The sequence below is a fragment of the Clupea harengus genome, chromosome 16 (genome assembly GCF_900700415.2).
Source record: "Clupea harengus chromosome 16, Ch_v2.0.2, whole genome shotgun sequence".
In the NCBI taxonomy this organism is placed as follows: Eukaryota; Metazoa; Chordata; class Actinopteri; order Clupeiformes; family Clupeidae; genus Clupea; species Clupea harengus.
In genome coordinates, this window is record NC_045167.1 from 11,999,406 (window position 1) to 12,121,301 (window position 121,896).

The 121,896-nt window shown below is 41.1% G+C and overlaps 3 protein-coding genes across 6 annotated transcripts; 2 read left to right on the plus strand and 1 right to left on the minus strand.

Moving 5' to 3' along the window:
* The first annotated feature begins 49,577 nt into the window (after positions 1 to 49,577).
* syt10 (synaptotagmin X) lies at positions 49,578 to 69,694 on the plus strand. Of its 4 annotated transcripts, none has more exons than XM_031582776.1 (7): positions 49,578 to 50,139; positions 51,816 to 52,177; positions 56,408 to 56,969; positions 60,023 to 60,143; positions 60,628 to 60,799; positions 62,895 to 63,051; positions 64,111 to 69,694. In XM_031582776.1, exons 1-7 carry the CDS (start codon positions 50,071 to 50,073, stop codon positions 64,180 to 64,182), a joined length of 1,515 nt encoding a protein of 504 aa, XP_031438636.1. In that variant the 5' UTR covers positions 49,578 to 50,070; the 3' UTR covers positions 64,183 to 69,694. The 4 variants fall into 4 exon arrangements, with proteins under 4 accessions (XP_031438636.1, XP_031438634.1, XP_031438635.1 ...); XM_031582774.2 differs by having other exon boundaries at positions 49,579 to 50,139; positions 51,733 to 52,177; XM_031582775.1 differs by having other exon boundaries at positions 49,579 to 50,124; positions 51,733 to 52,177.
* A 22,337-nt stretch (positions 69,695 to 92,031) lies between these two features.
* On the minus strand, positions 92,032 to 104,801 carry ints13 (integrator complex subunit 13). The gene is made up of 17 exons (XM_012824506.3): positions 104,320 to 104,801; positions 103,425 to 103,673; positions 103,130 to 103,204; positions 102,285 to 102,487; positions 102,100 to 102,180; positions 101,484 to 101,574; positions 101,070 to 101,198; positions 98,894 to 98,978; positions 98,656 to 98,748; positions 98,462 to 98,551; positions 98,166 to 98,344; positions 95,343 to 95,510; positions 94,915 to 95,069; positions 94,381 to 94,605; positions 93,300 to 93,430; positions 92,922 to 93,057; positions 92,032 to 92,598 (listed from the first exon to the last, which is right to left on the minus strand). The coding sequence occupies exons 1-17, from the start codon at positions 104,350 to 104,352 to the stop codon at positions 92,562 to 92,564; spliced, it is 2,160 nt and encodes a 719-aa protein (XP_012679960.1). The 5' UTR covers positions 104,353 to 104,801; the 3' UTR covers positions 92,032 to 92,561.
* A 2,995-nt stretch (positions 104,802 to 107,796) lies between these two features.
* Positions 107,797 to 118,970, plus strand: LOC105897547 (anoctamin-6-like). The gene is made up of 20 exons (XM_031582474.2): positions 107,797 to 108,084; positions 109,024 to 109,088; positions 109,500 to 109,628; positions 110,378 to 110,443; positions 110,821 to 111,099; positions 111,367 to 111,480; positions 112,163 to 112,278; positions 112,364 to 112,498; positions 112,831 to 112,936; positions 113,141 to 113,201; positions 113,365 to 113,510; positions 114,081 to 114,158; positions 114,462 to 114,687; positions 115,190 to 115,359; positions 115,547 to 115,644; positions 116,145 to 116,275; positions 116,529 to 116,734; positions 116,999 to 117,210; positions 117,516 to 117,621; positions 117,764 to 118,970. The coding sequence occupies exons 1-20, from the start codon at positions 107,997 to 107,999 to the stop codon at positions 117,968 to 117,970; spliced, it is 2,739 nt and encodes a 912-aa protein (XP_031438334.1). The 5' UTR covers positions 107,797 to 107,996; the 3' UTR covers positions 117,971 to 118,970.
* Positions 118,971 to 121,896: the final 2,926 nt, after the last annotated feature.

The window sequence follows — 121,896 nt, forward strand, 5'->3', positions numbered from 1 at the left end:
TAGGACTATGTACCTTGTACTTAACTTAGACATAGCTGAAAGATTATATATATTTCCTATTTATCTAATACTTAATTTAATAATTATGCAATATGACACAAGTGAGAGTGGGGTTGGTAAAAGATATTCCCACGGGTATGATTTGGTCGTATTAAACTAATGCATTGTGTAGCACAGAATGCATTCTGTCTATGAAGAAAGGTCTGTTACACTAAGCACCCCATAAAAAGGGCTCCTGCAAGTGAAGTTGGAAAGGCCGGTGACTGATCACCTCATCTTCCCTCCTCACTTGAAGAGAAAGTTCCTGACAACAGCTCCACTTTGAACTTTGAACATACAACAAGTACTTATACAGTACTTGTCCTTCCACAAAAGTCCTCTGCAAATAGCAGAAAGTGCTTAAATCATTCTTGAACATTAGACAAACTGAGTGGATGGACAAAAGCCTTTTACAAGTAGCCCCCCATCATAAAGCAGAGGGATAAGAAGTGGGCAGGACATTATTTTCTGACTCACTCTGTTAAATTCAACATGGATCCTTACAAGGACATCAACTTGAACTTCAATGTCAGTCTCTCTCAAAGTAAGCCTTTCTCAAAGGTCGGAAGGAAGACTCCGAAATGTCCTCAAATCCCCCAACCCTTTGTGAATAAAGAGAGTCTATGTAAAATGCACACCACCCAGGTATACTGCTGGATTAAAGTTTATCGACCTGATGATAAGCAGATTTGGCGTTCGGCTCTCTCAAGCAAGAACTCCTTGTTTTAATAGCAGTAGGGTCACTTCATCTCATTAAAAAAGGAGAGACATGCCTTCTCCCTAATCCAGCATCTGAATCCATGTCGGGCTGGTGTGGCTTGAATCCAAATGCTGGACACTACGTAGTAAACACTGAGAGCTAACACCTTAACTGGCTAGTGCTGTTTATTATGGACATTTTGGAAAGCCAATGAGACATCAAGCAACACACAGATTATGTCGTCTGTTGTCTGTCTGCATCTGTCTAGACTTGGACTGTCTCCGATCAGTCCTGTTTTCCACTTTTCATTCTTTGTTTAAGAACTGCTGTAAGTAATGCTATTATCTACACATCGCTTTCATTTACTGTAGCAGTGTGTGGGCAAAAGAGAGCATGCAGATGGAGAAACCTACAGAGTGTGATTATAGGACAAGACAGACTGCTCCAGGAATTTGGAAGTCACTATTGGATATCACATGATGGGTCTCAGGCAAAGCAGGAGCAGTGGGGGTGTGCATTAGCAGTGAGAGCAGATCCCAGTGGAAGCCAGAGAGAGGGAGTTTCATGAGTAATTCAGCCCTCCAGTGTCACAATAGCACTGTGGCAACACATCATGAAGCCACCAACTGTGCTGCCATTCCTCGTCATCATAGATTAATTTAGCAACCATTAACTTCATATCATTGACTGTCGGTTATTATGAAACGCCAGCACAGAATGCCATTGCATCAGCCAGAGGAGGCGTTGTTAATTTCACAAGTTTGGCAAGTTTGTCCATTTAAATGTAAAAGCCAGAGGATTGCTTTACCCAGTTTAGCTCACTTTTCTTTCAGTGCCACTTTTTAACAGATTGTATTAATTTTAACAGCGTGATGCAATGTGTGTCCACATACACTTTGATATTTATCATTATATACACTTATATAGCATGGGAAACATTCCATTGATGTCTTACTGTCAGTAAAACTTCTTTCAAACTTAATTACTTTTAAAGGAGATATGCAAATCGCATAAGCTGCCTACCTTTTTATGTCTGACAGGACGGAAATGGTTGTTTTCTAATGAAAAGAAAATTGAGTTGTAAGACAGCCCAATCCTCTTAAGATAATAAAAAAAAAACTCCCATTTAAATGTTGATTGCTCTTATGACATATGAGGTGAAATCTTACATTGGAAACCCAATGTATCTGAGAACCCCTCTGCACAACAAAGGAAATGGCAAACCTTACCAATATTAACATGGCAGAAGACATCCAACAAACAATCCTGTAAGCATAGATACATCTGTCCCCTCTCTATTCTCAGAGTGGTAGCTCTGGCTGTATATTGCTCTGAGAGTAGGCAGAACTGGGGCCTCTGTTATTCGTATATATCTCCACAGGTGAGAGCAAGGAGATAATTATGGCCAGCTACCAGGCAATTACCTCGTAATGCTACCACTACATCAAATGGGATACGGGGGGTCATAATACTTTAATAGCTAAGTGTATTGCTGGCAACAAATGGCTAGTTGCAATAATGCTGAAGATGTCTTGTGATTTGTCAGTTGAAGCCAGGGCTGGATTAAAAACAGGGCTAGGCGGGGCTTAAGCCCCAGGGCCCGCAGGCTGGCAGGGTTTGACTTTAGGAATTTAGTCTTTGTTGGTTCAGGGTAAATTAGTTTTTATCGGTTCAGATTCGCCCACGTGTCTGAACTCATAGCCTACTTGGTGTCGGGAAAAGTGACATTGACGACAGGTCTCAGACTAGAAATCAACTGGCTAAAAAAATTAACTATCCTACCTGTCCAGCTATCCATCGAGTTCTAGCTGACAAATAGTCGGCAAAGTCTTCCGTCAATCTCTCAGATTGACAGATGTCAGTAGTCTGCGGGTATTTCTTTATTAACAAAAGGGAAATCAGGGTGGCATAATAGGTGAAATGGACAGTTCAAGTTCATTCAGAGGAGACACAAAGCCAGATAGTTCGTTTTAATACAATCAACTTAAACATCTTAAAAGCAACATTGTAATGCAGACTTATGCAGACTTTTACGAAAGTATGCAGACTTTTACGAAAGCTACCGACAACAATGTATATCACCCAACCCTGCAAGCAGTCCTGGACAGAAAGGAGATGATGCCTAACAAGGCACAGAGGCTCTAGCTGAAAGCACTGCTTCAGACGTCCAGCCCCGGTTTAATTAAAAGTACTCCTGTGTAGCTGTCAATTAGACGTCGGTTGGACTGATTGCACTGTTTCTCTTATGGTCATTAACCACATGTGTAGCTGACTTGTCATGGAATAGCCTGGGCTACTGTAAATGTGTGTGTGTGTGTGTGTGTGTGTGCGTGCGTGCGTGTGTGTGTGTGTGTGCGTGTCTGTGTGTGTGTGTGCGTGTGTGTGTGTGTGTCTGTGTGTGTGCGTGTGTGTGTGTGTGCGTGTGTGTGTGTGTGTGTGTGTGTGTGTGTGTGTGATGTGCTTTCTGTGGAGATCAAGCGTATGTGTGTTCATATTTCCCTTGAGTAATGTGTTTGTCTAGACAGTTTTGAGGTTAGATTTCCATAGCATTGGGAAAACATGCCTCCTTGACTGAGTTCAGTTGATTGTTTATCGTTAGGATGTTGTCAATTACAAGAATTAGGGTTTGCACCAAGACAGGCCCTTTGACCGTAATGTTTGCCCTCTTCAACTATAACAACAACTTATATTTAATGTGCATATCTATGTCAAATGCTTTTGAAAAAAAGGAATTTCCTCAATGGGCGTCATTAGTGGTTGGCAGCTCTTGCACTGTGATGAAAACCTGGCATGGCATGCAGATAATGTAAATAATGTTTTTGATTGGTATGAATCTAGAGCTAAATCTTGCACTGATTGCCACTCTGGGTTAAATGTCACTAACAGGCCCTCATAATATGACTAATATTCTGATTTGCACTTAATGATAATTAAAAGTATTTGTAACCTATTCATTATGTCATTGCAATCATGAATGATCAGAACAAAACGCAAAAATATGCAAGTAGTAAACTATAAATGTAAATAAATCAAGATAATTGAGACTTAATTTCTATTCATATGTACAGTTTTCCTAACCTTACATGCTCCTATATTGAGAAAGAGAGAAAAAGTTTATTGAACCCATTTGAATAAAGTTATACTTGAAACATTAATTGGCCATGTGCCCTGACTGAGAGTCATCTCGGCAAATGGTTTTTTGAAACAAAACTAATTTAACATATGATATGATTGTTATTAATTTGCAGTGGAGAAAAATGAATGCAGATTTGTAAAGTAAATTATTTTGGGACACTGGGAGAAACAAAATCCCCAATTAATTGTTGTACTTTACAGAGACTGCGACTGTAGAGAGAAACTGATACTCTGTTGAGTCCTCTCATCTATTATTAAATAAAAATGATCTCAATTAACTGGTATAATTCATCTCTATCTGTATCTTAATCAAATTAAATCACAGCAATTCATTGTCGCCGGCAATGGAAAGAGAAGGAGAGCCCACTTCTGATCCCTCAACCCCATGCTAAATAAAGAGGAGGGTAAAGGCGTGAGAGAATGTGATCATGTCTGACTGTCTTGAATATGGTGATCAAACAGTCGTTTCAATTCCCATTCCGTGCAATGTTAACATATGGAGGGACTGTGACCACCCACCAAAAGCTGGCACTTAAAGCACCAGAGCTTATTCATAATCCGATAATTGCCTTCCAGTGAATCATGCACTCACATACAACAAGATTCACTCTCTTGTTGCTAAATATATTGTATTTATATAGAACATACAGTGTAAACATTTCAGAGGTCTTTAGAAGTCTTACAAAGAAATTGGTATTCCTTCAAGCACAACACTGATGGTTGGTCTCATGAATGAGAGTGTCATGAATGATAAGGGTCAAGAAAGCTTGTAGCTGAAGGAAAAGTAAATAATCTTCCCAAATGCTTTCTGTCTTGGGTATTTAAAATGCTTGGTTGGTAAACTGAATGGACACTTGGAAAACGGGAAAGGTTTCATGAAATGCTATGTTAGAAAAGCTGTGCCTCTACTCAGCCAGTTCTCGTCAGCCATATTTAATTAACTGAACTCTTAATTACATTAATGAGGGATTCGATATTCCCCTTTTGCTCTGAAGAAAGACACCAAAGTGAATCAGCTCACATTCTGTCTTTGCAGCAGTTATGGGACATGACGTGTTTTTTGTCAAATGAGATTATCTCTATATTAGACCACCTGCCCAGGATCATATCACCCGTTCATTATAGCAATGTTCTCTAGGACAGAACAGATTGTTTTATAAATACTTTTACTATTCTATTTATTTGAATGCTTGGAAACTCTAAAAAAAAAATCAACCAGTATGTCTGGAACACAATTAACCAGTATGTCTGGAACACTGGAACACAATTAACCAGTACGTCTGGAACACAATTAACCCGTATGTCTGGAACACTGGAACACAATTAACCAGTATGTCTGGAACACTGGAACACAATTAACCAGTATGTCTGGAACACAATTAACCAGTATGTCTGGAACACTGGAACTCAATCAACCAGTATGTCTGGAACACTGTTCGACCAGTATGACTGGATCACTGGAACACAATCAACCAGTATGACCGTATCAGCATTTATAACAAAATTACAACACATTTATTAGCAAATGTGTGTGGTTTTGCACATCTGACCAAAAGGACAAGACATGAGGTTTTGACATGAGCGGGAAATAGAGGCTGAAAAAAGGTTTGTAGTTATCATAATCATCGACTGTAATCAGATCGAAAAGTGGGCGACAGTGATGAAATGCTTTTTCTTCACACCAGCCAGGCTTTGCCTAACATCTTCTGGTGATCTTGCCTTCAATGTGCTGCACATACGCAAAATACATGGCAGGCATGAATATCTGTCTGATTGGTCAATACATATGCATAATACATAATTACAGGGTCAAATAGATGTTTATCCAAACATCCATATTCGTAAGAAGTATATGAGCATCTAAAGACAGCTGGCTGAAGTGCTTTAAAAGACCAGTGAGCCACTGTATTTGAGTATTCATCGTGAAGATACTCATTCTGTGTGTAATGTCTTTAGTCCTTTGGTTGTAACCCTTCATGGTAAGGGATCTCTGCGGAGTGTGCTGCATCAACAAAACAACAGAGATAGATTCTTGGGGCGTTCAAATGATTCAAGTGATGCCAGGGCTGCCCTGAAATGAGCGGTTGCCCGTGGATTCCTGCTGTCAAAAAAACATTTTGTTTTTGTGTTTCCAGTGTTCCATGTCTGACAGTGCTGAAATGCCACACAGAACCATGTCTGACAATTCTGAAACTTCAGTGTTAGTTTACACAGAACCATGTCTGACAATGCTGAAACTTCAGTGTTAGTTTACACAGAACCATGTCTGACAATACTGAAACTCCAGTGTTAGTCTACACAGAACCATGTCTGACGATGCTCAAAAGAACTATCAGAAAAAGGTGACTGAGTAGTGATGGTCAGGCTCAGTGACCATACATAGTGACAGCCTGTGATTAAAGGAGACAGGATTAGTAATTCAGTGTGTGCCCTCTGACAGTCATCGAGTTTCAGCATTGTCAGACATGGTTCTGTGTAGACTAACACTGGAGTTTCAGCATTGTCAGACATGGTTCTGTGTAGACTAACACTGGAGTTTCAGCATTGTCAGACATGGTTCTGTGTAGACTAACACTGGAGTTTCAGCATTGTCAGACATGGTTCTGTGTAGACTAACACTGGAGTTTCAGCATTGTCAGACATGGTTCTGTGTAGACTAACACTGGAGTTTCAGCATTGTCAGACATGGTTCTTTGTAGACTAACACTGGAGTTTCAGCATTGTCAGACATGGTTCTGTGTAGACTAACACTGGAGTTTCAGCATTGTCAGATATGGTTCTGTGTAGACTAACACTGGAGTTTCAGCATTGTCAGACATGGTTCTGTGTAGACTAACACTGGAGTTTCAGCATTGTCAGACATGGTTCTGTGTAGACTAACACTGGAGTTTCAGCATTGTCAGACATGGTTCTGTGTAGACTAACACTGGAGTTTCAGCATTGTCAGACATGGTTCTGTGTAGACTAACACTGGAGTTTCAGCATTGTCAGACATGGTTCTGTGTAGACTAACACTGGAGTTTCAGCATTGTCAGACATGGTTCTTTGTAGACTAACACTGGAGTTTCAGCATTGTCAGACATGGTTCTGTGTAGACTAACACTGGAGTTTCAGCGGATCCAAAATGGGGTTGTAGCAAACCCTGTGTGAGCCTCACTACCAATAACTTAAATGACTAGTACCAAAAACATCAGGAACCACCATTAAGCACTCTCTCTCTCTCTCTCTCTCTCTCTCTCTCTCTCTCTCTCTCTCTCTCTCTCTCTCTCTCTCTTTCTCTCTATCTCTCTCTATCTCTCTCTCTCTCTTTCTCTCTATATCTCTCTCTATCTCTCTTTTTCTATCCTGATATTTTTTATTTTTAATATTTTTTACATAGTTTCCATACAAGCTTGACAGTATTTGGCATGCTATCCGTATTTTCATTAGAACAGACCAAAATTTGCCAGAGGACTGTCTCTCTTTCCAGACATGTCAGCAGGCAACACACAGAATGGCCCTCTGTTGCCAGAGAAACCCACCAAGGGTAGAGTGCCTTTATGTACTGCATACAGAGGGGATTTGGTGTAGTGTTTGCCAATGATCTCTTAAAACAAAACCAAACAGCAAACAGCAATGCCTTATTGATTTGGCCATGGTTGAGGGGATTTGTTAGGACTTAAATTATTTCCCTCCCTCAGGTTGAAGATTCCAAAGCTCTGCAGTAAAAAGTTTTCTGCGTATATATAACAGCTGGGGAATGACTATGAAAAAATCCAAAGAATGTTGGCTGATAGGTCTGGCTTTAGCACCATTTTGCAAAAATATACTTTATGCAAATGTATTTACGAATAACGAGTACGAATGGTGAGAAGTTTGCTCTTGCAGTCATGGATCCAAAAGAGGCTAAGCATTTCTGAATACCATAAGATATATAAAATGTATGAGCAGATGCAATGAATGTAGGATGATAATGCATTTTTACACTCAGTCATTCATGTTTGGAACTAAGTGTGGCAAATAGAAGGAAAACTAGGTCATTTTACTATGACAAAGTAGCCTGGGTGCCAGCCGGCCCAAAACATTTAGGTCGGGAAGTTCGGTCTGGCATTGCTCCGTTGGGGAGGAATTATGCCCGCACCAGAGCTGTTCGTACCAATCAAATTGTCAGGGCGGGCTTTATACGATGATGGACAGATGATCAACAATAACGTAATCAACCACGTCACCAAAGAGCGCTTGGGTTGAATTCGTTTTCAACAAACATGGCTGCCGCTGGAGAGCTGAGATGTGTAGATTCTGCCCTCGAGTCTGTTTTAGAAGACATCGACAGCGCATTCATTTTGAAAGAGGAACAGAGAAACGTGATCAAGGCATTTGTCGATCGAAAACATGTTTTTGCCGTCCTTCCTACATACTACGTTGCTCTGATTGGTTGTAGGTCGATCCAATTGAGCGAGGAGGCATTTTTTTTTCCTGGTTCAGTTGAAACACGCCCCATAATCACAGCCCAATGGAGCAGTATCAGCCTCATATTCTGACTAGAATTATGAGTATGACAACGTCAGGCTAATGACAAAGGTTATTTTAACTAAAATGAACATTTTATATTCACAACAGTGGTTGGGTGTTTGTAAAGGTGACAATACTGACTTCAATACTGTGAGAAGGCCCTTTACCCTTCAGAGAGTGCACAGGCCATCCATATTAGTAATATATTCTGATGTACTGACCCTTTAATTCATAAACAGTCACAACACAGATGACAACATTGTTTGGTTTGCCTAGAAAAGGGCAATTCAAGCTAGAGTTCCTCTTAGATTATGATAATTCACATCTAAAGCCTCTTAAGCCTGCATGAACGGAGTCTTCAAAGGTCAGACGGTGTCTACCTCTCTCTTACTTATTCTTGGTTCAAACCTGATGCTCTATTATTATGCAAGGAACATTCTTTAATTTTGAGTTATGACTTTTAAATCATGAAGACTTTTCAAAGTATAATCTCAAAGCAGGAAATTATTACAGGCAGTCAAGAGCTTTTAAAAACATTGCTTTCATAAATATACACTGTCATCCAGGCAGAACGCAGCACCATAAAATTATATATTTCCCTGAAGGTGGATGTGGCTTTTGGTGAAGTCATAAAAACATGTACATCAATGTAAAAAAAAAATGTGAATGCCATTCTATCTAGTTCTCAGTGTAATGTTATTGAACATAACAGCTATGAAAAAAATCTTTCATCTTTTCTTTGAAGCCCATAATCCTGTCTATACAGACACCCAAACTATTTATTTGAGACGCACTTAAAGGGAATTAATTTAAAAAGTAAATATTTTCCGTCCCTTTTTTGTACAGTGCTGAGCCGCATGATAATACTGAGTGTTACATCTGAAATGTCTATAAGCTTTTAAAGCAACAACCTACAGAGGAAAAAAACAGAACATAAAGTGTTGGTATTGTTCTGAAATGTTATGTGCCCATAAACCATAGGTAAATTGGCAACACAGTTATGTAAAAGATGTGCTGGGAAATACTATTCACAACTCAGGGCCTCTACATGCTTTACACTGGACACACGCTGGGCAAAAGATGCTAGCTCCACAGGTGGGAGAGTGTATGTGGTTGGGGGTGGTCACTATTCTTTATTCTCTCTCTCTCTCACACTCTCTCTCTCACACACACACACATACACTTTCTCTCTCTCTCTCTCTCTCTCTCTTTGTCAAATTCAAATTCAAAAGAAGCTTTATTGGCATGACCATAACGTTCTACAGTATTGTCAAAGCATTTGGGTTGGGTGTATAATATGTGATTATATACACAATACAATACACTTTCTCTCTCTCTCTCTCTCTCTCTCTCTCTCTCTCTCTCTCTCTTTCTCTCTCTCCCTGTAAGTATGATTGTTGACAACACAAACACGTACACAGATGATGTTTTTCATGTCATGTTAGACTACATGTACTTTTGCTAAATGTGAGTTTGCTAGGCAGGACAGCCTACAAGGACATATACATTTTCAATGTAGTGTACACAACTAATATTTCAAATTACAATTATTTTTTTCAAAAGAGACAGAGCTGACTTTCTTAAATTAAGCTTGACCTAATTAAAGCAGTGCATGAGAAGCCTTAGGTTTCTCATTTCACACAATAAATGTCATCCTTTCATCAAAATCATCTTTTAGGAATCTATGTTTCCTACAGCCTTTCTTTTTTTACGGGCCTCATTACGGAACTGTTGTGTAAGAGAAAACCAGAGTAATGGCTGACTTGCTGTCGAAGAAGTCTTGGTTTCATCAAATGCACTTCATTATTCCTGCCTTTCTTCTTGTTAATGGGCGATGGAAAACAGTTGCAGCACTTGACCTCGCTGGGGCCATCTCTCTATATCAGTACAGAGGTGAACAGAGTGGTCAGTTTTCATGAAGTGAGAGGAACACTGCCTGGTCCATCTGACTGTAAAGCCAAGGATTTCACAATTTATGCAGTTGGGACAGGCTATTTTGGACTTCTTGCTGGGCAGATTTTATGAGTAGGTGCTCCATATGTAATTGGCAATCTTTTCTATGCCTGTGTGAAATTATGTTTACAAGGTCATTATTTTTATGTATCCACTTCGAAAAGTTTTTGGAACAGTTTGATTGCACACAGGTTTGTTTCAATCAGACAAAAAGATATGTTTGGCAGAAAAATGATTTTACTATCTTTTCCACAACAAAATAAATTGACAGAACTGCATCATTTAAATTCCAATTTCATATTTTAATTTGAAGCCATTGAAGCTGAAGTAGGGAAGGGGAGGGACCTGGAAGTTGTCCTGATTTTTTCACACATTGTCTGTCTCATAAAATACTGTTAGACGTACTGAAAGTTTGATCAAATATTACAAAAAGTAATTTTTTATAACTACTTCTACTGCAGCTTTAAGCCATTCAAGTGAATCCCACAAGTATATTATATAGCGAAGATTTAAAAAATGCATTTTACATTATCTGCAGTACTTGACACCCACTATTCTAGGTCCACAACTGAATCTTACTGCACTACACATTTCCACAAGGTCCTATTTGGTTTATTTTTAGGGACCATCTTACCTGATATTAGAAGGTGGATGACATTTCAGGCCACTATTTGTAAGATGCGCTCACTATGTTTACTGTGAGTGAAAGGGAGGTGTGACTTAGAAACAAATCTAATCTAATAGGGCAACCCATCTTAGCAAGATCCTAAGTAGTCGCCCAAGTTGTTATTTCAAATAATTTCAAACTTTAAAACCTATACTTCACAGATCAAAACTGTTCAGGTTTATTTTGTGAAGTGTAGATTTCAAAGGTCAAAACGGGTCAAATAGTGAACAGCTTCATGGTTTTTGTGACTCAGTGAGATGCCTCCCTGAACAATAGCGAGCGTATCCTTTAATATTTCATGAGGTAGCTGGACTTGAGCAGAAAGTTTTATTTTCACCTTTGATAGGTGGAAATTCACCCTAGTTACCTCAGGACTCCGGAGCTGCATATAAGTACATTTATTAGACAGACAGCAATTGCAATCGGGCTCACTCCCAACACAAGGCTGAAAGTGAAGCAATATTAAACACATCGCACAAGGTTTATATAGACAGAAGTTGAGCGTTCAGCAGGGAAAACCACGTGGTGGATTTCTGATGTCCGAGGCAAGGATGGAAGTTTTGCAAGGTCGGAAGAAGCACAGTTCGACCCTTCTTATCACTTCTGGTCTAAACATGCTCTTGTACATATGCAGACTAAGTGGCACCTAATAATCTAAGTTACACACACACACACACACACACACAGAAAAGCCATGTTCCTGCTTACATAAGTACATGATTCATATAAGGTAATTAATAATACAAGGCACTTGATTCATATATTCTTAAGTCATTAACAGTGTTTGGTAATTATCTCCATCAACCTTATTTATTCAATTTGGATTATGCAAATCTACATAATTCACTGACTAAAGGGGTCAGTGGAGAAAGAGGACACTACCTATGCATGCAAAAACATCAGCAGAATGTTTTATCATATATTTGCGATGGCGTAATCCATAGGGCAATTGTTGGTATAAAAACATACAGAACTGATTAAAATCCTAAATTTACAAGAAAAAAAACGAGATTATGAAGTCCTGAATTTGCGAGAAAACAACTTGGAAATTCTCTGAGATTAAAGTTGTACATTTACAAATGTTAGAAAATTAGTTTTTTGGTCAATGAACTAATTTGCTTCACTTTACAAGTTTGAATCAACATCCTTACAGCATAAGACCCTGGCTTTTAAATGAAGATGATAGCAAGTTATCATGAACATCAAAGTTCAAAGTACATTATTGTCATTGTCATAAAAACAACGAGACAGACGAGGCAGCATCAGACAGCTAACATCCAAGGTAAGACAGCGTCAATAGATTGACTGGGCAGGATGTAGGCTGATTCTACCTTTCACAGAATAGCATGCCTCTGCCTCTGCCTCAGCCATCGGCAAATCGTTTCAAGGTGAATGATGACTATGGATGCTGCCATCAAGGTTCAGTTGACTTTGAGGGGGGTGTTCAATCAATGTCTGACGCTCAATGGCAACGCTGGACGCCCAATGGCTGCTGATAGAAACTAAATACCTTACTATTTTATTGTATTATTATATGACTCATGTTTCTGTATTGTAAGATTATGCTCCGGTGTGTGTGTGTGAGAGAGAGAGAGAGAGAGAGAGAGAGAGAAAGAGAGAAAGTATCACCAACCAGTAGTTATTGTTTAAATGTTTGAGTTTTTTCTTGTACATTTTCGACTTTAATCTTAGAGAATATCCAGGCTTTTTTGTCTCAATTAACCCCCCCCCCATTTTTTATCTACAATGGCCCCAACATGCTGTCGTGCATAAATTATTATAAATAGTTGACAATGTGGTGGGAGTGGACGATGGAGAAGGCAACATGGTGCGCTTGTGAAGGCCCCGTTGGTTAAAGAGGTGTCATTATACCTCTGGTGCTGCACAAATTGGCATTGTTGTTGAAACTGAACTGAACTGAACTGAACTGAACTCAAAAAAGCATGACTGGGAGTTGGCACCATGACACCTGTTATGAGTCCTAGTAAGCTATTAGAGGACACTCCGTAAAGGCAGTGCACTCGGGAGGCAGACGGCGGCCCTCATCTATGGACACAGTGCAAACAGAGCTGGATCAATAGCCGCCTGAGAGTCTGTGTCCCACACCCACAGTCTGCAGGAGGACGTCTTGATATCAAATGGGCTTTTTGATGGAAGTGGACTCCCTGTTCCCCCTTTCATATATTGTTATGTTTACACACACACACACACACACACACACACACACAAACACACACACACACACACACACACACACACACACACACACACACACACACACACACACACACACACACACACATACATACAAACACACCTGGACACATACACATACACATACACATACACATACACATACACATACACACACCAGACAACCACCACAAACCACACATAGTTTTGACTTTTTTATTAGTTTTGTATTTTTATTTAGTCTTTTTAGTTCAGTTTCGGTTAAACTACGGGTGCGGTTTTAGTTTTATTTTCATTTTGAGGAATGGGCTAGTTTTAGTTTACATTTTATTTAGTTTTACTGTTAGTTTTAGTTATTCAGGTTTTATGAGGAAGTCTTTGATTTATAGAAGCTGAAAAAGGTAGCATGAAACAATGCAGGATATCCCCCCCAAAAAATTGCATTCATTCTTGGTCCTTTTTATTAGACCAGCATCTCTCAAGAAGAACAGGACAAAGTGGTATATCAACCACAGTGCAAATCGATTGGTTAATTATAATAACCCTGACACACACATATATACTTTATACCAGGGGTACTCAATACGCGGACTCCGGTCCGGATCCGGACCCAGACGCAATCAAATTGGGGCCGAAGCCAAAATCAACATTCTAATTTAATCAAGATCCAAGCGAGTTTTTATTGGTGTCTGATTTCGTGCTATATATTTTTTTCCTACTCAATGTGGTTTCTATCTTCCGTGTCCAATCCAGAGGTCCAATCAGGAGCTGTAATAACAACATCACTATGACAACTCACTCATTCAATGTTGGTTGCGAGCTCTTTGGATCACGCAGGTTGTGTGTGTCAATGGCAACAACGCGGGCAGATCGATTTGTGAACGGTATGTTTTTCTCAGCAAACGAAAATCATGGCGTGCTCTAAACCCGACAAAAAACGAAAAATTCCGCTAATTAGTCTGACAAGTATGGATTTGTGCTGCCTGTGGGGATGACCAAATGACCATCTGCAATCATCATACCAAGCAACATGCAGTGTAATAGTTAGATCAGCCACACAACAAGAGCGTGCATACCTCAACATACTGTTGTGAGTCTGCCTTTTCAACCATGAATATGGTGAAAAACAAATACAGGAGCACACTCACTAATGAACACTTAAATCAGTGCCTACGCCTGGCCTTCACACCTTTTATGCCCAAGTTTAAACCACAAAAATGGTGTCAGCTTTCACACAAATAAGGCCAGACCACATCACCTTTTGTGTATACTTCGAACGTTTTTGTTTGAGTTTTTGGATTTTGACCGTCACTGTTCCGGCCCCTGGACTGAATGGAAATTTGGCGAGTGGACCTTTTGGGTTTCTAATTGAGTACCCCTGCTTTATACTATCTGCTCTCATTTCACCGTCTGATAGCAAGAATCCCATCGGCTGGTATGACGTTAAAAAGGTTCCATACCCTTGAAGCCTCTCTCCCGGTCCCTTGGTCACACATTCCCCGCCACACTAATCCTATCTGGCCAGCTACAATGCTGTTTTGCAGTCAGATGAGTGTGAAGACTGATTTTCTGAATCCTGATGTTTGAACTCAGGGGATATAAAAGTATTAACACAGAAGCACCAAGCACAATACCCATACATAGACACCCACACACTGCTCTTTCATGGCCAATAAGTCAATGCTGTCTGGTTGCTTGCTTATTGAACAGCCAGGCATGTATTCCAAAATGATATCAAAGATCAAAAAAGGTGCTGCTTATTTTTTGCTTATTATCACTCAGGTGCATATTTCTCTCAGCTGGATCATACTGACAGCGCTTGAAAAGAATGTTTCTCTTTCATCTTCCTGCCAACCTATTAAACGTCCAAACAGTGTCAGACTATGAGGCTGCAAATATTATGAATTGTAGCTTAATTAGCCATTTTATTTTTTGTCCCTGCTTTTGCAGGGTACAACAGTACAAAAAAATGTTTTTACATGTTTGCAAATAATAAATGAAGCCCCACATTCAAGCTTTTATGTTGGCCCAATTTACTTTCCCATTCATGCTAAACGCTCTTTTATATCAAGCGCCTTGAGACAGTTATATTGTTTTGGCGCTATATAAATCAAATTTAATTACATTTAATATCAGGTATTGGGCTGATACCGTGGCCATATATTCGTAATCATCTTTGATGCCCATCTTACCTTCCACATAACTTCAATCATTGCCGCTGTAGTTTTATTTCCAAAAGGAGAACACCCTATGTTTTTGCAACTGGCTACATCAGGGCAAAGTGCATTCCCCTGAGGTAGTAATAATATATGAGAGGAAGCCTGCTGGAGGCCAGCCCACACAATGTCATACCATCTCCAAATTACTGCCACGGACGTGTCATTTCTGCTACATATTCAATTTATATTTTAATGTGCCGTCAAATTAACTGTGCCAACTCTGTTTGCGATGATATAACATATTCCTGAGGAATGAGAAGCTAAATTTGGTATATTTTTGCCCAGACATTAACACTTGGGGCTTTGGATTTGGGTGAGACATGGTAAGAACTACAGGGTTAGTCTTTCTTGTCATCAAAAAGCCATGTGTCACTGATGTTGAGGGACAGATGAAACGGGACTGAAGGACACCTTTGATGTACTTCTCTGCAGCTTCGGGGGAGGATAAGAAGCAAAGATGACCTTTGGGAGGGAGAGCAGCAGGCAACAGGTCCACTGCACAGAAACAGGAAGGACGTGGAGGGAGGATGGAAACTGTCTTTGAACTGAATGCAGCCGATGGACCAGTGTAGTGTGGAGGCAGGGGCTGCCAGAGGCTGGGAAGTTAAGGACAGCGGCTTGAAAATTAAAGTGGGTTTTTACAGAGACACTATGGGGGGGGAGACAAACCACTAACATTAAAATGAACGGGGAGTCCATAAGAGAGACTGTAACAATAAACATGGCGGATCGATGATGGTAAGCCGTACACTGTAATCTAAACAACCAATCACGTTGTTGGAAAGGGCATGACTGATGTTTCGCTTCACCTGAATGCTCTGTTTATTTCAGAGTTGCCATAGAAACAGCCAGGCTGTGAACTGTGGTGCATGCACAGTGATATAGTGTTTCTTAGTCTGATGAAAAGATGGCATTACCAAGATGGCTGCTAAGTGGTGAGAACATGACAGTCCCCACTGTAGGACAGTAAGAAGAATAGGATTTGTATGTCATATGCAGTCACAGGAGGAGAGGTCTTGAGGACTTAGTATGACACAGGTTACATACCAAGCTACCCTAGCAGCTTATTAAACATAAGATATACTCAAATGAAGGAGAGTAGCGCCGTAACTATGATGGCATCTGAGTCACATCTCCCAGTGTCCCTACAGGTGATTAGCTGACTTAAAAAAAGAGAAAACTAACATTGCCGTGGAACCAAACTAACCCACCTCCCTCTAAGCTTATCAGGCCTGAGAAGAAAAAAAAAATCCTTTCCGGAGTACCCCAACATCGTACCTGTGCGTCCATATAAAGGAACAACTCCTGCTGCAGCAACTCTATCGATACCTCACTAAACACTATACCATCGCCGTTTTCATTCACAGGTTCCCCATCACTGCAATTAAAGGGATAGACCAAGACCATCATCTGCACACGTAAGGAGGCAGCAGGTGCCAGTAATTCATTGTTGTAGTTGTAGTTATAGAAGTATCCTATACCACATGCCAAGGATGGTATAACATACTGAATAATTCACTTTAGCAGATGACAACAGCACACTAGTCTAAAGTTCTATGAAGCATGTACACGTCTGTTTCCTTACAGAACTTCCACAAGCACTCATTGTTTTGTTAAGTATTGAAGGAGTTGTCCTTGGGATTAAGGATCAGAATGAATAAGAACTGAGAATAATGAATAATACAATGTATCTTATATTAATTTGTATTTTTGCCTTTTAATTCGACTTAGGTTAGAATGTAAGGGTCTCTGGTTAAGTGCCCTGCCATCTGGAATACTGTCCTAGAGTGGTGTGATGCCATGTCTTTTCACCACCTCTTATCTCAGGTCATTGTGTCATTGTATTTCTCATACTCCACCCCTATGATACAGGCCCCTGAAACATTTGCTCACGGCTGGATCCTCTAATTAACAACTTCCCTGGTGGACCAACATTGTGGCAGTTCCCGTATCAGAGTAGCTGCCTGATACATATTCATGTAGGGTCCGGGCCTGCTTAGGATAGTTAAATTTGGACTGTTTCAATGTCTAATCAGAGACTCGGGTGGATCTGCTGAGTGAAACATTCCTTTCTCCATTGCTGCGCTTCATTGCAAGAATAAAGCCTGTTTCCTGATTGATCTGAGTCTCCACCTATCTGTGGTAATACCAACAGTATGTCGAGAGTCCTTCCTTGATTATTTTCAGGTTCCCTCAACCATTCATTGCTGGAGGGGGGTTGTCTTGCAGACCTCTGACCTCTTGAGTCCATTTACAGTGACGATAGAGAATGGACGTTTCACAGTTTGACTACAATGCTCTGCTCAATCTATTTTTACAGCACAACAAGAACAATCACAAGGATCCCAGCTGTTTTTCATACAGGCCCACATACAATAGGTTTCACACATAATTACTTTAGGGAACAAAGACATTTATAATATGAGCATGCCCTTGTCTGAAATACTTTTAAAATATTTTCTGGGCTTGATGTGAAAAGGAAATGTATCCGATTACCTCTGCATAATCCAATAAAGAATGCCTGAGTCTGGAATGGATCCATTTTAAAAGCATATGGTTGTTTGTTCACATCACCTCCCCTGAGGGCAGTGTTTGAAACAAGATGAGGCAATAGAGTAGGCTTTAAGGCCTATTTATATTTTTTCCTGTCTATGCCCACATTCCTGAACAAAATTACTGTTCCTCTTGTGCAGCCCATAGAACAAGCCGCTTCTCCTCCATTTCTTCAGTGGTGCCTCATTAAACCGTAGTCTTCCCACTGCCATGTTTCATACACACTGACATGTTCATGTAAATCTAGATGGTCATAATGGGATTTCCTGACAGTCACGCATGTGGACTGATTGTGTGATTAACCTCTGAACCCAATCAAAATGGGATTTTTGCACGGGGCCGCGCACTGACAATAGTGTGGCTAAATCAACAATTAAGAGATTACTGAATTAGCATGGGGAAAAATGGTTAAAGATAACCGGCGGGTGGATAACCAACTTGGCAAATCCTCTGTTATAATTGGCTCTCTGTATTAACTTGATTCAGCTTTTCTGTAGAATGACATGATTGATTTTTAGCATTCATTCTGGCAGAATATAGATGCATGGAAAGATATTCATTGACAAGTTTGTTCAGCAAAAATAATGGCAAATCCATCCATATCTCCACGTAGACTGTAGACTACTTTTCCAACATTTCTATCGAAGATTTATAGCAAGAGGGGCCTTTCTTTTTCATGAGCTGGTGACGTTGACTAATCTCTGCTAAAAAGTTCAGTCCACAGCTAAGCGGGACACAACATTAGCCGCGAGCCATTATGGGATGTTTTCCATTATGACCCTAGATGACTGAGCAGTGCATGCGGCACAGTCGCCCTCATTAGCCTGACATTTGGAGAAGTGTCTGTCACACCATCACAAGCCGACATGAGAGAGGCAGCCAATCACAGAGGGTGTGCTGGGAAATGGCAGTTGCTGCCTTGACTGTATACCCTGGCGTGTCAGAGGATTTGGGGTGAACTAAAGGTTAATGAAAAAGAAAGAGAGAGTGTTTGTACGCAGGCTGGGTTCTGTCTCTGTGTAATTACACTGGCAGGTCTCTCAGTCCACTTGGCAGTGAATGGTGGGCATTCTGGGCTTTTTTTATAGTTGCATTTCTTGTTGCCCATTTTCCAAATACCCAATGCAGAAGATACAAATGAAAAGACACAATTGAACTTAATTTAGCATCAGACAACACAATTGAATATAATGAATTTAATGTTTTTGTTTTGTCAAAAAACAGGCCTGGATTTGTTCCAGAGACAGCTGATATCAGTGCACATTGTGAAAAGGTGGCTCTTACCCATTAGAGTTGTCTAACTGAACATGTGATAAGTAGGTGTATCTTGGCCTTAGAAGGAAGGCCTTAAAACTCTTGAAACACCCCAACTCACAAAAGCGTGTTAAAATACCACACTGTGTCACACTATGAGAAAAAGGTGTACAGTGTGACTACTTTGATGCCAAGCTGTAATTATGCTGAAATGTATGTCATGAATGTATGAAATGTTTTGTATCATTAATATTTACATTACATTGTATAAACATTTGGTGTCCCCGATCAACATATGCTGTTTTGACCTTCATATGAGGAAAAGGTAGGTGATGCAAAATTTGAAAAGATGAGAGATGAAATTCATGAAGGACTTCTGAAGATATACCGGTATATTTTGTCCATCAAGCTGAATGACAGCCTCTAAATGGAGCTCTCCGGTAGGCACTGACATTGGGAGCCCCCACAGCTTCCAAAACACAAACTCCACCTTGGATAATTATTAGCTGTCAGTGGCCTGGAGGGGCCTTTCTGCCTGATTGTATTTAAGTGGTCAGAGTGCCTGGGGCAAATTTTAACACTCAAGTCCCTAACTCTTCTCAGACTCAAGATTTTCCATTGGAATGTTTCTCAGTGAAATAAAAGACATTTTGGACACTCTGTTTTGTTGAGCTTTGCGGCTTGTGCAGACTGTCTATGGTAAATTTCATTCAGCTAGCTATTAATACAACTGAAGATACATTTATTATTATCAGAGCTAGCTTTTTGAATGTATCTGGAGTACAATAGGTGATTCACAACTGCTGTTTTTCATCAATAGTAGGGAGTTTAAAATGGTGACCTTGAAAACATTGAAGATGTATCTCTGGCAGAAAAAAAATAGATGTGGGTACAAACTAGTCAAAGGGTAGGATTTATCTGTGCTTGGAGAACAACTGTAAGATGCATTCCTTGAAGGCTGAGAGGGCTTTGGAGTTGCACATACTGTTAAGGAGGGAGGTTATCTAATGTGAGGATCATCCTTCAAAAGGTCCAAAATACTGTGAAACAGATGTTTACACAGACATGTCCATTCTTGTTTAGTCACATTCAACCAGATTCTCTAACCTTCATGATGTAAGGTTTCCTTTCTTCCTAACTTTCTTCCTCCCTAACACTGGTTTAGAAGTACATCACTTTTCCGAATAACACAGTATTCCACAGTGGCAGTGGGTCATTAGGGACTTTAAGCAGCGACGGTTGAAGGGACGGCTACGGCGTTCGAGTGACAGTTTGCGCATGCGAGATTCTATCTCGACATTTCCTGCCATTGTAGCCCAACTGTCTAATACGGGAGAGCCACTGGTTTGACGTACTCAATAATACGTAAGGATTTCAAGCAGGTCATTATACGTTTTTATCGTATTTGACACTGTCATTTCGTTTATATTCGATTCCACCGTTAGTAGCTTTATGGATTATTAGTATATTTGTTAAAGATACCCGCTAATTTGACCGATTTTCCAGTTTGTTCATAGACATGTCATAGTTGCCAGCACCCAAGATGATGCTCAGAGCGAACGTCAGTTTGCCCAAGAAGTAGCCGTTGAGAGTTACAATTAGTTGCTTAGTGATAGTCGATTACCACTACTACGGCAACCCGTTGGAACGTTTCGTGGACGCCGTAGCCGTCCCTCTAACGTCACTGCTTAAAGTCCCTATTGTTTCTTGGGGACCATTTTACATGGGTGTTGTCATGGCAAAAAGTGACCGGGTGACGTAATATTGGCTTTCGAACGACTCTTGAGTGACAGTTGCTATACCAACGTTAGCATTACGTCACTCGGGCTCTTTTTGGAAGTCAGACTTGTGCTGCATTAAATACCTCAATAACGCGATTTACCCCAGAGCATCTCTCATAATACTTCGCTACCTGAGACCAGCTTGCCTGTATTTTACCTGCAATAAACCAAGCAAAATAACTATGTGCTTGATGGTTGACTGTGTTAGGAAAGTTGTTGATTCACTAGTTTGTTATAGTGTCAATGTAAGCACATTTCAACCGGTTTCACCGCTAGCATCTCGCGATTAGCAATCTCTCCGTTGGCTGCTATAAGAAGGTCCTTAATGTGGTGTGATAAATAAATAGACATATCTGACGGCACACACAAATACATTTTCACAAAACAGGGAATTGTATGCACCACCTTTAATAATTATAGAGCACAACGGGATGAATTGCTAATCGCTAAAGGGTAGAATATAGCTAAGTCACAAGGGCACATTACGAGATATTTATTTTGCTTAGTGTATAGCTAGCAAGCTAGTATGAACTCTTCTAAATAGGCCTATAGCCTATCAACAAATAATGGTAGATCTTAAATTATTTAAGATGTTAGCTAATTAACTGGCTGGCTTGCTAAAAAGGTAGATGAACAAGCACCGTATATTATTTAAGATGTTCTTAAATTAACTGGCTGGCTTGCTAAAAAGGTAGATGAACAAGCACCGTTTATTATTTAAGATGTTAGCAAATTAACTTGCTGGCTTGCTTAAAAGGTAGACGAACAAGCACCGTATATTATTTAAGATGTTCTTAAATTAACTGGCTGGCTTGCTTAAAAGGTATATGAACACGCACTGTACCGTATATTATTTAAGATGTTAACAAATTAACTGGCTGGCCTGCTAAAAAGGTAGATGAACAAGCACCATATATTATTTAAGATGTTAGCAAATTAACTGACTGGCTTGCTAAAAAGTTAGATAAACAAGCACCGTATATCACTATTTTCTCCTTCTCCATTTTCTCCTTTTTATAAAAACGAATTTCTACTCTAAACAATTTCAATTGAAATGCAAATGATGATGTTAACGGCTAAAATGGAACACTTTATTTACCGGGGGAAATTAGTTTAGCGACAATATATAGCGATTAAAAAAGTAGTATTGACTGCAAATGATGACGTACAGGATACCGGCAGGTGTAGCTAAAACAAAATACTTCATAGTTTTAGGCACAATATTGAGCGACTAACAACTCTTGAGACTGACCAAAAAGTGCCCGGGTTACATAGTGTCCGGGTTATGTAATACTAGCGTTGGTATAGCAACTGTCACTCGAAGAGTCGTTCAAAAGCCAATATTACATCACCCGGGGTCTTTTTGGCGCCCGGTCACTTTTTGCCATGACAGTGTCACTGAGGAAGGCATTTCATGACACGGTGTCCAGTCACACTAAGAGAAAACGCTTCCTCATCTAAAGCATAGAGCGAGAGTCGTTTAAATGATTAGCAGAAAAGACTTCTACGTTTTAACACCTGATTGAACAATGGGCCGAACTAACATGGAGTGGTTTCCACCTCAAGATGCTGCTATAATATATGAAGTGTATCCAAGCTGTCCTGAAGACATGTGGGGACTCTAAACCCTATAAACCTTGCAGATTTTTGTTGTCCTGAGGACATGCAGGGACTCTAAACCCAATAAACCCTGCAGATTTGAGTTGTTTTGAGGACATGTGGGGACTCTTAGCCCTATAAACCCTGTTCAGATCTGAGTTGTCCTGAGGACATGCGGGGACTCTAAACCCTATAAACCCTGTTCAGATCTGAGTTTTTTTTTTTTTTCTTCTTTGGTTGTTTTTTGCTCCTGGTCATTTACACAGACATCAGGTGGGGGCTATCAGGCCATAAGAAGATTTTCGCTGTGACATTTTGTCCGCTCTTCCATGTCACCCGACAACACGACCCTGTCACTGTCAATACCAGCGTCAGTGTTGCTGTGGCATGTTTATTCCTGCTGTGCTGGATGCTCGTGACAGGTCGGTTACATAAAGCATGTTGCACGATCCTGCTGTTGCAGACCGAGAAATCAATTTGCCCGGTGTTTCTCTTCCCTGTCAACTCTCTTTTCCTTTTTTTTGTTCTCCTCTCCCACGATGGAGATTCACTCCTTTTCTGTGCCAGTCTTACATGTCTATCCAGTCTTTGATACTGTTTACCCTTTGTCCCTATATCAATGGCCTCCCACCCAATGGGGCTTTATCTCACGACTCTTTGCTCCACCTTTCAGTGCTCCTGCGCTATTTATATTCGACTTGTCTGGCTAAAATGGTGGCTGGGCTGGCAGAGCAGATCTGATCTATTGCAAATCTTCAAAGTTAACCATTAAGGGAGAGTCTCTGTGTCCAGCATTCAGATGTGGCACTCTTGACCTTTGCCACCCCTGCTGGACAGTTATTCAGACTGAAAGCAGTTTCCTTGAGGCGTAAGACTTGTAGATCGATTGAAACAGACCCCATGCAGGCTGCTAGCATGGATCTTACCACCTGCTTTGTGACCAGGTGAAACGTAAGTGAATGCATTTCTCAGTGAGGAGACAGACGTACCATAGAAATAAAGGACAGAGCTGAGTACAAAGCTGAGTACAGAACTGAGCGGCAACGAGGCGTACGGTCAGACTTTACACCACAGGAGGCCAAACCCATGCAGTCAATATTATATGAGCTTTCGGGGTGGATGTACGCCCATTCCTGTTACGAAGCACTTATTCTGCCAGAGTCTGAGAAGCATCCTGCAGAGACTGAGAATGGATTTCAACAACTTTTTCTCTGAATGAGAATTATGACAATGTCTTCAAAGCAAGAATAAATCACATTTGGAGTCCCATCACACCTGTGGGTATGTTGCCGGCTGAAGACGCATGAGCTGAGTGCTGCTTTTCAATTTCAATTTCAGATCTCTGTGGTTTCAGCATGAGAGTAGAAACACAGATAAACGTTGAAAGGGGAAAAGTGTTAAGCAGTCTTGCACTTTCATTCCAGAAGAGACAAACTGATTTTAGCCTTGTAAACAATATGATGTCCCTATCACCTCAGAGATAAATGGACACAGGCAGAGTAGATGAATATTTCAGCATGGCTTCTACCTTCCTTTATTTAATCACACCTGCTACACACGCCAATACAACCTATCAGAGCTGGTGAGAAATTAATTAACCTTTAGCGGTTCAGTGGCAGCATCAACAGCAGAGGAGATGCTGCAGAAAGTTTGCAAACACTGACATACACACGTACCTACACACTCTAGCACTAATTAATTTCTCCACTAAAGACTGGTACATGTCGTACCAGGAGCTGTCTGTATCAATCATCTAGTCAAATTTGAGCTTTTTGTGCTTTTACGTTTTCACATAAAAGACATCATATAATGAAAACTGAACCATAGCCTTTGGTGATGCAGCTGCGGATGTTAACGACTTCTCATTTTCAGTGACTCAAAAATCGGCAAATGAGGAGATAGCTTTGTCATGTAATTTCACTAAAACATGCACACAATGTGTGAGGCAGTTATGCAGTTAGCATAATAAGCCAATTCTCAGAATACTTGCTAAGAATACTTAAAAAATTGTTCCAATGTAAATCTAATTACGTTTGATTAGGCAAAACCCAGCTAAAAGACCAAGTCCATGTTTTGGTTGATTTCAAACATTTCAGTACACTAAACTGGTTTGAAAAAATACAGTAATTATTCTAATAATTCATTATTTGCCAAATACTCTGAAAACGATGTGATAAACTAAAGAAATATATGAAATATTTGTTTCCTCTTCTCAAAATTGTCGGGCACTGTGTTGACCGTATAATATACACATTGTCTTAGACTTGTAGATATTTGGGTAAGTTTGTTTGTTGTGGTTGAGGCTAGGATTGGGGTTGGTGTGATGTTGACATTAATGTTAGGTGAAAATTCACTCAAGTTACCTCAGGACTCCGGAGTTGCATATAATTTATTCAACGACAACAACAAGCTCGTCGGGCTCACCCACGTCCTGGCAGGCCAGAGAGGGGCACGGGTCCACTCTCAGAGAAAGAGAGAGAGAGAGCCCAGGCTAACTCTCGGACTGCAGCAGACGAGAGAGAAGCAAAACAAAACACATCATATAAGGTTTATATAGAAAGAATTTTGCGTTCTCTGACGCCAAAAGACTTTGTCAACAGGGATAACCACGTGGTGGGTCTCTGATGTGCGAGGTCATCTTATTATGCTTTTTGCAACTTAATGCCTCAGCAAGGCAGAAAATGACTACTAGTTCTTCTTCTCAGCCCTCGCTTACACACACAGAGAAGGTACACCTTTAAGCACATACACAGAGTTAGAAACATCAGCATTTAAGAACAGAGACAGAAATGTCATATTTCAGCTCACAAAGGCATATGATTAACACACATACATACTTGATTAAAGTCAGAGTTTCACATTTCCTTCACAACGAATGTTTCCATTCCGTAGGTTATGATTATGTGATTATGATTATTAAGTCACCAAATAATATTCTAGATATCCAATCATGCAGCTCTTACCAGCTCGCAGTGAACTAGGACTCAGCTCTCTTTCCTTCTCCTCTCTGCTAACATCTGGTAGGCAAGGGCAAAGTCTAGCTGGGAAAATAGAGGGTAGCCAAGTTTCATCAGGGTACCACAGACATGGGCTTCAGAAGGTCAAATCAAACTACACACTTGCTAACTTGCTATCCTCCCTTTACACTTCAAACTATTTATTTTTAGCCTTTTTTTCACCAAGACCAAGTCAGAAAAAGTATTTTGTGCTTTTTTAAGTCTTTGAAAAAAATATCTGAAGGCATCAAGAAATTAGATCTTTTACTCCAAAATGCCATTGAAATCCTTTTGCTTTAGCACCAAATTATGTACAAAACTATCCAAAATCCATTGTCTTAAAAGCATGCTATTATGTCCTCTAATTGAGATCCATTTTGAGCTCATTGACATGAGGTTTTGCCAGTGGCTGCAAAGGGTCTTTGGCAAGCCTCTCCTGGTGCCTCATTTGGGTCTCTTGGCTAATGAGGACAGGAAATACCCCATCTCTCTGCAGTTCCAACTGCAGGCATATTTACAGAACTAATGGAGAACGCAATTGTTGTCTGGAGAGCACATAGACAAAAGATGGCAAGAGACATTATTCACTGAAATCTTCATCCTGAGGCCAGATTGTGGAAATAGGGTAGCTACAGGCCTGAAGGCACGATTTGACAGATATTTTTGTAGGTTTATGCCATGAAATGCTTAATGCTATTACACTATGCTATTACACTATGAAATGCTGATCATAATGTCAAAGCATATTATTCTTAAACCAAGTTGCACTCTGTTGAATCAGATTGTTTTCCTAATATCTGAATGCACTTTGTTGCCATCAAATTGTTTTTATATATGACACCTCTATTAAAAGTCACTGTCTATACTAAAGCCTTTCATTACATATAGATCTTATCTTTGAGACTTACATATCCAGCAGAGAGCCGACTCACCCACCTCATTTCCAAAATGATTAAAAAAAAACACGAGAAAATAAGCTTTTGTCTGTTCGTATGTCTCCTCAAACATTGAAGGCTCATTCATGAAATTCACAGGAAACAGGTCACGCAACATTGGGCTGCATTTTGGACCATCTCCTCTGAACCAGTGAGTGGTTGTTATTTCCCTTGTGTGTGAATAATGTGTCAGAAATAATTGATGCAATCCAGGATGCTTTTCTGAATCCTGTCATCCTGAGGAAAACATATTTACCTGTTCCTTCACTGAATCAGCCACTGATGATAAACAGGAACGTAGTATATCTATTTAACATATAAATGTTAATAGATATATCTCTAGATAATAGATATATCTTGATTGAACACTTGTATAAATGTTATAGAAACAGATGTAAATGTACATTTTATCAACTCACTTGTCTTTCAGTCCAAATGATTAGAAATTCTTCCCTGTTAACAGACTAATTCATTACTCTCCTTTGTGGTTTCATGCATTTCTAATGTATTTGTGGGAAGTCCATGCTTGAACTCCTCTTATTACTTTGTCAAGTGTCCAATTATGAAAGTATTGACGGTTCCAACCAAGATAGGCTCCCTAATGGAGGACCTCTTTATTTATTATAAGAGGATTTTGTTAGCATTTTAAATATTATCATATTAGTGATCATATTAATGTCCAAAGGCACTCTGGGGACATAATTCAGTCAACTTCGTTTTCTCAGTCATATAGTTTTTTAAGAGAGGCTACCATATTAGCATATAGAATGGCTATGTAAGACCTGTTTGCAGCCTCTCAAGTTGTTGATACACCCTTTTTTTAATTCTATTGACTCTGATGCACTTCAGCTTTTCCACCAGGATTTGCTACACGGACAAATGATTGCTGATCTGCATGCTGAGGTAGTGTTTGCTGTGAAACTAGTCACATGTAGATGCTGCTCTTAACCTTGGCATACATACACATCCAGTGATTTAAATAAGTGCACTTAAATGCTTCTCCCATCTTATGGCATTGTCATGTCCTTCAGTTTTATTAGAATGTGCTTCAGAATGTGCTTCAGCCCCTTTCTTCCAATTTTCAGGGGAGTCCAACACAGCACCTTCACACATTATGAGAATACTGCATTAAAATGAGGTAGGCGGAGAACAACATGTGCAACTCAATGACAGAGTTTTGAATTGTATATTGAAACACTGAAATATAAACAATAGTGCAGATATAAAATAAGTGATATGTGAATTGAATGAAACCCAAAAAGGACTGTATGCTGGTGAATGAAATAGGTGACAATCGCCACAGGTCTGTCTGGTTAGAACTAGAATGAATGTCAAGTCCCAATGATGATGTAAGAACTGATGTTTATTGAAAACACACACTCAAGCCTTGAATGGCAGGATGGACATGAATGATTGAAGATGAACGGTGAATACGATTATCCGCGTAAAGGACTCGTATTCACACATGAATCCGTGAACCGTGAATGATAAACATGATTCCGTGTTTGAACGGTGATTGAGTTATCCGTGTTTGAACGGCGTAATGATTTATCCGTGGTTTCTATGGAATGACACAATGACAAATATACAAATATTAACAATTAACTACAATAAAGATGAACAATTATATACAACCCGAATGAATACGATATATACAAGATGAATGTTATGAATCAGATGAAGATATGTTTCTCGCCGCCGTGCCGTAACGGTGAACATTCTATTTATCCATTAACCGTAACTTGTTGATTAACGGTAACAGATTGAAACATGACATGACAGTGAATAATTACCACACTACATAAACTTGATATCCACTGATATGAAACAGACTAGATAACTAACACACATATACACAAACACTCACATTCTCAGTGACGCACGGCAATGATGAAGTGTAATGGCTATGCATGCAACCCGAATTGTCCCGAACGCACTCCTCGACCACGACCTCTCCAACTCCAGTTTCTTGTGCCCGACAACTTGGCCATCGGAGGGTCGGACTTATATAGTGGAGATGAAGGGGAGCCTTGAAACCGGCTTGGGGTGACCAACAGGTCCGTAAATTTCCACTGTGCACGAGCCCCACGGAACTCTGGGATCAACTGATAGGATGACCTCTCTATGGACCCCAGGTCCCGTGAGTGGCCTGCACAGTGGGGTGCCCAGCTGGATGCAACTGGTGGCCTTTTTAACAGCCGCCCTCAACTTTGCGTAGCAAAGGTGTTTTCCTGAAATGAGCCAGTTGCATCCTGCGGGAATGATGGGAGTCGGATGGCAACGGGCCGCGTGTAGGTCCGGTCCTGGACCTGGATCTGCGCTGTCCGTGTGCTGATGAGTAATGGTTCGAGGCAACCACACCTGTTGACATAGAATGGAAAGCGGGCTTGGAAAGCCACAAGCTGGAAGGTCAGCCATTCTGGGGATGACTGGGTTGCTGCGCCATCTTCGGCACTCAGCACAGCCGTGCTGGTGCTTCCTGACGGCCTGTCTCCCCCTCAAGATCCAGAACCGTCGCCGTAGCACAGCAAACACCCTGTCCGGGCCTAAATGCATGAGCCGGCCGTCACCATCCTGGATGATGAGCTTGGTGATGGGGTGATGAGGATCCAGCACTATGGGGTGCAATGCGTCCTCCTCGCCCCCCCCCCCACGGATCAGCTGGACCCCTAAATCGAACACTGGAGCCAACGTGTGCAGTCTGCTGGCTGCAGGGACAGGTTTCCCTGTGGAAAGAAGAATGAATTCCTCCGGGAAGCAGTCTCTCTGAACTTGCCTGACGTCCTCTGCTGCGGGGTCTGTGGGCGTGGCCGCCCCATGACATGCCCTGATAGAGGCCTCCAGCAGCTCTTGGTAGCATTTGGTAAAGAGGGTCTGTGGTAGAAAACACATCAACAAACATCATACAAGCCCATGAAGCCAAAGGGCAGGCATGACAACTACAACAATACTATATTACTATGTTATTACTATATTACAAAGTTATATTACTGAAAACAGGCTAAAATATTCTTTAGGATCTGTAGCTCATCACAGATGCCCCACTTATCACACTACCACACAGACAACTGAATGAATACATTTATCATATGAGAAGGCTTTCATGATTAAAAATAATGAAAATGATGTGTTGTGTTTGAAGGCATTAATGAATGTTGGCACTGTTAACAAAGATATATACAAGGTATACATATGTAATATACAAGATGTCAAATGTGGGTGTGTGAAAATGTGTCCATATGTTGGGTGTCAAATGTATATGTGTACACAAGGCCCCTGACAAGAATATGTGTAGGTGTAGCTGTTAAACAAGGAATGGTTTTGGTTGCTTTTTATGATCTGCTATCTCTAATTATCTGACAGAACATTTAATTGTTCTGCATGTTGAGGAGGGATAAAAGGAGAGACAGATTTCACTGCAGCCCCCACCTCACCAGTGTCCACCTCACCAGTGTTCCCCTCAGCCTCTCACCTCACCAGTGTCCACCTCACCAGTGTTCCCCTCAGCCTCTCACCTCACCAGTGTCCCCCTCACCAGTGTCCACCTCAGCCTCTCACCTCACCAGCCTCTCACCTCACCAGTGTCCCCCTCACCAGTGTCCCCCTCACCGGTGTCCACCTCACCAGTGTCCCCCTCACCAGTGTCCACCTCACCAGTGTCCCCCTCACCAGTGTCCACCTCAGCCTCTCACCTCAACAGCCTCTCACCTCACCAGTGTCCCCCTCACCAGTGTCCACCTCACCAGTGTCCCCCTCACCAGTGTCCACCTCAGCCTCTCACCTCACCAGCCTCTCACCTCACTAGTGTTTACCTCACCAGTGTCCCCCTCAGCCTCTCACCTCACCAGTGTCCCCCTCACCAGTGTCCACCTCACCAGTGTTTACCTCACCAGTGTCCCCCTCACCAGTGTTTACCTCACCAGTGTCCACCTCACCAGTGTCCCCCTCCCTAGTGTCCACCTCACCAGTGTCCCTCTCAGCCTTTCACCTCACCAGTGTCCACCTCACCGGTGTCCCCCTCAGATTCTCACCTCACCAGTGTCCACCTCACCAGTGTTGCCTTAAACCAAGCAAATTGATTGAATTTGATGGGAACATATTGAATACATACAGATCCATTCTGAGCGTTTGCGCTATTAGAACTTAAAACTCTAGCTGGATGTTTTTTTTGTGTGTGTAACATTTAATTGCTCAGAAATTGTACGTATGACTACAAGTATTTTATTGTTGTTGTTTATTGTCATCTATTTATGTGATGAATCTTCTCTATTGTCAAGCTATATGGAAATAGGTTTATAGGGAGATGGGGTTCAATGGGGAGGCTTGTGTCAAGTGTCTTTGGAACAGCTGAGGCACAAACTGTGCTTGACCAGGATCTCAGTTTTAAAATGAGAACAAACCCTTGTTTTGTTAGTTTTTTGCTGACATAGAATGGCTCCAAATTGCATACACAATTCTTTTGTGGCTTTTGTACATTTTCACCCGCAGATCATTCCAGCCAACAAAAACGTCACTCGCTCGAGGTGTCAGATGAGATAAAGTAGAAACCATTTTCTTTCCCTGCTGTGATAACAGCAGGTGAGGAGCCAGGGCTTATACTGCTGTAGACTTTCCTCTCTTGTGATGTATGTGGACAAGGGCCTGGCAGAAGACAGCTGATAACATCAGTAGGTTTGACCAGCAGGACAGGATTGACAGACCTGGGTGTACAGTAGCAATTGCTTGTTTCATTCAAAGAAGCAAGACACTGTGTTAATGGAGGCTCGGCTGGGCTAAGATTTATCTTCATAGGAACAAAAAGGCATCTGATGCTGTTAAACATATGGCCACTTGTAGGACGTTTAACACAAAAATGAAACTTGCCTTGTCAGAATAGCTCTGCTGATGTCAGATCTTATCCGTTACCGATTGTGCACATTAGCACATTTGTTTTTCAATCTCCAGTGAATTAAGTGGATGGACATTTAATATGATATAATCATTGTGGAAGAAAGCAAATATCAAGGAATCGAGAAGTTTTCATACTTAGGCTACCAGAACTCTTCTTCTAGAACTAATGAAGTCATTACCAGAGACCAGCTTTTAAACTAAATCCAGCTTTGCAGTGGATCTTCTCATCACACTATTGTCTTGGTCTTCTAAAGGAGCAAGCAAAATTCAGCCATTGTGTCATTATGTAACAGCGGAGTGATGTGCAAGCTTGGCTCCGGAATGAATGGATAATAGGATTGCAGCTCCAGCGATTGGTTCCTGGCACGTGTCGTTTGGAACAGATGAGCCAGTCCTCCAAAGAAGATTCCTTGTTTTCATAAGTCTTGTGTCTGACCATCTTATATAAGACAGTGTTTATTACATAAGCTAGTGCACCTGCTTATATAACCAGCAGGGAGGTAGGGGTGCTACCTTTTAAATAGCCACACAGTTCCTTCATACCTAACCTCGACCTCGCACAGCTGGCTGTTCAGCCTCCTTACTGCACAACCACACACACACAGAAAGAGAGAGAGAGAGACTGAGAGGCTCTTTGTTTTGAGGCACAACACATAAATAGATCCTGGATGCGTTGGCGGAGCTGCTTGAATGAGTGGGTAGGCATACGTCAATGGGGGGAGGCGGACGGAGAATAAAAATACATCCATATATTTTTCTACCATGAAGACAAGAGTGAGGATGCCTCCTTCCCCTCCCTGAGGTTTTCATTAAATACCTTTATCAATACCATTTATGAGACCTTCTTGCCTGTGAAGGAATCAGAATTTAAGGTTCGGAGTTAATAATGATGTACAATATTCAATAATTCAATGCATCTTATATCTAGTTGTAATTGTTGCTTTTATTTGGACTTAGGGAAAAATTGTAAAACTTCTGGTGTGTATTCTGTTAAGAGGACCTGACCTGAGGGAGGTGTGAAAGAGTGCTCACCTCTTCCCTGACCATGTCAGAGTGCCTTTGATGGACCTAGGCCTCATGAATACAGGCCTTTTGAGATCTTTGGTCACGGCTGGAGCTCTTAACCCATTTGCCCTGTGTAAGCAGATGGTTCGTAGCCTTCCCGGCTCCAAGGTAATAATTTGATACATATTCATGAAGGGATGGAGCTATGGGGTGACACCCCTTGTTCTAGGAAAGGATAAAAACCTGTAACGTTACAATGGCTGACAGAAAGATTCTTAGGTGATGCACCATTGTACAAGATTAAACCTGGACTGATCATATCTCAGACTGAGTCTCCAACAAATATATGGTCTAAAAATGACTATCACCTGGTAAATTGAAAATGTGGTGCTTGCAGTTTGGGCTTTTGCTATGTATAAGATGGCCTTTGACTGTGTATGAAGTTGTTATTTCAGATGAGGAGAAATTTGAGAGAATCATGAATGAGGCAGCTAGGCGAGAGGTGTCACGTTGTCTTAGTGAAGCATTGTATGGAAAATTTATTTTGAAGTTACCAATAACCAGCTTGGTGGAGGAGTTCAAATGTGCTGCCTGGAGATGACTTTATCTCAGTCTAAGGATCAAGCAGTCACAAAGTGGAATCCACAAGAAGTGGTTCAACATGCGCACGGCGCATTTCAGTATAGAGATATTGTTTTGGCTCTGCCAGCGATTAGTTTAATTGTTTTAGTCATGTAAGGACTGTCATGTCCAGCTCACAAGACCATGGCAATTTTATTTTTAATTGAGAAACAGACTGGCAAGTATGAACACTTGCAGGTGATGGTAAGAAGTTTGGCCGCTGTGGGAAGTCCCCTATTAATAGCGCAAAGGATTTTACCATCTCTTCCTGTGTATAATCAAAATGATCAAGAAGTCTCTGCAGGTGGAGAGATTATGTGTGCTGGGCTCCACAAACATCTCCATCGCTCCGACCTGCGGGGCTTGTTTGTCTTGCACCTGGATCACAAAGCCGCCTCCTTTTTATGAGAACTTATAAATGCATCCGGCCATTGCTATTTTCAGAGGAAGCTTTAGAGAGCCTTTGTGACTCCCATTGCCTCCAAATTCATTAAATAATTTATATGTTAGGCGCTTGTCAGCTGGGGATGTTATAATTCACATTGATCTTTTCAGTGGCTTTCGGGGAGTTTCTTCTTAATGCTTCCTGGAAGTAGGCGTCTGCTGACAGTGGGATGTCTAACTGTCCATTTCTTGTGGTGGTGTTGGAGGCACATTTACCCCATTAGAACCACTGCAGCTTGACTGGTAGTGGGAGGTGATGGTGAGGATGTCAACAGTAATAATTTATTCTTGCATCTTATTTCCCTAGTTGCAGTGTATCTGAAGGCCTTATTTATCCAATAATAACAGACATAGTGAATATAAATTTAGTATGTTATAGGTTAATCTGTTCTATGCTGTATATATACCCACTTACCTAAATGTCACCACTGCATTGTGGTTAAGCACAGGAATCAATATGATGCCTAACAATAATTCATCAAAATCCATTTCACAGGAGAACAAAGAGGATGTGTACCTTAAAAATTCAGTGTCAGCACCGACAGATGGAAGGTTACATAATTTTAACCAAGACTAGACAATCTCTCCATCTCTTCCCATGCATGCACACGTGCAGCACTGGGGCTATTACATCTGATTGAAGACTACCCTGCATTGGCATGTATTCACCCACACAAAATCATTGTTAGGATTAATAGCCCTAAGTCTCTGTAATTTGAGTTTAATTATAGCCTAGTGTACCGGCAGGCAAGTCTTCCACAGGACCATCCCCATATTGACCGGCAGCGCGTTGCCGTGGCAACCACCTCAATCAAAGACCAAGGCTGATGAATTGTGAGTGTCTGGCCCCTAAGTCAAGATGAGGCTGAGTGCGCATTGTCATACACGCATACGCACATGCACACACACACACACATGCACACATACACACGCACAGATGCACATACAAACACGCCCACATGCACATACAAACACACATGCACACACGCACACTCACACATACAAACACCCACACATGCACATACAAACACGCACATGCACATGCACACATGCACACACACACACACACATGCACACATACACACACACGCACACACACACACACACACATACACATACAAACACACACATGCACACACACACGCACACTCACACATGCACATACAAACAAGCACACATGCACATACAAACACGCACACACACACACACGCACTCACATGCACACATACAAACACGCACACATGCACATACATGCTTAGGAAACTTTATATTATACTAAAGCAAAGGATATCTTCAATATGAATTAACTGGGGTGTGGGCTAATTAATGCAATGACGTGCTGAAACACAAACAGTAAATGCATTAAAATGGCATTAAAACGTATGAATGTATGAAGAATTACCATGTAGTGGCTTTCAAGAAAGGATTTTCGTTTGTTTCATCCTCAGAGTATTCACATCAATGACAGTCTCTTTTCACTTGTCCCAAAACTGTAATGGGGGGTTGTGATCCTCACAAATAAGCAATTATTGATTGTAACTATCTTCATACAGAATGCATTACTGAGAAGCTAACACTTGGACTGAGCAGCACGTAGCAGCACATCATGGCATCGGCCGTGGCTATTACTCAGCTTCCGATGACCTCATCACAAGCATTTGGACACAAGCTGGTGCCCTTAGTTTCAACCTTAAAGTTCTGTCATTCTTGTTGTTACGCTGGACCAACACAGCTGGAAAAAAGAAATGATTGATAGAAATGACAAAAAAAAGGGGCAGGGGCTGATTACTGAACAAATAGACAAATATTTGTTCTGTTACGTCATACAGCAAATTACATATAATTTCAATCAAGGATTCTGTGACAGGAACAGTACATTGTTTTCTTACAAATGCTGTATAGCGGTTGCTATTGAATGGCATGTCGCAAAAGAAATACAAAGAACTTGTGGTGGATTGAATGGACTTAAGGTGAAGGGTGCCACTCTATAAACAAGAGAGATGACATCCTGATTGCAGCCTTAAAATACATCTTTAAATCCGTGTCTTTGTTAGTTGGTTCTGGATGTTTCTCCCTCTATCCATATATATTAAAATTATTATTAAAGGAAGTTAGCAATGGAACAATACATCTAACAAATACTGTATGCATATGCTTTAAACTCATTATTTATAAAGAATGAGTAGTCTAATTTTGGAACTTTGTCTGAGAGCAAAACTCGAATTATTACTTTTAAGAAAATGTTTTGATAATCAACCATTAACTGAATACATTTTAACGTTTTAATGTATTTGACACCTAAGCAAGACTCTTTGGTGGTATACTTCTTTTCTCTGGTATACGGCACCAGGTTAATCATCTGCTGTGGTTGGGTGATATGTTTGCTCAGTGTCAAGATCAATACATCCATATCTGTTTTTTTTTTGTCTTGTAATAATGTACATATTTCTCAAGACCAATCGATAAAAACACTCAAATAATGCAGTGTCTTTATTATATCTGATATTATAGTGAAGAGAACAAAATCAATCAACCACAATGGTAATCCCTGTGACATGTCCACACAGCTGTGCTTAGTCCCTGACACAGTGATGAAACATCAACGTGTGTAGTGTGAATTTCATTCAGCATCAGCGATTAGTGATTTCCTCTCTTGTCAATTTTATCGAAAACCATGAGTTAAAGAATAAAGGCCTCTGACCTGCTGCAGTGTTGGTGTATAATGGATAATGGTTTTATTTCCTATAACGATATAAAGCAGCGTCTTTTTCTGAGCCGCAGGACCTTTGCTTTGAATAATGACTTAACCCGGGGTGCCACAAGATGAAGTCAAGTGGAGTTAATTGTCCAGAACATCCCAGTGTGGGGCTTTCAGAAACTATGTGATGTGTGTCTTTGAGTGTGTGTCAGTGTGTGCATATGTGTGTGTGTGTGTGTGTTTGGGGGAGGTGGGCATAGGCAAAGGTCTTATACCACTAACGCTCAATTAGGCTCAAACTAGCTCTCCCTAGGAAATTGTATGGTTACCTGCAAGCATTTCAATAAGAGATTAGCAAGGCATGCCCTATAATGCCATGGTTCACACATACCTTTTATATGCCTTTCAGGGCAACTTTAATCCATTACCATCCTTTCATGCATTGTAAGAGCAGCGCTGTTGATTCACTGAATGCACAAAAAATTACTTCTAGGACATATTGCGACACTTTGCACGTAACGATTTTGCACGTAAAGATTTTCCCTGTCAAGGAATTGGGTTTGAAGTTGCGTGTCCCAGTCCCTTGGTGATCAAGCTTTTCTCCATGTTTGTTTGCTTGCTTGTTTTTGCTCGTCTGTTTCAATGGACTGTATGGGTGTCGTAGTGGAATAATGTGCAAAAATTCTTAACATAGAACAGCAATTATTGTTGCCAAATAAAATAGAACTGGAACGAATGAATCGTTTTAAAGGAGTTATGAGTAAGTGATACCATTTGGTGGCTATATAGTTGCAAAGCTGTATTGATTGAATCAGCTTTGTTGAGCAGTGTGAAAAACACTTAGCAGCCTTAATGACAATACACACAAATGTAGACCAGCAAAAAAAAATAGCATTGGTACCAGAATCAGAAAACACTGTGTGGTGATTAAAGTCAGTTTCTAACACTGATCACAACTCCTCTGCAAAAGAAATTATATCGAATAAAGATTTGAGATTTGTACTACCTATATAATGTGGACAGATTTAGGGCATATCTGTAGAAATGCATTTTACTCATATTGATTTATCATGCATATCTATTTTAGTTATACTGAATACATGCAGACCACCATGACAGACCATTCATCCTTGCACTATAACCCAAGCTATGAAAAGAGTCTGAAAGATAAAGAATGACCTTCTCTTGCATCACGTTACAGAATAAAAATACGAATGACTTGGTAAGAGAGTGTGCACGCGTGCATATATACATGCAAATCAATTATGTCTACATTACTCAGATGATGAGTCCTCAATTTTGAGTTATTAAGCGAGCCTCTTTTCATTTAGCCACCCATGGGCCTATGATTCAGGTGGCATGCTGAGTTGGAAATGAAGGGAACGAAAGCCAACCTCATACAAGCAGGTCATGCTGGCTGGTCTGTGTGACTCAAGGTAAACACTAAACTTGTTGAGGTTTGAGTCATGGCAGGAAGTGTAAGGCAGAAAACTCCTAGACTTCCAAATTCTGGACAGAGGGCCAAATGGCAACTTACCAGAGGACCCCTCTCTGATCATTACATTTTACATTTACAGTACATTACATTTAGTCATTTAGCAGACGCTTTTGTCCAAAGCGGCGTACAAGGGAGAGAACAGTCAAGCTACGAGCAATAGAGACCTAGTGTAACAATACATACTACTTTACATGAGAAATAGAAAAAAGAAATAGAAAAAAGAAGTGCAGGAATGTAACTGCTGTAAGTGCAAGTTAAGTACTAGTCAAAGTGCAAGTTAGGATCATCTCACACCAAGAAGACCTCTATTGTGTGTATTTACAGAAACCCCATGCATTGAGTGCTATCAGAGATATTAGTGTGGCCTGGCCTCAGTTTAAATAATTACCATATCCTGCATTCCTAACACCTGGTTGTTTGCTACAACCTCTCCCATGGTCACAGAGAGAACCTACGGATGTTTGTGACTTCCAAGTTCCAACTTCCAGGCAGCAGTCTGATTGTGGTTTCATATCAAGAGTTTTCACTTTAGTTCTGCATATTAATCAGCTTCCAGGACACCTCTACACTAATCAGCTGCAAACAGCCAACCAAAGGGTTACTTAAGCCAAAGGGCATGATCTTAATACACAGGACAATTTTATTGGTTGTGTGAGAATGGCCCGAGCCGGCCATCTCACAGTGGCTTTCTTATACAAATAGCTATATATTTATTTACAAAACAACAGGGACTCGAACCCCAAAAACATATATACAAAACAAGGGACTTGAACCCCAAAAACATAACAACAAAAACCAGGGTAATCACAACCCCAAAAACATAGAAACATACACTGAACAAACTAAAGCTTTAAAACAGGCAAGGTACAACTCTGTACTCTCAACAGGGTTTGTCTATCTACCTGCCTCAGCTTCTTGCAGCCTGTCCAGTCTGTCTCTCCCTCAACAATGAGGTGAGCCTTTTAATAAGGCAGCCCATGGGGCTAATTTGACCCAATCAGTCCCAATTGGCCAGCATCCACAGGTGCAGGGGAACCCGGACCCAACCATTACGGTGGGGGAGTCCAGATTTTCTCCCCTCGTAGACCACAGTGAGAAGGGGGAGGGACTTCACCTTTTCACAGGTTGGTAAAAATGTATGGAAATAGGGATTATGGCATTTAATTGACCATTTCAAGATATTTGGTCTCTAACTCTCTTGCTTTCTCTCTGAATCTCTAACTCTCTTGCTCCTCCTCTTACTATCTTACTCTCTCCCTCTCTTCATTTCCCCTTTATCTCTCCCCATCCCAACACTTTATCTTATTCACTCATTCTGGTTGGGTTTAATTTCTCTACATTTGATACATTCATGGTATATCAAGTTTATTTGGTCATTCAAGTGTATTTGGTTTAATTGGCATCTAACCTGTTTATTCAGTTGTTATTATTTACAGTTGTACTTATCCATTTCCTTTATACTTTACATTCACATACTGTGCTACTAACTTATATACTGCATGGTAATATTGGATATATTGGATATTTAATAATATCATGGTGTCAGATTAATCATATTTTCCACAATATTTACCACTTTAATGCATTGTTCTGTCACATAAAAGTCGGAAAAACGCTTATGCCTTCCAACCTGGTGTTTTTTTTGTCAATTTGGTAACACTCTTGACTCTCTTGCAGATGTCCCATGCCTATTACTTGTAAAGGCTTTAGTAAACGATGAGCCATCAAATTCTAAACATTATATTCCTTCTCTGTTTTTGATAATTTGAGAATCACAGTAAACTCAGATTAATCTTGTTTACATTTAGTCATTTAACTGACTGTCAGCGTGATAGAAGTAAATGTTTAATTCACTGGATAAACGACAACAGTGTCAGAGAGAATTCCATTACTCTGTCAAATGCGCAGTGCTGGTAGAGGCAGACAAGAGACAAAGAAATGTATACAGTGAAGCCCCATTTGAAAAGAGAAAGAAAAGCACACTTACCAGTGTTAATTTTGGCAGCTATTTTAGATTTAGTCTTAGTCTTTAGACGAAAATGCATATTAGTTTTAGTCACTTTTAGTCATTTTTATCCTGCTTAGTTTTAGTCTAGTTTTCGTCGACGAAAACTCAGAACATTTTAGTCTAGTTTTAGTCGACGAAGTCTCATTACATTTTAGTCTAGTTTTAGTCACATTAAACTAAAAATTAAGTCCATCTTATAGTCACATTAAACTCCTTTCCATCCCTTGTCAGGCCCGGGGACCCCTTGTGTTGTGTCTACAACTGCATAATAGTCAAGCTTGCAGTACGTAAACTGTGGATGCAATTAGTCTCTAAGATACAGGTCTCCTATGCCTACAGCTGAATTCCAATGAATTCAATGTAAATAATAATTTTAAGGCAATACTTAATTAACAGTATTATCATTAAAATATAAGAGAATATCAAGTCTAGATTTTGAAGATTCAAATGATCTGATAACACAATACAACTACTATGCCTACCTGGCCTTAGTTAAATCAACCACATATCCTCCATATGAATTGCTGTGCAATCTGATAACCAACATACAGTATTTAGCTAGACGGATAGTTTGAGAGTTGAAAGTAGTGCTAATAACAATTGCATAAATAGACAAGGATATGTAAACCAATCACATATTCATTTATTTTTTCTTGATTAATGTCATGCGTGGCCTGTCCTATAGTCCATTCTGCAATGTGTTTACTAGCTAGTTATCGATAGCTAGTATAACTTAGCTATGCTACCTCATAGTTAGCCAACGTTAGCTAGCTAAAAGTTTTGGAACTCATTTGCCAAGCCAAACGGGAGGTTTCAATCGAAAATGACTAGCTAGTTATCCAAGCTGACACAACCTATACACTCGACTGCCCCTTTGAAGTTAACTTAACGTTGGCTAATATATTCGAATAACTAGTTAACATTAGCTAATTATCATTGACAGTTACTAGCTAATTTACCTTGGCATAAATGGCAGGGTTGTCTTGTGCGCTTTCAGGTGCCTCTTGTTGTGTTCTTCCCATCTATTTTGAAGCCACACGGTTTCTCTCCGGTTATTGCGGTGTATTGTGTTTTATTTTCTGTCAAGTTATAATTTAAGACTGTCCAGATATCTATTCTTATTTGTCTCCCAGTACCGAGTGCTTGAACTTCAGCCATCATAACGTTAAGCCATAAGGCGTCACTTGCATGTCTGGCCATCTCAGGGAGTGGAGGAGGGATAGATACAGGACCGGGCAACATTCAACCAATGATGTGCATACAAGTTTAGAAAAAAAAAAAAAAAATTGTGACTTAGTCAACCACCAACATTTTCGTCTCGTCTCGTCAACGAAAGTTAAAATAGATTTAGTCATAGTTTTTATTTATAAAGATCCGTTTTCGTCACGTCTTAGTCACGGGAAAAAGGTCGTTAACGAATATTTTTCGTCATAGTTTTCGTCAACGAAATTAACACTGTGTCACACTGTGAATGGTTCTGTGACATAGACGGAGAGCAAGTCTTCATCTGAGAAATACACACATTAAAAGCCCCAGTGTGAGGCTCTCTGTGTGTATTTACCACTAATGTTTGGTTAATCCATGCTCCCTTGCAAGAGGAAACTTTTAAAAGCCACTCACCGAGACATCAAGAAATCCAACAGTTAATGGCTTCTTATTCCTTTTACGAATGATACATTCACTCCTGGAGTTCAGAATAATTTGAGACGAGAGCTATTTGGGCTTCTCTGCAGAGTGATCCTTCGACATGGCGGGATAATGGGTTTGTGCCATGGCGAGCTGAAGAGCAATTACACTGTTTTGCAAACAAACTGACGTGACCTTGTTCCCGAATGTAACAGTGCCACACAAGGCACACCGTGGTTTCAATATTGGGGGTGGGGGAGGGTGATTGCAATAGTATGTACAGAAATAATTACGTTTACAACATAGTTACCATGGCATCTGGGCAGGGGATTATATTTTAAGTCGACCTGTTAAGACCATATCATTACAAATATGAATATCATAGCCTACTACTGTCTAGTAGGCAATGGTGTTTCCCCTGGCATGATCCCTTAGACAATCACAGATCCATCACTCCAGAGGTGAGAACTTTGAGAGGGTTCTGTGTTATCAATGCAGACATTATGCTCTATTTACGAAAATGAGACAAGGTTTAGACAGAAAAGGATAGGATGGAGGACTACGGCGATCTTCTAATAAGTAAATCTCTTATGTGGTGTGAAGGTGCTCTTTGGTTAAAAAATATAGCTTTCAAGAATAAGCTCGGACCAAGGCACTCTTCTTTTTAATAAAAAGCTTTAATCAAAATGCTAGTTCATATTAGAACTGTTAAAAACACTTGTTGCCAACATGTTTCGGCCTAGGATCAGGCCTTCATCAGCTCTCTATAGTACAGGCTGTCGAGTATATTCCCCCATGTAAGTTCCTCATGAATTAAATCATGAAATTTGAATTAGCCAGGAACTTATAGGCTCCTCCATGCGCCGAGTAGCCCAGTCTGCATCAGCCACCTTTATGCTGGTGCTGACCTGCTCTGCTTTGTCCTAGTGCTGGATCCTGGGCTAAACTCACTAGTGCTGGATCCTGGGCTGCTCTGTTGCTACTCTTGAAACATTTAGCCAGCAGCTCTCTATAGTATATTGAGTAAATGATAGTCTGACGATAACTCCTTGTTCCACCTGAATTTAAAAAAGTGGCAAGTGGGAATCAAGTGGGTGGGTCCAAACAGGATTGCAGCAGTCGCAACCAGTGGTGGAATTTTAAGTGGTTCAGCAGCTTCAGCAGGAGAAATAAGAGGTGGAATTGTAGGAAATGTTTAAAAATGTAATCAAATAGACCACACAATTTGAACATTGCAGAGTAAACAGTTCTTGACATACAGCAATGTAGCTGTTAGAGTGATCCCTATTTACAAGATTTTGCAACATCACCTTAAAGGCAAGGTAGGCGATTTATTTCTTTTTTGTTACATTTCTTGAAATCTAGCTTACTCTTGCTGGTTTCTCCAGAATCGCCTACCCTACCTTTAAGCACCATTATGGTAAGCTGTAGCACATAGCTTCCATGTGCCATTATGAATTAATTTTAATTCAAATTGAAATGTAATGAAGATCAGCCATTCACTCCAGCAAATATGGACTGCTAAAATTCTGGGTCATTAATAAATGTTGCCATAACAACAGAGACGTTTATGCGTATGCAACTGAATTTATTCCATCGTCAGCTAAAAGTATTTATCCCCCTAGCTGAGAGCCAAATTCTTCTGACAAATGTATTCATATTTTTGAAAAAAAAATCCTGACAAAAATATTGAGTGGGATAAGTGGCAGCGTTTCAAGTATTGGATGCAATGTATCCAACGCCACCACATAGTGTCACCACTGAACACTCTGAACAATGGGCTGGCAGGAAGCACAACAGACTGACAGGAGCCCGAAAAATCAAGCAAATTCGTCAAGAGCTCACCTTTCGCCAAAAAAGAGCAACTTGTCTACCAGCACATTAGATGACAACACTGGAGACACTTTTTTCGACACTTCACAATGAAAACAAATGTACTTTGGGGGACTTTGTGTGTCAATTGAGGGATTGTCAAAAGAGGGGTTATGGTCTACTTGGTATTTATGGGTGCGCAGTGTCACTACAACTCCTCCACTGATAAATATACCCTGAGGAGCTTTAGAATTCCAATTGTCCTATTACCCAAGAAATAATTGTACTCCTCTACAACCAGTATTTTGCCATCGCTCCCTTGTTGGTGGAGAGCTTTGCTTTCGAACAGTGATTGACAAGGGGAATCATCCCTCATTTTGGACTGCAGTTAGTGTTAAAGCCTGCTATTCAGCAGCGTTACTCATAGGCTGCTTCGAAAGATTAATGTGCTTAATGCTACTCTTTTCATGGCTAGATATTTAACCCTGTGCATACAGACTAAAGATACCCTCCAAGTAACAATTCTTAAAGTCCTCAAATGTAATGTTAAAAGTCATTATGAGCTGATTATAATTGTATACGTTAAGGGTATCGTAAGCTTTTGTAGAGTACTTCATTTATCATATGTTCTAATACATCAAGTCACTTATGCAGTTTCACAAGAGCAAATGTGTCAAACCTGGCATTAATTGCAATGCTGAGCGGTTGCTTAGAGACATTATTGACCGACCTCAGAGGACTTGAAGAGTGACTTCTGTTTACTATTTTGGGTAAAATAAATCAATTTTGTGTTTTCAGATAAGGCAATAAATGTATCTGTGGACTCACAAGAGTACATTGAGGAGGCTGTTTTATTTACACCCCAACTACATTTCATCATACCTGCCTACGTTTACTTTTCAAAATATTTGAGTTTTTGCCGCGGGGGGGTGGGGGGTTGCTAGCGAATTTATTCAGCAATCAAGTGGCCCACCTGCCTGTGCAGAGAGCAGCTGTGCACACGTCCCTTGTGGGTTGTGGGTTTCTAGGTTGCTCTGAGTTGAGTTGAAATTGTATGTAGTGTGTGGATTGTGCGTGTAGATTGTGTTTCATAGACGATCCGGCAACTTGGATAATGTCAGACAAATGTACAAAACGTATGGATCAGTGTACAACGACTATTCATGGTAAAGTTTGAGCGGCGTGCAAATGACGGGAGTTAGCAGGTTCCAGAATGTGTTCTGTCCACATCAGCAAAGGCAGAATAGAATGCGTTTGGTAACCTGCTGACCTGGTGGACCAAAGTCCTTTCATTCACGTCTTATTTTCAGTAAGCTCTCTTCAGTATTTTGTGGACACAAGGCTAACACGTTTGTGTTTTTTGTGGATAAAAGGAATTACAGGTTTTTTTTATATGGTTTTGTAATGAATGAATGCCTTGTTGTAGCTCAGAATGTTTTCTGCATACAAAATAAGGTCTATTACACTTGGGGCCCCATAGTTCTGTGATCTCTCTTTGAGGACAAATGCAAAAGAAAACAGACTTCAACTTACCTGTAGTGTGACTATACCTATTTAAAAAGGAACTGGAAGCAATAGTAAATGACCTTATCTCCACCTCACTGATTCAAAATGACTGAGATACAGTATCACAACATATTAAGGTCACCGCTGTTGTGATATGATCATCATGTGATGTAATGATTGATAATGATCACATTTGTTCACCTATGAATGGCATTTACTACAAATATTATGGTTTAGGTGTTGGGTGGTCAGTGTTGGTGTTGAGGCATTAGGGCATAGGGCCTTTGTTTTAACTGTGGGGCAACAGTAGCCTTCTAAAAGCAGTGTGTATGACATAAATCTGGCAATTCTGGAGCAGAATTCAGTGTGTTTAGTGCCAAACCTAAAGGGTAGCATACGTAACTAACACAACGCAACCAGAATTATAATATTAAGTAGCATCCTTACGACAATAACAAGGGAAAGGTGGGCTTAATACTCAGGTGATATGGAGTCTAGACTGGCAGGAAAGATATGCACAGGGTACTGACTGTAGGCAAACATTACAATTAGCCTGATAATACCAGACACATAAACACATTTAGAAGCCTTAAACCTTGATAAAATGATTCAATTACATTTTAAAGTCCTTGTCTCACCCCTTGGTATACCCCTCCTCTGCCCCCCAGACATAAAAACCCTGAAATGACTGTGCCTCCTTTATGCATTTGTTTCTTTCCTCATCACACATAAAAGTAGGCTGTAAACGCTGATATGACATCTGTTCTGGAAGCTATTTGGGATTAACGTCTGGTTGTCAAGGAGATTGTCTGTCTCTAGGAGCAACTGTCATAGTTTTCAATGCACACTATAAGGATCAGTGAGCTTGGAAATGTGCCAGAAGGTAAACAGATAGGTGAATCAATGCGTGATTTCTGCATTTAAATAATAAAGCCTGTGATATGGGCTACTTATAATTATATAAAAGCAATGTGATGCATGAGAAATTGTGATACGCATAGGTTTGATTTCATGTTTGAAAAACAAATCTATGAAAACAGTTTTAAAAGTTCAAAGGTAGAGAAAAAAATCTATGTTATGTGTTAACAATATTCTTTTGTTTAGCCATCCTTGAGAAATCTGTCCACAATTCACAATTGTTGCACATTTATTTTAAAATTGACAGTTGGGAAAGAAAATTAGCCATTTTCTGTTTTATCAAAGAACTTCAAAACAATTGATTTATCCATTTCATTCTGAAGGAGAAGAACACTGTGACCATAGGCCAATTTCAGTCTTCAGTCTCCTTAATGTGGAAGGAAAGGTCTTCTTTAGTGGTAGCAAGGAGGTTGGTCTCCTATTTGAAGATAGATTTCCGGAAATCAGGAATCCCAGGATTTTCTGGATGGAGCATAGTAGCATGATTTGGTGTCAAATCCATTTGGATCAGAACCACACAGTCTGTTGTGAAAGTCATTCAGCTACATTCAGGTCCCTGAGAATATTTCAGCGTTATTCAAAGCATATTTGAATTGAAGAGCATCATGACTAAGGCAACTAGGAAATGGCTTGGGGCGCCACGTTGTCTAAATACTGTAGCGTTGTATGGAAAAGGAATTTTGGAGTTACCAATCACCAGTTTGGTGGAGAAGTTCAGATGTGCTAAGACAAGCCTGGAGATGACTTTGTCACAGTTTGAGGATTCAGCAGTCAAGAAGACTGCTTCAGCGGTGAAAAAAGGGAAGAAGTTACTTTATTGAGTTAATGATTGCCTTTGAAGATGTGATTGAGGAAGCCTTTGAAAGGAAGAGGCTTAAGTATGCATACCTGGTTGTGGAAGCAAGGGAACAAGATTGGCAAGCATACACAAGACCAGTGGAGATAGGTGTTAAAGGCTTTGTGGCTAAATCAACCGCATGGCTTTTGTTGGATTTTGGTGTTCAAGGACAGTCACTCGAGTTTTCTAAGACAAGTTTTTTTAAAAGCGAGCCAGTGGTTATGGCTGAGGCGCTCACAGATTAATTGGGGAAGTGAATTAACCTGTATCACGTGAAGAAGCCTGTTATTGCAAGATGTTCTTGAAGCTTGAATGCTGGCATACTTTGACACTTTGCAAGATCATCTGGATTTTGGCATACTTGGGGGCTGCATCAATGGAGCATGGGTATAGCTGAAGAGTATCGATGGGTATAGCTGAAGAGTATAGATGGGTATAGCTGAAGAGTATAGATGGGTCTAGCCTCCCTCAGCATGGATGCTGTGGCACCAGTTCGGTCAAGGGGAGAAGAGCAAATCCGAGGGCTAGTGAACCAGCCGCCAAGCTACACCGCCTCAGAGCTCAGCACACTTAAGCCACCACTGACCAGGGAGACCAGACAGGCTGTGAACAACTCATGCCAGCCGAGCTGTGATTGGCTGAAGGCAAGCTGTGAGGGGCTGAAGGCGAGCCTCAATTGGCTGGGGGCGAGCTGTGATTGGCTGAAGGCGAGCTGCGATTGGCTGAAGGCGAGCTGTGAGGGGCTGAAGGCGAGCTGTGATTGGCTGAAGGCGAGCTGTGAGGGGCTGAGGGCGAGCTGTGATGGGCTGAAGGTGAGCCAGAAAAGTCCGCTTCAAGAACTCCTAGAGCAGTTCACCGACATCTTTGTGAGAATGCATGCACACCAGCCTGGTCCAGCACATCCACACGGGAGATGCTTACTCCATTCACCTTCATCTGCAGCCAAGCAGAAGATTCAAAAATGGCGGAGACAGAGGTCATCGTAGCCAAGTAGCAGCCTGTCCTGGTCAGGAAGAACGATGGTTCCTTACGCTTCCTGCCTACCACCGCTTCAGTGAAGTCACCCACTGCCATGCATTTACAATACCCTCGACTGCATCTCTGATTCCAGCTGGTTTAGTTCTAGTAGAGCTGACCCTAGATGCACACCCAAAGTCTGCCTTCTCTAGTAGCCATGGGTTCTGGCAGTTCAAGTTCTCCCTTCTGGGCTCTGCAATGGACCAGCCACCTTTGAGTGCCTGATGGAGAGAGTGCTGGCTGGTGTTCCCCGAAGCCACTGTATAGTTTACCTAGATAGCCTCCTTGTGCACGCTGCAGACTTCGAAAGCGCCCTGGCAAACCTATGTGAGGTCTTCCAAGCCATCTGCCGAGCTGGTCTGCATCTGCATCCGAAGAAATGTCATCTGCTCCAGCAAAAGACAGCATTCCTGGGCTATGTGGTTGGTGCGGCAGAGAAGTCTACCGATCCAGCAAAAGTGGTAGTGGTGATAGACTGTCCTGTTCCTCATAACGTCAGAAAACTGCGGAGCTTCCTGGGGCTGGTCTCATATTACAGGCGCTTCGTCAGAGACTTTGCCATCATAGCCTGTCCTGACACAGAAAGGGCAGCCATTCCAGTAGGGTGAACATTGCACTGCTGCCTTTGATCGTCCCCGAGCAGCGCTCACTGAGGCTCTTGTGCTGGCATTCCCCGACCTGCAGCGACCGCTCATCCTCAACACCGATGCCAGTGACCTGGGGCTCAGTGCAAGGCTATTCCATGAGTGGGAGCACAGTGAACAGGTGGTCGCCTACTTCATCTGCTCACTCAGCCAACCAGAGAGAAACTACTGTGTTACTCGTGAGAGCTGCTGGCTGTTATCCTGGGATTTTGCCACTTCAGAGGCTACCTATACGGAGGACTTGGTGTTCGGTCCTCTTCCAGAACCGGAGATGAGGGGCGAGCCTGGGCTGGTCTACTACTGCACCCTACGTGAGCGGCTGCGGGGGGTACAACAGCTGACCAGGCAGGCGTTGACTGTGGGGTGAGTTTGCCATAAGCAGGCAAATGACACCTGCTGCCGAGGAGAGGACTTTGCGCCTGGAGATAAGGTATGGTTTTATTGTCCTAAGCATAAGAAAGGGCTCTCCCTTAAGTTAGCGAGCAAGTGGGTTGGGCCATATACTGTCTGATGCTGTTTATTGAGTGCAGTTAGTCTGTTCTCCACTGGAACAGACAAGCCGCCTTCCGGGCCCTGGTTTACTCAGACAGGGACAGAGAGACTTGGACTGTGCCACCCACATACACCTTAGACATATATACAGACATGTCTATGGTGCCACCTACCCCCAGTCCCTCGCCATGAGAAACGGAGGCGCCTCAGGGGGCCTCTCAGCATAATTGATAACTTCTCTAGCACTTGAGAGACTTTGTGTTGTAAGTCTGGGTCACTGGGGACAATTGACCAGCTTGGTGGGAGCTGTGTAACGTGCATGGAGTTGGGCACTTATTATTTGTGTATAGTTCACCCATAATGTTGCACAGGCTTGCTCGTTGGAACCATTTATGTTAGAATTTGTGTTGCATTTCACAGCTACTCCCTGTTTGTGTTTATGTCAGAATGTATTCTGTTACCATTTTAGCTTGTTAATTATGTGCAAAGGCCCTGGTGTCGTTTTCCTCATATATAATCGTCCTTTTCTACCATTACCCTGCGTGTTGCGTCTGCCTATGAGATCCCTTTCCATCTCTCCCTTCTGTGTTGTGTTCTTCAGTGACTATTCTCTGTGTGTGTCCCCAACAAAGGGCAAGACACCACACAAGCCTTTAAGTTGCTCCTTCACTACACATCACACTTCAATACACATGTTATTTGAAAGTGTAAGGTGGCTTTCGTTTCAGCATTGATTCAGACTTTTCTTGATTACCTTTACTGTACCTTTACTGTACACGAATATTATCTTCACTGTACACGCCTATGGAAAACAATAAAAAGTCAAATTAAACCGAGACCATTTGCATGGACACTTTTCTAAAGGTTCACAGACATAGCTTCATTTTATAGTTCAGGCATCATTTAGGCATATCCAACTTCCAAACTAAGAAATGTCTGCCCTTCTTCAGTTTGTTTACCTTGCAGTTCATTCTGTTGTAGTGTGCAGCGTTTGTAGGACTACACAAAAATGTGTGATTTTTGAAGAATTTTGAAGTGCATTATATAGTGAATAAAATGTACAGTCGAGAATTCGAACAGCACTGTAAAGTGGCTGATTCGCTTGGGTAAGTGGACGTTCCGAATATAGCTCCAGGCAATTTACGGAGCCTATGCACAAAGACTGTCTTTTCCTAGTGCTTTGGTTTGCCCTTCGTGATTATTCTCAGTTAAGCTAAGTTACAGCTCCGATTGGCCAACTGCGGAGTGCCACTAGGCGCTGAAGGTTCTTTGTTCAAACGCAACCACCAGTTACTCCAGCGCTGGATGCTGCCTGTCATTGCAAGCAGGACATGGAAGTGGGTGCGTCTCGCTCTCCTCTTTTCTCGGTGCATTGGCTGTAGTTGGCCGCTCTCATGCTGCCCCAATGAACCCTCAACCCCACGGCTCGTCTAACATACAATGGATTAAAAGGAAAGACATGAGTATCCGTACTGAGGACAGCATAAGCCTGTGCCAGAGGGCTCTGCAGATAGTGACAGAGCTCTGTCTCGCTGGTCATGTTGACCGCGAGAAATGCTCGGACATATTCCCGTTGGAGAGCACCATACCAGGTAAAGGAAGTGCAGGTAAATTGGATTAAATTACTGTTATCCTTTCCTCTGAACGGGGCGTTGTTTTATAGGATTGTCTGCTTTACGAAACTATGAAACTTGAAAAGTCGTAGTAAACTTGATTTAAACAACTTTTTCATCTGTCCTTATGTAGTTCGCCCCGTCTATGGAAAAAGGTGGCTTTATTCTCCGGACCTCTTCGTCCCCTCTCTCTCTCTCTCTCTCTCTCTCTCTCTCTCTTTCACGCCTAAAATATGCGGTACCTAAAGCCACATTCTCTGAGTGCAGATCTTTCCTTCCACCTGTGGCTGCCAGGCATTTGGCAACAGGTTGCAGCATTCTGTGCAGCGAAGCTTGGTTCAAACTATGTAAATTGGGGTGCAATTACATTTTCATATAGGTGTATATAGTCTCTTCACAAGTTCAGGGATGCCCTTGCTTTAAAGCTGCATTTTACTGTTACTCATGCTGAAGTAATTTTTGAAGGGGTTTGAATTATGAAACGTACATTGCTGAGTTAGCAAGACGTAGTATAGATTATTGGCTTATTGCCGTTAATGTAGTAGTACATGTGCTGCATAAAGATTTGAATAAGCCTATTTTTCCGGTGTCAGGAAAGAAAAGGTTGAAGTACTTTAGTTTTTGTAGTTGGTTGCACGGCACTGCAAATAATGTCATCAAAGTTTTTGGTCTATAGACTTTGTAGTCTACTTCTACGACCGTGTCCTTCATTAGCTCTGGTACCAGAATCCACGGCAGATCGTATTTTATGTTTCATTAGCTGGGTTTCCATCCAACTGTTTAATGCGAATTTTGACCATCCAAATACGAAGTCCTGAGTGTAAACGATTGAAATTCACATAATATCTTCTAAGGCGACAAAGAAATCGATTCGCAAGTGGGTAGAACTATAATGCGGCTGACGTTGATGGAAACGGGTTAATTTACGCACAGACTCGCATTTTCTTTAACAGAATTCTCAGCATGCGTTTAAAATATGCGAATGAGTTGGATGAAAACCCAGCTATTGTTCACAGCTTCATAGTGGGAAGGCTATTGCGTAACACACTTGAAAGAGTAGTTTTTTCAGCACGTTCCGGGATTTATTCAAACCGAGGTACTTCTATGCTGTTCCAGATAATTCTAAACGTTTCATCCGTGGATAATTCAGCTGTTGGCATTACTCCCATGACGCCAAGTAAATGCCTTATTTATAAAAAAAAAGCCTCATACGCCGTAGGGTGAAATTAAGAATGATTTACTACATATTTGAATGTATGTAGTTTGTCCAGGAGTAGAATGAATGGCCACCTCTGCTTTGCTGAACTGATTTGTTTTCAGCCTCCCCTTTCTTATGCCTTGCTTCTCTGTTCTTTCCCCCTTCTCTCTCTTTCATGTATGTTTGTCATGCTGTCTGTTGATGATTGCTTTTCCTGTTTCCTGTCTCTTCTCTTGTCGGTGATCTTTCATACTCTCCTTTTCTGAATTTGCCTGCAAATGCCATTTCACACATGCACTCCGTCTGCCCTGCCACACATCCCACCTCACCCCTTGGTGTCTGTCCCCTTCAATTCTTGTCAAACCCTTACCCCCACCACCAACCCCCAGACATCTCTGTCAGTCTCCTTGCTGTTGTCGTGGGTTTCTGTGGTCTCGCCCTGTTGGTAGTTTCTCTCTTTGTCTTTTGGAAGCTGTGCTGGCCCATCTGGAGGAGCAAGGCTCTGTCATCCCATGTGGATAACTGCGCCCTGGGTGCACTCCCTGAAGCACCCATGCCATCCTTGCGTCAGCCTCCTGCCTCGGAGACGAAGGTGATGCTGGCAGGCAGGCAGCCGTCGCCACAGAAACAGTATGAGGAGGAGGAGCAACGGAAACGGAAAGTTCCGGAGGTGAAGGTCAACGGCCGCAGCTCAGTGAAACTGCTGGAGGCGGCCATGAAGATCAGCCAGACCTCGCCGGACATCCCGGCAGAGGTGCAGCAGGCCCTGCACGAGCACCTGACCAAGCAGGCCAAGATCCAGAGGCAGACCACAGAGCCCACCTCCTCCTCCAGGTACTCCTATTGTAGGTCTCTCCTCTCCTCAACCCCCACTCCATTCACTCTCACCCAGTCATCTTGCCCATATAACCAACTAACAGAAGCCATAAGTACGTTTTAAAATGCGTGTGTATATATGTTGGAGAGACGAAAGGTATGCCGATCAGTGAATGAACAGATATGGGCATGTTGGAGATGTGTGATAGTCTGTATTTCATTTTCTATGATACAGCAGCACAATCTGAACCATCCAGTCATCTACTTGAATCACCAATCTTGGTTTGATCCCACATTAGCTCCCTGGAAGTAGAAAATCCTTGTCACAAATATGGCCTCTTTTCCAAAATCTTTTACCATGACTCTCCATTACTGTCATCTATGTCTGACCTGTTTCCTTTCCAGTGTGTTGCACTTACAGCTTTCGCTATCATTGGGAGATGGGGAAACCCAATAATGGTATTTTTTTTATGCTGCTACTGAAGAGGATGCTATATCTAGCCATTTTCATTTTCAATTTATGACGTTATCTTTTCCATTCATGGAGGAATTTTGATCAAATTGAATTAAGTTTAACAAGAGGCCTGGCTCACAGCAAGTACAGATATGTGTTGCAGTTTGGAGTACAGATTATTACTTTTATTACTTTAATTCTGAGAAAACCATTGTCACAGCACTGTTGTTTTTGTCCCATGTAAAAGAAAGGATTTAATTCTTCATACAGTACATTGGTAGTAGGGGACTTGATAGGAAATTAATGCTTATACAACAAGAGATTAACAGATCAATTTGCTCATTAGTCAGAATGTCACAAAATGAAAATTACTCACAAATGCTTCAGCTCGAGTCAACATGCTAATAGAAAAGTGTGTCTCCTAATGGCTGGAAGAGAAAGCAATGGGAGGTACTATTGACAGTGCGGTTCTCTTCAAGACTGGTTGCCATTGATACTCGTTGGTAGGGTGACAGCACAGGCACGCGGAGCCCTGTAATCAGGCATGGCCCCACCCCCCACTTGGGGCGTGTGAGTCATGCTGCCATGACGACGGCTGTAAACGACCCCGGCAATTAAACAATCAACTCCTCTTCTCTTTTGTTTCTGGTGGCACTGCTTGTGATTGTGCGGCAGCTGTAATTAGCACGGCCACTTTAAGGAGCTGGCAGGCTTGGGGAGAGAGAGCAGGCCCTGCTCATGACACTGGCAGCAGCTGCAGTCCATCTCCTGATAGAGTCCTGTGCTGACTGGCTGCTGTGTTGTCATTAGGACTTTTTTTCCCCCTTGCCAATATAATGAATGGGAAGTCCTGATAAATTACACAGCGGCGAGGGACTTGAAAAGGGTGCCTGAGGCGGCTAAAGGTCAGATCTAAAGAGGGGTCTGACTGGCTGTAGTGAATCCCCTCCTGCTGTCAGACAATTTGGTTGTATGGTGCTTGTGTCGCCAATGCACTCCTGGTTGGACACTCTTTGCCTGCTGTTGTTTTCCAACAACCAGTTTTTCAATGACTTATTCACCAAATCCCATTCATGAAAAATGAAGGTTGGTTTTGTCATAGCTGTTTGAAGCTATGGCTTTCTACGTCTTTGGAATCAGTCCATCTTTCTTAGAATTAATTAAAATACTCTTCAGCATTCAGTTATAGTTCTTGGTTAGTCATCTCCCTATTTGACACAGTGAATTTCTTGCCAGCTCTGAAAAGATTGTTTTCATTAATGCGGGACGAGCAAGTGAGCTGAATACTATTCTCAGTCTACACCACTGAGTTGGTGACTGTGAATGGCCAGGATTGCCTGGAGCAGTAAGGTGGTAGACATCCGACCATATGTCTGGACCTGAATCCTGCTGTGAGTGGAGAGGGTATGGATTGTTGGATTGTTAGTGTATGGGTTGCTGCTGTCATGTTAATGAGTTACTACTTTGGGTTGTGATTGCAATTTTTTTGTCTCTGAATAAGCATTCATAGCTGCTGTGATGGAGTAATTACAGGTCATAGCTTACAAAGACGGAGTGAGTTTCTGCTGCTGTTTTTGCTACCTATGAGTCTTGCAGTCAGGGTGCGTCTTACTCCGGTCACATTCAGTTGACTCCATGCCCTTCTCACATAAACAGTTTTTTTGTTGTTGTTGAATAGTTTGCTTGTTTTTTTTGCTGAATTCACCTTCATAAAACATCCCCAAATCGTCAAGAATAATGAAAACATAAAACCTGCCGGAGATATACAAGTGGACATCCCCCACAATAACTTTTGAAGAGCTGGCAAAGCACAATTCCAAATGCTAACCATCCACAAAATATTACGTCTATCCGATGGGGCATGTAACAGTAATTCCTGAGTTAATGGGCCACCGGTGTGAATTATAATAATTTGATGGCTTTTTGCTTTATATTGAGCTTTAATTGGGAGCAAAGACAGTTTAATTAGAGGCACATTAAGTGTACTGATGTGGGCAGTGAGGAGGGGAAACAGCAAGTGATTTAGGCATTCAGGCTTTTTTACGATAGGCTGTGGGAGAGGAGATGGAACACCACCATACCAATTCTGTTTGCATCGATCTCCTTGCACAGCTAGATTGACTACCACTGCTCACATGGACGTCAACAATCCTCAGCTTAATCCTCACTCGGAAGATTTCTGTAGCGCTGCTATACTGAACCAAAGACGACGTGACAACACACACACACAGACACACACACACACACACACACACACACACACACACACACTTTTATGCATATATGCGTCCTTTAAGCAGTGCATGAAACTAAAAAGCTGGAGGTTTTAAGCTTTAGCTGACAGGCATGGAAACGTATGAATGATATATAAGATCATGAAAATCACACTTGTGGGCACCAGCTGAGGTGTTATGGTGGGTATCTCATGACACGGCCCCCAACACACCCTAATCCACCAGGCTGGGGGTCCCTGGGCACACCCACTGTAAGCCTTTTCACTTCATTATCATTTCAAATTTATACACAGCCTATAATTGTGCTAGGGTACAACGGAACTACTGTATTCCATGTTGTGGTGTTAAAGTTGCACCTAGAGTACACTTAGCACATGTGGAATACTGTGTACAAGTTTTAAAGGTTTAATAAGGAAAATTAGCCTACACCTTAAACTTGACCAACTGATCTGAGTTCATAAAACTGAAAGAACAATATTATGTGTTTGCTTATCATTTCAATTGAAGTTTTTAAACAGTTGGCAAAAATCATTGTTAAATACACTAAAGGAACTGTACAGACTAAATTCTCTGCATTTCTGATGTGTTCAGTGACAACATGCGGAATACTTTATCTTCCCCCAAATCTTACTTCTGAAAAGTGTACAGATTACATTTGAAAGATACATTTATTAGCTGTAGTATTTGTAATGGTGTGAAGCATAACACAAAGAAAGAAAGAAACTAAACATGGAGTCCAAGGTGAAGAGCCTCTGGGCTTACATGGAAGAGTGTTGCCCATAGCCAATGCAGGGAAGATTGTTGCCCATAGCCAATGCAGGGAAGATTGTTGCCTATAACCAATGCTTCAGGGATTATTGTTGCCCATAGCCAGTGCTTCTAGGACCAATTGGATAACAACATGCTTTGTGTTTTTTTCTTGTTTTCTCTGGATTGGTAATATCCAAAAGGTGACTATATAATGATATGCATTTAATCTGGATGTACCTTCCACACATCAAATGTTGTGATTGAATATTCAGAGCATAACATACAAAAACTTTGTTTTTCATTTTGGTTCAGTATTTTGCATTTATCCCCCTTTATTATTTTGCTCAGTTGCGTGGTTGCCGTGGATTTATCATTTGTACGATAAAGAATGCTGTCAGATTGTTGTGATCTTTTTCTTGGGAATATGTGCTAGTTGCTAGGAGACACCAAGGAGAAGTAAAGAGCCATGGTTTGCTCAAAGGATGGAAGTCATTATCAGCAGTGGGAAATGGGCTGAGAAACTGAGATCCAGTCATAGCTGTGTTCTGTCTGAATGACGCATGGAACAGGGCTATCTGTAGGCCAGCTTTTTTGGCAAGGTCAAACTACCACTGATGAATGAGAAGCCATCATTGTGTAGTAGTTTGTCGTCATGATTTTTTGTCAGTTCATTTGCTACTGAATCTTCCATGTGGTCAATACCACATGGTGGCTGACTCATGATCTCATGTTTTAGCCCACATGTGATAAGTTCATTGTAGGCCAGGAATATCAGTCACTGCTAAATAAACTTCCTCTTCCATCTGACAGGCACAATTCCTTCCGCCGTCATCTCCCACGGCAAATGCATGTGACAAGCGTTGACTTTAGTATGGACACTATGCCCATGCGTCAGTCTTCGACCACAAGCATTGGTCGAATCAAGCCAGAGCTTTACAAGCAGAAGTCTGTGGACTCGGAAGAAGGCACCAAGGTGCCCGTGGAGACCTGTGGCAAGCTGAGCTTTGGCCTACGCTACGACCACGAAGAGCAGGCCTTGGAGGTGGGCATCCTCAAGGCCCTGGAGTTACCAGCAAAGGACTTCACAGGAACCTCAGACCCATACGTGAAGATCTACCTGTTGCCTGAGCGCAAAAAGAAGTTCCAGACCCGTGTCCACCGCAAGACCCTGAACCCCGTGTTCGACGAGACCTTTCGCTTCCCAGTCGAGTACGACCAGCTGAGCAACCGGAAGCTCCACTTCAGTGTGTATGACTTTGACCGGTTCACCAGTCACGACATGATCGGCGAGGTTGTGGTCGACAACCTCTTTGAGCTGTCAGACCTCTCTAGGGAGGCAGTGGTCTGGAAGGACATTCTTGCAGCCACTACGGTAAGTGTGACGGAGTGTTTGTTTGTACCAGTGTGTGTGTGTGTGTGTGTGTGTGTGTGTGTGTGTGTGTGTGTGTGTGTGTGTGTTTGCCTGCTATTTAGCATCACAGCATAAAACTTTGAACTCAGTGTATATGAATCACTGTGTTGCGGTGATGTGCGGGTCTGTTTTTTTTTAATACCTGCGCCCACCCGACACGTTATGAGAGCCAATCCGCACCGCCTCACCCGGAATAATATGCGCAGTACAAGTGATGGCATCCACATCATGAAGGAAGACATAAGTTTCCTTATTTAGTGAGACTTATGGGTTATGGGTCAACCCACGCATCATTACTGTGTTGGATGGATTAATTCTATTTTTTTTTCTACCTGATATAAAAAGCACTTCTCAGGGACTCAGAACACATAAGTTAAATTAAACAAATAAACGCCCAAACTCTTTGAGAGCCCACCTGCAGAGCTCTGCCGAGGTGCTTAATCCACTTGCTAGTTGTGAGGGAGAGCGCAGTTCCAACGTGACTCACCCGTGGAGTATCGATGCACCCACACACCTTTCCAAAATATGCATCGTGGAGGCTGCGGTGCCAAAAAAAGACCGAAGGCTCAAGTACAGCGCCTCCCACATTTGTAAAAACTGAATGGAGAGTTAACTTGGGCAGCAGAAGAAGCCACCTGAATCAAATTTGCATGGGCCTCCTCACTTACCTCTGTCATACCTAACCCTGCTTGTAATCATTGCCCTTCATCACATTTTATATAACAACTAGATTTCATATTTTCCAAATCTAAATGTATCAGTGCAGACCGCCTGTAAACTAGCTGTTCCTTTTTGTAGTTTTTGGGAGAGATGAGGTCTATCTTCATGTAGCGTATGTCATTATGTCTCTATATGGACTTACAGGGATCATGAACAACTGTCTGTTATGCTTTGTCTGTGGTGAGTGACTGGAACATGCCACAAAGTTAATCTGACACTTCTATTGTGGCAAACTGCTGTCATTGTTACCATGTGTCTATCTGTGCTGTTGTGTCTCGTCTCCCTGTGTGTTTTGTCTTGCAGTTACGATGATGGACTGTGTATATTTCATTCCTTTAATCTTGTCACTTGTGTCTGTGCTTTGAGGCTTTTTCTGCCTTTTTTGAGTTTGAGTTGTATTGCCTGTCTGCCTGTAAGCTGAACTTTAAGTGAAATTGAGGTTAACCAGTGGGACGCTGAGCTGCTAATGCAATTTAAATCATTGCTCAAATGCATTCAGACATTCAGATTCTATTCCGAGAATGTTAATGAAAGCAAATAGTCTTTTCAGTGGTGAAATCAAAGTCATTGGAGCTAGTTATGAAGACTGAAACAAAATGGAGGTTTTGGCAGTAGTAGGCTTCTGGGTTATGCTATTTACCAGTTCAACTTTACAACCATATTTTCTGTAAACATACAAGGTGTGAGGCTCTGCGTGACCTTGGCGTTTAAATGTTTAGCCCCAGCTGTTGCTAGTTTCATACTGCTTAATCACACTCCCAAAAATAAGTCTAATGGCTTCAGTTGATTATAGTCTAGCACTGCCACACACATCCAGCTGGGTCCTCCGCACAACCCTGTATTTATGCGTGGAGTTATTTTTATTCAGAGGGCCTAGTGTTGCCTCATGTCTCCTCACATTATTCATCCTGTGCGGCGATTTCGGCATGTAGAGTAGGGGATGTGCTGCCTGACAAAAATCAATGATCTCCCCCATCTGGTCAGGATTATTTTGAGGTGGGGCTTGAGAACATGCCCTTGGCTCGGTAAGTCACAGGTTCATGCCATGGCTGGAACAAACGCCCACGTACGGAAAAGACTTGGGGGGATTGCAGAGTTAGGATCTCCTAAAGCCATTATCGATCACTCGACAGAGTGGAGAATTCATGCATATTTATGTGAAAGCATACTCACACCTAACAAGGGCAAATATTTATCAGTGTTGTTCTCCCTCCACGGATAAAGGAAATTACATAACTCATTTACCTAATAATTTGATCTAGGAAGGGCAATCTTACAGTGTGTCTGTTATTACAGACACCTACAATCAATATGAGTTTAAGCATTATGAGCTAACATTTGGCTCTGAATCAGCTGGGGCTGCGTGTTCAGTGCTGCCAAAAATATCAATCATACTGAGTGCTGAGTGCTTCTGATCAATCATCTTTATTTGCTCCAGCACTTGAAGGAGTTGCAAAGCAGGATTGAAGTTCTGTATGCACAACAGTACGACTGAAGCTGCCAGCTTTAAACATTAAATATTAGCATTCAAATTTGGAGTTGAATTTCTTAGCTCTTTAAATTGAGACACTTGTGCTTTAGGTAGATATCTAACAGCTAGCATGCCATGCCTCCATTTCTGGGCAGCTGTGTTATTTGTATTGGAAGTATAGAAAATACAAGGAGAGATTGGTTCAGAATACATCTTCAGATTTGATGCTGTATGATTATATCTTTTCACCTGTTAAAGCATGTATTTATCTCTCTTTCTCTATGTGTGCGTGTGTGTGTGTGTGTGTGTGTGTGTGAGACAGAGAGAGAGAGAGAGAGAGAGAGAGAGAGAGAGAGAGAGAGAGAGAGTAAACCATGGAGAAATCCACTAATAAGTAACAAACACTAACTCAATGACATTGTTGTAAATATAGGGACATGGATAAATATTTTCCTGATATTCTACCTGATATGTTATACAACGTAATTGCCAATCAACACCAGGCTAATACGCAAGAGAAAAGTTAGATCAACAGTAGAGAAAGTTAGAGTAGATAAATTCAAGGCAAAAGCAATGTTATTGTTTATTTTTCACTTGCCTTCTGTGTCTGCCATGGGACTCCAGCTGTGTGACTTAGAAAATTGCACTACATAAGTGGTATATGAACATGGGAAAACTGTGTGTGTCAGAAGAAAAGAAGAAAAGCATGCTTCAATTTCTCTCAGCAAGACCCCATAACAAAGAGGACCAACCTTTCTCTACTGATAGTGCTTTTCACTGTGAGGGCAAACCTGTTTCCAACAACCTTTATTTTTATTTGCAGGAGAGTGTTGATTTGGGAGAGATTATGTTCTCTCTCTGCTACCTACCCACGGCTGGCAGAATGACCCTCACCGTCATCAAGTGCCGAAACCTAAAAGCCATGGACATTACTGGCTCCTCGGGTGAATATATTGCACCATAAAGTTATAATGGCGTTATAATTGTAGAATGTGTTTGCTTAATAGCTTGACGGAAGCTTAATCCCCATACCAGCAAAGAATCTCACTGAGAATTAAGTTTGAAATGCATAGATGTGATTTAGCAAATGCTATTGCTCGACTGTTCCAAGAGGATATGTTGCTCTGTAGAGACTTCATGTCGTGAAATCATGTGGCCTCTATCCAGCGGTTCTTCTGCTCCAATGCACATGTATAGCCTATGGAGTCATTCTAGACCCCATGATACTGCTTTTAATGATAATGGTGATGGCCTACATGTGTTCCCAGACTTGCATCCTATTTTAGTGTCATTCATTCTGGTTGTACAGATGCCATCTTTCTGAAATATTTCCGTTTGATGCAGAGGTCCTGGTGATGTATGGTGCTCTTGTCTTAAGTACTTTCAGCATGCCGAAAATCCATAAATGTATTTATGGTTCATCTGCAGACCCTTATGTGAAAGTGTCCCTCTTGTGTGACGGCCGAAGGCTGAAGAAGAGGAAGACCACGACCAAGAAGAGCACCCTCAATCCAGTGTACAACGAAGCCATCATCTTTGACATCCCCCCAGAAAATGTGGAGCAAGTCAGCTTGTCCATCATGGTGATGGATTACGACCGGTGAGTCCTCTGGTCTGGGTTTTAGACAGAAGATATATTATGGCAGAGGTAGGCACCAGGGGCGTAGAGTACGCATGAAGCTGGAATGCTGCGTATATGCACAAAATAATTCAGATGCAGGAAACCGTGCGCACATAAGATTCCATGTACCTTTTCTTTGTACATCCTGGTCAACAAGAAATTGAGTGCACGTGCGCAACCACCACACTCCACCCTACTTGCTGATGAATATTAATAGGCCTAGGCCACCTACATTTTCAGATCACAAATGGACAAATTAAGTAGCAAATCAACCAAAAAGGACATTTCAGGGAATGCAAAGTGAAAGTGAAAGTAATAACAAAAGAACAGTGGAGTGGAGTGTGGCAGTGGCTATAAATGCAGTGGGGTCAGAGTGCCGCACAAAATAATCTTCAGTCAGTTTGGGAGTGGTCGTTTAGCAGCCATGTCTTTAACCGGGTAACCACGGTGTCTTGATGTACAGTTGAACAGTTTATCAAAATATCTATTAATTGTGTCCCAAGGAGCGCACCCTGTCACCTTCAGATAAATTAATCATAAGTTGATCTAGGCCACCTTCCCACTTCATTAATCAGTGGCATCTCTTCATCGCAGATCATTTGCACGTTGACAGAATGAAAATGCTTTCTATTAACAAAGTCAAATTGTACTTCAGGCGATGCCTTGATTTGTGTGCAGTCAATCACTCCACTTACACTGGGGGAAACAGCTCTCGCTGCAATTTGAGCCCTTATATTAGCTTGGTCAGCCACATCATACCAGAACTTTATACACCTGGCTGACATAAAAAAAAAGCGTTCTTAATTCTGGCAACTAAATGCACCATTTTCCCACAGTTTTAGACAGACCCAGAAAGTTTAAAAGCAGGGGCGTTACCAGAATATCACATACCACAGTCTTATTTACATAGCAACCTCTAATTTGATTCAATCGAAACTGTCAAACTGTCTTGCTCAGTGACCATTAACATAAAAGCTGAGATTCAGCTGGTTTTGATCAACAAAAAAATCACACTCAGTTGCACAGCCTCAGTCAGATCAGTCTCAGTCATCCAATATTGCCCCAGCAGTTATGTTCCCAGCACAGTTTGAAGCCTCCTCCCCGAGCTACCACACAGACAGTCAGCTGGAGCTGAAGAGCTGGTGCCTTCAAAGCACCAGAAAGATGGTAGGCTTTTCAGCATCTACTTTAGATGGACTTACAAAGAAATTGTGCATTACAATCAATTTTGGAAAAATAAACCAGATGTAGATTAATTAGATTACATCTTTACACTGAGGATGCAGTGAAGCTTTGAAGGGCGGAGCCCGCACTCACACTTTACGGAGAATGAACGTGTTTCTGCAGGCACCCCCACACAGACATAGAAAGAGTGAACTATCTGCACCAATAAAGTAAACGGTATATTAGAAGCGGACTAGGTTATTGCTCCATTTTTGACGTAGCGCAGTGCGGGCAGTGCTGTGGTTAAAAAACAGACTTCTTGTACTCACTGTTACAATATGTTTTAGTTTTTTTATCAGCAGGCAGGCAAAATGCATATCTTACTGGAAATAACTACTTGAGAGAGGGTTTTCTTATCAATGTGGTTATACTATTGACCGTAAAAAATATTAACAGAATGGTGCCAAAACTGATCTGCCGTCTAAATTGTTCAAAAACAATAATCTAGAACACACACTGGAATGAGGTCCAAATTAAAAGTTTTTGTTTTACATAATTAATAACTTTCCTCCTAACCACTATGCAGAAATCAGTTCATCTTAAGCAAATGTGTTTGCAAAGCCCCATAATAGACTATGATTACGAACTTGACATGCATAATTATTTAATCACTCATTGCTGGAACAGCCCAACATTTGAACACGTAGAGGGGGTGATTTATTTTCATGTGCACTTAAACACCTTTTTTCCGTACATGAACTCTGCCTCCTTGAATTTGTTCACACAACAAAATGCATCGTGGATGGGTCACAGTTTAGTTGACACATTTTGACACATTAGTTGACAAATTTTCACATTTTAAATTGAACAGTTCTCAGAGGCACGTTCTTGTGTTTACATCCCTGAACAGGGTGGGCCACAACGAAGTGATTGGTGTCTGCCGGACCGGGCCTGAAGCAGAAGGTCTGGGCCGTGACCACTGGAATGAAATGCTTGCTTACCCCCGCAAGCCCATCACACACTGGCATGCCCTGGGAGAGGTACCGGAGACTTCCTTTTTCCTCAAAGTAAGGGGAGGTACAAACAAATTGCAGTGATTTTCCAGGGCTCTCACAACGCTTTGCTGCAAAACGCATTGATTTGGGACAGCTGCCTGGAGGCCACTATTACTCCACCTGCCAGCACAGCTGACTGAAAACACACAGCAATAAGTCCCGTAAAAGCCATTGAACAAATAGCTTACCTGCGAGGGTGTATTTTGTGAATATGAAAGGATGAACAGTCAAAAGGAAAAGAATGACTGAAAAAAATGTGGTAAGAAAACAAAGAGTGTTCTGACTGTGAACCGCTAATTATCCTTCAAAAAGGGTTTAGGGGCAAAGAAAGTTTAGTGGGAATTAAGCGATTTTATGCCAGCAGAGCTGTACCATCATAAGTGGCATGTTGTAATTACTTAAAATACATATGTAAGTAGAGTATACAGATATACAGGAGTATAAAAAGACTATATAAAGTCTCTGATAGATCATAGTAATGATGCCATTGCAAGCAGCCACTTAACTACAAAGCACGGCTGAGCAATGAAGAGAACAGAGAAAACAGTTTTGCAGCCAAACAGAGAGCACTGGAAAATCCCCTGACAATTTGAATGACAATATCAAGTGATGCTGCATGATAACATGCAGGGATTTTGTTGGTGCCAAACAAACCAACCACTGAGAAATTGTGAGTAGATCATATAAGACCCTTCTTAGGGCTGTATCTTCCTTTTAACAGAAAGGGGAGCAGTGGAACCAAATTGTCAATTGGCATGAATACAAACGATGAGATACATGCCCATCAAAAATATGCACCACAATATCACTGTGAATTGCATGCTGAAATAGGGCCAGGGTTTTAACAAGCAGCTCTCCAGCCAAAATTCTACGTACTCCGTGGAAGTACTCTACAGAAATGTCTGACCAAATTAAAAGTATAGATAAATTATGTTGCACTCTTGCTATGCTCTATTTTCACATATTTAGACAGTTGTGATGGTAATTGATAGCCTTGCAAGCTGACTTTCTACATGATGCATGGTTTCATCCACTCACTGCCTTAATATTTTGGTCCTTTTTTCCCCACAGTGGCCAGGAAGAGCTACAAGCTTTGAAAGTCAGGGCTCATGCCCTTCTCCTAAGCCTCCTCCAACTCCATAGTCTGTCAGACATAATCACTGAGCTCCCTCAACTTTGGTTTGTATTCAGCACTTAGATCTTACGTCCATCTAGTTTGTGACTCACCGTAGACGGAGAGCTATTCAGTCTTAACATCCATGTTCAAGAAGCAGCTTGCTATCGCCTTTCTCAGAAATCACGCTTTCATTTATCCTGATGAGTCATGACATGGAAGGTATTATTCGCCTTAATCGGTCCTGCTAACTCAGAGGTTCATCGCTCTTGTTTTTGTCTTCTGACTTTCCCTTGACGCATTTATTTATTTACACTGCATGAGTCAGTGGTGAGTCATGAGAGGGGTGGGCTACTGGCTAATGAGAACAAAGTGCCGTCTAAAGGAAAATAGACACACATTAGCTAATAGTAAGCTATGTTAGCTAACTAGCTCACAAGCAGAGCAAACCTACAGAACATTGAGGCCCAATGGCAAACTGATATGCTTTGTTATTAACATGTGCTTGAAGAAATGCTTATCTTCTAGCAAACTATCCACCATAAGTAATTAGTGTTTTATAGAAGAGTTCATGTGAAGGTGATGTGGTTGTCAGAGCAAGAGATGCTGGAGAATTGACTGAAGGTTGTCAGTAAACAAACATAGCTAACGGATGTAACTACCAACTAATACTTTGTAACCAGTGGGGTATGTTGAGGTCACGTATTTGTAGGCTGCAGAATAACTACAGAATGTCATTACCGAAACTAAGCCATCACTTTTCAATACACACTCATTGTGTTATGGCTTAACTCAATGTTCCAAGACAATTACCAATGATGCCAATTTTCTTGTCACTAACAATAAGGTGAACAGAATTCTAATAGATTGAACGTTAACAATGAAGTCCTCATTTCTTGACAATAGTAATACTTCAAGGCTTTGCAAAAATGCTCATCGCCAGTCTCAGTAATTGTTATGCTACAAAGTGATCTAAGTAGTCCATTGTAGATATGAATCAGTGTGCTTTTAAAAGCATATATCTTGTCCACTCTGTGGGATGAATAAGTTTAGCATCACCAGCCAAAATATCACTTATAAGCACTGATTTCTACAGATCGGTGCCTTTTGGCACTGATGTTTTTAAGCAGAATGACAAAAGATTTGACACCGTCTGAGCATTTCAGCGATGAAAGCGTTCCACTGACATTATGCAGCTGAAGGCTTAAAATGAATGTTACCATGCACTGCTAGAGGAAGCAGGAGGCCATTTGCAGACGAATCCATGGGATCCAGATTTTTCCCTCCAAAGAGGTCCTGGCAAAGCCTCAAGCTCGGAAGCACACAGCACTTTGGCAATTACTCTTGGCACACATCTCATAGAGACATCACTAATGAGACACATTAGAAAATACAAGAGATGACCTTTACCTTTTAGATAGAAAATGCCCAGGCTAGTAGCCGTATAGAACATATATCGACATATGTAGTAGCTTGTGATCCATCAGCCCTTACACAGATAAAGAATTGCTTCCAGGTCTTCGTGTCCAAGTTGGACACATTCATGTGGACTCCTAGAGGCAACACTCCAGCCTTTAACACTTAGATACTGCTAAAAGATAATGTGCCTCCTGGCTCTTGTGCAGTTTTGTTGTTCGATGATGTTTCCATGAGAAAATTCCCATTCATGCTTTGATGGTGGTGTTTAGTAGAGAAAATACAAATTTTGGGATTAGTAAAGTTTTCTTTCGTTCTAATAATTATTATTTTGGACTGTTGTTATCTGTTAAAAACAAATAAGACAAAACCTCTTTCTACACTCTATATTTTTCAGTAACTTTCAAACATTGCACCCAGAGTAATTTAATACAAAAAATTGGCAGACAAAATCAATTGTTCAAGTGTTCAAGTTTAACTGTCAGGAAAGCAATGCAACTTCAACACATTCCTCCTAAGATTTGTTCTAATTAAGGATGGAAACAGCTAAGAACGACATCTCCACACTTAACCATATGCATAAGCACCAAGTTTCTTGTTGGATAATGTAATATGCACCATCAAACAACAGACCAGGAGCACAATTGTAAAGTATTTTGCATAGATGGGTATTTTGGCAGTATTTAAGTATTTCAGGATGGAGTTTGCTTCTGATGATACCTTGTTTAAGTTTCTTCAGAAACATTTCACTGGATAACAATGTACTCAGTGCATACGTGTGTGCTTTCCTGTAGCAATTGGACAGGACTGAACTGGTAAGTGCAGAATAAATTACAACATGATTCAGTGCTATTACCTCAAGATGAAATACTACAAAATGTCCTTTTTAAAATGTTGAGTAGAACCTTAATGGCAACGAGAGCAAATGTAGCCAGAAGATGTAGCAAGGCATTTTCTCACAACAGCCAAACCATCTCTTTCACCCCTGACAACATATTTCAGACATACGGCAAAAAAAAGGGTAAAAGGGTTCCCTAATGCCCCTTGAAAGTGCTGAGTATGTGCCAGGAAATGTGCGCCATTTTACAATGTAGCTTTGTGTATCCTGCTATTCAGTTTTAGTCAATCGATGAGGACAGCCTGGAAGCACCAGTACATTTGGTATAATTACAATAAGGAATGAGCCGTTACACAGAGACATTTGGCCAAGAAGTACAATAAAGAGACTCCAATTCCCACCCAAACATAGATCTTTTGAGGGACCCTGTAGAATCCTGCAGCCTTCGAAGGGATATCTTATCGCCCATAAAAATCAAATGGCTATGTTATAAACCACACGTTTACTCATAAGGAGTACCTCAAAATTTAATATCCATTTTATCCAATATGTTATTTATCGTTATTCTGGCCTTGATGACTGCATTTTTCCACACATAAAAGATTCAGTTTTAAGTCATAATCAACACACACAATCTTTCCAGTCTCCAGGTTAAACCAATAAACCAAAACATCACATCTTTCAATATTGCAGTAGTGCTTAAACAATACAACAGTATGGTGGCTTGCAAAAGTATCCAACCCCCCTGAAAGTCTTTACCATTTTCTGACTTACAAAAGATACTTACACATATTTTCCCAATCAATATTTTCATTGTGAACACTTATGCTATAGTATATTTTTAAAGGGTAAATAAGTATTTTCTCTACTAGAATTAAAAATAAATAAATTAAAAACTAAAATATTCTGCTTGTATAAGTATTCATCCACTGTACAGTAATACTTGGTAGAGAATCCTTTTGCTGCAATAACAGCCTTAAGTCTTCTGAAGTGAGACAGTACCAGCTTTGCACACCATTCTGCAGTGTTTTTTCCTCATTCTTCTTGGTAGCATGTACATAACTCATCTAGGTTGATAGAATGGTGGTCCTGGACTGTAGTGCCACAGATTTTCAGTAGGATTTCGATCAGGTCTTGGAGATATTCTAGAATGTTCACTTTATTGTTTTTGAGACACTCCAGTGTTGCTTCAGCCTTGTTCCATGGGCATCCTACTGACAGGCAATCTCTCTCCAGAGCCTTAGTTTTACAACAGACTGCAACAGTTTTTTTTGTGATATTGTGTATAATTTATTTCCATTAATTCTCCCTTCGATTCTAAAAGGCTTGCCTGTTCCTGCAGATGCCCACAGCATGATGTTAGCACTGCCATATGCCATGATTGGGATGGTGTTTCTTGAGGCATTGGCAATGTTAGATTTACGCAGCATGGAGCATTTTGAGGATTGGCCAAAAAGTTATATTTTGATCTCATATGACCATAAAAACCTTCTCCCATATCTTAAGTAATATCCATACATGCTTTACATGTGGATCTTCTACAAAATTGGCTTCTTTTGACACCCTCCAATAGAGTCCCGTTTCATGGACAGCTCCTAATATTGTGTACTTCTCAAATCCAGCCACTAAATTTAGATTTTTCAGGGTGATGGCTGGACTGTGGTGACCTCCCTCCCCAGTTAATATCTTCTTTGGAGGCTTGGTTTGGGGGACAGCCTTTTCTACAAAGCATCTGAGTGGTCTAATTTCTACTTTCTTCTACATCATAACACTTGGAGCCTTTTCCCCACTTAAGTGTTTGAATCACCTTGTTTCTTTAGTCTTATTTTACAACCTGATTGATGACCCTTAGACGATTTGTATATCCAGAGGGGGATCTTTACTTTAATCACTCATAGGTAGTACCTACTTATGATCAGTTGTGGTCAAATAAGACAAGCCTTCTGCCATCATGCCATCTGCCTTAATCTGGAGTACACAGTGGTCTGAATACTTATGCAAGTACTATATTTCCGTTTTGAATTTATTTATTTTTACTGTGAGCAGACAAATAACTAACATTGCCTTTGGAAATATACTACAGCATAAATGTCTGCAATAATAACACTGATTGGGAAAATATGTGTTAGTATCTTTTGGAATTGTGAAAATGGTGATGACTTTCAAGGGGGTTGAAGACATTTGCGATCCACTGTGTATTTTAGATATTGAAATAGCACCAGAGCAGGAAAACCTGTTGCCATTTTTTTGTTTAAAATAAGGTATATGAGAATGATATATCAAAAATATGTGCCAATCCTCGCAGTTGATCTTAATATTCGCTCATTCAGAACTCTCCTTTTCATTTGTGAAGCCATATGATCTACCACTGAGTTTGCGGAATACATTTCAGTTGCAAATGAGTGTGATGAGTGAGTAATAATGAAAACTCGAACTGGTGCAATTACGCAAAGGCTGTGTACTGTTACCTTTTATTTGCACACTGAAAAAAATGCTTCGATTCTTGTTCTGAGCCCATCACTAGAGCAAAATTAACTATTTATTCTTGTAGCATGCACATTGTAGAATAAGTCAGTATTCTAAACCTGAAAAAAGATCAGTGTCCTAAATGATATATACTATTTTGTATAGTAAACCATTGTGTTTGTATAATATACTCTATTTATGCCAATGTGTGTAAATATTTGAAAATGAAACATCTGAAGATAATGATATACAAGTTTATGTGTCTTTCTATGAATCATGTGGTGGACGTGTGTTGCAAGCCTTGTGATCTTTGGGTAAATGTATATGCAATTTGCATCTACAGTATGGTGAAACATCTGTTGTCAGACTGTAAGCGCATATACAGTAGTATCATTCCTAGAAGCAGTCGGGGCTCTAAATTTGTTCCAGTACTTTCATGAGTGTAGAGTCCAGTATTAATTAAATTGCATTCTGAAATAACAAATTGTCCCCAAGTAAGTGATTAAATATTAATTACCCACTACATACAAGAAAGCTTATTTCCTTTTGCACTTCAGCGATTGTACCTGGTTCCTTGTAAAACTGGTTCAAATTCAAAGCCCTCCGTGTTGTTGCTTGAACATGCTTTTAAGTGACAAACTGTGTGACCTTGCTGCATATTGGGGAACAAGAGAAATCGCAAATATTTGTCATGAAGTGTACAGTTTGTGATAATTTTTGTAACAATTTGCAGTAAAAAAAAAAAGAGAGAAATGAATAATTTTACGGTCGTGTTTCCTATGTATTTTAATTAAATAAACTTGTTTTATTGAATTTCAAAATCTCTTGCTTGTGCAGTTTTTGCTTTTGTGTAGTCTACTTGCTTTGGAAACACTTCTCTACATGTACTTTCCTAAATTGATGACCGATTACACAATCAACCAAGCTAATCGCACTGTACACGGAAGACCACCAACCTTTCCATGGAGATGAAGAGAAGAAAATACTGCAGTGAGAAATCAGTGTATAGAGAGCTAGTTCGTGAACTCAGTGAGCTCCGTGAGCAGATCATGCTATTTGCATTTGTGTAAGTATAAGTACTGTTTTTCTTACAGTATGTGTGTATGTATGTACACTTTACATAATCAGTTAGATTCCTTAAGGTGGAAGACATAGGGAAGCTGTTTGTGGTTCTAGACAGCCTAATGTGTATGCAATCTGAATTAATCATAATGCTTCACCTACTTCACCTACGCCTGTCATATCTTGGGAATGCACCTTTGAACCTCTGTGACCACTCTGATATTAAACTAGGCCAATGCACAGCTTACTAGCACTTTAATTTCTAACAGAAGTATACACCGGTTTGTATTCCATTACTGACAGCAAAAATGCTCAAATGCTCCCACCTCTGGCTTGCCAGATCCCACAAGGAACAGTGAAACAGAAATAAGGTCTGTGTTTTTTTTTTTCATCCTAGGTGAAAGGGAGAGACGTTTTATGCTTTAGGGCCATTAGATAATGGGCTTCTCATCGCTCCTGCATATCATTTAGCTCTCTTGAATGTCTGTAAATTAACTGAAGGGAGTGGTGGCCATGGTGCGGAGACACAGATTAAAGGGCAGAGGGGGAAGGAATCCTGCTAGAGAGCCTTTCTAAAATATTACTGAAATACAAATGTACGGTTTGTATTATATTATAAATATATTTCTGTTTTGTTTCTTTTCCTGCATTTACTCCAGCCTTTTAGATTGCAAATGCAGTTAATTCCCTGCCTTTCTCTCACTTTCCTAAATCCATGACCAATGAGATCATTTAGCAATATCAACCAAGATAAGTGAACCAACCCCACACAAAAATAGACCCCAGCGGCGTTCTCTTTGGCTTTGTGGGATTTAGATGTAAACAAGGCTAAACAAATCCAGTTCAAAGGAAATCTCTTTACCGCGCCTCCACACCTCTCCTCTTCTCTTGCCTTCTAAAAAAAAAAAGGTCTTATCAAAGTACAACAGCAATCGGTGTTCAGGTAAACTTTGATGTTAGGCGTGGATGGGCAGCCAGTGCCTTCATCTTTTTTCTGTGAATATCAAGCAGCTGTATGAAGCTGGAGGTTGGCTGTCTGTAAACAAGAGAACATTGTGAAAAAAAAGTGAGACACTCAGCAGCGGTAGACATCAGTGGCCGTTATCTTAGCTCCAGGACACACTCTCCAAAACACATCAGGGTTAGACTACAGCATGATTTGATGACCCCTTTCAGCGATGCACATTCCAGTCTATTTCACTCACTTGTGTTTTTGTAGCAGGTCAGTTCGTCACCTTTGAAAATAACAGTGGTGTTTCTTGCAGGATTTCTCAATAATGTATTGGGCTATGCAATCACAACACGATGGAGGTGTATTGCATTCAACATTGGGCATCTGTTCTGGCAATGGCAATACATTTCAACAATGATGGAGCAGATTTGCTGTATTCTCTGTTACCATTATATCCAGACATATTACTATTAGAGAAAGTCCTCTATAGCCTCATTAGAGCAATTAAATAGAAATCAGTCCTAAACATCAGGTCTCCCCTATGTTGTATCTGCAGAATTTTTGCAGGTTTTAAAATATGTTTTGTGAGCTGAGAATTTCAATACATATGTCTTCATGCTTTGCTTCACACCAAGCCTTAGCGATGTTTCTGGCAACGTCCAGATCAGTCAATTCATCATTCGTTCCAATGCCTGTGGTTTGAAGTCACTGCGTGTGATAATCCCTATTGCGCGGCAAACTGTTGCCCTGTCTGACAAATTGGAATGGTTGAGCAGAAAGAAAGCTGTGCAGAAATCAAACTGACGTCAAAGGCTAACCAGTGTCAGAACCTGACAGCACCCAGAATGAATTTGTGTGTGTGTGCTTGTATGTGCAAATGGTGTGTGTGTGTGTGTGTGTGTGTGTGTGTGTGTGTGTGTGTGTGTGTGTGTGTGTGTGTGTGTGTGTATGTATGTGCAAATGTGTACCTCTCAACTTGAAGGATTTGCCATGGGTAACTGGTTCAGTAAACATTCCCTTACAGTTGAATCATTTTTTCTAATGCATGAAATGGGAAATATTGAGCCAGTATACACTTTCCATCTCTATTCTGATGCCATTCAAAATGTTCATGAAATGACTGTCTTGCGAAATTATTGTTATGGGCATTGTATCGTTATCAGCCAGCAACTACAGTCAGGAGGGAAATGGATATCGTTTCAAACACTGAAATACCCTCAAAGCTAATTATGCTTGTTATGTTCGTCCTCATCAAAACAGACTTGAATCAAGTCCAAATATTCAAAATTATTATGCATGGTTCAGTCAGTGTAGTCATTACTGGAATCTAGCTATAAGGATGATGTCTCGTTCAACCTTGCAGTAAATTAAAGTTTCTGAGTATGGCTTCATCACCTTCAACACCATCTAGTTATATTGTTGCTGGTGCCTAGAGTCAGATCAAAGACTGAATGGTTTTGATCTACATAAAATACACAATTACTTCTTCACATAATGTCTTACAATGTGTGAAAGCACTTCATCTTCAGCTATTTAGAACTGGAAACTAGCATAGCCTGAGTGGTAAACACAATGCCACCTCAACCATCATTTTATCCAAAAATATAACTTACAAGCAGACAATCTGGTAGTTCATCATCTTGGTATGCTGTTTATGAGAGGCCATGGCAAAATGTATCCTGTCACTACCAAGATTGTGTGTTTAGAACACACTGCATTCGATTTTTATGTTCTCTTGTGTGTCTAAAACAGCGTCTGCTCTGATTTGCTTTCTGTCAGGGCATCTCCACAAAGCTACCAGGACACCATGGTAAGTATTGCCTGTCTCCTTTTTTAGTTTACCTTGGAAAACCAACCCTTTATTACTGTCTGTGAGAAACCTTAAAGACCTTTTTTTTCTGCCGAGTCTCTCCAAAGTCAGTCATCCGTGCAATTATGTCCTAGAGACGCCCCAGGCCGCAATGTCTGATTTTCTTGGAAGGCGCCTATGAAGAAAACTGCAAGTGTGCGTACGTTCACCCTGTCAGTTTAATTGTACCACTGCCACTCACGACTAGGGTGCCACATCTCCAATTGCACTCCCACTGCCATTTGCCTCTCCTGACATTCAGCCTGCTCCACCGCCATCAACCCCCTTCTTACCACCCCTTACCACCCACTGGACATTTCAAGCCACACCAAAAAGTTAGAAGGGTGAGAAAATGGTAATAAATGACTCACAACTCATTCTCACAGACCAGTGAACCAGAGCAGAGGACAAGAACAGAGCAAATAGTCATGAGGCTGGACAGCGTCCACACCACCTTTTTGTCACAGACAGCATAGGCTTTTTGGTAGCAAGAAAAACATTTTCTTTCACTGTCTATGTTGAATAGCTGTTTTTATATGTAAGGATTCATTGCAAGCATCCAAGCATTTGGAGTTCCTGAGCTTTTCTCTCCCAGTATATTTTTTCTTTGAAAGCATTTAACAAATGCTTGGAAAGATGAAGGACACGTGATGATGACATGAACTTATATATTAAACATGTTTGTGAATTTTCTCCAGTGCTGTTACTTACTTTCAGTATTAAACAGGAACATGTTTTTTCCCAGGTCCCTAATTTAGCCAGAGACATCTTACACATAAATGGGTACAGCCAGCCTATAGACACTACATTCATATCACACACATATCACAGATTCTCCAATGACCATTTCCACTCTGCCATCCCAATGAGAACTAAGACTCATCGAAAACATAGGCTCATCACTAAATTCTCACTGGACATCATCTACGTCTGGAGAGAAGATTTTGAGGTACATTTTATTCAGACCATTGATTACTTAAGGATATTGTACCAAAAGGCTGTGGTCCCAGATGCCGCCCTGGTGAAATAGTGATGCGATTAGCATTCCTTATTTTGAATCATGTGACATCTGGTATTTGTATCAGCTAGAATCTTCCACCAGCAGAGAAGTGAGACTATATTAAAGTTTAGTCAAAGTTTGCTTGTGATGGAGATAATTTGCAAACACTGTTAATTACTTAAGAATGTATGAATCATGTACTTATGTAAGCAGGAACATGGCTTTTCTGTGTTCCTGCGTGTGTGTAACTTAGAATATTAGGTGCCACTTAGTCTGCATATGTACAAGAGCATGTTTAGACCAGAGGTGATAAGAAGGTTCGAACTGTGCTTCTTCCGACCTTGCAAAACTTCCATCCTTGCCTCAAGCGTCAGAAATCCACCACGTGGTTTTCCCTGCTGAACGTTCAGCTTCTGTCTATATAAACCTTGTGCGATGTGTTTATCATTGCTTCACTTTCAGCCTTGTGCTGGGAGTGAGCCCGATTGCAATTGTTGTCTGTCTAATAAATATACTTATATGCAGCTCAGGAGTCCTGAGGTAACTAGGGTGAATTTTCACTTAACAGCTTGTTTACTTGCTTGTTATTGTCTTCTTTCAACTGGCATGACAAATAAGAGTTTGGCTTTTCGAAAACAGGACACAAACTGCAATGCTTTAATGATTTTAACTTTCAGGATATACTAAAAGGATAGTGAAAAGGATTTCAAGAGCGGTATGCATATCAGGTTTCTTGAAAGACCCATCCACTTGCTCCTGTTATTGCTGCTTTTTTGTGCATTCAAGGCTATTGCTTTCAAAGGATGCTTTGAAGACGTCTAAAGAAAGTCAAAGACACTTAAAAAACATTTTAAACAAAAGTGAAAATTATTTCATAGCATTATGGTTATGGCAGTCAAAGGATGCTTTGAAGAAGTCTAGAAAATGGCCCTAGTTACAAAGAATGTCAGCTATAAAACATTTCTGTCTCTTTAGATAAATTCCTCTTCAATCTAAGTGCCCTGATCAGCTGAATCCAACCACACACACATCCAACTGATGTGCATTTCTTTTAGTTTAAAGTAACTTGATAAATATAGGTTAGAAATACACACTATTTGCACATTCTTAACCCATATGTCAAGTTCCAAGGTTCACTTCAGTGTAGAGGCCCACTTACATACCTCCCCTCTTCTCTCTCATTGCATGACCAGGTTTGGGCCCTTTAAAGGTAATGAGCCCTGGTCCAATAAGCCCTTGCTCATCCACTCAACCCCTGGAGTGGCTCCAAATCCCAACCAATACTGTGGACCCAAATTATATTGAGGAGCATCTAATCATATGGTGGTGCATGTATGAGCTCATACAGCTGAACAGGTAGGTAAGAGGAAGCGTATTGTGGGTGTCTCTGGCAGGCGATCCACACAATGTTTTCTGCCAGCACAAACAACAGTAGGAGAACAGAGAGCAGAGAGCAGAGGCATCAGCTCAAGAGAGCACACATCAAAAAATACAACGGGGGGAAATTGGTCATGACATTGCAATTAGAGCTCTTGATGAAAATGCGACATTCCATCTGCGCTGTCAGCTGACAACCATTATACCCCTCCTGCGGGAGTAATTCGTTTGTTGCCATTACAAAATCAACAATGTGGGGTTTCCAAGAGCTTCTGTTTCATAATTTCACAGAACTCAAATGAACTAAATTAGTTCCCTGAATCTCTCCACATCCATGTACTGGTACATATTCAGTATGTACGAACTACACAATAAACTCGTGTTTTTTGTCAGGTTTGTCGGTTAAAGTCTTATTTTGCTTATTGTTTTTTTTGCCAGCCACCAACCCTTTGAAGTGATTCAAAATTGTATGGATCTGTTTGAAATGTACCATCTTGACGTTACAAGTGGTTGCATCATAAGCAGACTTCTCAGATGGGTTTGGTCTCACCAGCTGGGCATGAAAGAGCTTGTGGGAAATGTTAGGCCTGGTGGACATTCACCAGACTGTGGGCTAAAATAAGCCTTGAAATCCACCATATGGAATGCATGCTCATTAAAACGTGGCCTCAGCTAAAAAACAATCAGCAGAATGTGACATAAACAAATGTAAAGAGTCACCCAGAATTATCACAATATTACTTGGGACCCCTCTGAACATTCCTGAGGGAATGTTCAACATAAATGTACCGCATATGACCATAGTCTTTTAGCTTGCCGTCTTCATTCTATTTTGAGTTCTAATTTTCCTTTTCTATTTAGCAGTATTTTTATCATTAATTATAGCTGGACTGAACAAACATCCCCACACTGTACAATTGTGTTCTGCTTTAAACAGCACTGCGGTGATGTGGCTATGCCCCTTTTCCAAATACTCGTGCAAGCAACACTTGGCAGCAGACTAATCTGCTTGTGGATGGTTCTCTGCTTGGGCCCTTCGTTGGATTGCGATGTGCAGGCGGGTCAGGAATCATGTGTAATATTGATTTTACATTAGTGTGATGCTCATGTCTCAGGGCCCAGGCCTGTTTCCCTGATGAATGAATGCTGTTGGGAGAAGGGCACTAAGATTCAGATGTCAGGCTTATCCAATAGAAGGTCACCACTTTTTATCCTTGAGTGGGTGCCTTTACTTACAGACATTCCTTAGACTATGGTGTGGAGGTGTGGATGAGATAAGCAATCACTGTGAAGGCAGAGAGACGGAAGAGAATGCAGTGCATAGAGGAGCAGCTCTACCACAAAGGGGACACAAGAGATTCTTTACTAAGACACGATACTGCTACTGATACTGGATTATACCAGTAGGTTTAAACTTAGCTTTAGCTTTAGCACATAAGCTTTGTCCCCTGATGCATGTGAAAGCATGACATATGTATTTCATATATGTGTATGCGACACATTTTAGATTATAGATACACATATAGACAAGATGTATACATGTGATGAAGCAAAGTCACAGCCAAACTGCAGAAAGGTCATGATGCTGGCTGTGCCAAATGTCATACAGAGGTGTTGCCAGTAGAGATGCATTGATAGCAGAGGCCAGAAATAGACATCTGTGCCCTGCGGACAGGACCAGTGAAATCATCTCTCATTAGATGTCTCTGGACTTATTCATTTTGACAAAATCCACAAACACACACACTCATGCACACAAACACACACACTTATGCACACAAAATGTATGCACGCACACACGTGCACATGCACATGCATATGCACATGCACAAGCATACAAACACATAAATAATAAATTAAATGTTTTTGGTTGTTTTTCAAATCCTTGATGGTATTTATTAATGCAAAATTGTTTGTGCACAATTATGGCACAATGACATCCTGGCTTATGAAATTTGGAACAAAGTCATGTCATCTTTCAGATGTCTTCTGTAATCCAAAAATGTGTTTCATTTTCCCCATTTGCAGGACAGTTATTAGGCTGCAATTTGCAGGAGACTGCTATTAAGCATGGGAAAAATCAACACTGTGGCCAGAGGGTAAAGAGTGGGAGATGTTTTATGTGTGTGTGTGTGAGAGAGAGAGAGAGAGAGAGAGAGAGAGAGAGAGAGAGAGAAAGAGAGAGAGAGAAAGACAGATGTCTTCATCTTTTATATGAGAATGAGAAAGCTGGTGTGTCACTGAATCACTCTGGAGAGGAAATGGATGTGAGCTTGAATTTCAATGCAGGTGTTCATCAGTGTGATCAATGCCAAAAGACACACATCAGTGTAAACCCCTAACTCTTACACAGACACACACAGACACACACACAAAATGCCAATTAATCCTGACCCCTGGGCCAGTTGAAAGGATACTATATTTAGGAAGTCTGGCACTGTTACACCTAGAATTTAAGTCCATACTTGCTGGAACATTCCATGGGAGTTGTGTTTCAGAATGCTTCACAAGCTAGTTTCTTTGAATGAGACACTGGACTCCCACACATCCCATCGCATGACTCATTGACTGGAGCTTTGTGTCCTAACAGTCTGTGGGCGCAGCCACAAGCTCTCTGTTAGATAATTGGAATGGTTTAAATTGAATCCACACACATAAACACACACACATACACACACACACACACACACACACACACATCAACACCTATACACTCACAGGACTTAAAGGTAAAAAAGGACATTGACTAAACTACACTATCTTATATATATTTCGACAACACTATTTATGAAAAAATATATATTTCTATATACAATAAATACAGTACACATAGGGTGACCAGATGCAAACAGACCAAATGTGGGATGAGTAGTAAGTTTGTGTGGGACAATGTGGGACATGAAACAGAAACAGAGAAAGAAAGAGTAATGTGAGTGGTGCAGTACTTTCTTCAACCTGTCAGTTGTATGGATGTGGTGTGAGATGGACTGCAGATGCATGTTTGTATGTAATCTGCCCAAAATGCTCGTCCCTGTGTAAAAGTGCATTGATGTTTTTATGGTATTCCTGGCTACTAGTGGTCTTTTTTCAAATTCACTGTGATGTTCTTGGTCTGAGTGCCACTATGTCATCTTGTTCAGACACCTCCTCCACATCACTATCTGAGCTAGCAAAATCCAGAATGCTCCAGAATCCTCTGAAAAAACCTTGAAGTTTTTTCAAAACTTGTATGGACAATTTCTAGAGGCTCTGTACACCTGTGAAATAGGGACTAAGGGCATTCGCTTGTTTGCCCCTACCTCACAGGAGATAAGGGTGAGATATGCTCAAATTGCTGGGTGATATTTTTAGCCTCATTAGGCTCCTTTTTTCTTCTCTGTCTTCTTCAGGGTAAAGGGGAGCTTACCTTGTGTTACTCAGATAGAGAGCAGGTCAGGAGGGTTCTTCATTTTGAATAAAGGAACTACAGAAGAAACAAGTGTATGTGTGTGTTTGTGTGAGGTTGGTGTGTGTGTGTGTGTGTGTGTGTGTGTGTGTGTGTGTGTTTGTGAATGTGTGTGTGTGTTTGTGTGAGGTTGGTGTGTGTGTGTGTGTGTGTGTGTGTGTGTGTGTGTGTGTGTGTTTGTGTGCGCCTGTTTGTATGTCTGCCTTCATACAAACCTTTGAGCAAAAGAGACCCAATTTAGTTATCAGTTCAGAAATAATTCTTGAAGCATAAAAATAGTTCTCGAGTTGTTTTAAGCTCTGTATATTTGGGGGGCAGAAAATGAAAACCTCTTCCCATGCTGAGGGATCGCCCAGCTCACGCAGGTGCATGCAGGGTGAGTGTGTATAGTCAGGGATATGACAGATCTAAATAAGACATCTAAATGTGACAAGCAGGCAGTGAAATCCCTTGTTGACTCATTAATATTTACAATTGAGGAAAGAGTTTCCATTTCCACCTGTTTTTAATCAGTCATGTCACCCTAGTCTGCTCTGGTCAGGAGGACCTGACATGACTATAAATGCTATAAATACAGAGCAGACAGCATGTGCTGCAAGCAGTTCATTTCCCATTAAACAGTCAAAATAAATCAAGCTCATTTTTGAAATAAGAAATAAAAAATGGGTCATTTTGACCTTACTAAAACCACAGGAGTTAAGAAAAGTAATGGCTGCCCTGCATTGCATGAGGTGTTTGTCTCCGCAAATACAGTACATGACCGGTGGGTGCGCTCCATTGGCTGGCGGGGATTGCGGGTCCCTAGGTGCCTGACAGAACGGGCGAGGAGATTGATGTCATGCCGGATGGCCCAAAGCTCTTTTATACCGGGGCCCAGCCACAGGTCCCACCTCAATTTGTTGAGCATCAGAGATAAGCCCAGCAGGGCTGTGTCCAGAGTGGAGCAATTCATCTGAGAGACTGACAGAGAGAGAGAGAGAGAGTGAGGGAGAGATAGAGAGAGAGAGAGAGAGAGAGAGAGACAGGGAGAGAGAGAGAGAGAGAGAGAGAGAGAGAGAGAGAGAGAGAGAAAGAAAGAGTAATGTGTGTGGTCCAGTACTTTCTTCAACCGGTCAGTTGTATGGATGTGGTGTGGGATGGACTGCAGATGCATGTTTGTATGTAATCTGCCCAAAATGCTTGTCCCTGTGTAAAGGTGCATTGATGTTTTTTTTGTAATGGTATTCCCTCTGGCTCTCTGGAAAAATTAGAACATGAACGCTTATCCGCTGTGCTGTCATCAATACTGTATGCGAGGAAACATCTTCAAGAGACAAAATTCCAAATGTACTTGCATTTTTAACAATGGCATTCTTTGTAATGCCCTGCTAAAAGCACGTATGTGTTGCCTCCATAATATGGTATGTTAGGTATGACTGAACAGGATTGTTGTCAGCATCAGAGCTGAACTGACTCTGACCTTACCTGGCTTACCTTGTAGGTCTGCGCAGCTGGTGACGTCATGACCATGCTATATCCCCTGGTAATTTGCCAAATTATTTTGTTACTTTCCACATTTTTCATACCAAAGTCTCTGATTGAGTAATTACCAATAAACTATTCTCTGTATGATGATTTAATTTGTGTATTTTGTTCCACCATGTCCTGAAGTGGAGTGTTATTTTAGTATAAATTAATTAAACTGATAACACCACATATGCGTATGCCCTTTCAAACTATTATTTCAGCAACGCCACCACAATATGGACATAAAATATGGACAGACATTTAATTAATCAGCATGTTTGAATAGTCCTTGAACATTTAGAAATACCTATTCTGAATTGGAAAGGTGAAAACAACATGACTAGATGAATCATCTTAAGACGCCCTCAGAAATTCTGAAGTAGCCCACCGTACCGTGCAGAGAGATAAATCATAAACCGTGCACTACTTATAGGGCAAGATGTCAAGATAACCCTACTCAACCAAATTCATACACAATGATAAACACTCAAGGTCAACCATCGGCCTGTGGAAAATAAACAAATTATGTAAGCACATTTTACAGATATTCTTGGACACTCAACTCCTCACTGGCACCTTCTGGGAAACTTATCCCGCGGTAACAAAATTACACATCCAGAGAGCATTGGTGCACTTTTCCTGATGTAGCTGATATAAGTGACTGTGATTCGCTTGGCCTGAGATCAGACAGCCCCTCTGGCAAGGGCAGCAAGTCTATGACTGACAGCTGTCAGTCAAGCAGAATCACGGGTGTGTCCTCTGCCCTCTACTGGGTACAAACAAAGGCTGGGTTGGAGTGACAGGACACCAGTGACTATCCAGCTGCTTTCCCCTCTATGTCCCTACCTCCCTCTCACATCTTTCCCTCCTACACCTCTTGCTTTCCCCTCTACCTATGTCCCTACCCCCCTCTCACATCTTTCCCCTCTACCTATGTCCCTACCCCCTCTCACACCTTCCCCCCTCTATGTCCCTACCCCCTCTCGCATCTGTATCTGCTTGAGGGTGGGAGGGAGGGAAGCGAGAAAAGAAGTGGCAGGCATATCATTCATACATGGAATCAAGCAAATGCATACATCATATTGGCATACATCACGGCGGATGTACAATAAGCATACATACAGGTTGCAGAGAGTAATAAGGGAGGCAGTAAAGTAAGACAGTAATACCAGTATACAAATATAATGGTCATACGACATATTGAGTATCTCAATGTACTCACAGGGTTCCTATTAATAGAATGAGTGAATGATTGTGATCATATTACCCGAGAAATGGGTTGGGTGGCAATCTGAATGTGTGTGTGATGCACTGTAGCCTATGTGTAATCGTACTTTGGACGTGAAATTTCATTTGAACAGGAAGTGTGTACTCATAGCTCACACAGTGGTGCAGTGTTCCAGCTATTTCTATGCCACATTTCATGTATAGATATGCAAACACACATGCACTCAGATATATATAAATCCAAAATAAAAAAATATTACAGATATATATAACAGATTTACAAAAATGTCACAGTATCATAATAACCATGTATACTGTGGTAACAGGCATTCTCAGGGCTCTACCTGAACCCATGTTGCTCAGGAGGTGATTAAAATACTTGGTCCTTGCAGACACTGAACTTCCGAGCTCATTCTACCGCTGTACTATTAAGTTGAGCCTTGTGTAATCTCCTCTCCCCGCATGATGTCTCAGCTCCTCTCAATCATGGCTGCTTCTGTTGAACCCAGCAAGAACACACCTACAGCCTCTCCTTTTCATGTGCGGAGTGGGGGGCATGGGGAGAGGGTGAGGGGCAGGTGGAGACGATAACTGATTGCCGAGTTGGCTTCCCACAGTCTCTATGGAAACTGGTCTGTAAACGGTACTTCCTATAGGAGAGTTAAACAGGTTCCCACGGCTGCGCCACTTTGACAGCGGCAAATGCCAGTGGCAATCACTGCACCACTGCAACGCGGGATGCATCCTTCGTTATTGCACACACATATCAGTTCCTCAATTTGGCCGTTGATGGGTTTGCCAAAAGCTTGTTATAAGAATTAAAGCATGGAAGTCCCTTTACCAGCCCAGAGATTTGAAATAGCCCAAAAGGAACACACACAGGCAGATCCACATGTTCAGATATATGAGAATGTAATTAATTAAAAACTAAATTAAATATAAGAACACACCAACAAGCCAGTGTCTCTGTCCAACTTCCTTTTGCAGCAGTCCATAGTTTCATAGTACATATGTACATACGTGGTTTTCCTGACCATCCTTTTATGGTATATGTTGCACCCTGCATAAGAGGTCTTCCACTTGTAGGACTCCACTACTAAGAACAGAATTAGAGATTAGCTTCATGGTTGGAATACATTTTAAATTTGGTAGTCCAACGTGAATTAGATAAACTCACAATAGAATACATGATGAGATTGTCAGTGGCAGATACTGAAAACTCGGTTTACCATGTTACTTAGTCCTTAGGTTTCTCTTAGCCCAGTATGAAAAACTAATGCTAGTTGGCAAGCCTTGGCAAATTTCCGATTCATCGCTCTGTCTGAAACTCCATCTGCATCTGGTAAGTGACTGGTAAGTTATCTGGTGAACAGAAATGTACCTCCAGAGAGATGCTTTATTTAATTGTTGGCACTTCAGAGAATTATTTGGTAATGGAATAAATGTAGCGGAAGTGGAAGATTTTGTCTTAATCGTAGGAGGGTTTCTGTTTCTCAAATTTTTGTTGGAATGAATAAAGTGTTGTCCACCAAAGACTTTCAGAGAACCCTTTTCTTGCTCTCTGGTGCCTTAGATATAAAGTAGAAGCATCTATGCCAGACAGTGTCCCTGATTCTTCATCTTTTTGGCTGAGATTTCAGCGAAGCAGGGTGTGTTGAAGCAGGAAAGCGCTTAATGATGGCGACTCCCTCCTCAGTTCAGTTATGGCCCTTATTGGCCTCAGCCCCTCTGTAATGCTGCCACCTTGTGGTGGTTTTGATGAATGGTGAGATGAAAGCTACAACGCACAGAATGCGTGGAAACACACACACAAAATACGCTCACAGTAAACACTGGTATTAATCACAACTCTAAACTCTATATACTTCATCTTCTCTGTAGAATATATCTATGAGATTACTTTCATGTCTCTTCTCATCAACAGTTAATGACTTTTTCATGTTATTATGACAAAAACAACTTACTACGATACAGTCGACAATATACATTTCAGGATACAGTGTATGTAACATGATTAAAAACATTTCACATGGTTGTCAACAGTAATCCCTCCATAAAGTTTAAATGTCCTACACACCCTCCACCCCCACAGAGGAGGGTCCTCAGAGTGGGAGAGTGCTGGCTGATGGCTGAAGGCAAAAAGGAGAGGGATAAAAACAGCTCAAAACCTAAGACTAGACATAATGGAGGTGGGGGAGACAGCTGAGGAATGAGGAGAAGCAGGGCTTCTGACGTGACCCCCACTTCAAAAAAAGAGGTACAGTCACAGCAGCTGCAGAGGAACTGAGACAGTGCTAATAGAAATGGCAAGAAAGGATGTCATAACGATGTTTTTTTTATTGTTGTTGGGGTTTTGTTTTGTGTGATTGTATGTGACTGTTCTGTCCTAAGGCAAGTTATATTTCCACGCAGTTACAGCTTTGAAAAGTATCTTTTGCACATTGGTTATTCCGAGAGCAAGATCTATTTCTTTTGTCAGGTTTCTTTGCCAGAGGAAAGGGCAAGGCCATTCTTCTCTGGCAAATGTTGATAAAATGGAGAATTGAGAACACTGATTTCTAACTATTTCATTCAATCCAAATGCCACTCAGGATTACTTCATAATAGGTGGCACTCTCTCAAGAGATAATGAATGGAAAATGAGGACTACGGAAATATAAAAAATGATTGAATAATGTAGCCCTGCTATTGAATTACAGTATCTTGCCAATTTTCAGTCACAAACATGGGACTGGAAAAGAAAGACATTTCCCTTTCAGATAAGATTACAAAGCTTTCATCCACCACCATGTAAGCACCGACATTCTGTCAGATCCAATAAACATCACAGTTCTGTGTTAACAAATATATTCATATTTCAGAGTTTGTCAATATCCGTCGTTTGGCTCTGAAACCAATAGTGGTACTAAATATTGTTCTTTGGAGGCGGCAGTAATCTTTGTAAGTGCCAGAGAAAAGCTCAGACACTCAGGATTAATGTGCAAGCATGCCTCGGCAATATGAGATTCAAGGACTTGTTGCCAGGAATATTGCTGTACATAGCTCTGATGTAATATCCTTCATAATGTAGTGAATGCTTTCTTCTTCTTCTGCAGAGGACATGACAAATGTGGCATTCATGAAACAGTGACTCCCTGATGACCAAGAAAGGCTTGATTTATGTCTTTGTGTCCAAGACTTAGAAAAGCTTCCATTCAGGAACACACGACAAAGACATTTAGGTTGGGTTCAACATAGAGTGACCCTCAGTTTTGGCCACGGAGAGGAGATCCACTGACTGGCGGGTTTGTTGTAGTTTTTTGAAGGGATATTTAGGCTTCATACGTTTCTCAGGGTTAGAAAGAGGGAGGAAGAGAGACGAGACAAAGCCACATTTCGGTTTGCACTTCTAGATACAATGTTTGAGATGGAAATCGATAGCTATTTAATAATTGAATAAAGATGACCAATAACTACATTCAATGTACATTCCATTTTTTCCCCGCAAACCAGTTCTGTTAATTCAGTTTATATTCACTGTCATTATTTATTGTTCACTGTCATATTCCTAATCATTTAATGTACAGACTAATTTAATTTGTACAGACTCATTTTTGGAATATCCTCGTAAACACAAAGTGCATGTATTGTTTTCTTTTTTTAAAAGATAATTGAACAGTCTCTGAAGGGTGCCATAGCAGCCATTAAAGAGTGTCTGGTAGCACTACAGGTCTCCAAGCAACCTGGAGATACATGTAATTAGATCCTCAGGCATCAACAGACAGAAGTGCTGCCCAAGTGCAGTGTAATTGTCGCACTGGACAGCTCTCAGAGCTCTTGAGTTAAGCATAGTTTACTGAAGTGGGTGCTTTTTGTTGGGAAAATCCATTTGTGCTTCTTAATGACGGCTAATGAGTCGCAAAGCTTTAGAGGATTTTAACAGAAGATATTCACAGACATTAGGAATCTGAAAAAAAAAAAAAAAAAAAAAGCTTTCATATCAGAAACTCATTTGGATGAGAGAATAGAGTTATTGTCTGGGATTCATCATTGTACATCTGGCTCCTTGATAATGACAACTCAGGGGGAGGTGTGGTTGATTTAATGAAGAAGGATTAAGTCTCATGCCCTCAAACTGGCTTATCGCTATCCTCATTTTCGTCATCGCCATCATGAGTCTCCTGTTTCTGGGGTATGAGCATCGGGGGCAGGTGAGACCACAACACTGCCGCCTACCTGAAGAGCAGCATGGAAACACTGAACACACTGTCTTCGCAGGGGTTGCCTTCAGCTTTCATCTACCGACATACAACCATGAACCTCATTCAGTCCAGGTAAATCCTACCTACCTTTACTATTCTCAATTAGAACATTTCCTACTTAAATACTTCTTCCTGAAAATAAAATCCTGATTGTGAAAAAAAAAAATCTGATTGTGCTTGATGAGTCCTTCATTTTGTCATGCTCTAGTTGAAGGGGTATAGTAGGAACATACACCATTCACATTACACCAACCACAAAGTGGTGTTATTTGATGTTTGTGATGAGTATTTAACTGTGACTTCTGGGTATTTTACCCATATCCACAGGTGTCAATAGCAAATGAACAGGGACCTCTGCCCAAATGGATTGCATACAGAGCCCACACAAACACACTGTTTGGCCTGGCAATCAGTGAGGAGGCTGGTAAACATTTCTTGGAAGTACAATCTATCCAAGGACAATGTCTGAGAAACATTTTAAAATTTCAAATAAATGTTACCAAAGGAACCGTGACACCTCCAAGGACAAGGTAAGAGCATTGCAGGAATGAATAATCTTTATAATCTTTCTAATATCCTGCACTCAGGATCTTCATAATCTTCCTAATATTCCACGCTCAGTATCTCCTAATGATGTTTCTTAAGTGTTTCTGCATTGCTAGACGGGTATGACGTTGCATGATGTGAAATTAAATGTATGTGAAAAATATTTTATTCAACATATTTAATAATGGCATGCTCAACTTTTTTGCCATCTTAACACAGATTTTAGCAATCTCTGAATTCCTTTTCTTTCAGTCCAACCCCTTAAATGTAAACATGTAAATAACATGAAATTTAGATATCAGTGAGACCTAATACCATTATCATTCATGAAACAGAAAAAGGATGGATAAAATGAAAAACTGCTCTTGTGTCACATTTCTTGACAGAGGTACTCTCGTGTGCCACAAGGAGACCATCATTTGGGCAGATCTCCTTCTGCAGATGAAAGCTCTGAGTCTGCATGCTGAGGGGCGGGTGCAGCTGGTCCATAAATTGTCTGAGTACCTACATCTCACCCCAGCATCGGTGAGACTATTAACGTACAGGGACATGCCCACACTACTAAGGGAAAACATCACAGCCCTGGCTCAGGGTGATGGTAAAAATGGGACTGAAGGAAAAGTGGCTCCTTCATCTGAGCTACTCTGGCCTGTGGGCTGTGGAGTTTTCGATCAGCTGTCTGATCTTGCCCAGGTGCTGGATCACAGTATGACAACTGGGCACCTGGCTACCCTGCTTGGCACACCAGTGCTGGGGTGGAGGGTGCTAGGCAACAAGTATCCATCACGTGCCAGGAGGAGTCCCTTACATCAGCACCAAACACCAACACCAACACTCAGCCTTCCTCCTCCAACCCGGGTGGCTGAAGTTCAGGATTATCATGCATCTGTTAAACTGACAATGACCCTTACGGACATCCTAAAACCTTCACTGTTGTTGGAGACTACGCCTGCCCTTGTTTCAACCTCTAACATGAAAGTAACACAGACCCCAAGAATTTCGCCTTGGGATGTGATTTCACATACACAGACATATAGCGAGACAAAGGTCAAGGAGCTGATTTCCTCAAAGCAACTGGATGTCATACCTCATTTATTCGAAGACCAAAGCACTGAACTAGAACTGTCAATCATTCAGATCTTAACCAGTGGTTTAAACTATCCTGAATCCACAGATACAATTCAACTAAGCCACGTGCCAAGAACAGAGCCAATGTATCTGGAAAATGTTAAGAGCTTACATCTAAAAACTATAGATGTTTCATCTGAGATCAAACATCTGCCAAGCTCAAGCTTTCCGTCTACATTGGAACCGCAAGTGACTCAAAGTCTGGTTCATGATTTCAACCAAGACCTAATTTTTCATGATACTCTTAAGCCTTCTCTTAAGGTCAAACACACATCTACACACACTTTAACATCTCCAACCTCAAATGAGTTCACTGTCCTGTGGGAAACGAATACCCCTACAGGTTCTAAATATGTACTCGAACCAAGTCACTCATTTGTGGGGAGCACTTCCTTCGAAACTCATGACACTTCTGTGATGTCCAAGTCATTAGCCCCTTTGGTGATGTACAGCACAGCTCAAGTACAAAGTGCTGTAGAACTGTCAGAGATGTCCATTTCAAAAGCAAATATGAAACTCCAGGAATCAAAAACTATGCAGCCTATATGGTCCAGTTTCAGGACTCTTTCCTTGGCTTCATCCACTCCTTATTTAACAACTCCATTCCAGTCCAACAAAGCATTTCCCATAGATCCCGACACACTCTTGGAGACACACGCTGGAGTCTCTGGCCCCCACCTGAGCCCTGACGGTCACATCATCAACCAACAACACCTAACCTCCTCAGATTCAGGTGCTGCTGCCACGAAAGCTATGGACACTGTAGACTCGGGAGGAACAACTATTTTGAGTTCAGTGAATATTGGGGGCCATATTTCTTCAGATGAGAGGAGATCACAGCCTCGAACTGCATCTCCATTGATAATGCTCACTGAATATTGGTCTGTTCTGGAGCCATCACAACATCCACTGTACATTGAATCTACTGTGTTTGGATGGGAACCCAAGATTTCAGATGCGCAGACAAGCCAGTACATGCAAAGTTCGGACTTGTCAAGTAGAGACTTGGACAGGAAAGACATTGCACACTTTACAAGCCTCGAGAATTACAATCAGGAGATTACAATACTGCCTACACCGACTATTTTAACACCCCTCCATTTTTTTAGCACTGATGATGAACAACAGGAATCAATGTCTGTTCTCAGTACACTCCCAACTGAGTCATTATCGTTTTATCTTCATGTACACTCACAGATCAGCCACCATTTTGTTTACCCCTCAGTGTTGTTAAAGACCTCCCCTCTCCATGTCGTCTCATCTGTGGTGTTCCCAGGCCTGACAGAAATCAGTTTAATCTCCTCCAAAGTGTTTTTAATCACTCCAACCTCCACAGAATCACTGACAACCCACATTCATGATTTACACTATTCTGTGTTAACTCAGGCCCCAATGTATCAGTCCGGATCTTTGACAGAGTTACCAACCACCATGCCAGTTCCAGTACTTACTGAAACACCAAGCATTATTTCAGGTTTTTCACACCTGCTTGATCAGCAAGTGAGTAGTTCTTTAATGGTATTCGTGTCACCAGTGGGTGAGAGCTTATCTACACTTTGGATGGAAAACACACCACCTTTGGACAGAGTGTCTTTGTATCAAGCTTCAGATACAACAGGTACGTGAAAACAGATGTAACTGACTTCATCTTATGTCCTATGAGGTGCTTGTGCTGTATATAGTTCCTTTTAAGAAATCATGAATTCTGTTTTCAAAACATTACACCATGAAACACATATATTTTTTCCCCTCTTCTCCTCTTTTAGAATCCTCTAGTATCCATGAAGAGGATAGACTGGCATTGAATACAGCCTCTCAAGAAAAGACACCATCAACCACATTTAGCCTATTTGAATATTGGCTAAAAAGTACGCAGTCACAATTTGATGAGGAAAAGTTGAATGTGCTGGATTCAGTGTTTGAGCTGGGGAAATCAGTGACTACATCTCCACAGGTTGAGCAAGACTTTCAATCTGGAATGTTTACAGATGCAACTCAGGAATCTATTTTAACCTCTACTAAATCATCTACTTACAGCGATGTGTCAGATATAGTCCCAGCAACAGTTTTCAATCCAGTCCTTCAAACTTTGGTGACTTCATCAACCATGAACTTTCCAATGCAGACCCCAACAACGAGTCCAACATTAACCACGGACTTGGAGTCTTCCTGGGTCTTCTCAAGCACTCTCCTTCCTGAGGCATCAGGATCCTTAGAAACAGAAATCACACCTACTCTTGACATAGGAGGAACTTTCATTACGATGACACCATTAAGCCTTAAAACTGTAAATGAGGATGGGCACCTGAGCATTTTAATTTCGTCAACAATAGATTATATTTCTTCAACTGAAGCCCAAATCACACTAACAAAATCACTGGGTATCCAGGGCATCAGTACACAGGAATACTTGGATCCCTCTCAGGGCTCTGTAGAACTATCCTTTCTGTGGACGAACAGTCTGAGGTCCCACCAGCCTTGCTATCTCACCTCAGCCACCCATAATGTAGGCAAAATAAGTTTGTTCAGGTCCATTTTTACTTGTCAAAGCATTCACAGCACACAAGCCATTTCAAAAATGACGGGTAACACTTCCTTATTCGGTAGTCATAACGCCCAAAGGGAGACTGTTGCTATGTCTTACACCACAGCTGATGTACACCTCACAAGTCAACACATTTCAAATGTACATATTCAAGAAACCCAATTATCTACACAAAGCAGTAACTATCACAGAGGCACCATGGACAGCATCATCATTACTGAATGGATAACTACTCAATTTTTTACAGTCAGTGAGCTTTTGGAAATACCCAAACCCTTCAGTTCTACAGTAGCACACAGTAGCGGTAGGACTACCATGGCTATGAATCCAATAATACTCAGTGGCACCTTTTCTAAAAGTGTCTTCTGGGATGGACCTATTTTTACAAAACCCACCTCAGGCTTCCATCAGTCAAACACCCCACACCTCTCTTCACTAAATGCAATAGCTACATCTAGTGAGCCCGAAAGAGACTGTCCTCTCACCTCAAAGTCGTCATGGAGTCCCGACCTGTCAGTGGAGCAAATTCAGCCCACAGCCTCATCCACAGTGTTCTTTGGTAAGATGAATCCCAGTTGTGTAGAACATTGAGATGATAATGAGAATACTTTTGTTATAATTAATAATATTGTTGACACTGTTTCAGTGCTGTTCTCAGGATGGTCTTAAAGTTGACACTCTCCATGTTTGCAGGTCTAACTAACAACCCTCCAAAAGTGATGGAATATCTTCCTATTCTCCATGCCATCATTGGATTCCCATTCCATTACATGATACCATCTGCCACCTTCCAGGATCCCGAGGATGGTGAAACAGGATCTCTCTCCCTGCAGCTTCTTTTCATTGATGGACCTCCTCTACCTGAACAGTCTTGGTTGACATTGACTGGCTTACAACTGCATGGTATACCCCTGGAAGTAGACCTTAAGTTCTCTCCCCAGCATCTGTTTCTGGTTGCCACTGACCGGTATGGCCTGTCCACCCAACTATCAGTAACACTGGAACTCAGTCGTTCCTCCGGTGAGCCATGCCACAGCTTCAGCCTGGTTACCAAGCATAGCCTTTACTCTTTACTCGTCCAGCGGAGCAGGGTGGAGCTCCTACTGAGGAAGATGTCTGACTTTTTCAGCGATCCCAGTGGGAATCATCTTGCCCTCTTGTCCCTGGAGCCAGGATCCACAGTTGTTTCCTGGTATAACTTCACTTTGTGTCAGGAAGGCTACCAGTCTGACAGTCTTTGCCCGGAGACCCAGATTCAAAGTATGTGGACAGCCATGGGCATGGTCGATGGGCAAGTGAATCCTGCTTTTAACATGGCAATGCTCCCGGAATACCCTATCCACAAAATAGGTCAGGTAATCTATGGGGGTAAATGCCTCCAAGTTACCTCACCCGATCCAGAAAGTTCTCTTGACACCTCTACCAAAACGTCAACTCAAACACCTGCCACCTCAACCACCACATCACCAGACAGATATTACTGGGTGGCTAGTGTGTTGACAGCGCTACTGGTGGTCTGTTGCTTGCTGCTATTGATCATCCTGGTATGGGCTCTGTTACGATTTTGTAAAGACCACTTCAGGGCACAGAGGACAACCCTTTGGCCTTCAGATGGTTTCATGCCTCCCTACCCTTTGGATGTGAAGGCCTTGCGGCCTAGGAGACCTCCACAGTTCCAATGTGAGATATCTCCACCACCCCTGAAGCTGTGGCTCAATCTTACCCCAGCCCAGGATACACCTCAAACTTACACCATCAGCCAAAGTGCAGAGACACACAGCAAAACATCTCATCAAAAAACATCTTATCGATTTCCTCCATACTACCAGTTTCCACCGCACTAAGCTCTGAAAAGTGACTATGGGAACTGCAATGCAATTCATTACCTGAGGCTGAGCATAAAGCAGGTATATAAAAGTTATAAAGCTTTAATGTGAATGGCACAAACTGCAAACACGCTTATAAAGAAGCCAAATCGATAAATCACAGGCACTTTACAAAGCAAGAACTAACAGAGGTAGTAATAAGAGTCTTCAGTGCCTCGTCTCCAAATTCTCTTTGCAGTGAGTTCATGTATAAAATTGCTAACAATATTTTGGCACACCTACTTACAATATTTTACCACCTACTAAATGTTAGTGTACCCCTTAAAATCCTGCTCCTCGATCCCATATCTACACACCTCACTGGATATAAAATCGTTGTTACAAAGTTAGTTATTTAGTTTACACTGTGACATTTGGTGCAAACAGTGTACACACCTTGATGAGAGAACAAAAACACATTTAAAATGTAGTAATTTAATATAAATGTGGGCATATTTTTTGTGTGAATTGTCCCTTTTCACAGCATGATACAGACTGGATTTGTTACATTATTTGGTTCAATATAATTATACAGAGATACAGAGACCATCGTTATTCATCCATATGTGTTGGAGTAAAAGGTTCAAATGATAATTTTATGAATAAAATGTTTTAAGCATTTTCATGTTTAAAGGGGCTCATTCGTCTAAGGGGAGACGTAAAGAATAACTGTACAAATGCTCAATGGTGTTTATTCTTTCCCAGAAATCTATGATTTTACAAACACATGGGTTAAAAAACAAAATAACCAAATAAGACAATAAAAATGCCTTGTCCGCTGCCATTTCCCCTGTATACAAAAGTCTTTGTGAAGCACATAGGGGTACCAGCCTGTCACATCACGCTAATGTGACAGCTCATTGTGACGTCACATCCTCAGAGCAGTGATGTCGTTCCTCAAGTGGTGTTGAAGATGTGGTGAGACTTCCACTAGGCTCCTGCACATCATCTAGTGGCTTTGCCATTCTCATGTGTATCCATTCTGAGAAGGACAGCAAGTTATTAGAAGCCACAATTAGTAGTTATCAGACAGAAACATTTCCAAATCATAGTTACACAAATTCACGACAAATGTTGCTAACAGATATGCAACGATTAATTGATAAAATAAAAATAAAAAAGACACCACTGGCATTCAGTATTGGCCATCTTTTTGTTTTTTAATGAGGGGTCACGAAATTCCCAAAACACCCAGTGAGGCCATGCTATTTGTTCCGTCAGGTAAGGATGAAGAAAGGGAACTCAAGACCATGCAAAGTGTCAAAGTAAATCACCATCATATGAATGTGAAAGGAAAACACATACCCATTCTCATCTTTAAGATTCTGGTACAACTCAGCCTTGTTGTTAACAGAGGAGATTCTGCCGGCAAACTCCTGGTGTTTCCTGGAGTTTGCCACGGTGATCCTACTGGTCCACATAGTAAGCAGCGAGACAGGTCCTAGTGGATAGAGGAGAAGACAAAAATAAATAAATTGATGAATGAATGAATGAATGAATGAATGAATGAATTAATTAAAAATGACCATACAGGTGACTTTTAAATATTAGACTTCTTAAGGATTTTCTTTTTATCCCCGCCAGGCATGAAAAAAAAAAAACTCTCAAAATGTCATTGTATGCCAATTCAATGACAAATAAAGGCTTTCAAATGTTCAGATTTCAAAATATAATTGGCTGTACCTTTCGATTTTTCTGGCACCTGCACCTCCTCTGTGAGACGGGGCTTCTTGTTGAGAGGCTCCGGGGAGTCAGGAGAGTCCTTGATCACCTCCGCCTCTGTCTGCTCCTCTTTGTCTTGTGTCCCCTTCAGCCTTGGAAAAGACCAACGGACCAGCAATTACAACACAGAACACAAAAGGTACCTCATGCATTTCACGAAACACACAGCAATTTCTCCAATAGTTTTGGAATTCAGCCATTTACTCTTTAGTGCACTGAGGTGCGTGATCATAATAGATAATATTCATTGGAGTGAAGGAAACCAACAGCCCAAGAGCACAAAGGAAGGGGAGCATAATAATCCATAATTCCAGGGCTAGAGGGCCAATTCATTCTGAAAACTGTCAGTAGGGCTGTATGTAATTTTCTGGTGAATGTGAACATTTAACCGGTGTGATTTTATATGAGCTGATTACAAATTCAATTGACTGAGAAATGTAAACAGCAACACACTACACACTGGTCAGGCATGAAAATATTATATTTCTGGAACACTTCACATTTCACACTCAAATGCCTCCAACACCAGTGATCACAGGTTACATGAAGGACAACCTATGAATTTTCTTGAGGCATTTCATGCTTATGTGCAAGGTGCATAAAAGCATAACATTTTTTTGCCAGCATCTGGGGTTTGTGCACCCCTTTGATAACAGGTGCGTGGCATATCTCTATTCTGACAACCCAACTCTTATGCGTATTTCCTCTTTTCCTTCAGCATCGCACACACTGAAAAAAATATACTTGTGATGGCGCTTTGCCTAAAGCATCTGCTAAATGAAGTGTATACGTGCATATATATGCATGAAAGTAAACTGTGGCTCAGTTATGTAAACAAAGTGACTACTGAAATAGTGTGATTTGCTCATAACACAACTCAATGAAGTGAGAGAGTTTCATGAACCAGCCATGATATTAGTTCACACAACATTCCCCACAGTCCTCCACACATTTCCCACACAGTGGGAACATTAATAAATAGTGGCCAATAACCCTGTCTGCACAAAATATGAATACCATAAGACCCTGATGAAAGACACACCTTTCAGAGTCCTGCCATGACTTGTCATCCTCCTTGCCATTTTTGTCGGCTTTGTCCTCCTTGTCCTCCCTCTTCCTCCCTCGCTTCTTCCGGTCCTCCTCCTCGGCCGGCTTACTGCGGCAGGCGCTGATGCACTCCAGGACGCGCTGGTGCCGCTCGCTGGCGTTCACGTGGGCCTTCACTAGTGTCTCCAGCTCGTTCCACATGATGCGGTACTGCTCATCCCTGCAGGCACAAACAGTGCAAACCTCTCAATCCAGCAACGTAATGGTAATCGCATGCTATGCTATGCTATGCTATGCTAATGCAAAGCAAATACCAAGCAGTTGATGCTAATTGCCCTAATTGGAAGAGGATGTGTCAAAAGGAAAAGTTCCTAAAATTAAAGCTTATGTGCCTAAACATTGGTCCTTCAAAAATATCTGTCAACATTTGAATTAAAACGCTTGAATGTAAATATAATAAGTCTATTACATTCTATAATGATGGTGCCTTATTTGAGTCCAGGAAATAAATATGGCTGGAAAGACATACCTCTTAGGCCCTTTCCCCCGGGAGCCTACTGTAGAAATGGGCAGTGGGTCGTTTTTCCTTTCCATGTCCACTAGATTGTAGACGGTCTTTTGGCAAGTCAGCACATCCTCCTCTGTTAGCGACTCTTTCACAATGAGATTGGCCAATGGCACCACCTGTACGGCATCCAGAAAACCTAGTGAGCGCTTGCTACATTCACCTAACACAATTTCAGTTCATGCGACATAAGTTCTCTCTACATATGGGTCCACATGAACCTGTTATATACATTCTTACTGCATAATGGTTATGTAGTGATAGTATTATTTTAGATGGCAGCGCTGATGAAAATTACATTTTTAAAACGTTTAGCAGCTTTCCTTTTCCCATCTTTAAAAGGCCTTTATCATAATACTGTTATCATCAGCTATCTATGACAGGACACTCACTGCCTGCATGTTGAAGATGGTGGTCTGGGAGATGATCATGGGCCAGTAGCGCGTGTGTCGCTCTAGCTGGGCCTTGGCTCTCTCTGACGGGCACTTCTCGGAGTCGTCCCTGCTTGAGGTTTCTGGGAAGGGAGTCAGGCGGTTTTCCCTCATGAACTCCCCAAAGTCCTGTGAATTAGAAGACATGCATTACAGCGACAACTGCAAACACTGACGCATAAACAGGACATAACTTTCGTGTAGAGCCTTCAGCCTAACACAGCATGTACAGGGGCCAACCTACTCTCTACGTCATACCCTGGACCTTGTCATCAACAAAGGACCCAAATATCTCCACAACCGTCAAGGATTTGGCCTTGTCTGATTTTTTCTGAGTGTTCTTTGATGTGTCTATGTCTCTTCACATTCCGAGCAGATGGCTATGACTAAGAAAGAGTCATCAATGATTGCACAAGTGCTCTCTTTGAGCAGGCACTTTCAAGGACCTCGAGTCAACGGTCAAACTCCATAGATGATTTGCTGAATAATTTTTATTCAAAATTGGTTAATATTATAGATGACACAGCTCCAGTAAAAGTTAAGATAGTCACAGACAAACAGAAAGCACCATGGAAACTGTTAAACCAGATTACAAATACAAACTTCAGATCTACTATCAAATCCATGCAGAGATGCTCCGCACATATAATGCTGAAATATGCAAAGCAAGACCGTCTTTCTTCTCCAACATCATCAGTAGACATATAAACAATATTTGTGTGCTACTCGCAACAGTCAAGAAATGAACTACACAGTTGGCACCTGAACTTCCCTCTGATTATAAGTGCAACTCCCTAGAATCTCTTTGTCAATGAATTGACCAAATTAACAGCTGGATATCTCAAATTTCCTTCAGTTAAATAAGGACAAAACTGAAATAATCTTATTTGAGAAAAAGACTACTCATCTTGACATAAAAAGTGAAGCGAAAGACGTTTTTAAAAACCTTGTTTCACTTAAATCACTGAATGGGACAGGACCAAATTATAAGATATGTTTCAGCAGTACACACCTGCTAAACCTCTCAGATCACTGGAAAGAAATCTGTTGTTAAGACCTACGGTCAGAACTAAACATGGTAAAGCAGCTTTTAGTAGCTATGCTGATCAGCTCTAGAACCTTCCAGATGACATCAAATGTGCTCCAACTGTAGCCAGTTTCAAATGTAGAATTAAGACCCAACTGTTCCTAAGCTTTTTGTTGTTTGTCTTTTACCTGCTTGTGTAAAGCGCTTTGCATTTTGAATGTGTATAAACTGTGCTATGCAAATACATTTGTTACGCCTTGCTGAGAGCAAATGGAATGGCAAAACAGACACCCAGAGTCTTCATTAAATTTTACATGAGTGAACATCAGTGTAGGTTACAGGTCAGATGTCAGACTGGAGCTCAACAAAGTAAAACAAAGATGATGGCACTGCCCTGCTTCTCAGTTCCCTCAAAGATGATAGGTGTTTAAACACAAGGTTTTCAAGGCGGGAATAATGTGCAGTCATTCCGCCTTTCCATTCTATGTAAAAGGTATGGAGGCAGAATGGGGGGTCGTTGTTCTGCCTCTGAGCCGGCAGTGATATTGTGAGAAGGTGAAATCCCTCCCCCTTCTCACTGTGGCCCAAAGGGGCAGAAAGACTTCTCTGGAGACCTCTGTGGAGGGGTCCAAGTGACTCTAATTGGACCAATTTAGCCCTTGGGCGGCCTTATTTAAGGTGCACCTAATTGTTGCATGAGGGAAAGACAGACTGAACATGCCAGGAGAAAGCTGGGAGAAGGTACAAAGACGAAACCTGTGAGATTTGTGACCACAGAGTTGTACCTTGTCTGTTTTGGGTTTTAGTTTTGTTCAGTTTGGGGATATCTGTTTTGGGATAATCACCGTTGTAAATAAATAGCTATTTTTAAGAAAGCCACCGTCTCCTGCGCCGTGTGTTTTTCCTACCTGCAACCCCATTCCAACCAGCCTACATCCCACATCGTGGGGTGGCCGACTCGGGGCCATCTTCACAGATAGTCAAGGGGGCGGAATGACATCTGTGTAAAAGGGCATGGCGGAACAGGGATGTGACTGCCAGAGGTGTGACAAGACTACTGTGTTGTCAAAAACACAAATCTGACATTATAAGCATTAACAGTAATATGACACTAAGTTTGTCCGTCATTGTTTCTGAAAGTAACAGTAGGCTAGTTCATTTCTGACACATGTTATGGCGCATTCAAGGCAACTCAGAATTCGTAAACATCCAACATGATATTCCCGAGGTCCGACTTCAGTCAAACGTAAACACAATAAAGCAGGGATGATTGGTGATGTTTTTCTTTTATCTGTGGACTATGGATAATTAAGAAAAAACAAAAATGTTTGTTCATTTTGAAACACTGAGTCAGAGTTACATTTTGAAGTGGTGTTTTCCAAGGTGGAAATATCCGAGTTCTGAGTAGTCTCAAACGCGGCATTATAGGTGAAGCTAGATGCTTTGTTTCACGCCTCTGGCTCCACAACGCCAGATTGCCATGTGAGAGGACACACTAGGGTATCATTTTGCCGCCTCTGTTTGGGTATAAACAAGCAAAGGCAGCATAAAGAGGGGACTTCTTAACATGAGTGCTGTGGTATCTCAAGTCTAAAAGGGACTGATGCAGCCGCAGAGTCTGCTTATAATTAAAATGGCAGAATGAAAACTCACTGACTTTTTAAGGCCTTGCAGAAAAAACAGTTCCCCCCTAATTGTCTCATCTTTCTGAGATGACAACTACAAAGTAGGTCTCAGGGACCGGCGGTGAGACTCACCGTGATGCGGTAATCTGTGACCCGGCCGCCACAGCCCTCGCTGATGGACGGAGGGTCCTCCAGCGTAGAGCGAGTGCTGTTGAGCACGTGCAGGAAGATCTCCCCGCCGTGGCAGCTCAGCATGTGGCTGATGACCTTTGACCCAGACTTGCGGGGCTGCTCGAGAAGCACGGAGCGACCTAAAAGCAACGGCGAATGACAGTCACAAGATGGCTGTGGTTAATCAATAATTTGGACCCACTCTGCCCCTGTTTCTGTAAGGATTAGAGTTCATGGAGTTCGGAATGTAGACTTACCGTTCAGGAGGAAGTTAGTTAAGCAGGACGAGGGACGACTGTTCACATCCACAGGTGATATCCGATAGGCGCCTGTGCAGTAATGCAATTCTGCAAAACACACAAAATGACATCAGGAACCATAGTTTAATCCTCAGAAAAGAAAAATCCCCTCAAAGTGAACCAGATGATTACTGAAGAGTGCTGATACCCACCTACACTGTTGGTGCGAGGCGTGCACCATTTTAGAGTGACCGTCTCCTTGAGCCCACTGTCCCGACTGGTGCTCCCCGCCATGTGGAGATCCCCTGTTCAGTAACAAATGAGGGTTCATTAGTCATTACTCTACACAGCTCTCCGTGTGATAGCAAGACATTAACTCAACCCTCTCTACAGGTGACCTTTACGGGTACACTTCTATAGCACTTCCGAGCGTGTCCGAATGTGGCTCACCACTTTTGATGAACTCTATGTGCGCGTCCCGGTGGTGCAGAAGCTCCACGTCGTAATTGGCTGACGTGTTGGCGTGCTGCTCCTCCTGCACAGCGAAAACCAAAGCAAAAACAACAGATGCTGCCGTCACGTTCCCGTTTGCTCTGTGTGGCAAGGCACTGCTGCTTTCATGTTCAAGTGGTTCAAAAGGTGCACTCTTCACCAATCTATACAGCAATGTGGCGACCTCAACAGTATATGTTGGAGGACACCTGGATGATGCAGAGATCCGTGAGAGGGGCCCAATTGTGACCAACTTGGGACACTTTGAGACACAAAGGAAATGCACAATACAAAAGGACAGAGGTGGACGGGCAAAGAGTTGGCTGCTAACAGACAACTAACGCCTGTGGAATCACAAGGCCTAAGACTGTTTTAGACTACAGCTCATGCAACAGAGGTTATTTTGGGTTAGTAGGGCAGTTCCCAACTAAGGGTTTTTTGGTAGAAGTAAAGGCCTGAAACACGTTTGAGTAAAGGCCCGAAGCATGTTCGAGTAAAGGCCTGAAACATGTTCGGCTGGAAACTTAGTATTAGATCTGCATCTCAAACCGATGCTTCATGTTGTTATGTATTAATTGACAGCATCTATTGCAGATTTCTTAAGCAGATAATAAAGTGAATAAAAGCTATCTGCCACTACTTGAACAATTTAAAAGATAGCATCATGAAGATGACAAGAGGCTTAATCTTTACAGTAAACTGCAAACTGTAAAGCAAAAAAGTTAGCATTATCAATTCTTGGCCCTTGTTTAAATTCATAATACGATTATTGTTCGGCGATACGTTTACATTCTGCCTTTCACTGAAGTTTAGTTTAATGTGTGATTCAATATATCAGCTCCGAAATAAAGATGATGAGGAGAGACAGACATTTCTGAAGGAGAACAAGGGGTATTCACCACTACGCAACACTGCACAAACGTTCAGACCACTGCAAGACACTATAAGTGAGGTTGTGACCAACCATCTCCAATTGGGATGCTACTGAAAAGGAACAAGAAACATTGGGGGAGGGGTCTTATTGGGATATGGTGGTGACTAGGGACATGTAAAGTTTCATCCAGCTTCACACTATCACACTGATTTGGCAGCACATGTAAACATCCTGACTCAAACATTCTGACAACTGCTTGATAGGTGTCCTACGGCGTTACGTCTCAGAATGCCAAGACATCTTTTTATTCCCCTCAGCGCTTGGGTGTGCGTATGAAAAGACCTGAACTTTGATCAGAGTGTATTTTTTGTTTATTAAATTTTTTACAAGACATTTAACAAAACAACAAAGGTTTAAAACAGATGCCATACTGCAGAGTGTGTAGTAATGTCAGTTAATGCATTCTACCTCCGATTAAGTCAGTGTCTTTATAGACTTAGCAGTTATTTTGTAGGAAATTCTACAGTACATCTCAGGAATCTCCCAAGGAGTTTGTTCCTTTATTATATACCTAAGAATACAATTCTGTCTGTAGGCAGTAAAAGCCTTACATTAACAGCAGACTCCATGGTCAAACTTCAGATTCTGTTCATCACACTTACACTAGTACCACTGACTGCCCAGATGTATGGGCTCTGAGACATTGTCGTCTTTTTTTTTTTTTTTTTTTTTTTTTTTTTTTCAACAGGAAGCTGTGGCAGAATGCTGAGGCAGGGTAAAGCATTGCCACAACCAATGATAGCAATTAGCACTTGATGGATGAACACAAAAGTCAAAGCATACAGCCTGGAGGGAGACCTGTCATTCTGTGTTTAAGAGTACTGACCTGGTCACAAACATTTAATGTAGGCTAGCAAAACAGAAAATAGCGCATGAAAACAGCAGCTGTTTCAGAGTCAGTACAAAAAACATGTGACACACACACACACACACACACACACACGTGACTAAGAATGAAGGAAACAAAATGAGCAAATTCAAAATGAATTCAAAGTGGATGAGACAACAGGCTACACAAGAGAACGCCATGGGCTCATGTTCAACGGTATGGGATGAGATAATTTTAATGCATTACAGAGAGTTTGTAAATGCAATTGAAATTGAGTGAGGTGAGCATAGAGGCGTTTTTGGGGCCTTTTGATGGAGAACTTAAGCTGTAGATAAATGTCATGCAGAAGGCGTAGGAGAAGAAAGCTTTACCTTCATGGGGATGTTTGTGATAGTGGTGGAGGCCAGGTCAAAGTGATGCTGCACAAGCATGTTGAGTTTGGAGGCCAAGTGGCGGCCTGCACGCACACTGTGCACCTCGCTGATCAACACAGATGAGATCTGCAGGTGGAGACAAGTTTTAAGCGCCTTCATAGGTAACAGCTTGTGTCTCTACCCACTGGTAAACTTGCACATGGGTTTTCCTGGAGTGTGTCTAAAACCACTGAAGGTATCCAGAAAACCATCCTGTTAACCATCCTAAAAAAAAACTGTGACCTTTGTAGCATACATCCTGAAAACTGTGATCTTTGTAGAATACAATCATCAGACATTCTGTACCAAGCCAAATGGCAGGTTAGCTGAGGCTGAGATAGATCATAGATCTGGTATCATTGGTAGGCCCACCTCCTTCTTCGGCCGGTCTGAGACTAAGGTGTCGTCTCCTTGAGGGTACACGTGGACTAACACCAGCTCACACTGTTGGATAGGCATCAGTCTGGGGGAGACACACCATAGAACTCTATAGCACCTTCATCACTATGAAATCAGTACAAAGATTTGAGAAAATAATCTCAGTTGATTATAGTAAAATAAACTCTAATAAAGAGAAGCAACGAAGTTGGGGTGTGCGTGGATAATCGAATATCCAGATAACTGTTCGGCTATTTGAATAGCATAACTAGCACAACTAGCATAACCATTCAAAAATGTCTATCTCTATTCGGTTATTCTGTACATGGGAAGTTATGAAAAAATATACTATACTAAATGTACTTCAGCAAATACTCACTTCAAATAATTATATTGTTAATTTGTGGAGATGGTATGCACACATGAGCGCTAGCTCGTGACTGAAAGCCACCAGTTGAAAATTGACCATTTTTAAGTGCTGTGATACGTGCATCAGATCAGGCACGAATAACCAAATAAACGTTAATGGACACCGATGGATATTCGAATATCAAAAAGTTAACATGCACACCCTCACAACGAAGCTGGCACAAGGTCTACACAAACTGACCTGTCAGATCCAGCTGCCAGCTTGTTTTGCTCCTGTAAGGTTTCCTGCACACAATCCTCCAGCATCCGCACATGTGTATCACTAAGAGAAACCAGTCAAAAGTAAGAGCATTGCAAAGCATGGGAAACGAGAGGAAGACCATTTTCACAATATAAAGTACCACATAATGAAGGCACCCTGCTTACCTCTTGGCGTTGGTCAGGCATATAATGCGGCCTCTGTTGGCCACCCTTTCGGCTGTTTCCATGAGATTCGTCCGTGCCTCATGCTGGTATTCTGTAATGCTGCACAGGGACTCCACTGCGGCTACGAGGCCATGCAGGATGCTGCAACACTCTGGGTCCTCCTGTGGGTTAGGTGGCCCTACTGCTGCCAGCGCAGACATCAGCTAGAACAAAAGAGGAAATTCCATTCCTGAACACGGGTAGCTATTACTGATCATCAACACTGACCGCGGGGTGCACCCTGCCACACACACAGACAATATAAATCCAGTATCTCTGCTATAACGTAGAAAAGTATATGTACTACTTATTTCTTACTTATTTCCTGAGATTTCTACGGGGATCAAGTTGAGCTGCAGAGTTGATGAAAATTAATTCATCAGGGTAATTCATTCAGCCAGGGAGCGCAAAAATGAAGGATGGATTTATTATAATTATTATTGTTGTGCCTGATTTACTGGGGGGGGGGATGCTTATTTAATTACACTATTTACCGCCCCGGGGAAAACATGTTTTCATTTAGGCACAAAGACAAAAAAAATGTACTGGTTTGCCTCAGTAACGTACCTACAGAGCTAACTATCCGCTTCTCTGCTATACCTGTCTTAAACAAATAGGCTAATTCCTAATTGTTATATTAACCCTTTTCTATCATGTCTCACCCTGCACATTTACTTGAGATTAGTTCATGTTTAGGAAAAATATAATCAATGAATTATTAATATTGTAATGACATTGTCCATTGCAAAGTTTTACTGCTGACATTGTCATACACCAAATTGGTGGACATCACCCAATCTCTTTACCTCGTGAGTGCTCTGGTCCTCTTGTCTCCAGCTGTTCAGACTGTGAAATTCAGAGTCGCTCACAACATAGTTTACCTGCAAAATAAGGTATGAGAGACAACCTAACTACGACGGCAGAGGAAGACAACAGGGACAAATACCTAACTTGTCCACAATAATAATGCACAAGAAAACTCGATTGCAAAATCTGAAGCACATTCAATCTTTTTGCTGTCTTTGAATGAAAATTCTTAGAGACCTACTTGGATCACCAAAGTACAGTCAACCTAACCACCACTTGAACTGGAAAACTCACCAGCTTCGCAGTGGGATAAACATCATAAAGAATCCGGCAGTATTCCATAGAACACTCCACAGCACACGTCCACAGGGATTTGGAAATGGGGGCCAGGGGGATCACACCTTGGCCTCGGCTCTTGGTGAGGATGTCACACTCCACCTGCTGCCTGCTGGATTCTGCCATGTAGGGACAGTGGTCCACTACAAACACCGTCTTATGGGAGACTGAGAACATGTTCGTCCTGGTGCCCATGCAGCTAGTAACCTAAGCAAGGAGGCGAATGGGGGTGAAGAGGGAATGTCACTATGAGGTCCTACCACGGACTTCATGATTGACAGCTCAAAGCAAACAGCTCAAAGCAAAATCTAAGCATAGTGAGTCTCAGGACCCTTGGGAACTGTCACAATGACTGCTCCTCAAACTTTGGGCCCACATTTTAATGTGAAATTGGAGTGGAAAACTAGAGTGGGAAAGAGAGTCTGTCCTCAGATGTCTCGTAGGCTGGATTAAATTAAGTAATTAAATAACATTAATACACTTAAATAATTCGTGCGAGGTGACACTTACAAACCAGCTAGTTCACGACCAGGCTAAGGGCTAACCGGTCCTGATTTCCCAATACATTTTAAATTAGTTACACAGACAACACAACTTACCGACAAAGATATATCATTAAGAATGTAGCAAAAAAGATTGCCATGTTATCGCCAAGCTCATCCTGAGCCATATAATAATTTCATCGTTCCAGCTCCCTCTCACTAGCTACCTATCAAAGTTTATAAAATGTTGCTAGCGCTAGGAAGCCGGGATCCAATAACGTTAAACGAGTTCACTACCGTCGAATATTAAACTAGCTGGGATTATTTGCATGCACCTACACAAAAGATAGAAAAATAACCTGTCAACATACCGAAACATCTTGGTAGCTGCATAGATTGGACATCTTGTCAGAGAGCTGTTGACACGATGAAATCGACTGGATACTATACCTGATCTTATCACTGAATTCTGATGCAGGGAAGGAGATGCTTCATGGACCTCGGTTAGCTTTAGCTAACCAGCCACTGGGCTAGCTAGCAATGCTAGCCATTTCAATCGATCGTTGGAAACAAGTTCGTATACTTTTTATTTTAAAGTTTTTCAGTTCTATGGCCTAAATAAAAGTGTTTTCTCCGAGACGAATCGAAATGATGGGTTCAGTAAGGAGGAGTTCAACGCAGATTCCTACCTTTGCGGCTAACTAGCTAGCTAACTGACTCACTTTTCTTGCCACACTGGGATGGATTCTGTGCACGGAGGATGTCTTTGTTGGAACATGTGTCCATCACTAAAATAGCGCCGTACGTAAACAAATGGCCAAATGGCTTACTTTGCCAAAGTAGATTGTGAAACAGCCTACTGTGTCCTACTGCTATCACCAGCGATAACAACACAATATTAAACACAAAACAACACCAGCAGCAACAACAAGGGAGTAACAGGATAGTAGGCTATGATTATTGTAGGCCTAATGATACTGTTATCCGGTGGCTTCTTATTTTATTCTTTTAGGATTAATTCAGCTCGAACCGCTTAACGCAGAAACTTTGTTGCGTATGCCTTATGTATGTTATTTTCATTTTTGTGAACTTTATTAGATTAAAAAACTTTATTAAAGAAAAAGGAAATGGGAAATAAATATATATTAAAATATTAGAACATTTAAAGCAAGTCAATGCATGCAGAGCAAGACTGACAAAGTGGAAGGAAGGCAAAGAGTAAAAGAAGAGAGAGGTGTGGAATGACTGATAGATTGAAAGAGAGAAAGAAAGAAAAAATAGATAAAGACAGAGAGAGAGAAAGACACACACACAGAGAACGAAAAAAAAAATAGAAATGGAATAGTGCGAGAGTGAGTGAGTGAATGAGTGAGAAAAAGAAAGACAAAACAGATTGAGACTTAAGATATTAAGATGGAGAGAAAAAAATAAGGAAAAGACAGAGTGATTGTGATATAGGTTTTTATATTAGGTTTTAGAAACATTCATGAACCAAATAATTATTCTTTTTACTAATCCCTTACACCCAAAGGTACAGTAAAAGGAATGCAATTTATTTGTGAGTGACTGTCCCTATGACAGACACAGCACTAAACAACACAATTCCCTAACCAAAATATATGTGCCTTGACACCTCTTTCATTGGATCTACCAGGTTCAAACAGGGTTAGGTTCATGTGAAACATTTAGCAATGCATTTTATTTAGTTGAAATCTGTTTAATTTCTCTGTCTTTCTCCTTCGCTCTCTTTCACTCACTCACTCACTCTCTCTATTCCATCTTTTTATTTTTGTCTCTATCACCCACTCACTCTCTATTTATTTATCCATCTATTCTCTCACCCTATGTCTGTCTTTATCAAACATACTCTATACTGTCTCACTACAATTACCCCCTGATATTGTGTTTTAATATATTAACGCATTGACCTATTTGCATATCTTTCCAATCTTGTGTACTTACTGTATAACAGTGCTTGAGTGTTCACCATATACTGAACAATACACAATGTTCATGATGCTTTTCAGTCACATAAAGGTGATTCGCATGAAGAATGAAATCAGCTCAACCTTATTCTGGAGGTTGGTACAACTTTAGGATGGACAATTCATTGCAGAGGAAAATAAAAGAAACACTCTCTTTCCCTCCCTCTGTCTATCTTCCTAAATTGCTTTATTTCTTTGTCTCCCTCTGTGTTTGCCTTCGTCATCTTCCCCATCTCAACTGCCCTCACACAATTGTGATTTTTCTTATCCCCCCCCCCTCTCTGCACATGCATTAAATGTCTTTTCAACTTTCTAATCTTTTACGTAATATTTTTTTTACATTTTATTTGAATCTTTAGTATTTTCTTCAGGAAATGAAGAAATCTAGTTTTCACAATATAAAGTACCACATCAGATCTAGTTATTGTTGTTGTTGTAGGCCTATATGTTAGCCTGACGTTGTCATACTCATAATTCTAGTCACTTCCCGACCTCAAATGTTGTGGGCGGGGCTAAGTTCGTGCTGGCACCCAGGCTATCTATATGTAGGCCTACTTCGTACATTGTTATACTTAGTAGGCTATATACGAATTGAGTAGACTTTTTTGCAAGCTTGGTTGGTTTTTATTCAAAGCGACTATGGCCTACATCATGTTAAATACTCTTGACCGTTGTAAAAACGAATGCATGATGTGTATTACATATGTGTATGAAAGCAGATATTACGATTGTTATTAAGCTAACACTATTATCTTAATTATATATTCTCTTCAATAATAGGCTAGCTTCGCCTAGCCTGCAGGTATGGTTGCCGTCTTTCACTGCAGTGAAAGGTGTCAGTTTATGTCATGTTGCTCCTATGATGTCAATAGGACAATTAAAACATATTTGGACAGTCTGTTTTTGCAGATAACCGCTTTCCTCACGCTTGAAATACACTGCACGCCGAAACTCTAAATTACTCGCGTTTGCACACGTCTCACACAGGCAGTGTGTATGCTCGCTTAGAAGTTAGAAGTTAACCTCTTGAAATGGGCGCAGAAATGAAAATCAACAGGTAACGCAGCCGTAACACACATCTGCTCACTCAACGCAGTCATTGTGCCCGACAGTAAATGTTTTAATAGTCATATTGACATCTTATCAGCAACATTACATACACTGACAGCATTTTCTTCAGTTTTGATGTGTGGGCTATATGTCACAGACATGACAGAAATATAAATATTATATTTTTTAACCATTTTAGCAATTGCATGTTATGAAAGGGGAAAGTGGAGGCTACATGTGTATCGAAACCCAATGTAGGCTAGAATTAGTAGTTTCCCTTTGGGCGCTCTTTCTCCCCTTCTCTCTCTCCATCGCTCTGAACGAGGGCAATACAAGTCACGTGATTGATTTCTTGTGTACAACTAGTCTCGTCATTTTCTGGTCTACACTTTCCGGACCACTCATCAAGGAAGGATGATACCAAACTGGTTGTGTATTGACGGCCAGTATAGGCAAGCTCAAATCACACACGCACCCGAGACGCAACGCAGCCCCCGGGCACACGCAACACGTCAGTGTGCATAAAGTCAAGGTGCATCGTCTCAAAAACTTGCAAGCAAAATCAGTCCTAGTAGATGGCACTCGATTCTCCGAAAGATAACCCCCCATTAATTTGTCGTCAAAGAATTGCTGATCTTTAAAGAGTACACGTCCATGTTTTTTTTGCCAGACATAGGCCTACATAAGCTCTCCAGAGGGTAATCGAAAGAACGAGAAGTTGACTAATGTAGCCTACGAAGTGACGGGCATACTCATATGGTTGAGGGGGCGTTCACTTCATGGAAGTTCAGTGGTGAAAAAATCTTTCTGCCACGCCTAGCGTTTCCTTTCACATGTCTTGGCTTGAACTGACATGCCGATGATGCCATTTTCAGACAAAATAGTGTCCCAGCAGGCCCATTTGCAAGAATGAGTGTATTTACATAACTTTAACATTTTGCGACAGGTAGACTAGATACCACTTCGGGTTTAGGCGATTCACTCCTGTTTTTTTACGCTTTACAGAAACGAAAATGAGTGAGGAAGGGGATAACATTTCTGAGATGGACTCGGATAGAGATCTTGAGGAAGGGACGGAGATGGGCTTGTTAGATGATGTTGGTGAGTTAAGGCTACGAGTAGCCTTATCCTGGATATTTGTTCAGTTCAAATTGCTTTGATTATATCTGGGTAGGCTAAGAATGCCTTACCATATTTTGCAATCCTCAAACTGTCTTTGTAGCCTACATCCCATGGTAGCCTACAGGAGAGATCATGGTCCAGTTTACTAACTATGTGCATGACACCCAGCTTGGGCTAAACTTCATGAAGTTCGAGCCTTTACTTTGTCAACATTTAGAATAACTTATATTGCTCAACCGGACCTATTGTTGGAAAGACTACAGTAGACACGAACGTTACATTCGTTTGTTAGCATTAGGAATATGTTCACTCGCGTATAGCCTATTCAAACATTTATGTGCTGATTCAGTGGGCTGCACTTCATTCGTCAAGTCCTATTAAGGGGGTGATCTATATCGTATGAATTATGCATATTGCTGACCTTAACCAGTGTAGACGATGACTTGTTAGTTTGCATTAGAAGTTGCCTGCATTAGAGGAATTTTTCTCAGAGTAGTTAAACCAGTCCAGGTCAAAACATTACTGGTATTGCAGTGCATCCAGTGCTGGAATGCTTTGGCTTTAAACACGCAGTGCCATTGAAGTGGAATTTATAGACCTTCCCAGGCGTTGCTATGAGATAGTTTTCCAAACAAAACAGAAACATCTGATTCGAGTTAGGTTGACCATAAGGCCATCCTCTTTGGGCTGTTTGGTTTGTTTGTTCATCAGAAACAATATGCTTTCTGTAATAGACATTATAGTACATAATCCTGTTACAGCATTTGAAAAGGTTATAGTATAACAGATGGTTTAATTCTAGGCACCTTGATTGTGCTTTAATGATCCACCATTCAAATGTGAGATTTTTATAACAATGGCTATGTTTAAAATAATCAGAAAAGAGGATAACTGTTGTAAATCCCTGTGCATTTGCAGTTTATTCAGAGAACTATCTGCCATCATACAGATCTGCCGGAGGAATAGTGCCTAAAGTGGAACAGGTCAGTCCCAGCTCCTCACAACAACACTGAAGGTTTTCCAAAATCTTGGACATGAGTTGAATAATGTCCCTTTAAAAGTGAAGAAAAGGGCAAGTTAACTCTCAACCTATAAGTATATTGTAGCACGTCCATGCATTGAATTGCCCATGTAAGCCCATTTAAAACCTCTGCAAAGCTTGTATTCATTGAAAGAACTTGGGTGGGTCAGTATTTCCCAGAGTGAACTCATCGCTCGGTTTTCCGTATCAGCCAGGGATTCCAGTTGGGTAGTTATGTGGAACTGGGAGGAAACCCATTTGTAGCACCAGACATTCTGCTCTGTCCTGAAAGAATATGTATGACACGATGGACGAGGACGTATTCGAGTTTGAAGATGCTGAACTTCCTGACATTTCTGTGTTTTGTCCCCAGGCGGAATTCGACCAAAATCCTGACTCCCTTTTTTTTAATGATGGCAAGCGGCGCATTGACTTTGTGTTGGTGTACGAGGATGAGAGCAAGAAGGATTTGGATAAAAAGAACACCTTCCAGCGGCGAAAAGTAAGTGTTTGTGGCCACAGTGCATTAAAAGTGAGGGTTTAATGTTCATCTGAGAAACAGATTGTACAAAAAAAAAATCAATACACGTGGGTTGCTTGAAGAGAACATTGGAAGAGCTTGTTTATTTGCGAATTGTATCGCTGAGGGTGTAATACATGAGGACTAGGAACTTCATTGCAGATATGTTAAGACATTGTTCTGTCTTGCTGTGCAGAGGTACTTGATTGGTTCAATAAAGACTATCCCTCTTAAAAATAACTATTTTGAGAAAATGACTTTGATATTTACTTGGAAACATACTATTCAAAGATGATGTGACTTGTATCTCCTGTCATTATCCTGGATGTGAGTTAAGTTTATGTTTTTATTTCTAATTAAGTTCAGATTGGATGTGTAAATGTTACACATGTTATGAAATAAGCAGACATGTAGGAGGCTAAAGAAATCCCCTCCATGTTGAAACCACCCTTTTCAGATCTTTCACAACAGATGTTTTGGGATGCAGCCAGACAGCTGAAAGATTTTAATTACAAAATCACAATGTGCTCTGGCTACATTAACGGCTGTTTAAGCAAGCAGTGATCAATTCCACATACACTTACTTCTCTATTATAGTTTATATGTACCAACAGGAAGTGGCTGGCCAGTTTGTGTGCAAGTCGTTCATCTTCACCTTATCATTCTACTGCATGTGTGTGTGTGTGTGTGTGTGTGTGTGTGTGTGTGTTATCCCTGATTACTCTCTACAGCGTAGGAGAGAGCATTTTGAAGCCAGTCTGATGAACATGGGCATGGAGCTGGAAGCAACTAGATCTGTGAGTGAATCTGACAGGCGGTTGTGGGGCAAAGCCATAGGCGTGACTGTTAACTTGTGGTATAAATGTGGTGTCCCATAGTCAAAACCCATCTGATTTTCAAGCCTACACATTTTAAGAACAGCAACAAAAAGGCACATGGCTAGAAGAATCATGATTTGTATTACATTCTCACTTTTTTTTTTTTTTCAAAACAATGACAGAGTTTTTCATGTTGAAAACGCCAGGCCTGATGACTACTTAGATTTCAATAGAAGTTAAATAAACACAGTTCTCTAGATCATGTGAATAGCAAAAAGATATGATTTGGAAGACATTTTAATTTGAACCCGATTGCAGACAGTTTTTTAACAGTTTCTACTGCATGCTCCTTTCAGGTTGTGGATGAGAAAATCCTCTTTGTGAAGGTCCACATGCCCTGGGAGGTGCTATGTACATATGCTGAAGTCCTCCACATCAAACTGCCTATCCAGGCCAATGACCTGGCCTCTAAGTCCTCACCATTCAGCTGCTTCACAAAGTACTTCTACCCCAGTGAGGACGTCATCGCCACGGAGACAGAGTTCTTCACTGCTCCCTTTGAGAAGAACAGGCTGGAGTACTTCATCATTAAAGACCAGGATGAATTCTTCACACCTGCAATGAGAAGCAGAATGGTTGGTGCACCACCATCACGCTAATTATATGTTGCTTGACATTTGTGGAATGTCTCTATATCTTGCAAAAACATTACATGACACATACTTTCTAATACAGTCTACTTCTTAAGACTTAAGACACTGGCACTGTTGGACTGCAGTGTTGGTTGGTGGGAGATTGTGTCTTTAGCAAGAGATCACAAAAACAGAGAACTCCTTGAATATAAAACGTGTGTTGCACAACTGAATGTTTGTCAGTGATGTTACCCTTGCTTTTATTGTTAGGCGTACTACATTCTCTGTCGAGCCCCATATGAAGAACGGGGAGCTGTGAAAAAGTTTGGCATCCACAAGCTGCTGGATGGAGGCGTGTACAAGGCTGCCTACCCCCTCCATGATGTAAGAGCAGTGGGGGAGGGTGGGTCATTGCTGAAGTCCTGTGGTTTTACAATAACTGAGGCTGGTACTAGTATTGCAATGTAATGACCCACGCCAAACTGATTTCGTCATGTTTTGTGTCCTCTTCTGGTCTGGCATAATGATGATAAATTGCTTGAATGAAATATTGGCATTTTATTGTCATGTTGAGTTCATCTTGAGGAGTGAACAAAAACTAAAAAAAAATTTCCCCCCCACAACAACCTTTAACTCATGTTAATCAGCTGTCTGTTATTCTCAGTATTTGATACAATACAAAGTCTTTTCGTCTGCTAGAGTCTGGGTCATGATTCTTTAGTCAGCTTTCCTGTTCGTGCATTCACATGAAGTTCCTGTGTTGAAAACGCCCATTCTAGTTCCATCGTAGGAACCAGGCCTATCCTGCTCTCTTTCTCTCTATTAGCAAAAATGGCTACCAAGAGACTTAGCCGTGATAATGAAAATCTTCTGTTTCCTGCCCCACCTGGTGTTCTGTGGGCTGTAGAGTCTTGGGACAGGAAATGACCGAAGATGGTTCCAGCTTTCATCGAAACCACATGTTACCAAAAGATATTCTCCCAGCAACACTGGTTTGCTGCTGTGTGAGAGTGATAAGCCTCTTCAGGTTTTGCACAGAAATGACTGTGCCCCTGTCAATTCACAGGGCCGATTCAATATCAAATCCCAAGACGAAGGATGTCCCAATGAAAGGTATCTGCTGTACACCGAGTGGGCCAATCCAAAAAGCTTCTACAAGATGCAGCCTCTGGACCTCATCAGGTGTGTGTCTTTGTGTTTGTGATCAATACATGCACCGATGTTATTATGGGGAAATTTTTTTTAATAAAATGTTTTGTCTCTTTAGGAAATATTATGGAGAGAAAATTGGAATTTATTTTGCCTGGCTGGGATTCTACACACTTATGCTGACACTAGCTGCCATTGTGGGCCTCTGCTGTTTCATCTTTGGCTATAGAACACGGGAAACCAGCACATGGAGGTAAAATAGGGATCTGTAACATCTGTAGTATTTATTTCACATACAATGCTGAAGGTTATCGTTTACCTTACAGAAAAGAACATCATCTCCCATTATTTTGACTTCCTTACACACAGAAATTAGAGATTAGATGGTTAATCTATCCTAAAATTCAAACAAAGTTATACATACTGTACTTTAAAGTGATTTATAGAACTCCCTTTCAGTTTAAAGTATACAATATCAGTGCAATATCAGCCTGCTTTACTACCTGCACTTCAGAGCAACATACTGATGCCTGTTGGTTGTACTGTATGTAAATTGATTGGTCATTAAACTCCTCAATTGGACAGCAAAGAGGTGTGTGACCCTGAGATTGGTGGAAAGATCATCATGTGCCCTCGATGTGACAGATTCTGCTCTTACTGGCGGCTCAACAGCACCTGCGAGACTTCTAAAGTGAGTAACACACTGCAGAACACGAGTGCAATACAAGTGAACCTTTAGGTCATGATGTTCTGCATTGCTTTCAGCCCTTAAGTATCTGTACTGCCAAAGTAAAAGGAGTCTACTTGGCTTTCACAAAGCATACAAAACATACCTCTTTATATCTGCATGGCTTGTTCCAAGGGTTACGCTTACGTTTTTTTTTTTACTTTTTAGGATCTTTGCATATTTGACAACTATGGAACGTTGGTGTTTGCTGTATTTATGGCAATTTGGGGTGAGTTATATAATATCATTTGTGAAGAGGTATGACAATTTATCATTGACCTTTCAATTTGCCATGCACAGTTGGGAGGTATGATGTTTTTCCTAGTACAGCAAACTGGCACTACTGTTAGCGCCTGTGAACACATTCTAGTTTAACGTCTGGTTTTCTTCAGTGACACTGTTTCTAGAGCTCTGGAAACGCTATCAGGCTAGGCTGGAGTACGAATGGGACACAGTGGAGTTCCTAGAGCAGGAGGAGCAGCCAAGGCCGGAGTATGAGGCCAAGTGCCTTTACCAGAGGACCAATCCGGTCACCGGGGTATGTATGAGAGGAAATTCAGCATAGACACTTTGAAAGCCTGCTGTGCTATTATTATTTCGACTTGTTGACAGCCAGTAAAATCTTTTTGGAGAAGCAAATTAGCCACTACAGAGAAACGTACAAGTCTGGATTCTTCTTAATACATCAGGAACACCTCACAAATCTGTTTTGCATAATGTTACGACAGGAAATGGGTTTTAAACTGTTAACAGGTGTCAGGAATATTATTTTTCCCAGGGTGTGTAACTCATTCATTAGGTTACAATAAAACGTCAGTCCAAATACAGGCTGGTAAACCAACAATACAGGCCAGGCCAGCGTTGGTGCTGCCTCAAGAAGGACAACCCCACTGAGTAATGCATTGTTGGTCTGCTATGGCATACCAGCAGTTTTCTATAGCATAGCTGGTAGAGGCCTCTAGATGACTTCTAGACTCCAACTACTCTGAAATATTTGCTTGGATCTGTACAAGCGTCCCAATGTGCTAGTTTGAAAAATTGTGCAATTCTTGAAAGTTGATTCATTGACTTGTTTGATGACGAATCATTGACTTGTTTCACTAAACAGGCAGAAGAGAAGGTGCCTTACACTGCCTGTGGGAAGTGTGTGAGAGTGTCTTGCGGAATTGGGACTGTTCTTTTCTGGGTAGTTATTCACATCAGTTATAACCCTGTTGCCATTCTGTACAAGTGCAGATTAGCTCTATCTTTGCTTACTTCACATAGTATATCACGTCCTATCACATCCACAAACTGTACAATTATCATACTGCAATTCACACCTGAGTCTGTAGATACAGAACTTTATTTGGTAATAATTTACAATTAAGTGGCATATTATCAGTGAATTACAATTAATCAAGAAGAATAGATACTATGAAATGTTTATCACAGTCCCTCTTATAATTTAAGTCCCTCTTTTTTATTTATTTATTACCTGCGATGACAGATTTTTCTCATCGTCGCGTCAGTGGTGGGTGTGATTATCTACCGACTCGCCGTCTTCTTCACCTTCTCTATAAGGCTGCGTGAAGACATCAAAGGACTGGAGCCTTTCAAAGAGTATGTGACGCCACAGATGGCAACCACTGTCACTGCATCTATCATCAGCGTTGTCATCATCATGATCCTCAACAACCTCTATGAGAAGGTTGCCATCTGGATAACCGACTTTGGTGGGTGTAAAAAGTTTGTTTGCTATGGTCTCAGATTAGTGATCAGAGTCAGAGCCAATGCATCATATCAAACTGAGGCAGGTGAATCAAATGTACATACAGGTGTGGGGTTAGGGGGTCTTATGTTTCTATATCAGGGAATTAGTGCTCGAAACCTTCCCACAACAGCAGTGTATCACTTGTCACAGCACAATCTGATGCTGTCTTTTACAGAAGAGGAAATGTGCATGGCATCTACTTTTTAGTGTGCACATCTGCTTTTTCAGACTTCCTCCTTACTCTCCTGTGACCTAAAAAAGTCTAAACCACAAAGACAACACACAAATGCAGTTTTGTAGTTTGCAGTTATTTCAGTTATTACACTTCTTATTTCAGAAGGTAATTTTACCTGGCATCATTGGGTTTCCTACCGTTCCCCCTAATGTGATATAATGAAGATATCAGTAATAATACCTTTATGCAGCGTGACTTTGACACAATATTCCATTCTTGTGCAACCCAGAGCTCCCAAGGACAAGGACAGACTATGAGAACAGTCTGACGCTTAAGATGTTCCTCTTCCAGTTCGTGAACTACTACTCTTCATGTTTCTACGTGGCCTTTTTCAAGGGCAAAGTGGTGGGCTACCCAGGACAGCCTGTGTACTGGATGGGGTTGTATCGAAATGAGGAGGTGAGACATTAAATAAATAACTCAAGATACAACTGTAGACAGAACATAAAGTTCCCATATGCCTATTATATGACAATATGTCATTATCCTGCAGATTCTTTGACATAAAAGATTCTGACAGAATGTAGTCATTCAGCCTCTGATGGCTGGTTAATCAATTAATGTTGCCTATTTTTTTCCTTGCTAGTGTGATCCTGGAGGATGTCTTATTGAACTGACCACTCAGCTCAGTGTCATTATGGGAGGCAAGGCCATCTGGAATAACATACAGGAAGTTCTGCTTCCGTCAGTGTTTGTTGTTCACTCCCCGCAAATTGCCTCACACTCACCACATCTTCCCACACAGTTATCAGCTGTCACAAGCGTACCCACATCGGCCGTCTGTGCTTTCAGAGTCTAGCCCGCTGTAGCCTCTTTTATGTTTGAGGAACATAAATGAACATCCAGACATGTACAGCTTTAACCTTGCCTTTACTGTCTGAAAGTAACATCTATTAGCCAACATACTTGCAAACTTACAAACACCAACAGACTTGCACTTTAGCAATTGTTTTGGAATAGGTAACTCCACATCACATGACCATGTATCATTAAAATGAATTTGAGGATGGTATGAAATATGCTACCTACAAAAACATACCATTACAAGATTGCAAAAACCTACAGGATATGGCTTTAAGCAAGTATATACTAGTTTATCTCAGGCTATATATGCCTTTTCACAATAAAATGACTTGAACAGAAATGGATTGTCTTGTGGCTCAACATGTCTCGTCTTTCCTCAGGTGGGTAAAAAATCTGATTTTCCGTCACTGCAATAAAGTGAAGTCTGAGAAAATAATTCCACGTTGGGAGCAGGACTACCAGCTGCAGCCGCTGGGAAAGTTGGGCCTGTTCTATGAGTACCTGGAAATGGGTGAGACATTAAGTACACAGACTAAATGAAGGCAAATAAAAAAATCCAGAGAGCCGAGAAGTATAATCTCTATTGATTTATGCGATAAGAGTTTTGAAATTCACCTTGACGATTCACCAATGCAAAAAGGCACTTGTTTCACAGCGAAAATCCAGAAATGCTATTACCAAAAGCACCACTAACAGTGAATTTGATTTCGATACTCAAACTGTATGATATTTGCTAATCGAATTACCCTTTTGTTTCTGCCCAGTAATCCAGTTTGGCTTTGTCACACTCTTCGTGGCCTCTTTCCCTCTGGCTCCTCTTCTGGCCCTGGTGAATAACCTGCTTGAGATCCGTGTGGATGCGTGGAAGCTGACTACACAATTCCGCCGGATTGTGCCGGAAAAGGCCCAAGATATTGGAGCGTGGCAACCAATTCTTCAGGGTGTTGCCATCTTGGCTGTAGCGACCAATGTGAGCTATTTGACAGTATGCCGAACTGCATCAGTGCAGCATACACCATAAATATTTAGCTTAGCATTCAGATACAGCAATAATGGCAAAAAGATCAGACTAAAAATCTAAACAAGCACAGTCGAGTCTAGCTTTTAATGTGTAAGTAGCTTGAACTAACCACTGTATAAGATAAGCCACAGATGTAAACTGTTGTTTAATTCATAGAGATTTGGAATCTGCCTGGTGTATTTCTGAAATGTACACTTTATGTTTCTGTTGTAGGCAGCCATAATTGCCTTCACATCAGACATGATTCCACGTCTGGTGTATTACTGGTCCTTTTCTGTGTCACCATATACGGAGAATACCAGCCACACCATGACAGGCTACATCAACAACACACTCTCCATTTTTAACATCAGTGATTTCACAATCGACAGTATGCCTCTTGACGAAGTCATTCCTTATTGGTTTAACAACAGCACCACCTGCAGGTACTAAACAATAACGCAGCATAAATAGTATAAAAATGTTGGCAAATAGACCAGTTTTACTTTACCTACCTTTTTTTCTTCACTGATTATCAGTAATCATTTTTTTCTAAAAAAGGTTGTGATTAAGATTTTAATAAAAAAATGTGGGCAACAAAGACTGTGTGTGAGCAAGCATGTGCTCTTCAGACAGAGATTTCACTTTACAAAAGAGCATTCCCAAAAAAGTCTTTTACCTCAATATTAGGTGTATGCCTAAACCTTATATAATTTGTTTAACTTTGATACCTCCCCGTTTTTCATTTTAGGTATCGAGACTTCAGATTCCCTCCAAGTCACCCCAGACAGTATGACCACAACATCTACTATTGGCATGTCATAGCTGCCAAACTAGCCTTCATCATTGTTGTTGAGGTTAGAGTCCTTGCCTTTTATCTTTTGTTTATCACTGAAATGAACTACATGTCTGTTTAAACCACCGTGGATGTATTTAATGCGTGTTCGTTTCCTGAACATTTCTGTAATGTTTGCTTTAAATCTTCTTTTTTTTCCCCAGCACATTGTGTACTTCACCAAGTTTGTGCTGTCCTATGCCATCCCTGATGTGCCCGACAAGGTGAAGGAACAAATCAAACGTGAGAAATACCTCACTCAGGTTCTCCTCCATGAGGCCAACCTCAAGAAGGTCGCCAAACAAGTGAAGCCCTTCGCTGATATGATCAAATGTGATTTGGAGGGAGAGAACCTAGACCAGCACTTATGAGCCTTCCTCGGGTCAAGTGCTATTTCAAAAAACAAATGGAAGTTCTGTCCATTTGAGCAAATGCTTCCGTGCGTTAATTGGATTCCTTCCTGTGGAAAATGTGGTATCACCCAATAAGAACTTTATGTATTAGATTATTTTATCTGTGGTACTATTGGTTGGTTAAAATTGGGTAGCAATTACTCAGGTTATCCCGAAATGCACATGCTATGAACAATTTCTTGGAAAACAGGAAACTAATCACTGAGAACTGCACCACAAAATATTATGAATATGTTTTTAAAACACTGTGGTATTTAGGTCATTGCAATGGATAAATAGGAGTAAACAGGAGGTACGTACATGTGTTGCTGTTATCAAATATGATAATATCGATTTACTGTGTAGAGGAAATGTTCTTTTGCCCGCCACATCGTTTCCAATAACAGTTTGTTACATATGCTTTGGAATCTTAATCCTGTGCACTCCACTTGACAGCTATATTATGGAAAACTGGCATTAGGGTAAGAATTCTGAACAATATGACATTGAAGCTGTTAGCTGAAAATTTATTCTGTATTTTAAACAGGATGAAATACAATGAGTGCTGAGGTGTTTCTACATAGAGTCATAAGTAACTCACCTATAAAAGCTTTAATGTGTCTATATGAGTCAAGTAAACTATCGAGTGCAAGAATAAAATTAGCTGATTGTATTTGTATTATTGCCTAAATAGTTGAGTGTTGCTGTTGACTGTTTTAAAATCTTATTTAGTTGTTTTTATTATCACATATGATTGACTGTATTATGTCACCTGCAAAACATAGATTTTTTTACCGACATTCATGTAAATGGCTGTGAACAACTAACAATGAAAAACATACTTTTATAACTTGTATAATGCCATGTGCCTTAATTTCCTGTGTGTTCACTCTATCTACCTGTATGTCATATAGACTACAATTCTTGAGATTGTATGTTGTGTATTTCACAATTGAAAATAAATCATGTGATATATTAAGTGGTATGCAGTTTTTTTTTGTTAACTTAACGAACCTGTCTGGCACTCTAGAAAGGAGAGGCTTTCTGTAATACCACATAGACAACACCATACACCTTTCCATACAAATATATGAATGTACATGTATGTAGGTAGGCTATTTGTGTGTGTGTGTGTGTCTATGTATTTGGCAAAATATTTCGGAATGTAAAAGGTAAAAAGTAACCAACACGTTTAAAAAAGTTGACGAGTCTAGAAATAGCCAGGCAAGAAGCAGTCTTTTCATCAGATTCAGCAGTCGTTTCCTACCACATAGACATATAAGCACATACCGGTATATGTCTATGGTTAAGCATTCAGGCAAAATATTGGATAGCTAAAATACGTCATAGCCGCCTTCACGACAGAAGGCTGTTCTTTTCACGTGCTAGTGCTGGCGTGTCAACAGTGATCCACCTACCAGGGTCACAGGGAGTGTCGGCAGAGATAACGTGTTGACCAGATAATTCGTATTGAAACCCGGAAGTGGGTGATTTACTCCATTTGATTGGCTAATAACAGGACCTTTAATTTTTCATTGAGAAATTATGTTGATCGCCTGACATTCAAACGATCGGTTTTCTTTAAATTATTATTATTTTTGTGAAGTTATACGGCTCAATACTCAATTGACTTGTTAACCGAACTTTTACGAAGTCATACAACTAAACACACAAGTGACTTGTTAACCGAACTTTTACAAAGCTATATGACCAAACACAAAGCTAGCACTGTTAATTCCGGTATAGCTAGCTAGGTCAATTAGCTCGCCTAAGATACTGTAATTTAAGCTAACCAATTACCTCATTTCCCCCAAAACCCATCGATTGTGTGTGTTTGTGATGTGTAACATATATCCTTTATCAGTCATTCAAGTTATTTACGTTTATTTACCGCTAGCGATTGCACCGACACAAGTGTAATTCAATTGCTAGCTAGCTAGCTAGGTAAATTAGCTCGCGTAAGATACTGTAATTTTTAGCTTACCTATTACCTAATTATCACACAAAAAAACATCGATAGATATATAGATAGATAGATGGATACTTTATTAATCCCGAAGGAAATTTAGGTCATCCAGTAGCTTATACACTTAACTTAACTCACAAACATACATACACAAATCACAGTAGAATCACAGTAGAAAAACAATACACATAAGGAGAACATGTTCACAGGGAGTGGGGTGTATACAGATATTATACAGATATTACAGTGTGCAAAAATTGGTTGTGTCAGTGTTGATGTTCACGGGGAAAGTAGTGCAAAGAGTGCAGAGAGATAGTGTTCATGTGTTTGTGTGGATAGTGCAAGGATTGAGTACTTGTGCTTGTGTGTGTGAGGATAGTGCAAAGTGATATAAATAGTACAGTCTGTGCAATGGGCTAGTATAGCCAGTAAAAGAGTAAAAAGATAAAAAGATGGACAGTGGGATGGAAAAATTAGGAGCTGAGAAGAGGAGGGGAGACTGAGGTACACTCAAGCAGAGAAGTCCATCTCCCTCCCCCTCCCCTTCTGCGTGGCGTTGTAGAGTTGTATTGCCCTGGGGACAAAGGACTTTCTCAGCCTGTCCGATGAGCATGACAGTGACAGGAGTCTGCCACTGAAAATGCTCCTCTGTCCGTTAAGAGTACTGTGTAGTGGGTGGTGGTCATTGTCCAAGATGGTCAGCAGCCTACTCAATGTCCTTTTCTCCGCCACTGATGTTAGGCAGTCCAGTTCCATGCCAACAACAGCTCCTGCCCTTCTCACCAGCCTGTCTAGTCGCCCTGCATCCCTCTTCTTCATGCTGCCTCCCCAGCACACCACAGCATAAAAAAGGACACTGGCAACAACAGACTGGTAAAACATGCGCAGGAGTTTGTTGCAGACATTGAAAGACCTCAGCCTCCTCAGGAAGTAGAGCCGGCTCTGACCCTTCTTATAGATGGCATCTATGTTGGCTGACCAGTCCAGTTTACTGTCCAGATGAACTCCTAAGTACTTGTAGGTTTTGACCACCTCCACACTGACACCCCCGATGGAGACTGGTAGCAGAGGAGGCTGAGACCTCCTAAAATCCACCACCATCTCCTTGGTCTTGGTGGCGTTCAGCTGCAGGTGGTTATGCCTACACCACTGCACAAAGTTGTCCACCAGGCTCCTGTACTCACCCTCCTGTCCATCCCTGATACATCCCACAACAGCAGAGTCATCAGATTCCGATTACGTGTGTTTGTGATGTGTGACATATATCCTTAATCAGTCAGTGTGTTTACATGATGGTATAATTCGAATCTTTGCTTAGTCGGACTATGCTTTCTTTCGAGGGTAGGTGCTATTATCCCAATGTACATGGCAGTGAATAAATCGAATCATTGGCCGAAAGCATGTCATATCCGATACGATAGGTGGCGCTGTTTTTATTACAACTAGTGGTGATACAGCCCTTTCCTCTTGACCTCTTCACCACTACCAATAACAACAACAGTTGATTGAGCATGAATCGCGTCTGTTCATCGGTCCAGAAATGCGTGTTGCCTCTTGGGTTGTTTGTTTGTTTGTTTGTTTGTTTCTGCCAGGCCGATGTGTTTATAAGTTACATTATTCAAAGGTGAAAGATAAAAGGCGAGAGAAACGCATGCACATTCACACACACACACGCGCGCAAATAATGGGTTACAGCCAAAACGCATTGCCCTTCTGCCAGTTGCATCAAATTGTTTAAGTACTTCTTCGCTGTCGATTTCCAAATCTGTGTGAATATTCATAAGAGCAAGTCCAGTCAGTCTTTTGTCAGTCATCGTACTTCGTAAGATATGTCTTAAGACACCCCATTGTACTGAATGACCGCTCAGCAGACGCTGTGGAAACGGGCAAATGTGCCGAACTTTCCAGGGCTTGATAAAGCTCACTGCATTTGGGCTGT

Coding starts and splice junctions, on each gene's coding strand:
- syt10 (XM_031582774.2), top strand. CDS start 49,938: ATGAACCCTCAACCCCACGGCTCGTCTAACATACAATGGATTAAAAGG. Junction 56,970..60,022: donor ACATTCTTGCAGCCACTACG/GTAAGTGTGACG, acceptor TTTTATTTGCAG/GAGAGTGTTGATTTGGGAGA. Junction 63,052..64,110: donor AGACTTCCTTTTTCCTCAAA/GTAAGGGGAGGT, acceptor TTTTCCCCACAG/TGGCCAGGAAGAGCTACAAG.
- ints13 (XM_012824506.3), bottom strand. CDS start 104,352: ATGTCCAATCTATGCAGCTACCAAGATGTTTCG. Junction 102,488..103,129: donor AGGACCAGAGCACTCACGAG/GTAAAGAGATTG, acceptor CTTTTGTTCTAG/CTGATGTCTGCGCTGGCAGC. Junction 93,058..93,299: donor GGTGCCAGAAAAATCGAAAG/GTACAGCCAATT, acceptor TCTATCCACTAG/GACCTGTCTCGCTGCTTACT.
- LOC105897547 (XM_031582474.2), top strand. CDS start 107,997: ATGAGTGAGGAAGGGGATAACATTTCTGAGATGGACTCGGATAGAGAT. Junction 113,511..114,080: donor GGACCAATCCGGTCACCGGG/GTATGTATGAGA, acceptor TTCACTAAACAG/GCAGAAGAGAAGGTGCCTTA. Junction 115,360..115,546: donor GGTTGTATCGAAATGAGGAG/GTGAGACATTAA, acceptor TTTCCTTGCTAG/TGTGATCCTGGAGGATGTCT.